This window comes from Furipterus horrens, unplaced genomic scaffold (assembly GCF_987537825.1).
Source record: "Furipterus horrens unplaced genomic scaffold, mFurHor1.1.pri manual_scaffold_1, whole genome shotgun sequence".
NCBI lineage: Eukaryota > Metazoa > Chordata > Mammalia > Chiroptera > Furipteridae > Furipterus > Furipterus horrens.
Genome location: NW_028327171.1, coordinates 121,292,491 through 121,436,188, shown reverse-complemented (window position 1 = coordinate 121,436,188; position 143,698 = coordinate 121,292,491). Strand labels below are relative to the sequence as shown.

Below are 143,698 nucleotides of genomic sequence, written 5' to 3'. Positions count from 1 at the left end.
GCCAAAGGTGAAAGATAAAAGAGAGAGTGCTGGGGGCTGCAAGAGAGAGACTGAGAGTTCCCTACAGGGGGGTGCCTATAGGACTATCAGCTGATTTCTCAGAAGACACTTTGCAGGCAAGAAGGAACTGGAAAGCAGTATTCAATGTGATGAAAGGCAACCTGCAACCAGGACTACTCTATCCAGTAAAGCTATCATTTGGAATGGAAGTGCCTTCCAGACAAGGTGAAGCTAACAGAGTTCATCAATACCAAGCCATTATATGAAATGTCAAAGGGACTTAAGAAAAAGAAGATTAAAACTATGAACACTAAAATGACAACAAACTCACAACTATTAACAACTGAATCTAAAATATAAAAACAAAATCCAACTAAGCAAACCAGAATAGGAACAGAATCATAGGTATGGGGATCATTTGGAGGGTTATCAGCTGGGATAGGGGAGGGGGAGAAATGGGGATATGGTGCAGGGATTACGAATAATCGGTTGGTACAAAATAGACAGGGGGAAATTAAGGATAATATAAGAAAGGGTGAAGCCAAAGAACTTATATGCATGACCCATGGACATGAACTAAGGGGGGGGTGGGATTGCTGGAGGGAAGCGGGGTACTGGGCATAGGGGAGCAAAGGGAAAAAAATTGGAACTACTGTAACAACATAATCAAAATATACTTTAAAAAAAAGAAGATAAATATGAAGAATAAAATGGCAACAAATGCATATCAACAACTGAATCTAAAAAACAAAATAAACAAGCAGAACAGAAGCAGAATCATAGCTGCAGACAACATTTTGATGGTTGCATTATGGGAGGGGGGTTGGGGGATGGGCTAAAAAGGAGAAGAGATTAAGTACAAATTGGTAGTTACTGAATAGTTATGGGGATGTAAAGTACTGCATATGGAGTAGAGTAGCCAAAGAATTTAAATGCATGGGACATGGGTAATGGTGTGGAATTGCCTAGGGAGTAGGGGGAAGGCTGAGAGGAGGGGGGCACAGGGAGAAAAATGGGGCAACTGTAATAGCATAATTAATAAAATACAATTTAAAAAAAAAAAAAGGTCCAGCAAGGGTAAGACACTGGCCCAGGTCATAAGTGCAGGAACTTGGGTGCCAGCTTCCAAGATACTATCCTCTGTCACAAAGGGTAGCCACACTTTCTGCTGCACCACTGAGGCCCTTCCTCCCTGGCTCCAGGATTTCCCCAGGAGAGGCTTATTTATTTCAAACCTCTGTGGCCCCAAGCAAAACCTTCTCAAAAAGAAAACCACAGCTTAGATCTGGAGAGACCCGCATACTTCTGCCATTCTTCAAGGCTGCAGAAGTCTTGGAATGAAGAACCCTTTTGTTACAGAACCCTTGGGCTGCTCCAATTGAAAACAGACCCACGGGCTCTTTAGTTAGGGGCCCGATAGCCCGCCGCCAAAATTGTAACTCTCAATACCAGAGTTTGGTGAAAAGAAAAAGAATTGTTTATTTAACAGTTATATAGATTTAGCTATTTGCGGACTTCTGTTGTTAAGTCTTATGTTCTTTACAACACCCATAAACACATATCCTTGCCTCCCCCCCTTCCAAACCAGGCTAGTTTTAGGAAAGTTAGAGAAACCGTTTCCCTACTTTCCAAACACAGTTCAGCTTTACCAGCAGCTGCCAATCACTCAAATCTGATTGGGGAGGTCCTTTCTGTGCTGTGGTTCCCTCCAGCTCTCAATGCACAACCGCCTGGATTCTCAGCCTCCTTGTAAACTGCCTTCTTCCTGCAAACCGCTCGGATCTCCTCTCCTTCTCAAAACCGCATGGCGAGAGTCTCTTAAAGGAGCCTGGAGACCCCTTCTCCAAGCCACATGGATAAGGCCCCTTCACAAAGACACGTGGAGGGAACACGTGAGAGAGCGAGAGAGCGAGAGCCCGAGAGCAAGCGTGCGAGCGAGCGAGAGAGAGCTAAAATGTCTGCAGCTGCCTATATATCCCTGATTGCGTCCTCTGACGCAGTGGGCGTTGCAAACAGTTCTGACCATTCACAGACCCTTACGTAGGCTCTGTGTGCCTTTTCCATACCGTCCCCTGGTTCAAGACTCCTCCCATCTACCTGAGGCTTTGGATGCATTAAAGCCATTTTGCATAAAAAAGACACTAGCCACCAGCCTCAGGCATGTGGAGGCATTCCAAAAGCTGTTTCCTTCTCCCCATCCCCCAGCCGCAAGCTCTGGGGAATTTTGGACTCCCCTGTTTCTGTAACAGTTCCCCCCCTTTCAGACTAAGACCCTTTATAATCTTATAAAGGACAATGGGCGAAGGTCTCATGCTCCTCTAACTGCTTCCTGCTGGACGTGGTCGTCGTCCTCCCTACCCTTGGGTCTAGAAATCCCTAATGAGAGTGGGGATGTAGGGGAGAGTGACCTTCCCACATGGGGAAGAATCTTGCAGAGTCCAGGTCAGTTGGCTGTTACTGGGTAGCATCATGCTCGGTTTCCAAGGGCTGGCACTGCTGGACAAGTTGGCATCCTTGTCGTATTCTGAGGGCAACAGATTTGGCAACAGGGTTAAAAAAAACACAATTCAACCTACAACCACTATATACAAAATGCAGGGATTAATTTTTCAATGTCCCACATTAGGAAAAAGAAATGGCTTCTTTGGAGGAAGGTGTGCAGGGCATGTCACACCTGTTCAAAGCCCTTTTGCCCACTATACTTAGCTTGGGTTGAGGGGTATAAATTTTGGATTTCCCCCCTCTCAGACCTCTGGGCCCTTTCTGTCCAAGCCATTAGGACAGAAAAGAAACCAGTTTTAAAGTGAAGCCCGCAGACCACCCCATACTTCACCAACTCAGCCACTTAGTTCAGCCAAACCGTTGAGTCTCAGGAGGTGGCAATGCAGATGGGCTTTTTAAGTGAGGCCTATATGTACAGATAATCACTCAGGTAGAGATCATAGGCTTATGCCCTATGAAAACAGAAAGAACATGCATGTTAAATCACACAACACAATTGACAAACCAGACTTCAAACCTGAGAGACTGTCTTATTGTTAAGACATCCAGTTGCAAGGCACTTGACATTCTTCTTGCCTGTAAATTAAGCATCCTTGATAATGTCACAGACTTGGTTTAACTTTCAAATGAAAAACAAACTTTATAGACAGCTGCACTGAGCATTGTGATTTTCCTTAAGTCATGATTTTTCTCCTTAAGATCACCCTCCTTGTCAGTAAAGGGACTGCATTAAGTCCAGTTTTAATTTAGCCTGTTCATTTGCATAAAAACAACAAGAGCAGTGATTGATCACATATGATCTTTAAGTCTACTTTGCTGGAACTTACACAAGGAACCTTCATGTTGACTTTTAGTCTGCTTATCAGGGTACAGAAGCTGAGCCACATACCTGCCATTCAGCCTTGCCTGTAAACACCTGCTTTCCCAAGTCCTTTGGGTTTTCCATTGTGCCTTAAGGTTCTTTCTAGCCATCTTTCAGGAAAGCAGCCTTCGTTCCATCCCTGGAAAGATTGCCATGAACCGCACAACCAACCAAGGTGTCAGGCCTTTTTTTTTTCTGGGCTTTCCTTAGCTTCAAAAGTCAAGTCCAGTTCCTCCAGGCTTTCTGATAACAACCAGAGCCTAAGCATGCCTCCTTCAGGCATGTCATTCCAGTCAAAAGTCTTGCTTAACAATACCTTTATTAACAACTGGTCTTTTTAGTTTTATGCAAAGAAACCTAATGTCATTACTTACTCCTTTAAATTGCCAAATTCTGGAGGGATCAAGTAGGGAGAAAAATATACAGTGTGAAGGAAAATCCTTGTCCTTCTAATATTCACTTAAATTGCATTTCCATACCTTATACTTTCTTTTGTTCACTTTCTTAATTGTGAAGTTTTAACTTTCCCTGGGAAACCTTAATTTTCCTTTCAGATTATATGGCCAGTACCAATACAGAGAATTCCAGACCCTTCCTAGGCCTCAGAGAATTCTAGACCTTACATAGGTCTCCAATGGCTAATGCCAAACCAAAGAATTCCAGACCCTTCCTAGGTCTCAGAGAATTCTAGACTTTACGTAGGTCTCCAATGGCTAATGCCAATCCCAACACAGGGAATTCCAAATGACCTTTCATAGGTCCCAAGGCTAAAAGCCAATACAGAGGTACAGTAACCATACAATTAGACCACAAGTAGTTGAGGTTTCCCTTTTCCCAGGTTTAAAACTTTCACAACCTTTTTATACATTTTTATGACTTTCCACAGACCTTCTGCAACATTCACAAACTTTCCATATATTTACCCATTCAGATTTAACCATAACCCATTTCCAATTCTTTTCCACACTGTAAAGGACTCTACCCAAACTCAGTATTTGGCAGCTAAAATTTCTCTAGATTTGTAGATATTCTGCGGTTTTCTTAAGCTTAGACCTTGCAAACACCTGTCATGCAGCAATGACTTGAATGTTTAGACATATACCATTTTGCAAACAAAACACATTACCTTAAGAGCATACCTAACCCACCATTTTGCCCACTTCAAAGATGGCGGCAGCATTACATGCAGCATCTTTAAAGATGGCAGCACCCATAACTACCACCCGCAAGATGGTTGCTAACCCACATGACTCATCCACCATGGTGGAGCACTCACGTGGCTTACCCAAAATGGCAGTATACCTATAAGGCTTAGTGTCCAATTCACAACCTTCATGCGGGCTCTGGAGGGAGAGACCCATTTCTCCTCCTGCAGGGGTGGAGTCATTGGCTTTGCAATCACTTCAGAGGCCAGAACCAAAAAGGGTGGTACGAGAAAAGTCCCTTGAGTTTGCAAAGGGGTGAGCGCTGCGGAAGCCACTCCCACCTGTGGAGGGGGTGGTGTGGTGGAAGCCGCCTCCACCTGGGGAGAGGGCAGTGCCGCAGAAACCACCTCTACCTGGGGAGAGGCAAGGACCAGAAAACATATATACCACTCAGGCATCCATAATTCTATTATTCCCAGGAATACTCTTAATCGGACAAACAAATCTAGCATCCACAATCCCATTTTTCAGAAGTGCTCAGAAATAATTTTAGCAAACAACCTTACTTCTCTAATCCCTTCTCAGTTCTATTTTCTTTTCACCACACAGGCGTACTTAGGTGGTCGGCGCCCTCAGAAGTTGTCTCCCAAGGGGGTCGACCTGCCACGGGCAATTATTAACGTCCCATCTGGGTCGCCAAATTGTTACAGAACCCTTGGGCTGCTCCAATTGAAAACAAACCCATGGGCTCTTTAGTTAGGGGCCCGATTGCCTGCAGCCAAAATTATAACTCTCAATACCAGAGTTTAGTGAAAAGAAAAAGAATTGTTTATTTAACAGTTATATAGATTTAGTTATTTGCAGATTTCTGTCGTTATATAGATTTAGTTATTTGCGGACTTCTGTTGTTAAGTCTTATGCTCTTTAAAACACCCACAAACACATATCCTTGCCTCCCCACTACCAAACCAGGCTAGTTTTAGGAAAGTTAGAGAAACCGTTTCCCTACTTTCCAAACACAGTTCAGCTTTACCAGCAGCTGCCAATCACTCAAATCTGATTGGGGAGGTCCTTTCTGTGCTGTGGTGCCCTCCAGCTCTCAATGCAAAACCGCCTGGATTCTCAGCCTCCTTGCAAACTGCCTTCTTCCTGCAAACCACGCGGATCTCCTCTCCTTCTCAAAACCGCATGGCGAGAGCCTCTTAAAGCAGCCTGGAGACCCCTTCTCCAAGCCACATGGAGAAGGCCTCTTCACAAAGCCACGTGGAGGGAGCACACGAGAAAGCGAGAGAGTGAGAGCCCGAGAGCGAGCACGCGAGTGAGAGAGCTAAAATGTCCACAGCTGCTTATATATCCCTGACTGCATCCTCTGACGCAGTGGGCGTTGCAAACAGTTCTGACCATTCACAGAACCCTACGCAGGCACTGCGCGCTTTCTCCATACTGTCCCCTGGTTCAAGACTCCTCCCATCTACCTGAGGCTTTGGATGCATTAAAGCCATTTTGCATAAAAAAGACACTAGCCACCAGCCTCAGGCATGTGGAGGCATTCCAAAAGCTGCTTCCTTCTCCCCATACCCCAGCCGCAAGCTCTGGGGATTTTTGGACTCCGCTGTTTCTGTAACACTTTCTTCCCTCTTTCCTGGGTTGCAGCCAGTATTTCCTACCTCACAGTGGTCTCTCCACATTCATCCTGGGATCCCAAAACTCCTTTGTCCCATTCCTTCAATAGCTCTGAGCAACAGCCAGCCAGTGAACAGAAAGGATAGGTGTTTGTAGGCAGTCCCACACATGCCCCAGGGAGCTCACACAGAGTTTGCCAATGATTCTTTTTATTTCTTCCATACAAAAATCTTTAACATTTAAAAGAAAGAATCACATGTTTTACATTAGATCCTCAGACATTATCTTGTAGCTGAAAGTTTGTTACCTTTTTCCCTCAACCGCCATTTCCTCAACCACCAACCCCTGGCAACCCCATTCTACTTTCTGTTTCTATGAGTTCAGCTTTTGCAGATTTCACATATAAATGAGATCATGCAGTATTTCTCTTTCTGTCTCTGACTTAGCTCACGTAACATAATGCTTTCAAGATCCACTCATGTTGCCACAAATGGCAGGATTTCCTTCTTTCTCATGGCTAAATAATATTCCATTGGAATATACCCCATTTTCTTTAACCATTCATTCAGTGATGGACTCTTAGGTTGTTTCCATATCTTGGCTATTGATATAATCAGATATGCTGTTGAGTAATGTAATTGGTTCTTAATCTGGTTTTAGGTCAGGGATTCTCTTTCAAATCTGGACACATGGGCAGTTTTATATCCAATTCCATGTGCTCATTGATCCCCTAGGAATCCTTGGGTTGGGAGCCCCTGCTCTGGATTAATGATGGGAACGTCAGGCCAGAAGAGAGCAGAATGCAGGAGGTTCTATAGGGGCAACTGCAAGGTCCTCGCACAGCTGTCTGCCCAACAAATGTTTGATGAAGACTGGAAGGCACAGAGTTCTCACCTAGGATATTAAAGAACACAGCACCAAACCAACAGTTTTCAATGTTTTCTTATTGAATTATAACAATATACTAATCTAACTTATTGGAACCCTGTCCATCAGCCTCTCTGTCTTGTCCTTGTAACTATGGATGAGACTAGTACCTGCATCATGGTGGGGTGAAGGTTAAATGAGTTAATACTAAAATCACCATCTCCAACCCAGATCTCTGCCTAGACTCCCTCCTAGCTCTGTTTGGATATTACACAAGCACCTCAGACTCCACCAACCTTAAAATGTTCTGTGAAAACCCCCGACCCCCACACATGTCCAAATGGCTGCTTCTCAGTGGTCCTGATAACAGTGAATTGTTTACCTGCCCTTGATTGCTCTGCATCCCCTCCTGTGTCCAATGAGTTTTCAAGTCCCCTGGAGTCTGTTTCTGAAATGCCTTCTAATTTCTGCTGCTACATTGTTACAGAAGCCCTGGGCTGCTCCAATTAAAAACAAACCCACGGGCTCTTTAGTTAGGTGTCCGATTGCCCGCCCCCAAAATTATAACTCTCAATACCAGAGTTTAGTGAAAAGAAAAAGAATTATTTATTTAACAGTTATATAGATTTAGCTATTTACGGATTTCTGTTGTTAAGTCTTATGTTCTTTAAAACACCCATAAACACATATCCTTGCCTCCCCCCCACCCACCCCTTACCAAACCAGGCTAGTTTTAGAAAAGTTAGAGAAACCGTTTCCCTACTTTCCAAACACAGTTCAGCTTTACCAGTAGCTGCCAATCATTCAATTCTGATTGGGGAGACCTCATCTGTGTTACCGGGTCCACCAGCTTTTAATCCAGAACCTCGTGGATTCTTAGGCTCCTTGTAAACTGTATAGTTAGTCCTTTTGTAATCCACATGGTCAGTCTGTTCCTTTTCAAAGCAGCAAGGTATGTCCCTTCCTTAAAACTGCATCGTCAGTCCCAGTTAAATTCACATAGCCAGCCTCAGCCTCAGTCAAATCCACACAGTCAGCCTGGCTAAAATGTCTGCTGCTTATTTTTAAATTCCTGACTACGTCCTCTGATGCAGTGGGTGTGGTAACTAGTTCTGACCATTCACAGAACCTCACGCAGGCTCTATGTGCTTTTTCCATACCATCCCCTGGTCCAAGTCCCCTCCCATCTACCTGAGGCTTTGGGTGCATTAAAGCCATTTTGCATAAAAAAACACACTAGCCACCAGCTTCAGGCATGTGGAGGCATTCTAAAAGCTGCTTCCTTTTCCCCATTCCCCAGCTGCAAACTCTGGCTTTTTTTGGAACACCCCTATTTCTGTAACAACATCAGGTGACCAAAGTCAGCATTTGCCTTGAGCCTTCCTGTTGGTTCATTGCATTCAGTTGGGTGACTCTGTTTTCCAACTGTGGCCAGAAATGAGGTTATGCACCTCCTCTGCACTGAAGCCTTAGTGGCTTCCTTTGCCCTGAGCAGAGAATGCAAATTTCTTTGCTGGCTCCCACAGCCAGCCTACCGCTGTGTGGCTTCTGCTTGGTAAGATGGCTTGCACTGGCTCTCACTGGGCCTCCCCTCATTCTGCTGGGATGAGGCTGTGCCCAGGCCCCTCAGCTTGAGGCTCCTTGCTAAGGGCTCATGTCACCCTTCACTTCCTCCAGAAGTCCCTGTGTGCATTCTAAATCCAGCCCATTCCCACTGTCGTTACCCTTTGAGAGGTACTTGGTAACTGTCTTCCCTGATCTTAAAATCTAGTCCCTGGTTGCCTCTGGGGCACTTAGCCTAGTATGCATGCAGTTGGTGCTCAAATATTTGGTGAATGAATGCTGAATTGATTAAGTAACCTATATGTTCCATGGAACCCGCCAGGTCCTTCATTTCGGTTTCCCATTTCCACCTCACTACACTTCTGTGTTCTTACAAAGTGCCGAGAAGCCTGGCTGCCAGTGGGTGCTGCACCAGGAGTTGCTGCATGTTGTCTGTTTTGATGCCTGGATTCATTTCCCAAACCTCAGGCATTCTAACAGTCACCAAGTGTCCTGGTTTCCCTGGTACTGAGAGGGTTCCTGGGACCTGGGACTTGCAGTACTAAAGCCAGGGTAGTCCTGGGCACTCAAGGAACTTGTGACTGTATTGACAGACCACCTTCACAATTTTGCCCCATCTCTATGTTAGCTACTTAGTATTTATCTTTGTATTACCTTTTTATTAACTTGCTTTTACATGGCCTCATCCTAAAATGTTAATCATGGTTGTGATTGGCTGGTTATAGTTTTGCTAATGTGCAGTAAAATAAACACAATTATTAAAATGAAAAGTGATTCATCTGTATTCACATAAAGTGCTTCCCCAGACCCATGGCCTGTTCTGCCTCTGAGCTCTCCCAGGGAAGCACCTGTTGGTCCTCACTCGCTGTGGCATATAGGTTATCTCTTGTTATTACAAAGATGCCAGTGAGTAACCTATTAACAAAGCGTGTGTGTGTGTGTGTGTGTGTGCAATGGATACTGGTAAGCAGTGTTTCTGAACCACACAACTGGCATTTGTCACAGTCAGGATATGAATCCAGGTATCCCGTGGCCTGTCTCCAGCAGAGCTGAACAGGGCCCAGCTCCTTACAATGGCCAGGTTGACCTGCACTAGCCTCAGAACTCTCTGTCAGCCACTTCCTCATGCAGGGTGCTGGGAACTCTTGTCCTGAGTCCTCTGGCCTCTGCCTTGATGTTATAGAGCAAAGGGAATTCTTTCACAAGGCACCTTGGTATAAAATCCAACAACTAGTGTTGAGGAAAACAGGTTTTACTTATAATATTCCAACCTGGGGAGGACAGTGAACACTTCAGCTCAGAGCCCTGTTCTCCCAAGGGACCCAGCACTTCCCTTGCTCCTCAAAAGGCTAGAAGCCAAAAACATGCCCAGAAGTTCCCCATTCCTTATCTGTCAGCTGTCCCTTCACGATCTGGGGTACGATTCATCAGCCTCCGTATAACAGTCCAGGAAAACATGTGCCATGTTGCACTGGATCACGCATGGTTCTCTCTCTGCCCTTTCAAAGCCACATGGATCTCTCTTTCCTTCTAAAACTGCATGGTGCCCTCCTGTCTCCTTACAAACCGCATGGTTCTCTCTCTACCTCCTTGCAAATTGCATGGATCACTCCCCCAAATGGCTGCCACCTTATTTTTAAATCCCTGACCGTGGTTTGTGATGCAGTGGGCATGGTAACTAATTCTGACCATTCACAGACACTTGTGCAGGCCTTGTGTACTCATTCCTCACTGTTCTGTGGTCAAAACCCCTCCCATCTCCTTGGGGTCTTGGAAGAACCAAATCCATTTGCATAACTAAGACATTAGCTACCAGCCATAGATATGCAAAGGCATCTTGAAAGCTGTCCCCCTTCCCTCATCCCCGAACCACAGGCTCTGGGGAATTTGGGGGACCTGCTCTGTAACATTGACTCTTCCCATCACCCAATATCTGCCTACAGTCTAACCAGCCATGTCCACCAGTTCTATCCCTGCCTCAGTGAAACCCACCCAAGACTCACCCACTGTGCAGTCCAGCGTCGGAGTAAGTGCATGCGGTTTTGCAGTGCTGACTTCTTCTTCCGAGCAGGGCTTGGTTTAGGGTGAGATGGGTGGGGTACTTACGGCCCACCCTGCAGTTGCACAGATTGGCAATAAGTGTCTCCTTACATGTTGCACCCTATGTACTGCCCTCATGTCACCCTAGCTCATCCCTACTCCTGAGGACTGGATGATGTGCCCAGATCTGAGGATGGGACTGGGTTATGATCATCAAAGGCAGCCCATTTAGCAATGCCATGGACACCTCCAAATCTGACTGGAGAGCCTGGAGGTTGGGGTGAGAATACTGACCTGCATAGAGCTCCCCCTTGCCCTCCACCCTCTGCTGACAGTCACAGCAGCTGCTGCTGGGAGCAGAAGCCCAGAGATGCTCAGGGTCTCCACCAGGACCAGTTGGCCTTATAGCTATGTGGGCCATGATGTCCTCAGGACCACAGAGGGGCACAGCAGCACTGAGAAGACCAAGTCCAGCTGGAAGAAAAGTTCTCTTGTCCCAAAGTCACTTCCAGTTTGCAGGAGAGCAGCCCCTGTAGGGTGTGAGGCCCACTGGGAAAGTGAGAGAGAATATTATGGAATTGGGTATTGGCCCAAATGTGCCAGATAGAGCTTATTCATCTTTAGGGGGAGGTAAAGCCAACTCTGCTGGGTATTTTCTCACCAGGAAGGGAGAATTCCCAAGACAGGGTTGTCCCTGGGTCCTGGAGGCTGTCACTGTCCTCTCCCCCAGGTATGGATTAGGCCATTATATCTTGCCAGCTAGGCAGGTGGGTAGAGCTTTGTTTTTCCAAGGCGCAGTCACTCCTTGAGTCAGACAGGTAGAGTCGGAGCATCTCTGAAGTGCCTAGTTTTACTGTGCCAGAGTGACACATGTCTCCACCAGCAACCCCAACTCTCCTCACAACCACGCCAACATAAGGGGAGCAAACTCAGCTTGAGCAATAGAGCTTTCAAATCCAAGACTGGGGACCCTGTGGATGCGCAGCAGGGGGCCCAGGCATCAGACCGTGAGCCCCAGGGTTGGGGCGTCCTGTGACTTGGTGTGCAGAAGAGGCTTGGGGTCATTCCCGGAGCTGTACAGAAAAGTAGGGTTTGATGATCACTTTGCGGAAACTACAGAGAGGTGCCTCCTTCCCATGGCAGCTGGGTTATTCCAGCAGCCACGTCACTGTCTGTCACTGAGTCACAGGAACACGTGAGTGAGTCATCAGAAGTCTGTTCCTCTTCTCCACCCTGGACACCTGGGGGTGCACAGCAGATCATCAGGTTGACCCTCTGTCCCGTCCTCACTGAGGGAGGGCACTAAGGCAGGCCCATGGAACACAAGGAGCTTTCCTTCCTACCATCTGGTCACAGATCCAGAGGGGAGCTTGTGGTGGGCTGATCTGCCCCGAGGCTTGAGCTCTGCATGTCAGGATGCATAAAAGGAGGACTGAGGGCAGTTGGTATAGGCCAGCTTGGATCTCTCAGGGTCCTTGGGCCTGCATGGTCTCATCTGAGGTGGCAGAGAAGGTCCTGTGCAGGGATAGGATCCCCAAGCCCCGAGACAGTGGCCTGTTTGGCAGGGATACAGAGAGAAGCAGCTCTGAGGTCATCGTTCTGAGGGAAGCTGAGACTGGCCCAGCCTGTGAGTCAGGAGTGTCTTCAGACAGGTAACGCTGGAGGCTCAGCTGGCACCAGGTTTGGAGAGAAGCCATGTGAGTCTCACAAGCCCCACCACCCACTGCTGCACCCAAAAGCAGACTACTGGGTCCCCACACCAGGGGACACACAGGGTGTGGTTTTGTACTTTTCTAGTGAGTACATGCCTGTGGATGTTCTCTGACCAGAGGAAGTTCACAGCACTCTGAGCTGGGCTTGGTTGGCAATGACATCACTGCAGTCTCTCTGCGCTGCGGCAGAAAGAGCTGGCTACATTAACTAGTGTTCACAAAACCCAGAGGAAACCCGAAGTTCGTATTTAATCAGTTCTTAAGTAGCCAGACTTACTCCCCACTTTGCTTTCTCTTGCTTCTTAAGACACTCCCATGCTGTAGTGTAAACCCTGCAGACTGCTCTCCTGTATGTGTTAGAAGTACTTTCCAATCCAATGGCCAAGGAGTAAGAGGAAGCTACACTAACCTCCTCCCAGGACCAATCTGGAATTACAACTTAATCGTGGAAAAATCACCTGGCATAACCAACTGAACACTATCTAGAGAGAAGCCTTATAACCACGAAAAGACAGAAAAGGCCATGTCATCACAACATGACTGGTAGGAAGTGCAGAGATGCAAAAGGGCTGGCTGGGTTCCCACTGGTGGCAGCTGAAGGGACTGAGAAACAGCTCAGCAGCCGGAGGTTCACCCTGAGAGGGGCGGGGTCTAAACCCCCCAGCCTATAGCAACAGAGCACAAAGTAAGACAGCATCCAGCTTTGAAAAGTGAAAAGTCACAGGGTTTTCTTTTTTTTTTTTTTGCTGACCTGAAAGAAACAGGTGGAGAAAAAGAGCTCTTAAAGGGATCATGTTCAAAAATATATTGGCACCCACTTACCCTGGGCAGAGGGAGGACAAAGAGGAATAGAGATGCTTAAGGAGAGTTTGGGGTGGTGGCTTTGAGGAGAGAGCTGTGCGAGCAGCAGACCAGGTCCCAGTGCTGACTTATTCCCCATACTGCAGACAGACCACTCACCTCCAAGTGGTGTCAGCCTGAGGGGAAGCAATAGCCCCGCCCACAGGAATTAATCTGATCCACCCTAGGTGCTTGAGCCTGGCAGTTGATCACAGATTGAATAAATTAACAACTAAAGGAGACAGACAAAGGAAGTAGATCTCTGGTAGTCTCCAACTGGCTGCCTAGGCACAGACTGGGACACAATCTGACATGACCAGGGGCAGATCCAGGAAGTGCAGATCAATCTAGGAAGCAACAACAAACAATAAGAGTCGCAAAAATGGGGAGACAGAGAAACAACCTCCCATTGAAAGGAAAGAAAAATCCCCAGAAAGAGTGCTAAATGAAACAGAGGTAAGTAAACTATCAGACATGGAATTCAAAGTATGGACTACAGGGAACCTCAATGAGCTCAGGGAGCTCAAAGAAAACTACAAAGAACTCCAGGGAAACTACAAGGAACTTACTGAGAATTACACCAGCATGAAAAAGGACATAGAAACTATGAATAAGAGCCAGGAGGAAATGAAGAATACAATCGCTGAATTGAAGAACACAGTAGAAGGAATTAAAAGCAGGCTAGAGGAAGCAGAAGATCGGATCAGCGAGCTAGAGGAAAACGTAGACAAAAACTCCCAGACAGTGCAACAAAATGAAAAAAAACTGAACAAGAATGAAGAGGCTCTAAGACAGCTGCAGGACAACATGAAATGTAATAATATCTGTATCATAGGAATTCCAGAAGAAGAAGAAGAGCAAGGGATAGAAAACCTCTTTGAAAACCTAATGACAGAAAACTTCCCTAACATGAGAGAAAGAGTCACGCAAGTCCAAGAAGCACAGAGGGTCCCAATGACGAGGAACCCCAACAGGCCCACCTCAAGACACATCATAATTAAAATGGCAACAGTCAAAGACAAAGAGAGAATCCTAAAAGCAGCAAGAGAGAAACAACTAATAACATACAAGGGAGCTCCGATAAGGCTATCATCAGATTTCTCAGCAGAAACACTACAAGCCAGAAGGCAATGGCAAAATATTTCCAAGCAATGAAAAACTAAGGCCTACAACCAAGAATACTCAACCCAGCAAGGCTCTCATTCAAAATGGAAAGCAAAATAAGGAGTTTCCAAGACAAAAGAAGGCTAAAAGAATACATCTCCACCAAACCAACATTGAAAGAGATGCTAAAGGGTCTGCTTTAAGAAGATGAAGAAACAGAGAGAGACAGAGTGGAACACGAGTACAAAGGGGGAAAATGACAATGAATAAGTACCTATTGGTAATAACCTTAAATGTAAGTGGATTAAATGCTCCAATCAAAAGACATAAGGTAGCTGAATGGATTAGAAAGCATGACCCACATATATGCTGTCTACAAGAGACCCACCTTAGAACAAAAGATCTACACAGACTGAAAGTGAAGGAATGGAAAAAAGTATTTCAAGCAAATGGACATGAAAAAAAAAAAGCTGGGGTAGCAATACTTATATCAGACAAGACAGATTTCACAGCAAAAGCCATAAAAATAGACAAAGCAGGGCATTTCATAATACTTAAGGGAAAAATCCATCAAGAAGATATAACCCTTGTAAACATATATGCAACCAACTTAGGAGCACCCAAATATGTAAGGAAAATTTTGAAAGACTCCAGGAAAGATATAGACAGCAGCACACTCATAGTAGGGGACTTCAACACCCCATTGTCGACAATGGACAGATCTTCGAAGCAAAGAAACACCAAAGATATTGAGACATTGAAAAACACTCTAGATCAAATGAACTTAGTCGATATATATAAAACTTTTCACCCCAAAGAAGCAAAATATACATTCCTCTCAAGTGCACACAAAACATTTTCAAATATAGAACACACAGTAGGACAAGCCTCAACAAATTCAAGAAAATTGAAAATATATCAAGCATCTCTCAGATCACAATGGCTTAAAATTGGAAATCAACTTCAAGGAAAAATCTCAAAAACATTCAAACTCGTGGAGAATGAATAGCATGATATTAAATAATGAATGGGTTAACAATGACATCAAGGAAGAAATCAAAACGTTTCTGGAAACGAATGATAATGAACACACAACAACCCAAAACCTATGGGATACAGCGAAAGCAGTCCTGAGAGGAAAGTTCATAGCAATACAGGCCTACCTAAAAAAGCTAGAAGAATTTCTAATAAAAAATTTAACCCTACAGCTACAATAACTAGAGGAAGAACAACAAGCTAATCCCAGAGCAAGTAGAAGGAAGGAAATCATCGAGATCAGAGCAGAATTAAATGACATAGAGACCAAAAAAACAATTCAAAAGATCAACAAAAGTAGGAGCTGATTCTTTGAAAAGATAAATAAAATTGACAAGCCTTTAGCCAGGCTCATCAGGAAAAAAAGAGAGAGGACCCAAATAACTAAGATCAGAAACAAAAGAAGAGAAATTACAACCGATACTACAGAAATACAAAGGATTGTAAGAAATTACTATGAACAACTGTATGGCAAGAAACTTGACAACCTAGAGGAAATGGACAAATTCCTGGAAACATATAATCTTCCAAAACTGAATCAAGAAGAAGGAGAAAGCCTGAATAGACCAATAACAACTAGTAAAATTGAAGCAGTAATCAAAAAACCCCCGGCACACCAAAGCCCTGGACCGGATGGCTTCACAGGTATATTCTACAAAACATTTAGGAAAAAACAAACTCCTATCCTCCTCAGACTGTTTCAAAAAATCCAAGAAGAGGGAAGACTCCCAAACTCGTTCTAGAAGCCATTATTACCCTAATTCCAAAACCAGGTCAAGACACAACAAAGAAACAAAATTACAGGCCAATATCTCTGATGAACATAGATGCTAAAATCCTCAACAAAATATTGGCAAACTGGATCCAACAACACATCAGAAAGATCATACACCACGATCAAGTGGGATTCATCCCAGAGATGCAAGGATGGTTTAATATTTGCAAATCAATAACGTAATATACCACATGAACAAAATGAAAGACAAAAACCACATAATCATTTCAATAGATGCTGAAAAAGCATTTGATAAAGTACAACACCCATTTATGATTAAAACTCTCAGCAAAATGGGAATAGAGGGAGCATACCTCAACATAATAAAGGCCAAATATGAGAAACCAGAAGCCAACATCATACTCAATGGGCAAAAACTGAGAGCATTCGCCCTGAGGTCAGGAACAAGACAAGGATGTCCACTCTCTCCACTCCTATTCAACATAGTGTTGGAAGTTCTAGCCACAGCAATCAGACAAGAACGAGAAATAAAAGGCATCCAAATTGGAAAAGAGGAAATAAGACTGTCAATATTTGCAGATGACATGACAGTGTACATAGAAAACCCTATAGACTCCACGAAAAAACTACGCGACCTAATAAGTGAATTCAGCAAAATAGCAGGGTACAAAGTCAATATTCAGAAATCGAAGGCATTTCTGTACACCAGCAATAAAATCTCAGAGATAGAAACTAAAAGAAAAATCCCATTTTCCATAGCAACAAGAAAAATAAAGTACCTAAGAATAAACTTAACCAAGGAGGGAAAAGACCTGTACTTGGAAAACTACATAACACTGGTGAAAGAATTAAGGAAGATACAAATAAAAGGAAGCATATACCATGCTCATAAATGGGAAGAATCAACATCATTAAAATGTCCATACTACCCAAAGCAATTTATAGATTCAATGCAATCCCTATTAAAATACCAGTGACATATTTCACAGACCTAGAACAAATACTTCAAAAATTTATATGGAATCAAAAGAGAACCTGATTAACCACAGCAATTTTGAGGAAGAAGAACACAGTAGGAGGAATCACAATACCTGATATCAAACTATACTACAAGGCCACGGTAATCAAAACAGTCTGGTACTTGCATAAGAACAGACATATAGATCAATGGAACAGAATAAAGAGCCTAGAAATAAACCCAGGTCTATATGGTCAACTAATATTTGGCAAAGGGAGAAGGAACATCAAATGGAGTGAAAAGAGCCTCTTCAACAAATGGTGTTGGGAGAACTGGACAGGAACATGCAAAAAAATGAAACTAGACCACCAACTTACACCATACACCAGAATAAACTCAAGATGGATCAAAGACTTAAATGTAAGCTGTGGCTTCCTAGAGGAAAACATAGGCAGGAATATTTCAGATATCCCATGTAGCAACATTTTCACTGATATATCTCCTAAGGCAAGGGAAATAAGGTAAAGAGTAAACAAATGGGACTACATCAAACTAAAGAGTTTCTGCTCAGCAAAAGAAAACATCAGCAAGATGAAAAGGGAATCAACCATATGGGAAAATATATTTGCCAATGAAAGCTCAGACAAGGGATTGATCTCCAAAATATATAAAGAACTTATACGACCCAAACACCAAGAAGACAGACAACCCAATTTAAAAAAGGGCAAAGGACTGAACAAACACTTCTCTAAAGAGGACATACAAAGGGTCCATAGACCTATGAAAGAATGCTCAACATCACTAGCCATCAGAGAGATGCAAAAAAAAAAAACCACAATGTGATACCACCTCACACCAGTCAGAATGGCCATCATCAACAAATCAACAAACAACTTGTGCTGGCAAGGATGCAGAGAAATGGGAACCCTGGTGCACTGCTGTGGGAATGTAGACTGGTGCAGCCACTATGGAAAACAGTATGGAATTTCCTCAAAAAACTAAAAGTGGAACTGCCTTTTGATCCAGCAATTCCATTGCTAGGATTATACTCGAAGAATCCTGAAACACCAATTCAAAAGAACCTATGCATCCCTATGTTCATAGCAGCACTATTTACAATAGCCAAGTACTGGAAACAACCTAAGTGCCCATCTGTAGATGAGTGGATCCAAAAACTGTGGTACATTTACACAATGGAGTACTATGTAGCAGAAAGAAAGAAGGAACTTCTACCATTTGCAACAGCATGGATGGAACTAGAGAGAATTATGCTTAACAAAATAAGCCAGGCAACGAAAGAAAAATACCTTACGCTATCACCTGTTAGAGGAAACTAATGAACAACACAAACAAATGAGCAAAATTGAACCAGAGGTATGTAAACAAGGAATAAACTAACAGTAACAACAACTGGGGAGGCAGGAGGGAGAGAAGGGGGTAAGAAGGGGAAGGGGCTAGTCAAAGAACATGCATAAATGACTCATGGACATGGACATCTGAATGGGGACTGAATGTGGGAGAAGGGGGGCACAGGGTGCAGGGAAGCAAGAGGGGGAAAAAAGTGGAATAACTGTAATGGAAAAACAAACAAAAAAATTTTTAGTGGGGGAATAAATGAAAATATAAACAATGGAAGTGCAATTCAGTGAATATTAGAAGGACAAGGATTTTCCTTCACACTGTATATTTTTCTCCCTATCTGATCCCTCCAGAGTTTGGCGTTCTAAAGAAATAAGTAATGGCATGGGTTCTTTGCATAAAACTAATAAGACCAATTGTTAATAGAGGATTTTTTTTTTACCAAGACTTTGACTGGAATGTCATGCCCAAAGGAGACATGCTAGGGCTCCGTTTGTTGCCAAAAAGTTCTGAGGAACTGGGATTGACTTTTGAAGGTAATAAAAGCCCATGAGATAAAAGACCTGGTACCTTGGTTGGTTGTGCGGTCCACAGCAATCTTTCCAGGGATGGAATGAAGGTTGTTTTCCTGAGAGATGGCTAGAAGGGACCTTAAAGCACAATGGAAAACCAGAAGGACTTGGAAAAGACAGGCGTTTACAGGCAAGGTTGAATACTCAGCTTCTGTGCCCTGAAGGGCAGACCGAAGGTCACCCTAAATGTTCCTTGCTTAAGTTTCAGCAAAGCAGAACTAAAGATCATAAGTGATCATTTGCTGCTCTTGTATTTATGTAAATGAACAGGATAAATTAAAAATGTACTTAATGCAGTCCTGTCCCTTTAATGACAAAGAGGGTAATCTTAAGGAGAAAAATCGTGATTCAAGGCAAAACACAATGCTCAGTGGTAGACTATAAAGTAGTGCAGCTAACTGTCTTTAAAGTTTTTTTCTTTTTCATTTAAAATATGTTTTCATTTGAAAGTTAAAGTATGTCTGTGATATCATCAAAGATGTTTAGTTTACAGGCAAGAAAAATGTCAAATGTCTTGCAACTAGATGTCTTTCCAATAAGACAGTCTTAGAGATTTAGAGACTTGTTTGTGGGTTATGTTACATAAATTAACGTGTGTTTTCTGTTTTTAAAGGGCATAAGCCTATGATCCCATTACCTGAGTGATTGTCTCTATGTATAGGCCTCACTTAATCCTGTCTGCATCGCTGCCTCCTGAGACTCAATGGTTTGGCTGAACTAAGTGGCTGGGTTGGTGAAGTATTGAGTGGTCTGTGGGCTTCACTTTAAAACTTGTTTCTCTTTTCTATCCTAATGGCTTGGACAGAAAGAGCCCAGAGGTCTGAGAGGGGAGAGACCTAAAATAATTCCCTCAGCCCAAACTAAGTATAGTGGGCAAAAGGGTTTTGGACAGGTGAGATGTGCCTTCCGCATCTTCCTCCAAAGAAGCCCTTTTTTTCCCTAATGTGGGTCATTGAAAATTAATACCTGCCTTTTGTCATCTAGTGGTTATGGATTGAATGATGTCTTTTAACCGTGTTGCCAAATCTGTTGCCTCCAGAATACAACAAGGATGCCAGCCTGTTAAACCAAGCACGTCATTGTCTGGGGACAGCCAACCGACCCGGAGTCTGCACAATCCTTCCCCTTGTGGGAAGGCCATCCTCCCCTCCACACCCTCACTCTTATTAGGGATTTCTGGACCCAAGGGTAGGTAGGACGACGACCATGTCCAGCTTGAAGCAGCTAGAGGAGCTCGAGACCTTCTCCCATTGTCCTTTATAAGATTATAAAGGGTCTTAAGTCTGAGACCTTGTTAAAATAATTAATTATTTACTTAAAAAGAAGAAGAAGAATATACGAAAGGGTGAAGCAGGAGAGCTTGTATGTACGACCCATGGGCATGGACTTGGGGCAGGATTGTTGGGGGAGGGCAGCAAAGGGGAAAAAATTGGAACTATTGTAACAATATAATCAATAAAATATACTTTAAAAAATGGTTAAAATGGAAAATTCTATGTTATATAAATATTTACCACAATTAAAAAACACAAAAAGAACGGGTACTTCAAAAACATTGTTAGCAGGGAGCTGACGGATGAGATGCTGCCTCCTTTCTCTGCACCCAGCACCCGGGCCTGGTGTGGCCATCCGGGAACTGGGCTGAGAAGGCAGCGACGGAAAGACGTAAGTCCTTGATGATGTTATTAAACTATTGAACTATGAAAATCAGTCCTTTCTTGGAATTCATAGTCTTGTAAGATAATACATTTCTTATTCATTTTTAATAAAGAAAACACAAACACTGGAGACAATAAAGAGAAGAAAAGCTGCTACTGTTTACTTGAGCTTAAAATAGAGAATTTTCAGAAAGACCTGAAAGGTGAGAAATCCAAATGTTCAGAGAAGGCTGATGGCTAGCTTTACCAGAAAGATCGAGGAAATGAATGAAAATACATCGCATTTCATGTAGCTGCAACCAAAACAACCCTCAAAGTTCCTCAAAAGAAAGAACAGACATAGAGAACACAAGGAGATGCTTTGGAAGTCAAGTCCCATTTTCATGGAAGCAGAAGAAAAGTGAAGAAACTCAGGACCCAGAAAGAAAGGTGAGGGGTGGGACCTGGGAGTGGATGCTATCATGGAGGCCTCCTAGAAGAGGAACCAAAGCAGTGTTAAAGAAATGAGTCAATGCGGCTGGGTAAATATATTTGAAAATGGTTGAAAGAAGAAACTGAACGAACACAAAATTAACTAAAGAAGATAAAATAGTGGATCATTTCAAAATCTTATTTAAAATCTCCAAGCTGAGGTATCTGCACTGCAGTCAGAAACATGACAATTAGAAAAAGGGAGGCCGAAACTGCTCTGGCAGAAAATTTAAGTCTTTCCTGAACTCATTGAGAAAAAGATATGAAATTTCATGTATAGCCAATCTTTCCAGAGCAGCGGTCCCTGCCCTCCCAGAGTGACTTTTTGGAAGTCAGAAATTGCACAAGTGATGATGGAAAATGTGGGGAGTCTTTCAAAATGGAGCTCTAGGGAACCATGGAACTGGGGAGGAAAAAGGCCGTTAGTCTCAGAACGGAAGGATAAAATGGGGATTGATGCAATAATGTACTTTTCCGCCTGGCACATCATGGGTTGTTTTAACACCTGGGCTCGCGAGTGGGACTTGAAAGACCCTGTGAGTAGTCTTATTTCTGGAGTCTGTAGGCCACCCAGGAGGTGCTGCTAGTCAGCATCCATCCAAGGGCCCAACCTACTTCCCCAGCTGGAGTGGGAGGGCTGGGCAGCCTATGGCCCGCGGTGAACTTCCCCAAGTGACAGGAAGTCAGTCCAGCCCCTGACTCACAGGTGGCAACAGGAAAGAGGTCACTGACCCGGAGGGACTTCCTGTCCAAGCTGGTTTGCCAGAGCAAACAAACCCCCTCAAGTTCCCCAGGCAGTCATCACTTTCCCACAATCTTCCTAGGCCTTTGGACCTAAGCCCAATTAGCACATCAAAACACAGAAGCATGGTCCCTGCCAGAGCACAGTGGGTCTAGGTGAACGTAGGGGTGGGAAGGACTATTGCCAGCTCCCGGTCCCCAAAGCCCTGCATGGACACTGGGCACATCACAAGCACTCTGCTCATCCTGGCCTCTGGGCACTGCTGGGATGAGAGCACAAGAAATAAAAGTAGTGGGCCTTTGAGGGAAGGGAGTTAGGTGTGGGGGTGGGGTGCAGCCAGAACCCACTACAGGGAGCAGGTGAAGAGCCTCAACCCCCACCACCTCCCCCTGGGCCTGGAGAGCCCGGAAGACCTCAGCCATGGCTGGCAGGCAGACTGGGCACAAAAGGGTGGGATGCTGCTGTCCAGGGCCAGCTCCACTGTGGTCAGAAGGCCAGCCCAGGCCTCAGCCCCAACCGCAGCTCCCTCTGGTTAAAAGGGTCTGTGTTCCACCAGCAGACACCTCTCAGTGCAGGGAGATGGAAGGTCCAGGACATGCTGAGAGGGCACTGGGCTTTTGTCTGTCACTGGTGCCTGGAAAGAAACTTTCAGTCTCTGGTTGGCCTCTTGGGATCAAAGCAGCAAGCCCTCTGCTCTAGAACCATGCCTGCTGCAGCTCTGTGCCACCCTCTGACCCAGGAAGGTCCCTGGTTGTACCTGGCACTTTGCCCATCTCCTGTAAAAGAGCAGCCATCCCCAAATTCCCCATAGCCCATGGTTTTGGGGATGGGAGAAGGAAATAATACAGCTTTTAAGGTACTTTCCATATCTATGGCAGGCTGATAGCTAGGGCCCATAAAAGGGCAGATGATACTGTTTAAGATATTTTGCGTATCAATGGCAACGGGATAGCTGAGCCTTTCCTGAAGGGAAAGCCATTAGGAAAAAGGCCAGCCATGCAAAAGCGGGCAATGCAGTTTGAAAGGATAAAGAAGGGCCCCTGTCCACTGTGAGAAGAAGCATGTTAGAGGAGCGTGATGGAGCAGCAGGTCACAGCAGCCATGTAAGAAGCAGCAAGCAGCTATGCAGTTTGTAGGGAGGATTCGGCCATGTGGCCTGGGCTAGTGGGAAAGCAGGCATGCTGCTGCTTAGATTGTGCCTGCCCCAGCTGACTCTGAAGCCACCAAGGACTCCGCCTTGCAAACCCGGACTCTGTCTGGACTTTTGAAACTTGGGACAGGTGGAGAGGACACTCTCTTAGGACACGTGCCTTTCCTGGACTTCACCATGATCCAGTGTAATATTGTATGTGCTTTCCTGGGCTGTTACACGGAGGCTGATGGCATCGTACCCCAGAACCTGAAGGAGAGAACTGACAGATAAGGGATGGGGAACTGTTGGGCTTGGTTTTGGCTTATCGCCTTTTGGGGAGCAAGGGAAATGCTGGGTCTTGTAAGAAACAAGAAAATAGTGACTCCCAAACCAGTAGAAAGATAGTCATCACCAGAAAAAGGGAAAATGGGAGAAGGTAGTTGACAGTAATAGCATATTTACAAATCACAATACGGGCATTTAGATAATCGCATTAAATTGTAACTCCGGAGTAAGTGGTAATGGAGAAACGGGGGGAATAAGAGGGGTGAGAGAAGCTAATCGTGTTACTATAAAACCAGTTTTCTTTGCCCTGGCTGCTGTGGCTCAGTGGATTGAGCATCAGCCTGCGAGCCAAGTGTCGCTGGTTCGATTCCCAGTCAGGGCACATTACTAGGTTGCACGTCAGGTCCCCAGTTGGGGGCGCAACTGAGAGGCAACCACACAGTGATTCTCCCTCTTTCGCCTTTCCCCCCTCTCTAAATAAATAAAATAAATAAATAAACAAACAAATAAATAAATTATTAAAACAAAAAAACAAACAAACCAGTTTTCTTTGTCTACTTTGCACGCACATTCTCCTGGCTGAGGGTGTGCCCGACTCTGCAGACTCGTGAATAAACTCCTCACTGTGCTGCTCAAGTCCTGAGTCCCTGTTTTTACTGTGAGCATTTCTCACAGTCTCAGGGGAAAATAGGCCTCTGAGCAAGAGTGCTCACAGCCCCTCACCCCCAGTCCCAGGTAGGAATATTATAAAGACCCATTTTTCTCAACACTAATTGTTGGGTCTTACACCAAGGTGCCACATGAACAAGTTCCCCTTTGCTCGGTAACACTCCTGCCCTGCCTGCTGAGTACAACTTCTCTGCTGAGGGACTCTGGGTGCTTCTCACAGTTCTTGCTCCCCCCACTCCCCTTGCCTCTGTTCCAGCCTCTCACTTCTCATCTCCTTTGGACAGTCCAGAGGTGGCCCAGGAGCTGGCAGAGATGTACTGCTTCGCCCATCTGTTTATTTTTAAACTGATCTAGGGATGGCAGTGGTGGCCCAGCAGTTGAGGTCCCTGCCCTGTAAGAAAACATATCAGCTGACTGTAGCAGGCTAAGTCCTCTGACATGAGGAAGCCAGACATCTCATCCATTCTAAGTGGGCGGGAGTATCAAGGAAAGCTTCCTGGAAGTGGTGCCAAATCTCAGACTTCAAGGAAGAGCTAGCCTTGTACTATCATTTGCTGACCTTCAGTAGGTCTCAAAACAGAGAGTATGCTGGGGTGAGACCTGCAGGTTTAACCTGGGCCTTGAAGGCATGGCCAGATTCCAGAAGTTGCCATCATTAGCAAAAGGGTGGGGCTGATGGTAACCTGGAAGAGGAGCTTTGAGGGCAGCTCCTCCATTTTCTTCGTGCACTGAAGGGTATGGTGGTATGTGTGACATGGCTCCTCTGGCACTTCTGCAAACAAGATGCAATCCACTACCTGAATTCTTTGCTTGGTCACAGAGTCCTTCCTCTCCACATCACCAGCCTAATAATAGAAGCTGAATTTACCTGGATGGGATTTGCAAAAAGACCTCCTGACCCAAAATAGTTCCACTGGAGGGCAACCCAGTGACCTGAGGTTCCTAGTCACAGAGTGTTCCTCAGGTGATGGTGTCTCACCTGCAGGGGACCTCAGGTAAAATATAAACTGTCTGCAAAGGGGACAGGTGGTGTTTGGGGCCAGCAGTGAATTCCTCTGTCCGGCAGGCGCTCCCCACTCAGCATGCTGTGAGCAGATGCTGCCCAGGGATTTGAGGGAGCAGAAGGTAGCAGAGAAGCTCAGCCTCACTCACCCCACTGCTGCCCCATGCCAGGGAGGGAAATCCTGAGAGGAGTGCAGGGTCCCCAGACAAGACAGGCTTGGAGAAACGTGGCTCTTACAGTTGAGAGGGTCTCCCCAGACTAACAGAAATCCTGCTGCTCACTCGTCCCTAAGGTGGGGCCGCTTACCGTGACCCTTCCTGTAGGGGCTGAACTGTGTCCTCCCAACAGACCTGTTCAAGTCCTAACCCCCAGGCCTGGGATTATGATGTTATTTGGAATGGGGTCTTCGAAGATGTAATCAAGTTAAGGTGAGGTCCTACTGGATTTGGGGTCTTTATAAAAAAAAAAGGAGACAGAGGCTTGGACATGGAGATACAGGCACACAGGGAAGGCCATGTGATTGTTATCCGAGAAACCCTGGTTCTTCTTGTCAGTGCAGTAAAGAATTACAGATCAGTGAGCCTATTAGCATGCGTGCCAAGTTTATTAATGAATGGGAGAGCAAAAGCAAGGGTGGCCAAAGGTCGAGATGGCAAGCTTGCCCTAAGGTGGCCAGAGGCCGGGTGGTCAGGGGCACGCCTCCCAACACCCCCTCCCGTATGGCGAAAGTGCCAAGAGAGCCAAGAAAGTGAGTCCTTTGTTCTGAGGACTTACATAGTTGGGATAGGGAATAGGGTGAAGAAGTTACATATTGATTGACAGATAAACGTGGTGCTAGCTTTTCGGGACTGGGGCTTGAATACCCAATATTGACGGGTTTCTTCCTTTAGGCACTATGGGCCCTTTCCTGCCTTTCGGGCCTTGGAATATGAACAGTTTCAAAGGTTTCCCTTCCCAGACAGTGGGAACAATACATAGAATTCCAAGTACTTTTCTCCTCCCGTGCTAACGTAATGTTTCTTGTGATACTGTTACAGAGAGAAAGGGCGTTCTTTCACGTGGTGCCTTGGTGTAAAACCCAACAACTAGTGTTGAGGAAAATAGTTCTTTATTTACAGTATTCCAACCTGGGGAGGGCAGTGAGCACTTCAGCTCAGAGCCCTGTTCGCCCATGGGACCCAGCACTTCCCTTGCTCCCCAGAAGGCTAGAAGCCAAAAACATGCCCAGAAATTCCCCATCCCTTATCTGTCAGCTGACTCCTTCAGTATCTGTGGTACAATGTCATCAGCCTCCATATAACAGTCCAGGAAAACATGTGTCATGTTGCACTGGATCTCGCATGGTTCTCTTTCTGCCCTTTCAAAGCCGCATGGATCTCTTCACTGTCCTCTTTGCAAACCACATGGAGTTCCTTCTCCTCTCTCTAAAATGGTTGCCACCTTATTTTTAAATCCCTGATTGTGGCCTGTGACAGCGTGGGCGTGGTGACAGGTTCTGACCATTCACAGAAACTTGCGCAGGCCCCATACCCTCTTTCCTCACTATTCTGTGATCAAAACCCCTCCCATCTCCTTGGGGCCTTAGAAGAGCCAAAGCTATTTACATAAAAAAGACACTAGCTACCAGCTATAGATGATATGCAAAGACATCTTGAAAGCTGTCCTTTTACCCCCCAACCCGGAGGGTCTGGGGATTTTGGGGGACCCTGCTCTGTAACAATACTGGAACACCTGGCAATATTACTAGACCAGGCCCAGGACTGCTGGGTTAGCAGATGAGATATGTCTTTTTTGCTTCTATCCTCCTCTATTAAGTTCTTTTTAGATTGCAATGGGGAGGGTCCTGCCTTTATTTTCCCTCTGCTACTCATTCTACTGTAACATGATGATGGAAACAGAAATTGGAGAAAAGCATCTAAAAGCTGCAGAATGTGAATGATTGCCAGAAGCCACTTGGAGTTAGAAGAAAGGTGAGGAAAATTCTTCCCTGGAGCCTTCAGAGGAAGCATGGCTCTATCTACACCTTGACTTTGGACTTCTAGCTTCCAGAACTGTGAAAGAATAAGTCTCTGTTTTAAGACACCCAGTTTGGGTACTTTGTTATGGCCACCACAAAATACTAATATGCTCACATCAAATGTGAGCTGCCTTTGGCTGTGCCTCTGTTTCTTGTCCTGGTAACCAGGCTTTGGGGGTCTGTCAGTGAGTCACCCGGCTCTCCAGGGTGGTGTTCACACCAAAAGTTTCCTTCTCTCACTCAAGAATTGTTGAACAACTGCTGGGCTCCAGGCACAGTGGCGTATATACGTGAACAAAGGCAGGGCCAGCCGACACTCCAGCGGGAAGAGGAGAGTGAGTGAGAGCCTGGGAGGTCATGGCCTAGGCCACAGTCAGCCACGTGTGTGCACCTGCAGGCGAAGGGTCAGCCAGCTAGAGGGGACACCTGTGGGCTGGAGGGTATGCCCGTGGGAGTGCCTGATTGGGAGCTCACCAGGGTTCCCAGCCCCCAACACTGAGGTGGCTGGCTTACTGCCCACAGTGGTGGCCACTGTGGTGATCTTACAAAGTTGATCCTGAATGAAAAAAATGGCTATGGAGTAAACCTGACAAGCTCAGGGGGGTTTTGTGGCAGGTCTGACAATGTCAGTGACTGAAAATAACCACACGAGATGGTTTGATCGCAAATTCCTAATTGGTAAGGTCATGATGGGTAATCACATCCCAGGCCTACAGCTTGCTTTGCGAAGGTCAGTCTTTACATTAAGTGAGTTCTGTCCATTGTTTTTTGTACTTCTGGGATAACATACCTTTGAAAGAGCAGAGTAGTTTTCTTTTTTAGACCCCTTGGAGGCACAAGCACTGGCATCAGAGTACAGGAACATTAAAGTATTAGACCACAGAACCCCTGGTTGTTATCTTGTTCCCTGTATCCTATCTCTATGTGCTGTAAATGTTTGTTATGAACTATTCTGTCCCCACCAATGTAAAAGAAAAGAAGTATGCATTTCTCCATTTTGCTTTTTATCTAACTTTATTTTTTAAATTCTTTTTATTTTTAAGTGTATATATATATAAAGATTTATATATATAGATTTATATATATGTATATAAAGATTCTATTTATTAATTTTTAGAGAGTGGGAAAAGGAGGGAGAACGAGAGGGGGAGAAACATCAATGTGTGGTTGCCTCTAGCACACCCCCAATTGGGGACCTGGCCTGTTATCCAGGCATGTGCCCTGACAGGGAATCAAACCAGCAACCCTTTGGTTCACAGGTCAGCACTCAATCCACTGAGCCACACCAGCCAGGGCTAAGTATATTTTATTGATTATGCTGTTACAGTTGTCCTAATTTTTTTCTTTTGCCCCTCTCTGCCCTATATCCCCCCCCTTCCAGCAACCCCTGCCCTCAACCTTTAGTTCATGTCCATGGGTCCTGCATGTAAGTTCTTTGGCTTCACCTTTTCCTATACTATTCTTAACACCCCGCTCTCTATTTTGTACCTACCAATCATGCTTCTTAATCCCTGTACTATTTCCCCATTTTACCCCTTCCCCCTCCCAGCTGATAACCCTCCAAATGATCTCCATACCTATGATTCTGTTCCTGTTCTGGTTGTTTGGTTTGTTTTTGTATTTACTTTTAGTTGTGAGTTTGTTGTTTTAATGTTCATAATATTGATCTTCTTTTTCTTAAATGAGTCTCTTTAACATTTTGTATAATAATGGCTTGGTGATGATGAACGCCTTTAGCTTTACCTTGTCTGGGAAGCACTTTATCTGCCCTCCCATTTTAAATGATAGCTTTGCTTTAAGAGTAATCTTGGTCATAGGTCCTTGCCTTTCATTACTTTGAATACTTCTTGCCAGTTCCTTCTTGCCTGCAAAGTTTCTTTTGAGAAATCAGCTGATAGTCTTATAGAAACCCCTTTGTAGGTAACTCTATGCTTTTCTCTTGCTGCTTTTAAGATTCTCTCTTTATCTTTAGGCTTTGACATTTTAATTATTATGTGTCTTGATGTGTTCCTCTTTGGGTCCAACTTGTTTGGAACTCTGTGCTTCCTGGACTTGTGTGTCTATTTCTTTCACCAAATTAGGGAAGTTTTCTTTCATTATTTTTTCAAATAAGGTTTCAATTTCTTGCTCTTGCTCTTCCTCTTCTCCTTCTGGCATTCTTATGAGTCATAAGTTAGCATGTTTAAAGTTGTCCCAGAGGTTCCCAATCCTCTCCTTGTTATTTTTCAATTCTTATTTCTTCTTTCTGTTCTCGTTGAATTTTATTTCTTTCTTTTGTCCCAAATTTTTTATTTGAATACTGGCTTTCCTCCCATCTTGTTGCTTCCCTGTATATTTTTCTTTATTTCACTTGGTATAACCTTCACTACTTCATTTTGTGGCCATACTCAATCATTTCTCTGAGCATCCTGATCACCAGTGTTTTTAACTGTGTATCTGATTGGTTGGCTATCTCCATTTCTTTTAGTTCTTTTTCTGGAGTTTTGATCTGTTCTTTCATTTGGGCCATATTTCTTTGCCTCCTCAATTTGACAACCTTCCTGTGTTTTTTTTCTGTCCATTGGGTAGAGCTGCTTTGACTCTGGATCTTCGTAGAGTGGTCCAAATTAGTAGATGTCCTATAGGGCCCAGTGGCACAATTTCCCCCATACCCTAGCTGGGTACTCAAGGTTCACCCTTTGTGTGGGCTGAGTACACTCTCCTCTTGTAGCTGAGCCTAGTTGCTGTTGGCAAATCAATTGGAGGAATTTACCAAGGCCAGTCAACTGCAAGAACTGGCTGTGACCCCTGACCACCAACATGCACCCTCTGTGGAGGACCAGCTGTGTATAGGCAGGGTGCTGGTACTCTGATGTGGTCTGCAGCTGCCCACTCGGTGGGCTGGTCCTGGGGTTTCCTGGTGGTGAAGTCCATGATCAACCCCTCCCTGTATTGTGCCCTGGGCACCCTGCCTGAACTATAAAACAATCTGAGATGGCTTCTACTTGTACTGGGATTGGAGATTCCCAGGCACAGCCAAGCTGTGAATCTAAGCTGTCTGCTGGTAGTGCTGAGCTTGTCTGCTGGTAGTGCGGACCTTGGAGCTCACTGAGACCAGCTGTTGCTTGTTTGATAAGATCTAGGAAGTTGTGAAACAAGAGCTAGTCATTCATATGGAAAAGCAGCTTGGGTGGGCCCTTAAATTGGGTGGGGCGGAGTCTCTGGGGATCTCAATGGTGGGTCAAACAATGTTAGCCAGGTTGATGGAGTCTCAGATATGGCACCAGTCTGCCAGCTCTGTAGGCAGAGGGTTTAGAAAAGAGACAATGGCTTCTGCTGGCCTTGATGCCAGATACTTCACTTCCTCCCTGTATACCACTGGTGCCTTTCAAGTGCTACCCCAGTGCTGGAGCTCAGAGGGAGTGTGTCTGAGTAGGTGAGTCTGTGTGTGGGTTCTTTAAGAGGGACTGCTTGGGGTTCCAGCAGCCTCCTCCACTGACTCAATCCCCACTGGTTTTTGCTGCCAGAAGTTGTGAGAACTTATCTTCCTAGCACTGGAAGCCTCGTCTGGGGGGTCTGGTGTGGGGCTAGGACTCTTCACTCCTGAAATATCCCTCCTGAATTTTTATCTACCACATGCGGGTGAGAAACCAACCCATTCCGTGTCTGTGCCCCACCTACCTGTCTGGATGGATGTGGTTTCTTTAATTCCATAGTTGTCATACTTCCATTCAGCTGGATTTCTGATGGTTCTGGTTGACGATTGTTCTAAATTTTAGTTGTAATTTTGATGTGTTTGTGCAAAGAGGTGAGCCTTGTCTGTCTAGGCCACCATTTTGTTTCCATTTTGCTTTTTATCAAATCCCAGAGATTTCTTCACTTTGCTCTCTCCCACTTCCTTACTCTATCACCAATGTATTTTATGTACCTTCCTTACATTTCTCTTTTGAGTCTAAATGTATAAAATAAACTGAAAAACTGACATTCTCTGGAGCATTTTCTCAGTCCACTGAGATCTTGCAATCAGGCATATTCTCAAAATTTTGACTCAAATCAAGTCCCATAAAACTTCTCTATAAGTAGATGGGTACTCTTTCATCTATGTCCCCAAGGCTCAGGCAGGTCAGTGGCCTGTCTTGGGTCAACAGATCTGGGGGGAAGCTAAGCCCTGCGCTCCTGCTCCTGACCAGAGCTCTTCCAAGACCTTTGTTTGGCTCTGGAATGGTGGAGATGAGTTCTGATAGCCACACCTGTGTGATTTCCAAATGCCAAAGTGAATGGAAGGGCACAAGCTAGTCTGCACCAGACTTCACTCTTTCTGACTCTCAGAAAGGGCTGATAACCATCTCTGCCACTTTCTCCAGAGCCTAAACAAACCTGCTTCAAGGACTCAGAAGCAGTGTGTTTTGGGGTGTGGCCAACACCAGCAGCGCTTGTGAGAATCTGGGGCTTTCAGGGTGGGCTCAGGGTCTTGGAAGTAATGAGGTGGATAGTGTTAGGTTTTGGGGGGTCAGCAGAGGTAGAGAAGGCCAGTAGCCAAATGTTGAACAAGATGATTTATTGAGTATGCCACATGGTGGGTCTTGGAGTCAGATGCCAGACTCCAAGGTCAGGGCGGGGTGAGTTTTAAGGACTTCTGTGGCTTGGAATGCAGAAACAGCATAGGATAGGCTAAATTGCCTCCTTATTTGGCTAGCAGGTTTCTGATTGGCCCATTTTCAACCTCCTGATAGCCGCCTGAGTCTAGGGCATCTAGGGGTGGGGAGAGGAAGGTGAATTGCTTCCTGGCGGGCTTTCATTTAGAATGGCGGGCTTCAAAATTGCAGGCTTCTTCCTCACAGAGAGGAGAGCCTCTCTGAGATACTGAATGCAGGCTGCATGGGCTGGCCAGCTGCCTCAGGTATGACACAGGTGACTTGGTGGCTATTTTTGGTCAGAGGAAGGAAGGCTGGTGAGGGAACAGAAGGGAAGCCTGAGACAGGACCCAGGGTCTGGGGGTCTTGGTGGGGGCTGCTGCTGCCCTCCACCCTCCATGTGGTAGTCTCTGATTGAAAACAGCTTCACCTCCCCCACTAGGAAGTATTCCTGAATTGTTTCCCCACCTCACCCTTTGGATCACATCTCAAACTCAGCCTGCCCTAAGTTCCTCATTTTTCCTCCCACCTCCCAAGCTTTTATCAGATCTTCACAAAAAATGTCTCTCATACCTTTCCCTTTCTCCTTTACTCACTGTCCCTGGAACAACTGTGCTTTGTCAAGATTCAAAATTCCTCACCTTTCTGAATATTCAAGTTAGATGCACTCGTTGTACAGAAAAGTAAAACAATAAAGTGCCTGGACCAGTGTTTTATTTCCTTCCAGTATGTTTCCTATGAATGTTTTAAAAATTGTTGGTTTCCAGCATTTCCTTCCCTGCCCACCTCCAACTTAGTACCATATTGAATTTTCTTAAACTCTGAAAATTCTTTGTAAAACATCTCTTTAAGAAATAGCAATTTAATATTCTGGCCTCTGAATGTATAATATATTTAACTAATACCCAATTCTTGGGCATTTAGATTCTTTCCAATTTTTTTTTTTTTGTTGTGGCAGAATGACCTTTTAAAACATAAATCTGCTTAAATTTTTTGGCAGTTTCCATGGCCTTTGGATACTAAAGTTCAACATTCTGCCCACGAGGCCAGTCTTGATCAGCTACCTGCTTCCATTCCCTGGCTCCTGCCCTCTCCCAACCCTGGATCCCTCCCAAGGACCATGGAAGGACCCTGAGTGGCCCTCCCCTGCCTGCTGGCCCAGTTTTCTTGTTCCCCAGCTTCACGTCATGGCTCAGGGGCCTCGCAGTCCTCCCCAGCCTGTTAGCATGGGCTCACGGCAGCACGCCCTTGCTGGTGCCTCAGTCTGTGTCCCACTCCCCCCTGACAGAATGAGAGAGGAGCCTCTGGGAAAGGTTTTCTTCCTAGATCAAAAGACACAAACAGGGGAACTACTGCTCCTCTGCACCGGCCATCACCTGTATGTCACCTGGAATGGTCTGTATGTGACACCTGCAGCTGTGTCTGGGGTCTCTGGAGGCAGATCTCACCAGCAGCTGAGGATGAGAATATCACAGCAGAATCACAGAAGGCTGCCTTCCTTGGTGAATCGTTGATCAGGGGACTCTGTTCAATGATCATTCTGCCTCTGGATTTCTTATGACATAACTTACTGTTTAAGTCACTACTAATTATCTTCAAGGCTTCCTGACAGATCTTTCCTCTTTCTCTGCATGGCCTCAGACCTGCCTATGCTGAGACACCTCCACATTTTGATCAGGCTGGCCCGGCTCATACTTGAGCACCAGTCCCCCTTCCTCCTGTGACAGCCCCCTGAGGCCTGCTGGGTTTCAGGTCATCCCTTCCTGCTCTCCCCAGCATCTGTATCACTGTGTCTGTATCAGCTCTCAGGCCTGGGTGCTGTGGGGATAAACGGGAAGTTCTGAGTGGCCACCTCTCAATTTGTGGTGAGCCTACTTGTATAATAGAAACTCACTTCTGTCTCCCTTTGTCTTTCTTTTCTGTGAGTCTCCTTTACTACTCACACAGAATACTTCACTCTGACACTTCTGGTCACCAAAACTGTGAAGGTTTTTCCCCACATTAAGCAATTCTCTGTGAAAGCTGCTGGGTGTCCTACAATTCAACTCAATTCTCACACCATCTACCCACAGACAGCACCGGATCCCACTGGGTAAGGTCTCAGTCTCACGTCAGATGCCACTCGCAAGTCCATGTTATTATCTGTGCTTCTGGTTAATCGGCTATAGATGGCAGGTTCCAATGACCCCCTCTTTGGGTTCAATTAATTTACTAGAGCGGCCCACAGAACTCAGGGAAACATGTTTACCAGTTTATTAAAGAATGTGATAAAGGATACACATGAAGGTCCAGTTGAAGAGATGCATAGCATCAGGTCTGGGAGGGTTCTGAGTCCTGGAACTTCTGTCCCTGTGGAGCAGGGGTGCATCACTGTCCTGTTGTGGATGTGTTCACCAGCCTGGAAGCTCTCTGAACCCTGCACTACTGGGATTTCATGGAGGCTTCCTCATGTAGGCATTGTCAATAATTAGCTCCATTTCCAGCCTCTCTTCTGTCTCAAGAGGATGGGAGCAGGGACTGAACATTCTAAGCTTCTAACTGTAGTTTGGTCTTTCTGGTGATGAGCCCCATTCAGTGTCCCACCCAGAGTCACATTATTGAACAAGAGATGTACTCTTATCACTTAGGAATCTACAAGGGATTTAGGAGCCTGTGCCAGAAGCTTGGAGCAGTGACCAATATATGTGTTTTCTGTTATCTCACATCTGGGTACCACCACTGCCCTTGGTACAGAGTAGGAGCTCAGAAAATGTGAGCTGAGTGAATGTGAGGCTTGTTCCTTGCCTTTGGGCCGTCTGTGCTTCATATGCACAATGGGGTGAATTCCGCCCCCCTCAAATTAATAAATTGAAGTCCTACCTCCAAACGTGATAGTAGTTGGAAATAGGGTCTTTGGAAGGTAGGTAATTAGTTTTAGATGACGTCATGAAGGTGGGGCTCCCCTGATGGAATTAGTGCCCTTATAAGAAGAGACACAGAGAGCTTTCTTCCTCTCTCTCTCTCTCTCTCTCTCTCTCTCTCTCTCTCTCTCTCTCTGCCTGTGGGGATACAGTGAGAGGTGGCCTGCAAGCCAGAAAGAGAGCTCTCACCAGAATCTGACCATGCTGGCACACTGACCTTGGCCTTCCAGCCTCCCAAACTGAAAAATAAATGTGTATGGTAACTAAATACCATACCCAGGTTATGGTATTTTGTTATGGCAGCCTAAGCTGACTGACAGTATGTTTTTGGCACGTGGCTGACTGTCACCTTGTGGTGTGTGGGCACGAACTCCTGAGGAAGGGGTCTGCACCTTCTTCCTTTTGGGCCTTTCCCTTCCTCAGATCCCCAGGGCTGGCACAGGCCACCAGTAGAGCACTGGGTAGCCTGCAAGGCTCCTCAAGCAAGGTGACATCTCAGGCAAGGCCCTGTCTCCCACTCATGACTTCTGCCTGAAGCTTCTTGGGAAGATAATGGCTGTTGGATAGATGATTCCAGACTGGATGTTCCAATCCTGTTTGGCCACCCAAGGCTGGGGCTTGGGTCAAGGTGGCCAGAGCCTTGATCTGCCAGTTCTTGGGAGGGTGCCTGACATGTTTAGAGCCCTTGTCACAGCATGCACCTCTGGGTAGGGCAAAGTCTGGCCTGGTCCTCAGGGTAAGCCAGACCAGGCTCAGGTGTCCTGTCCAAGGGGACAAGAGCTGGTCTGGTACCAAGGACGAAGTGGGAGACTAAGCAGAGCTGAAATGGAGAGAAGGGCAAGCCAGGCCTTGAGAAAGGGCCTTAAATGATGTTCAAAATATTTAGCAACCAGAACAGCACCCCTCCACACCACGCCCACACACACCACCACCACCACCACCACCAGGGAGTCCTGTCATTAAATTTTCTGGAAAGTGGGAGATCAGGGTTTAGAGAAACAGGTCAGGGCAGCCCTATCTGGGTATCAGCACTGCCCTGGGGCTATTGTCACAAAGGGGGAGGAGGGGGGCCCAGACTTTGTTCTCATTGGTGGCTGGTTGTCTAGTGTGGGTATGGGTTGCGGGGGAGGGAAGAGGAACTGGCTTCCTGAAAATGTCTCACTCAGACTGGTGGAGGAGTCCGACTTTCCACTCTACTTGATGCCTTTCATTAAAGCCCGTTAAGACCAGGTCAAAAGCCAGTGGCGGAGAGGGGAGGGGCTTCAGCCATGTATGACCCCTAGAGAGCTGCTGAGGCCAAGGTGAGGCCTGCAGAAAGCTGGTGACGCTGGGGAGTATGGGCTGGCCCTTGTCCAGGAGGGCAGGGTTTGGCATGGGACAAGAAATGTGAGGGACCACGTGATCTCAGATTCTGCACAAGAGTGTTGCTGATTTCCCGGGGGAAAGCATGAAACCCATAAATGTCTGGCTGTTGCTGAGCACTGGGCACAGGGTTAGAGGAGAGTGATACACACAGGGGAGGAGCAGAAGCAGAGGGCCTGGGCAGGGAAGTAGAGGGGAGCCAGAGGGGAGCCACAGAGCTCTGAGCTGTTGTGGAGAGGTTTTAAAACCACTTCCCCTTCCCTGCCCTGCCCTTTTGTGAAACTATTTAGCAAACAAGACATCCTGAAAACACAGACTGAGGGTGGCCTGTGGGCTCTGGGGGGAGTGACTGTCCATCCCTATTTTCTCTTGGTAGTCAGGACCAGTCAGCTAGCCAGCACCACCACCCCTTTTGAAGGGCTGTCTTGGGAAAATAGTGTTGCTGCCGCAAAATGAAGGGACGCAGGGCCAGAATCCAGGAGGCCCCTAGGCCCCTCTAAGTTCTAGTTGAAATTAAGTGAGAGACAGACACCAGCAGGACCAGAAAAGGCCCCAGGGCCTTTTCCTCAGGGCCCCAGGAAGGAAGGTGTGTGAGATACCCCACTGGGTTAAATAACCCACCCAACAAAGGTGCTGGTGGAGGACAATGGAGTGTCCTCTTCTCTCAGAAGACAAAGATATTCCATGATCTGTTACAATAAGGATAGTGGTCTATCATTTTTTTCTTTCCTGGTATGTCATATGGATTTTAATATATTTCACCAAATTCTAATTTTCTTTCCTCTTTCCCCCCACTATAATATAGGGCAGCAGGACCTCTTTAACTCTTAATAATTGTTGTAGACCTCAATGAGCTTCTGTTTACATGAATTATAGCAATGTCTCCCATGGTAGAAGTTAAAGCCAATAGCTTTTAAAAATGTATTAATTCATTTAAAAAAACAATACATCCATTACATATTCATTTTTATAAAATTGAAAATAACCATATTTTCCCCCCAAAGAAACAAACTAGTGAATAGAAGAGTGACGTCAGTTTTGCATCTTTGCAAAGCTTTAACGTCTGGCTTAATAAGACAGCAGTTGCATTCTCTTATCTGCTTGTGCATTCAATCTGTTGCAGTAAGTTGTCTTGGTTAAAGAATACAAAGAGAGTTGGCTTCCGCCAGAAGTGCAGGTGGAGAAGGGCTTTGAGGACTCCAAGAGTTTGTGGACTGCACTTTGGAGGCCTACTCTAGTAGTTTGCTTTAAGTCACACATTCTAGAATATATGGAGAGAACCATGACAAAACTAGAGGAGGAAGAGACAGCTCCAAATGTCCTAGATTAAGAGTTGGATGTAGTTGATGAAGCAGTTCAGGACTGTCTCCCTTCCCCCTTTGGGAAGGGGCAAGCCACTGTTCAGTTGTGAGGCTAGTCGTTGGATGCCTGATGGAGAGAATTTCTGTTGTGTAGTATGGGAAGGATGTACGTCAGGCAGCCAAGGGACTTGGTGTAACATATTTCTGTCATTTTCTTTGGTTATCCAGCACCTGAACACACTTCCTTTTTGGGCAAATCCTCTATGAGTGCGTTCTGGCAGAGTCCTGCGTCCTCCTCCTCGAGCTAAAAAAACAAGATAATCTCCTCTCACACTCCGGAAGCTGCAGAATGAATGCATTCCTGAGGTCTCCCAATCATATCCTCCTTCCTGGTAATACTTTAATCTCCGGCTCATGGTAGAGACAACAGAGGTATAAATGGCAGTAGGGATGACACTCATGGAACTTACTATTTATGTGGCAGTGTCATGCAACCCCACCAGTGGTCCCCAAGGTATGACCTTGTCTGGCTTTCTGGCTACACAACTTCTCAGTCCGTGTGCTCATTGAGCTGGACCCCAGCCTTCCTGTCAGGCTGTAAGCCACTTGCATCTTTCTGACAGTTTACTAAGTTGGGCGTGTCATATGCCATCCAGACCACTGAGGGGGGCTGGCTGGGAAGACCTGCCTCCTCCCTTATCTAGTGTGCTGCCCAGGCCTGTCTATAGACTGCTTCTTCCTTGTTTCCCAGAGCCTCCTGCCCAGATGCCCAGGCTTGACCTTTTCAAGGCATCCTGCAGCCCCCAGAGCAGCACTGGGGACAGCACTGTCATGAAACTCTCCTGTGTAGTGCCTCTCAAAAGGGTCTGAATGCAGTCTTCCTCATCTTGCCTCAAATTTCCTGTGGCCTCCCCCTGCCCCAGATTCCTTTCTAACGATTATTACAATAATAAGCAATTAACTTCCAACAATCACAGAATTTTGTTTAAGAGGGGAGAAATCATTCATGACCAACCAGATTTTATTGCTTTCCTGTCTTTAAAACTATTTTGCAACATCTGTGCAGACTGTATTACTGTTCCTTGGGCATATGTTGGCCCACCCCACTGTGTCGGAGTTGGCCTTGTGCTTTGGCCAACAGAGCGAGCACACTTGACACACATCACATGTGAGCAGGTGCTATATTTGTGCTTGCAGGATTTGGCTTGACCTCTTGTGCTTCTGTTACGAGAAAGAACATGCCGCAGGGAACACTACTTCTTCGCCTGGAACCCAAAATAGAATACAGATGCCTATGGAGATCTAGATTAGACCCACAGCCTATAGTGTAACCACTGCAACCAACTTGTAGACCCGAGAGCGAGAGTTTGTTAATTGTGGACCACTGAGACTTCTGAAGTTATCTTGCAGCAAAATATGACTAATACATCATCATACAAGAGAAACTAGTTACAGAATTTGACACATGCTAAATACTGTGAACAGTCAGAGGTTCATGGTAATTAGGTAAATCCCCAGGCACACTGAGACTGTACTAATTTGCAGACTAAACAACTTTCTTGAGGCAGGAAAGAGGTCTGACAGGGGATGACCTGTACTTACATTCAGGCATGGGCTCTCCAACACTAGGCCACGTTGGGGTAGAGGAGGTAAGGCAGGTCAGGTTAGGAGAGATTATCCAGGTCCTAACAAGCCCCTAGCCTGACACTGTGGCCAGGAGGTACTGGTGATCCCATCCTGCCCCCAGATCTGCCCATCGACTCCTCCAGAAACCTCCTCTTCCACTGTTAAAGGTCACATAAGAATAAGTCTGTGTCTGAGATATTTGTGGATGGAGGGGAGATTGGGGGACCTGGGTTCCAAGAAACAAAGATGGGGAGTCTGAAGTTCCAGGTGAAGGTCACCCAGAGGCCTGTAACATCCTTCCATGCATTTTGCATACCTTACTCTTGGCTTGTTACCCAGCCCACAAGTAGGCTGCTGGGATCAGCCCTATCTTCCTGCCACTTTTTTTTTTTAATTTAAATTTTATTTATTTCTGAGAGAGAGGAAAAGAAGGGAGAAAGAAAGGGAGAGAAACATTGGTCAGCTGCCTCTCCCACACCCCAAACTGGAGACCTGGTCTGCAAACCAGACATGTGCCTTGACAGGAAATCAAACTGTGACCTTTCAATTCACAGGCCAGTGCTCAATCCACTAAGCCACACCTGCCAGGGCATCTTCTTGCCACTTTTAATTGCACTTTGTGCATGTGAGCAGCCACATCTGAATTGCTCTCCAATGTATCTGCACTTCCTAGCACTATGTCTGGCTCAGAGTAGGTAGATGTTCAATTAATATTCAAGAAAATGAATGAACGAACCCTTGTTTATAAAATGTTATATCCATTGCAGTTCAGGCCTGCTTCCCACGTTCTGACAGCTGGTGTAAACGGACAGCGTGTGCATGTGACCTTGGCTCAGTCTTGGCTGACTACATGGAGCTGCAGCACCCTCAGGCTTTCAGGTACCCAGGGTGGGCTTTTATTGCTACCATTTGTTGCTAGCATGCCCCCTCAGCAGCTAACTTATTTACATAATTCAGATGGAGACCAATTTAGATCATTTTTACTAGGTTGGTAATAAAAATGAATTCCCTCCTGTCTTCTCCCCAGTAATAATATTAATACTCCTTTTTATTTTAACCTCCATTGGTTCTTAGAAGAACATTCCCTCCCAGAATCTGGTTTTTAACTTTCTGATTCCCTGGCTATCACCAGTATTTACAGAAACATTAAACAAAATTTAGTCAAAACAAAACAAAATACCCAAACTATTATTTTCCTGTTGCTGACATATCAAAAAATTTGGACCTTAAAATACTACCTGACCCTGTTGGCCATTTCTGCTTAAGGCCGCTATCTCAAGTTTTCCAATAACAAGTAGTACTTTATATTATGGCCAACTAATACTATAATATTCTTAGAAATGCACAAACCACTTGCTGCTTACTTCAGTTGTTTCTGAACAGGTATTACTACCTGTGTGGGAAAATTCAAGGTGCTAAGTGTCACTATAGGGCCTGGCACCACACTGGGGCATGTCACCTGTTCCCAAAGGATGGTGGCTCCTTCTCCTAAGAAAGAACTTAAAAAAAACTGTTCAGACTGAGTCATCTAATGCCTGAGTATTAAGATCCTTGGGATTTTCAATCTCTATATTTATGCCTAGTACTTTGATCCTAAACTGGGTACATGTGAACGGTTTACGCAATCTTTAAGAACTGTAATAGACATGTAGCTGCACATATAAACTTAAAAAAAATACTTTAACATGATACATTGTACTGCATAGAACTATAATTCAATATAATATATTACATTGCTAAAAGAGTCATATAAATATCATATATGCATGGATTCACTGCCTTAGAAAAATTCTATTAGGCTATCAAAGACCAGAATCAGCAAAGCTCAAAGAAAAACTATTTTAACAGTAGGAACACTAAAAATAACAACTATGAGGTTTATAAACAAGAAATGGAAGAGACTTCTTTACATTTGCTATCAATTATGTCACAACAGGCACAATCTGAAATACAATTTTAGGCTAGCAGTGTATAAAAATACTTTTTATAACAATATTTTTCATAGTTGTAGTACCACTTAAAAAACAAACAAATCCTAGCTGTAGTTATTCCATTTGAGGACCTACTAAAACAATTCAACTTACAGCTCCCAACTAGCTCTTTAGGCACCCACCTGGACAGCAAATTCTCTCACGCGTCACACATGCCACTATATATTCATATAACCCCAAACATCTATGGCGAATACTGATGAATCATTGCTGGATCTCAAACTCCAACAAGGCATGAGATGATGGTGTTTGAAGCCTGTTTTCAGTTCTAGGTTTGGGACAGATACAAAAAGGCAAAAATAAGGTGGATTTTGGATGTGTGTGTCTGATTTCTAAATACATATGGGCACTCCCGAAGTCAAGTTTAATCTGGCATATCAATATTTAACTTGGGTGGTGGGGGAACATATTTTCCAGGGCTCTGGGTTATGACTACCCTGGCCTTCTTTCCAAACATTGGAGCAATTTTAGGAGCATCTGGAACAGATGTTTCTTCAGCATCTTCACTATCTTCATGATGCAGATCATATGAAATGTTCCCATATTCTCTTAAAAATGGGAAAATTTCAAGCAGAAACTGACAGAAATCTCTGCGAATACCAAACCACCAATGGTTGCCCCCTTTTCGCCTAAATGTAGTGGCCATTAAAGTTATTAATGAAAGCCAAAGAGGGACAAATATGGAGATATAAGAAAATGTATTGTGGCCATCCAATCTGTGAACAAGCAGAACCTCAAAAGTGAGCAGAGGCACGACAATCGTGATCCAGCTGATGGCCATGGTCACATGAGTTCTCCGCTGTTCGGCCACCACATCCAGAGACCTAAGGAACAGGAGGGACCAGACAATGTAATAGAGGACGACCAGGCAGAGGAATGACATGAGGATCCAGAGGGGTACGAACACCACCAACCACGGCCAGTGTATAATCCTGTCCAGCCTCAGGGCGATGAAGATGAACTGCAGGATGTTGACGGAGCACAGGATCTCCAGTTCGAGTGACCTATCATGTCGAAAGCCCCACACGCAGGCAGCCACGGACACGGGGGAAACGAAGAAGAGTGGCATGAAGACCAGCAACCAGAAGTGAGTCCCTCTCTCCACCCTATCGCAGACCAGGACTTCGAACATGAGCAGCAGCAGATGGATGCCCACGGCGATCAACATAGCTTTGAACTCCACGCAGGTCTCTCCATCGGTGCGGTAGCGAGGGTTTCGGGCCCAAACGCCCGCACCCACCGAGGCACCTGCGACGACAAGGAGCTTCCACAGCCATATGGGGACGAAGACGGCCCAGTAGCTCCACTGGATGATGCCATCCAGGCGGAGGGGCAGCAGCACCGAGAAGAGCAACAGGCAGGTGTAGATGAGAAACTTACTCGGGTTGAAGTCTTGGAACAGGCCCCTGGGGTTCATGGTGAAGCCGCTGCTTGCCCACCGGGGCCTGCGTCTCCAACACTTCCCAGGCCTGCCGCCTTCCGCACCAGGCCTGCGTCACTTCTAGGTGGGTAGTGGCAGGCGGTGGCCAAGCCGAGTTCGCTACCAGCAGCACCGAGAAGCTAGGGCACGTGCGCACGAGGTCACGTGGACCGGCAAACCGCGCGGCGGCACGTGGCGTGCCGCCCTCACTCTCCCAGCTACCCGCGGGCCCCTGACGGCGGTGTCTCAGAGGCGGGCGCTGCTTCGGCCCCCGCTGCCGTCCGCCTTCACTCCATACCTACTTTAAAGGCCGTTACTACGTGTGGCGCGAGCAGGGACGGGGGCGGACGGCTTCGGCACGGGGCCTGGCGCGCTCCTGAATCCGCAGGCCGGCCCGTTGGCAGTCAGCGGGCCGCCACCGCTCGTGAACGCTTCCTGATTATGCAGGGTGCAGCGGGGCAACAGTGAGCTCACATCCTCTCGGCGTCCCAGGGGCGGGGCCCGGGCGGGGGCGGGGCCCAGGCGGACCGGAAGCCGGGGGGGCGGGGCCCGGCCCACCTAGTGTACCTTACTCTTCGCGGCTGCCGGCCCAGGCGCTCAGTGTCCGGCGGTGGGGCTCCAGCGCTGGTACTGCAGAGGCAGAGGGGTAGCAGCATGGGCGCGAGTCATCACGCGTTGGCCAGAGAAGTGTGGGAGTTTGTGACCGAGGGAGTGGATGAGGGTAACTGAATGCGTGGGGCGGTGTGCCTGTGTGAAGGTGTGTGCAAATCAAGCGGTGGGTTTGTCCCTGATTCATGGAAGGAGGCCAGTGTGGGGAATCAATGCACGGAGGAAGGTGAGGGGCTTTGCCTGCAATAGATGGCTTCCAGGGCTGAACTTCATTTGCTGGCTTAGCAGACAGTTCTCAGGCTGCCTACGAAATACCTTAGGCAGAGCGCCTGGGCGGCACCTGTGCTTGTACCAGCCCCTTTCACCTCAGATGTGGAAGCGGATGTGGGGGAAAGTGCTAGACTCTGCAGGGCTGCTAAGTAAGATTTGGGGGAGCAGTAGAGGAAACTACATTGAAAGAGCAGGTGCTTCCTGCCCCAGGTCACTCAACTGGTTAGGACTCAAATTCGGGGCTCGACTTTATGCCCCTAATCCTCATTTGGCTTATTTGGCCCTGCCCCAGTCTGATTCTTGCAGAACAAGGTTAGGAAAAGAGCACTAAACCAGAGCTTAAGAAATGTGGATTCTAGTCCAGGTCTTGACACTCAACCAGCTGAGAAACCTGGGAAAATTCACCCCCTTCTGTCTTGGCCTCAGTTTCCTGAGTTATTAAATTGGGGGCCAGCCTGAGTGGCCTCCAAGGGCCAACAGTGTTGCTGCAGGTCTGTGATGTAGAGCACCACCCCTCTGGCCAGCAGAGCAGACCCTGGAGGCCTCCTCCCTCTCTTCTCCACTCTTCCCATGCTCAGGGGAACCCTGTTGCTCTCCTTTCTGCCTCTCAGCCCCAACCTGTCCCATGCAATTCCATTCCCTGCAGTGGGTATGGAGTGCCAACAGTAGTTCGCTCAGATGGGGGACCCATCAGAGGAACATATCTTGTGTCAGGGGCTCTTTGGGGTAACAAAGAAGGGCTTCCCAAGATAGAAATGGGGGCCTTGGTCCAGACCCAGGAGCTGGCTTTCCCTTGGCCAATGTCAGCAAGATGTTCAGGATGCGTGGTGTGGAGTGAACAGTCTTAACCCTCATAGATCTCCCCACAACTTCTCCAGCTTCCATCTTACCCTGGAGCAGTTGGATAGTCCTGGGGAAGGGACTTCCAGCCGAATGAGCCCTGCCAGTTCCCAGGGTTCAGATCTTATGGATTCCAAAGAATCCCTTGGGAGATGTTGTGGGAAAATATTAGCCAAGCGAGGCTCCAGCCTTCTGCCCTCATTCCCTTCCTTCTATCCAGAGTTGCTTTAGTCCATTTTACATATGGATTTTTCTTTTACTATATTAATTAGGGATTTGTCAGCTAAAAATAATTTAAAATTCAAAACCCCTGTACCAGTCCAACTATGTAAAGGGCTAATAAAAGCATGTAGGATTGTTCTGAGTATTAGATGAATCAATACACAGAAAGCACTTTGTATTTCCAGAAGTGGGAGCAATTAATACGACCACACTGGGGAAACTAAAGCCCAAGGCAGGCAGAGGCCTGGCAGCAGCCCCACAGGAAGGCTGCCACAGAGCAAGGTCCTCTGGATCCTCTTGGAACACTCAGAAATCCTCCCCAGTCTTTTTGTAGCCAGACAACCCCAGGGCCTCTGCTGCCAGCTTCCTGCCAGATGGGAGTTTGGAGTGTGTTTTCTCATCTCAGGGTCTTCATTTAAAATAAGTGGCCCTGGCTGGCATGGCTCAGTGGATTGAGTGCCGGCCTGCGAACCAAAGTCACTGGTTCGATCCCTAGTCAGGGCACATGCCTGGGTTGCAGGCCAGGTCCCCCGTTGGGGGGGGTGGTGTGAGAGGCAACCACACATTGATGTTTCTCTCCCTCTCCTCCTCCCTCTCTCTCAAAAAATAAATAAAATATTTTAAAACAAGGGCCTGGTTCTCCTCATCCAGGAAGGGTTTGTGTGGTGGCCTGTCACAATGTGATGTACCCCTGCTGCACTACTCCTGGGGGAGGTCAGAGTCTGCTTCTGGGGTTGTGCCAAAGCCACAGGTAGAGAGGGCTTCTGTCTGCCATCCCCTCTGCTGGCTTTCCCATGCCCGCAGGCCTGGACCCAGTTCTGTACACTGAACACTGTTCTTTGCTGTTTTCCCTGGTGTGATCAGTCTCTCAGGGGCCTGCCTTTGTCTTTATATTTACTTTTAAAGCTCACATGGACTGTTTGCTCTGTACCAGGTGCTGATCCAACTGCCCAAGAGGCTGGTACACAAACCAGTGTTGATTTGTTGATTTACAGAGGGACTGTAGGGGTGTTGGAGCTCCAGTCCACCAGCGCAGGTTTGCCTGTACCCAGATTCAGGGTGCATGAGCTTCTGAGCTGTCTCCCCAATGTTTAACATCCTCAGTCCCAACTTCCCTTTCTAACCTGAGAGGTCCTCCTGGGCTGGCCCTAGTCCACCTGTTGGCTAAGTCCCTTTCTGCCAACCTGCTGACCTGTTCTCCACATTCCTAGCTTTGCTGTTTGCTCAGAAGTGGCCCACCTCCACCTAGCCTCTCCTTCCTGGACCACCAAGACCCAAGACAGGGCTTAGGCTCTGGGAAATCTGCTCGACATCTGGTGGACTGGTTACTCTCTGACCTATTTCACTGGGTTGAGTCTGTTTGGCCATCTGAATTCAGTTCCCTGGAGTTGTAGATCTGAGCTTCCCATTTCCTTGCTGCTTATCAGCTGAGAGTCAGTCTCAGCCACCCACATTTTCTGGCCCTCTTCAAAGCCACCGATGGTGGTCAAGTCCTCATGCTTTTGACCCTTCTGCTACATCTTCTGCATTTTCTGTTTTTAAGGGCTCATGTGATTACTTGGGTAAAGCCAGATAACCCAGGATAATGTATCTTCAGGTTGGCCTGTTAGTAACTGTAATCCTGTCTACAAAGTCCCTTCGCAGCAGTATCTCTATTAGTGTTTGACTGAATAACCTGGGGAGATAGGTGGGAACGCTGGGGCAGCATTAACATTCTGCTCAGTAGCGGCTGTTAGGCCCGCACAGCTCTTAATACCCCGAGCTTGGAGACAGCCTGTTTCAGGAGGGACCACTTCTCTGGGAGAGTCTGGCTTTCCAGAAGGAGCCCTTGCTGAATGCCCTCCACACACAAACCAGGGTGACAGTACTAGGTTCCCTGGTTGTCCTTGGTGACACCTGGGCATGCTTCCAGTCAGACCAGGCCAGCTCCCTGGAGCAGCTGGAACCTGGGTATGAGTCAGGATTTAGTCATGGTCCCCTGGCCCTGGAGGCCGAATTGCCTTGCTGAATGTCCTTCAGGTGGGTGGCTTGGGCAGGGGGATGACCTGTATAGAAAGCCCAGGGAGCCCTGGCTGGGTGACTCAGAGCATCATCCTGTACACCAAAAGGTTATGGGTTCGATCCCTAGTTGGGGTGTGTAAGCGAGGCACCCATCAGTGTTTCTCCCTGCCTCTCTAAAATCCATAAAAACACATACTTGGGTGAGGATTAAAAAAAGAAAGTCCAGGGACCTCTTCCCTTTCAGACCTCGTTGCCAATTTGTTTCCATTAGCTTCCTAATGAGGAAGCCACAGCTCGGGGGCTCTTTGTGTCAGCCTTAGCCCCCATCGTCACCCTTGGTCCCAGTCCCTAAATGCAGCAGGCTCTCACCTCTTCCTTCAATAGCACCCCCCACCCCCTTCTCAGTGTGGTACTTTGCCCAGGGTCAAGCCCCCAGGCCAAGGTGCAAGTGTAGGTGTTGCTATCTCCAAGCTCTGTGACCTTGGCAAGTAACAGAGCCTGAAGCTCTATCTGTGAGATGGAGAAACGCTGTCAGAACTGTGAGGGTAAACTGAAACAATGTACGAAAACCCAGAATGTGCACAATCATCCCACTGTGGCTGTTACTGACTTGGCAGTAGGTCATGCATCCTTTCTTTCAGCAAGTCTGTCTTGCCTCAAGGTGTCGTGATCTGCTCCCCTGGCTGTCCCAGGCACATGGTGACTCTGCCAAGGACAGGGCTTCATCTTTCGTTTCTGCATCTGTAGATTCTGGCATGGGCTCATGAGTAGTAAATATATCCAGGAAAGCACAGGCAGGCAGGAAGGTTGGAGCTGATGTAGCATCTTTTCCTTGTTGTGCGTGGTGGAGCAAGGTCAAGTTCTGGAGACAGAACAGTTTGTCTAAAGGCAGGAGAGCTTGGGTGTGCTGGGAGGTGCTGCTAGGCTCGAACGAGGAGCTCCTGGAGCCTGCCAGCCCTCATGCTGCACTGTGCTCAGTACGTCACAGCGCTGAATTCTGAAGCTACCTGAGGGAGTGTGGTGACAAAGGCACTAGCCTCACCAATGGGCAAGATAGATGGAATGAGGCCTAACACCATGACCATGGCTTTCTGCTAGACTTGCAACTGTAAATACACATTCAACTGAGCCCTGCTGTTGGTTTATCTGGTATCCTGGCCCTGTTCCCCTGCCCAGTGCAGTGAGAATGGCCTCACTGAAGAGCCAGACTCTGGAAGGGACCCCTTGAGATTTAGCAGCTTTTCCTTAACTCATATGTGCATTTAACAAATATGTGTCAATTATCTGCCCTGTGATCCAGGCCTAGTCATCACATGGGGTATAGCAGTGAACAGTTCCTATAACTTCTCCCATGCTGGTCCCTTCTCAGGTCTGGTGTCACCTCCTCCAAGATGCCTTCCTTGACCACCTCACCTAAAGTTGTCCCTGTCCCTACTTATGTCACCCTATTTTACTTCCCCTGTTTCTTATATGGTCATTAAATACATGCTCACTATAGAAAAATCTGGTAAATGCAGAGTCACTTAAAGAAAAATAAAAGTTTTATTTAGTTTACCACCTACAGAAAATCACTGTTAACATTTGAATGTAATTTCTTCCAGGTGATCACCTCTGTAAAGACATGTCATTGCCCACGTATCACCTTATTCTGCTTTTGTGCTTAACATTAACTCTAAGACTTGCTTATTTTCACATCTGGATCTTGCACTGCACAATTGATGTTTTACAGGCACTGCCAGCCTGTGTTGAAATTCAGCTCTTCCAAAGGAGGTTCCTGTTTGCTTCTGACAGTCACCTGGGGTATTGCCAACTTGAGAGGACTTTAAATTTAAATTAAATTCAGGCCTGGCCAGTTGGCTTAGTTGGTTGGAGTGTCATTCCATACACCAAAGGGTTGCTGGTTTGATTCCTGGTCAGGGCACATACCTAAGTTACAGGTTAGATCCCCGGTCTGGGCACGTAAGGGAGGCAACCGATTGATGTTTCTCTCTCTCTCTCTCTCTCTACAAATCAATAAACATATCCTCAGGTGGGGATTAATAATAATAATAATAAATTCAGTTATAGCACTTAATTGAGGTATTTTCAGACCACGTCTGTACTGAAAATTCAGACTCCTGAGTACAGATTTGTTCACGTTCTCTAATGATTTTGTTTCCACCCTGCACAAGAGCCAAGGTTGAGACATGATTGCTGAATGATGGCTGCTTGTCATTCCCCTTACTTGGAGGGAATAGCCCTTTGGGGTCCTAGCTTTACTTAGATGCCTTGTGTTCCATCCTGGGTATTTTTCCTTCCTTCGTGGTCCAGAAATAGTGGCATGTCTAATAGGTGCCTTAAATGTGATGAAATACCATGGCTAGAGACATTTATCATATTACCATATATATATGTTATGAACTTCTTTTTAATGGCCACACGATATTACATCACAGAGTTGTCTGGTCCTTTACTCATCTGTTGCCTTGCTGTGTATTGGAGTTGTTTCTGGTCTTTTCTGAGACAAGGAGCACTGTGGGCTTTCTTACTACACACAGCTTCTTTCTCATTCAGATGAATCCTTTAGGATAATTCCCAGAGATGGAATTACCAGGTTGAAGTAATGAATATTTTAAGACTCTTGATACATAAAAGCCTAGTGATTTTAGAGGTTTTCTTTCCTTTATTGTGTGTTGTTTTTGCAGAAATGGAGTTTGTGCCACAAGTTGGTGGTGTGAATCTACTGACAGCATCTGGTGACTGCTTTTTGGTCTGGAAAATTCCACAAAGGTGAACAATTAACATGAACAGGTAAAAAGGCTAAAATCAAAAGTAGACTCAAGTATAGAGCTGCGTAAGGTTAAAAGTCAACTAAAGCCTAGGGCTGGTTTTGATGTGTATTTGTGTGTACATGTGTGGAGTCAGTGATTTGTTTGTTGTTGATCACAATAACCTTCAAGTATTATGAACCCATAAACAGAGCACTGGGAAAATTTAATTTAGGCATTCAAATACAGTGTTATTAATTTAAACTAATTTCTTGTGGGTATGGGTGAAAAGCTTCCTGAATTATGGAATATTGTTAAACAAATGGTAGGCAATCAAGTACCAGTTGTTTGTATTTAAATCGATATTACTAAAATATTTTGAGCAGTTCGCATGTGGGATTTAAGTGTTGTCCCTTGTTCTTGTTTGCAGTTACTTACTGCGGGAAAAGATTTGTTGTACAAAGGCAATCCTGTGTCCTGCTCTCACCTGGATTTGCTGTAAATTTTTAGATAGTGGTGCTGTAGATGAATGATGTGTTTACAGGGCAGAAAGAGACATTTGTAAAATTTTAATCCTAATTTCACTGTGAGTTGCCTTTTATTCTTTTATTGACTGGTGCAAAGTGTCAAACAGTAATGAACAAAAATATAGTCATAAATTAAATGCCTCTGCATGTCCCTCAGAGCCGAACCCTGGAGTTTCCTGGTGAGCAGGATGGGCTCTTGCCTTTAGGGCTGTCAGTCTAGCAGGGCAGGACACAGCACAGCCTGGGAGTGACACTCCCTGTGCCAAGTTTTCAGTGGCTTCTCATTTCTTACAACAAAATCCAAACACCTTGTCTTGCCCTTCAAGGCCCTGCTTGACTGGCCTCAGCCCATCTTTTTGGCCTTTTCTCACCATTTGCTGGGCTTCTGTGGCCACACCAGCTTCTTTGTGTTCCCGAAGCCCTCAGACTCATTGCTGCTTTGGGAGTGGTCAGTGATTTGTGAGTTTGGGCAGATACTTTTATTGGAGAGCTAGAACTTAGCCTCAGGGGCCTGCACCCATGCCTCAGGACATTCATTCCTCACTCATCTGTTGTAGTCAGACTGCCTACTAGGACCCAGCATTGCTAGGCCCTGTAGCGCCGGTTCCCCAAGGACTGGTTACTCTGCTCTACAGCCGAAGAGCACAAACCTAAAACACTGAGCAACTGTGAAAAAGCCAGAGAACAAACCAGATGTCACTGGGCTGAAGCCAATGAAAAGTCAACTAAAAACTAGAAAAAACAAGCATTGGAAATAAGCTATAGGGTGAAGATTGGGTCAGTGGGGTGATCAGGGGAGAAGGCAGTGCTATTGGTTGTAACAGACTCTAAACTGGTCCAATAGTGAGAAGTCCCCTGGTGTGTTTTAAGCATGAAGCAAAGGGACCACCTGGAATCAAATCCTAGCACTGTCATTTAATCAGCTGTGTATCCTTGACCAAATGACTCAGCCCCTCTGAGCTAGGTTTTCTCACCTGTAAAATGGGGATAAAAATATCTGCTTCACAGGATAGAGATGAGATAATAGAGTTATAGGGCCTGGCACATTTAGTGTGTACCGTCTTGCTCTCTCTCTCTCTCTCAGCCTGTTCTGCTGCTGGAGAGAAGAGTGCCTGGCAGGGAAGGAAGTGGGGTCACCCTCGGGTCTGCATTGGTGTCTGATGGGTTGTAACTAAAGGAGAACTGAGATTACGTAACTAAAATCAATGACCCAGGGGATGGGTACTTTTTTACTCTGGGCCCAGTTCTGCTTTATAAATTAAGGGGGCTGGTGGGTGAGGGGTCTCCAGTGCAGGCCCAAATGCAGCACTGCTGGCAGGTCCCTGGGCCTCAGCCCAGACTTCCAAATCACAGTCCGTGCGGCTGGGACCTGGAGTCCAAACATTTTTAAAGCTCCCCAGATAACTCTAGTGTGCAGCCTGGTTTCAGAACCCTCAGCCCATTGGCCCCTGAAAAGCCTATAACCCTGACAATAGTGTTTCTCTCCCCACCAAATACCTCTTGCCGCCGTGGGACGTCTTACATGAGTGTCTCCGATCCAGAGCTCACCTCCTGATTTCCCCATGGGGAGGAGGCTCCTCTGGTGCTGGCTCAGGACAAAACCAAAAGCTGGGACTTAGTCTAAAAATAAGCCTTGAGCACCTGTCCAGTGCCCTGCCCTGGAGGAACCCTGAGACCTGGGATGCTTTCTCAATGCACACCAGCTGAATCTAAACTGAAAAGAAATCTTTGAGGCTGGAGATACATTATAAGATTAAAATCTAGACCAAGAAATCCCTTCATTCATATGAGCAGCTTCTTACCTGAGAAAGAAAATGAAATTCTGTAGGGCTCCTGCTAGGCTTAGATTTTTCTCTCATAAGAACATAAGAATTATTTACTTTTGCTGAGGTTCTTTCCTAATTCCCCGAAACAGCAATACACTTCCCGGCCTACCTAGGGAGCCTTTAGGGTGGTGTGTTACTGTTCACGTACTGAGTTCCTATTGCAAACCCAGCATTCCCAGATTTCCCCATAAAGACTGGTAATTTCTTTTTTTTTTTTTCTTCCCGGTGTGTGTTTTTCTTTTTTTAAATATGTTTTATTGATTATGCTGTTACAGTTGTCCAAATTTCTTTTCCCTCTTCTCCCCTCCACCCAGTGACCCCCCCTCTTTCCAGTAGTCCCCCCACTTAGTCCATGCCCATTGGTTGTGCATATAGTTCTTTTCAACATCTTCTTGTCTATTCCACTCCCTCCTACTATGCTTCTTAATTCCTGCATCATCTCCCTCCCTTTCCCCCTTCCCTCTCCCCACTGACCTGCCCCCAATATGTTCCCCATACCTATAATTGTTTTTCCACTCTCGTTGCCTACTTAGTCTGCCTTTGTTTCAATTCCCTAGCTTCTGTTGTTGGTTGTTCTGATACAGTTTTCATTTTAATGTTCATAGTTTTGATCCTGCTTCTTCTAAACAAGTCCCTTTAACATCTCATATAACAGTGGTTTGGATCTGATGAACTCCTTCAGTTTTACTTTGTCCTGGAAGCACTTTCTCTGCCCTTCTGTTCTGAATGACAGCTTCGCTAGATAGAGTAATCGTGGCTGTAGGTTTTTGCTTTTCATTCCTTTGAATATTTCTTGCCAGTCCCTTCCTGCCTGCAGAGTCTCCTTTGAGAAATCAGCTGAATGTCTTATTGGGACCCTTTGTACATAATTCTCTTCTCTCTTGCTGCTTTTAAGATTCCCTCTTTATCTTCAATTTTTGACATTTTGATTATAATGTGTCTTGGTGTGGTTCTCCCTGGATCCAGTTTATTTGGAACTCTCTGTGCTTCCTGGACCTGTAAGTCTATTTCCTCCCCCAAGTTTGGGAAGTTCTGCTTCATTATTTTTTCACTTAATTTTTTAATTTCTAGTTCTTCTTCTTCACCTTCTGGCAATCCTGTAATTTGGATATTCATTCTTTTATAGTTGTCCCATAGGTTTCTGAGCCTCCTCATTTTCCTCACTTTTTGTTTCCTCTTTCTGCACTGGTTGACTGTCTGTTCCTTCCCTATGTTACAATTTGTTGATTTGATCCCTGGTTTTCCTTCCCTCACCACTAGTTTCTTATGTGTTTTTGTTCATTTCAGCATGACTAGCCTTCATTCCTTCCCTGTCTTGATTAAGTCCCGCTGTTATTTCTGTAAGCTGTCTTATAACTATAGCTCTGAACTGAGCCTCAGAAAGATTATCTGTTCGTCGTCAGTTCGTGTATTTGCTTTCTGGTCAGCTGTGTGATTGGTATCTCTATCATTAACCCTGCCATCCTGACAGGTTTATTTACCTTTCCTTCTTGGGCAGGGCTGTCACACCTCCTGTGCTATAGGGGGCAGAGCCCCGTGCACTCGTCACTACCGGGCGACCTTTCTCACCACACTGTGGTGTCTTCTGTGGGGGTGGGGGTCCAAGATAGATTCCTGCCGTTCACTCTCCGCTGAGAGACAGGGAGCCTCCTCCTCCGTCCCCACGCCTTCTGGCCTCACAGTCCGAGGCAATGGGGGTCTGCCTTCCCCAGCATTGGAATTGCGAGCTGACGGGTGTGGACTGTAGCCAGGGATGCTCCCCTGGCGCTTCTCGCCTCCCCTTAAATACGGGTGTTTGTGGTTATCGCAGTCCTGCCGCTCTTTGCTGCAGCTGCTGCTGGCACAGTTTGATCTCTCCTCCCCGGCTTTGCCCCTCCTACCTGTCCGGACGAGCACCACTTGTTTATAACTTCATATGCTGGACTTCCATGTAGCTTTATTTTCTGGAACTGGTTATTTCTGGTTTTGCAGTAGTTGTATTCCTTCTTAGTTGTGGAGGGAGACGGACCATGTCAGTCTAGGCCTCCATCTTGGCCGGAAGTCTCAAGATGCATAATTTTTTAACTCCAAGTGCTTTTACAGAACTGGGGGGTTGAAAAAAGAGATTTGACTTTACATTTTCTAAATGAGTAATTAAAAAACTCAGTAAAAGTTATTTGTGGCCATTAGTACCAGAACAACAGATGTATCAGCAAAAGAGAGCATTATAAATTATATACTGGGGGTGGGGGTTTTGGGGGTGTGGGGCAGAGGTACAAAGAACACCTAGGAAGTTCTTTTTTCATTAACAACAACAGAAAAAAGCAGGGCCACATTTAGAAATAAACAGAGGGCCCAATTTTTCACTTTTGTGCTGAAAGGGGTTTTGGAAGGGGGAGGCAAGAAAACAGTTTTCAGTGTTAACTAGAACAATGCTGACAATGTCCACGATACAGTAAGAAGAGCACCGTTTATTTAGCATGGGGTAAGGGGTGGGAGGTTTGCCCACATTACAGGGAGGAGACTGAGGCTCAGAGAGGCCTGACCGAGGTCACAGAGGCAGGATTTAAACCCAGGTGTCCCTGCACTGCACTGCCTTGTCCCCACAACAGTGCAGTGAACGAGATGGAATAATATCCACTTGGACGTACGTTTAGGAATAACTGAAGGGTTTCTACCATACAGCTTGTTAGAATTAGTTTTCAAAGAATTATTTCCAAAATATCCCATTCCTGTTATAGACACTTGTGTATTGACCTTGGTTGAATAGAGGTGAGTGGATAAAAACCCCCCTTTCTGATGTAGTAATTTAGGCAATGCCTGGGAGTAGGATTTTGAAAAGATGGCTGGAGGGCAGTTTGCCCCGCCCCTGAGCAAGAAGCAGCTCTGTAGCCCTGCTCACTCATCACAGCCACCAGAGTGGCAAGTTGGGTGAGGCCAGTGGCCAGGTGACAGGGTAGTGAGGGGTGACACACTCCTGGGCAGGTGGTTTTTCTCCTTTTCTTGTGACTGGGTTACAGCATTGAAATTCATGAATAGCACAAATCCAACCAGCATATTTTGTGTACTTTCCATGAGTGAGGCTTTGCGGTAGCTTCTGTGTTGTCCTAATCTTTCAGTGTGGAAATCTGCATGTAATCACCAGGTCATTTTGTTACAGAAACAGGGGTGTTCCAAAAAACCCCAGAGTTTGCGGCTGGGGGATGGGGAAAAGGAAGCAGCTTTCAGAATGCCTCCACATGCCTGAGGCTGGTGGCCAATGTCTTTCTTATGCAAAATGGCTTTAATGCATCCAAAGCCTCAGGTAGATGGGAGGAGTCTTGAACCAGGGGACGGTATGGAAAGCACACAGAGCCTGCGTGGGGTTCTGTGAATGGTCAGAACTGTTTGCAACGCCCACTGCGGCAGAGGACGCAGTCAGGGATATATAAGCAGCTGCGGACATTTTATCTCTCTCGCTCTCGCGCTCGCTCTCTCTCTCGCGCTCGCTCTCGCTCTCTCGCGCTCGCGCTCGCGCTCTCGCTCTCGCTCTCTCGCTCTCGCTCTCGCTCTCGCTCGCGCTCGCGCTCTCGCTCTCGCTCTCTCGCTCTCGCTCTCGCTCTCGCTCTCTCGCTCTCGCTCTCGCTCTCGCTCTCGCTCTCTCACTCTCGTGTGCTCCCTCCACGTGGCTTGGAGAAGGGGTCTCCAGGCTGCTTTAAGAGGCTCTCGCCATGCAGTTTTGAGAAGGAGAGAAGATCCACGCGGTTTGCAGGAAGAAGGCAGTTTGCAAGGAGGCTGAGAATGCAGGTGGTTCTGCATTGAGAGCTGGAGGGCACCACAGCACAGAAAGGACCTCCCCAATCAGATTGAATGATTGGTAGCTGCTGGTAAAGCTGAACTGTGTTTGGAAAGTAGGGAAACGGTTTCTCTGACTTTCCTAAAACTAGCCTGGTTTGGTAGTGGGGAGGCAAGGATATGTGTTTGTGGGTGTTTTAAAGAGCATAAGACTTAAAAACAGAAATCCACAAATAACTAAATCTATATAACTGTTAAATAAACAATTCTTTTTCTTTTCACCAAACTCTGGTATTGAGAGTTATAATTTTGGCGGCAGGCAATCGGGCCCCTAACTAAAGAGCCCATGGGTTTCTTTTCAACTGGATCAGCCCAGGGGTTCTGTAACAATTTCTTCCTCCATCCCCCCCACCTGAACATGGGGACAAAAGAAGATGTGCTGGAGAAAATGGGGCATTTGTCCATGGTTGAGTCTGCTCCCTGTGCATACACAGCAGGTAGTGGCACCAGGCTTTGAGTTCTCCCTAAAAGTTAGTCAGCATGGTGTGAAGCTAGGAAAATTCCTTGGCAAGTGGAATAGAGAAACTTAAGACAGCTAGATGAACACAAAGGCCAAGCAATTTATAGTCAGGTGCAGATGGTCTGTAGGGCAGAAGCCCCCCGAGTGCCTGGCAGGGGTCAGTGCTTGGAAAACAAGGACTTCACACCCAGAATAACTTCTCTACCCTTGGCCTTTCCTCACTGGAAATGACATCTAGACCTCAGCTGCGTTTCAGCTCCAGGCCCAGAAAAACAGCAAAACGAGGTGTGCCCTGTTACTGACCAATCAATTGAGACCATGACCCTAAAAGGGCACACCTGGAGAACTGATGAATATCGTACTGAAACCCACCCCTGAAACCTCCCCTAAGATTCCTGCCTGCCAGAGATAGATAAAAGCCTCAAGCAAAGGACTCGGTGCTCACTTTCCCTCTGGGGAGCAACCTTCACATTTCCTTTCCCTTCTTCCCCCACTTCTTTCCCCAGAGGTACTTGTCTCCTAAACTCTACGGCAATGGGCAGCTGGCATCTTGTCCCAAGCTAATCCCCTGAACCTGTCTCCAAAGCCCCCTTTTCTCTGACTTTCCAGTGAGCTAAGGCGGCCCAGCCTAGGGTCTCCTGTTCTTCTTCTATGCTAAGCCCTTCCTTGTTTTACTGTCCCCAACTTTAATAAGTGTATCCTCATAGTCACCTGGACTTGTGTTGTGAAAGCTTTCCTATGTGAAGTCAAGAACCCACACACTACAGCTGGCCCTAGGCAGACCCACTCAGAACCAGGCCCTTGTCCAGTAACAAAAGCAGATGTCCTGAGCAGAGCTGGCAGGCATAGTCTGAGGCCCTATTGTGTTCCCATTTTTCTTGTCCTGCCTTCTGTTTGCTGGCAAGGCTGCTTCCTGGCATAGTGTCCTTGGGGGTGACTTCTTGCCTGTGTTTGCAGTGTAGAGTTGTGAGTTAAAGCCTTGGTTTTCCTTTTTTTAACTAATAAAAATTAAATATATTTTATTGATTATGCTATTAAATTGTCCCAATTATCTCCCCTTTGTACCCCTCTGCCCAGTACCTCCTTTCTCTCTAGCAATCCGCTCCCCTCTTAGTTCATGTCCATGGGTCGTGCGTGTAAGTTCTTTGGCTTCTCCCTTTTCTTAACAGCCAGTTATATTTCTTAATCCCTGCACCACTTCTCCCTTTCTCCACCTTCCCCCGCCCAGCTGATAACCTTCTAAATGATCCCCTTACCTATGACTCTGTTCCTATTCTCATTGCTTAGTTGGATTTTGTTTTTACTTTTTAGATTCAGTTGTTGATAGTTGTGAGTTTGTTGTTCATAGTTTTGATCTTCTTTTTCTTAAATAAGTCCCTTTAACATTTCATGTAATAATGGCTTGGGGATGATGAACTCCTTTAGCTTTACCTTGTCTGGGAAGCACTTTATCTGCCCTTCCATTCTAAATGATAGCTTTGCTGGATAGAGTAATCTTGGTTGTAGGTCCTTGCTTTTCATCACTTTGAATACTTCTTGATTGTCCCTTCTTGCCTGCAAAGTTTTTTTTTTTTTTGAGAAATCAGCTGATAGTCATATGGGAACTCCTTTGTAGGTAACTATCTGCTTTTTTCTTGTGCTTTTAAATTCTCTCTTTATCTTTAACCTTTGGCATTTTAATTATGATGTGTCTTGGTGTGTCCTCTTGGGTCCAACTTGTTTGGGACTCTCTGTGCTTCTTGGACTTGTATGTCTATTTCTTTCACCAAATTAGGGAAGTTTTCTTTCATTATTTTTTCAAAATAAGTTTTCAGTTTCTTGCTCTTCTTGTTCTGGCACCCCTAGGATTTGGTACATTTAAAGTTGTCCCAGAGGTTCCTAACCCTCTCCTCATTTTTTTGCATTCTTGTTTCTTCTTTCTGTTCTGGTTGAATGTTTATTTCTTCCTTTTGCTCCAAATTGTTGATCTGAATGCCAGCTTCCTTCCCTTCACTGTTGGTTCCCTGTATATTTTTCTTTATTTCACTTTATGTAACCTTCATTTCTTCCTTTATTTTTTTGCCATAGTTTATGAGTTCTCTGAGCATCCTTATCACCAGTGTTTTGAACTCTACATCTAATACGCTGGCTATTTCTGTTTCATTTAGTTTTTTTCCCTGTTCTTTCATTTGGGCCATATTTCTTTGCCTCCTCATTTGTCAGCCTTCCTTGTTTGTTTCTGTGTATTAGATAGAGCTGCTTTGACTCTCTGTCTTAGTAGTGTGGCCTGTGTAGCAAAGGCCCCTGTAAATTGTATGGGGAAGAGCCTTAGGTAATTGCCAGGGTGGGACCAGCCACTTCACTGCTTTGTGGCTCTTATTTGTGGTGGGAGGCTCTGAGAGGGGACAATGCTATTGCTGGCTTCTGGTGATTTGCCTGGCACTTGTCCCATTTCCAGTCACCTCACTCACTTCCAGTACACAATTGGCTTCCTTCCAGTTGCTACCCTGGGGTTTGCATATATTCTAAGACCACACAAGCCCTTTAAGCAGTGAAAATCTCGCAGTTTCTTCTGCTGCTCCATCACCCACTGGTTTTTACAGCCAGAGATGATGGGGGTTTATATTCTCTGTGCTGGAACCCTGGGCTCTGCGGTCTAGCTGGGAGATGGGAGTGCTGGCTCCCAGGGTATCCCTCCCAATTTTTATCCACCACATATGAATGTGGAAATGTCCGTTCTGCCTCTACTGCTGCTTGTCCAAGCCACATTGCCTCTTCACCCTATCTCCATGACTCCACACCTGCAGGGAACCTCTCCTTGTGGTTTTGGGAATTGTAGCCCAAGCCATGAGCCAGCCCCTTCCCCCCACCCTGCCCCACCTCGGGAAGGCCTCTAAGTCTCAGCAGAAAACTGAAAGGCTGTGAGACAGACAGGACCGAAGGCCACTCAGAGGGTTCCCATGGGAATTGGATTTAAAGAATGTATATTATGCTTTAGAACTTGCTCTGGTTTTCTTATCTCTTAGTTAACTATAAGCACTCTGTAGCTAAAAATGTATGAAGCCTGGCACATGATGTCAGCATGGCATCAGGATGTTTAGCAGACCCTGACAATGACTGGTCACTGTGTTCTCTATATTGATATCTGTAATCAGTATCTGTCAACTGTAACCCATGCATCTGAAAGCTTATTGATGATTTGTAAGTCTTGACCTCTTATTTCCTGAATCCCCTCCTCAATAAAAGGCATGGGAGACAGAAGTTCTGTGCTCTTCTCCTCTAGAGAGATTAGCCACCTCCCATTCCCCCCCCACAAGATACAGTGCCCTGGATAAATTTGTTCCGCCACGGTCATGAAACCTCTGCTGGACAGAGTTTCCAACTGAGCCAGAGTGTTGGAGGTTACTCAGCCTCACACCCCCCCCCCCTTACCTGTGTGGATAATGTGCCCTTCTTTAAATCCTTGGTTGTCTGATCCATATAGCTCGATTTTCTGATGGTTCTGGTTGTTAATTTGTTTTTGAGATCTGGTTGTAATTTCTTCTATGGTTGTGCAAGGAGGCGAAGCATGTCTACCTATGCCTCCATCTTGACTGGAAGTTTAAAAAGTCTCAGTTTTCTGCAGGGCAGCCCTGGTCTGATCCCACTTCTGCTGCTTACTGGCTGTAAATGCTTAGGCAAACAGCTTGGTAATTGCACCTCTGTTTTCTTTTAGTATAAAATGGGTGGTGCTGGAATTCATCCTGATGGGCTGAATGCAGCCTTGGGAAATGCAGACCAGTGCTGGCAGGTGGGAGGCCTTCCATGGCGGTTAGCCATTCTCTTGTTTAGAAAGGGATTTTTAGTTTTTTTTAATTTTAAAAAAGATTTTATTCATTTCTAGAGAGAGGGGAAGGAGGGAGAAAAACAAGAGAGGGAGAGAACCATCAATATATGAGAGACTCAATCAAGTGCCCTGACTGGGAATCAAACTGGTGATCTTTTGGTTCATAGGCTGGCACTCAACCCACTGAGCCACACCAGCCAGGACTAGAAAGGGGGTTTTTATTATGTCAGTCTTTCTGTCTTTAATCTTTATCCACTGATTCCCTTTGACAGAGTCTGGGGCATGCTGGCTGCCATCTGCAATGCTCCTTTACCAACCTGACCCCTTTCTGTCTTGGATTAGGAAGAGGTCTTCCAAAGCTGCATTCTAATCTCCATCAAGATCGCATTTTGTAGTCAGTGCTGGAGATGTGAGTGTGGTTTTATTGCCTCTTTGGTGGGAAAATTTCCTTATTGTTTAGGTCTGTGCTGAAAGCCAAGCCCCATTGTGTGACAGAAACACACTTCCTGCAGAGTTCCATAAGGGAGGTGGGGTTGGTGCTAACACCTGGGATTGTCCATTGCTTCTCAGAGCCAGGAACCTGTCTCTAGATGGCATATGAGAGGGGAGGGGCAGTGATCAGGGTAGAGACTGAGAGGACTCATGTCCCCACCCCCTAAAATTGGTTTTGAGCTTTTATATTGTCCTAAATTCTCATTAGACACAGTTGGATTCCTCTCCTAAGATAAATAATATTGAACATCTATTTGGCATATATTATGAACCAGGCACTGTTACAGGCTGTGAAGTAGGTATGATCATTGTCCAAATGTTTGCACATGTGGACCCTGAGGCTCAGAGCAGTTACTGACTTGCTGAAGCTCAGGCAGTTACAAAGCAGCAGAGCTGGGTGCACAGGCAGCTACAAAGCAGCAGAGCGGGGTGCACAGGCAGTTATAAAGCAGCAGAGCTGGGTGCACAGGCAGCTACAAAGCAGCAGAGCTAGGTGCACAGGCAGTCTGACTCGGACCCAACTTTGAACATCAGTATGCAGTCTCCCACTACCAACTGAGGAGAAAGTAGCACTTACTGAGCCCCTACTATGCTTCACGCCTGTTGTGGGAATATATAACCAAATTCCTGATCAAATCCTTCTTCCCAAGGAAGATTAAAGAGGGAAAAACGGAGAAGGGGGGCCAGCAGGTATCTGCCCAGCTCTGCTGGGCTGGAGCTATAGGACAAGGAACTGTAGGGGCCAGGCCGGGCCGGGCCATCCCAGGGAGAGGGGGGAAGCTGCAGAGCCCCAGGCAACCTGAGCCCTCTTAGCCCAAGTGCACAGGTGCAGCTGCCCCTCTGGGCAGATAACTCAGAACACATCTGCTCGTTAGGGGCCACCAGGATGGCTGGCTGACAGCTTGTCCTCCAGGGCCTCCCTGAGCTCAGAAGCTCACCAGCCTGGGCGCAGCCCCTAGACCTGCTTTTCCAGGCTCCTTGCACAGGCAGGCGCAGCCCAGGTATCTGCCAGCTTTGGCTTCAGTGTCATGGCCTCCGTATCCAAGCCCTTGTGGGTTACCTAAGAGCTCCAATTTGGCAGTTTGGGTTGTAGAATCCAAAAACCAATTAATGTGGGGATTGGGGGGATATCTGTCTGCCTGGCCACATCTTCAATCCCTTGTTACTACAGAAGAACCAGGTAGCGTGCTGTGTCTGCAGCTCAGCACTGGCTGTGTCCCCGCTGTGGTGCTTCCTTCTTTCTTAGTCTGTCCTCCTTCCCAAATGCAGTTGGGGTGCATCTGGGTCAAGGGGCCCATGAGGCAGTGGCATCTCCTCCATAAGTTCCCCCAGACTCACTTTTCTTGCACACCAAGCAACAGCCCCCCCTTCAGCCCCCTGGCAGTTCCATATGCCGTATCACATGGTCAGTTCGTGGGTGGAGGTGTCAACCAGGGTGAGAGCCAGGTGCCTGTAAGAGCCTTGGCAGGCAGAGGCAGTGGTCAGCTTTTGGCCTGGCTTCCTCGCACACTCAGCATCTGGGGTACACAGGAGCCTTGGGGATAACCTGGAACCAGGGAAGCCAGAGCATGGACCACGTCTCCCATCTGATCATTCTGGAACAAGTGCAGTGAGCAGGAGTTGGGGCTGCCCCTAAATTGTAACCATCTGGGGCCTTCCTCTGTCTGTTAGGGTCATTTCCTTTGGGTGGGTTTGGCAGCCAGTGTAAGACAGGTGGGCCTCATCAGTCACTGGACTTCTACTCCTCATTTCCTGACGACTTCTGTGTGGTTCTCCAAATTCAGGGCCTGTGCTCCCCTGCTGACTGGTGAGCTCTGGGGGCTTTTGCTGCAGCCCATTAGGGAACCCAGCTTCTGAGGAGCCAGAGCTGTGTGCAAATCTCAGGTGGGTCTCAGAGAAAGAGGCTAACGGCCCCACATTTGGCTTACACAGGTGCGCGCGTGCACACACACACACACCACACACACCCCTGTCCCCCAGCATTCCCCTCCCTAAGGAACTCTGACCCCAGTCAGAGCAGGGACTGAGGGAGCCTGGTTAAAGCCTGATCAGCTTGGGAGGAGGAGAGGCGAGTCATGGCAGGGTGGTGACAGTGGGTTTGCTTTCCAGAGCTATTTCCGGAGGCTGACATTCCAGGGTGTCTCATGCTGTCCCCCCACCTCCTGGGAAGGGCTTTCCTTGTGGGGACAGTCATGAGGGTTTCCTCTCTCAAACACTGCTCAGAAACTTCCCTGTGTCCATGGCAGGCCAGCTGTTCTTCCTGTTTTTCTGTTTTCTCCTCCTGATGGATTGTTCTAAATGCATCCCCAATTTCTCTGTTAAGCTGCCCTATTCAGACTTGCCAAGCACTTGGGCTTTCTCACTCTGAGCCTTTGTTTCTCTCCACACCCCCTGCCTTGAATGCCGTCCTTCTTCTCTTTCTCCTGCCTTTGTGTTTGCCAGAATCCTCTTCGTTTTTCAAGTCCAATTCAAGCTCCACCTCTCTCAGGACACATCTGACTGTCTACTTCACTCTACTACAATGACTTGGCTCTTAAGTCCTCCAATTTTTTCTCTGAGGCCTCTTTCCTTAGCTGTAAAATGGGATCGTACCATGTTATGAATTTGTTGTGAACATTATTTGAAATCACCTTTATGAAAGTGGCCAGCACACAGTAGGTACTCAGTAAATGTTTCACTTCTTTTCTGGGACAGGGCCCCTCGGGTAGGAGTAAGTGGGAGGAGGGGCACCTTACTTCTGGGGAGGGGGTGGAGCAGCAGGGAAGGCTCTGGCTGAGGGAAGGGACAGGCGGAGACAGCTGAGAGCATGAGGGTAGCAGGAGGGAGGCAGTAGGAGGGGTGTGTGTGGAATGCCTGGGAAAAGGGCTGGAGTGCTAGGTGCTGTCCGGGAGCACCTGGGTAGGAGGTTGGCTGTCTGGGCCTTGCAGTGGCCCAGAGCCTGGACTCCACCCAGGAGGTGGGGAAGGCCCTTCAGGTGTTGAGGGGGTTGAGAGAGGCAGACCCTGGAGGGCAGGAGGTGGAGGGAGGGTGCCAGCTGCAGGGGAGGCTGCCTGCGGGTGGTCCTGACTCAGGTGTAGTCAGAGACCCTGGGCCAGGCCTCCCTGACACCTGCAGCCTCACATTACTTTTCCTGGAATAAAAGATGGGAAGTTTGGATTTGCTGTTTGGATGAGGGTGGTGGACAGGACCTTCCCTAGGACCCCTGGTTTCATTTCCCTGTGTGTTCCTACTTCCTTGCATTCATGGTTGTAATCAAATTCTAAACTGAACACCGTGTTTATTTTGCTGGGTGGGTTCTCCTTCATGGACTTTGCTCTACAGTTTCTTTCACTGCTCCCTCAGTTGAGCCATTTTAAGCAGAGGGTGGAGAGCTTTGAAGACCAGTAACATGGGGGGCGGTGCAGGGTGGGGAGTCAGGGTCAGAGGGTGGGCAAAGATGGCCTTGCCCTCCTCTGGGCTCCCATCCCAGCATCTCACAACAGTCTGTTTTGTTCACTCTTGTGGCCTAATACCCAGCACGATGCCCAGCAGATGGTTTGTGGTCAGGAATAATCGTTACATGAATGAGTATGGAATGCCAGGATCTGTGTCTCCAAGTTTCAGGTGTATGGTGGGTGCGAATACATGCCCCTCCCAGACCTGTGACAAGCAGTGGAGGAGATGGCCCTCCTGGTGCATCCCAGGATGTCACAAGGCTAATGGGAACGTGGTCCCGGTGACCTGTGACTGTGTACAGAGGTGAAGTGGGGAGAATGGGAGAGGCATTGCCTCTTTTCCATATCTCTGAAATGTGCTGACCTGTTTCTGGAAATTACTCACTTTTCTTCTACTGAGCTTGGCAGCTGTTAGGGAATTTCCGGATGGGTGGGGGATCTGGGAAGGAAACCACCATTGGTCTGTTGTTTCCCTAGAAGCCCAAACACAAAGAAAGGATGGTGTGGAGGTGGTGCTGTAGGGCGGGTGTTTTTTCCCTAATGAATAAGCCAACTCCTGTCAGAAAAAGGAAGGCTATTATCCTTTAATCTCATGTTTTGTTCCTCCAACTGATGGTCTAAATGTGTATGGGATATCAGTGGCTGGGGGTAGGGATGGAAGAAGGTGAGTTTCCACATTAAATAGTGGCAGTCAGATGGGTGGATTGAGGGGGATCCAGCTTGCCCCACAAAGCTGCATGGTGACCCTGTGATTCAGGTGTTATCATTTTCATGTGATAGAAGAAGCTCAGAGAGGTGAAGGGGCTTGCCCAAGGTCACACAGCATGTATTAATGGAGCTACCATTTGAACACAGGTCTCTTGGCTCCAAAGCAATGTTGAAACATCCCCCTTGATGGGAGGAACAGCAGGATATACACAGCCCTGCCCTCCCCAGTCTTGTTCTAGATCATTCCAGTCCTTCCTTCCTTCAGAACTTACCATTTCTATGTCCTGGCCTCCTTGGTCATGCCTTCTACTGTGTCTGTGGCTAGACCAGGGAGAGGTCGGCTTCCAGATACCCAGGTGAGTGCTGGGGACTTTGGGGGGCATTGCCCTCATGGTAGGATTGCAGGCTGCCACTGTCACTGCCTTTTGGTGGGGCAAGGAGAGCCAGGCCCCATGGGAAGACAGAAGGCCTCTCTACTGGGAACCAGGAATAGGAACAAAGTCTGTGCTGACAGCTGGAAAGGAAGCAGCAGCCACAGAACCCCTGACTCTCATCTGTAACAGGGCTGTGTTGGTCCTTGGCCTCACGCTCTCTCTGGCTCTCTCACGGTCTCACGCTCCCCCCCCAACCCCCGCTTGCTCTCGTCCTCTCTCTCTCTCTCTCTCTCTCTCTCTCTCTCTCTCGCTTGCTCGCTCTTGCTCGCTCGCTCTCTCTCCCCGCTCCATGCGGCTTGGTGAAGGGGCCTTCTCCATGCGGTTTTGAGAGGGCTCTCCAGGCTGCTTTAAGAGGCTCTCACCATGCGGTTTTGAGGAGGAGAGGAGATCCGTGAGGTTTTCAGGAAGAAGGCAGTTTGCAAGGAGGCTGAGAATCCAGCTGGTTCTGCATTGAGAGCTGGAGGGCACCACAGCACAGAAAGGACCTCCCCAATCAGAATTGAGTGATTGGCAGCTACTGGTAAAGCTGAACTGTGCCTAGGAAGTAGGGAAACGGTGTTTCCGACTTTTCTAAGGCTGGCCTGGTTTGGTAGGGGGAGGCAGAACTATGTGTTTGTGGGCATTTTAAGGAACATAAGACTCAACAGCAGAAATCCGCAAATAATCTAAATCTATTTAACTGTTAAATAAACAATTCTTTTTTTCTTTTCACTAAACTCTAGTACTGAGAGTTGTAATTCTGGCGGCGGGCAATCGGGCCCCTAACTAAATGGCCTATGGGTTCTGTTTCAATCGGAGCAGCCCAGAGGTTCTGTTACAAGAGCTGTTAGGGCGTGCCAGATACGTGAACCAGCAGAGAAATCCACAGGGGCCGATATTAGCTGATGGTGAGAACCTGCACCCCGTGCCTGCCCTCTGTTAGGGTGGACTGAGGTGGCCTGGGTTGTAAATGTTCCCTGGGAATCACAAGACCTGAGGTCCTTCACAGGGAGAGAAGCAGCCCGTTGCCTCCCAGGGAGCCTGAGGACCAGAGGAGAAAGCTCAGGACAAAATCCAGTTCGCAGGTCAAACATCCATGGATTGCCTGGTGTGAGCAGGGTCCAGAAATAGGGATGGCCACCTCATGCCATTACGATGGCTCCTATCGAAGAATGGAAAATAAGTGTGGGTGAGGATGTGGAGAAATTGGAATTCTTGTGCATGTTTGGCAGGAATATAAAATAGTACAGCCACAGTGGAAAACAGTATGGAGGTTCCTCAGAATATAGAGCTGCCATGTGATCTAGCAACCCCATATCTGGGTCTACACCCAAATATTTGAGAGCAGAATCTCAAATGGATATTTGCACACCTGTGTCCAGAGCAGCATAACTCACAGTAGCTAAAATGTAGAAGCCACCCAAGTGTTCAGTGATGGATGAATGGATAAACAAAGTGTAGTCTATACATACAATGGAATAGTGAACTAGTTCTTCTTGCAGACAAGGAAACTGAGGCTCAGAGACATGACTTGTGTTGAACAAGGCCCCCTCAGCTAGGATGTGGTGGGCTAGGATTTAAATCATCTTTATCTTATGGGTGAGAGCTGGTTCCTCTGTGTCAGGCTGTAGCATTGGGCTCTCGGTCTGCAGGGGTCTTAGCGTTTCAGCAGGGAGCCCTCACACCCACAAGAGAAGGGGCCAGTGAGAACTGGTGATGAAAATGCACACACAGATCAGAGTCACAGAGAAGGCTTCTTAAAAAAGGAGGTGGATTGGAAAGGCTGGAGGCTGTGGCCGATCCCCCTGGTCACCCAGCCACTAAGAGGGGATGCACTGAGGTAATGAATGGGTCCAGACAGGGTGGCGTTCCTTAGAAGAAGGGCTATAGGGAGTGAGGAGGAAGGAGCAGGACTGCGAGGACCTGAGGACATGGGGCAAGGGGGGCACTTTCCTTCATCCTCCTCCCTGAGGGGTAGTGCAGCAACACACAATCTCATTTGCGTGTCAGCTGTCCTCGCTGAGGGCGATGCTTTCATGCCTTGGGGAAAAGTCCCTCTGCCCCAGAGACAGTTCCCTGGCCTGCTTTTCCAGCCTCCCTCCTTGGCAAGCCGCAGCTGGGGTTGTGCCAGTGTTGATGGGTGTGAGCCACTGAGATTTGTCCACCTGAAGATCCCTGGCCTTGAGTAGAATTGTCAGATTTTGCAAGTAAAAATACAAGGTGCCAGTTAAATTTGAATTTTAGGACAATAATGAGTACTTCATGGTATATCTCCAGTATTGCATCTGCCTTTGATGTGGTGACCATAGTAGTCTTGGGGCTTTGTCCACCGAAGGAGGGGCAGGAGGATGGATGCTCTGGGTATTCCAGGTCTTCAAAGCCCAGGCCCACCCAGCCTGTCACAGCTCTGCTGAGACACACGAGGTGTCTACCCACTATAGACAGTGGGGGCCGTAATTATCAGGTGTGAGTAAGACAGGCAAGCGCCTGACATGCTCGGGGCACCGTGCAGAGCCTGGAGTGGGAGACTGGCACTCTCAACATATCGGGGTCTGTGTTCCAGATCTGACATGCTGTTCTCTGCATGTGCCTTCCCTATCTCCTGCCTGCATTCCTGGGACCCCACCAAGACAGCCCTCTGGCTGCCAAGTACCCTCTCCTATGTCTACCATCTCACACCTATCTCATCAGGGCATCCCCAGTTTGTAAATAGCACTTCCTCACCCCTGAGCTTCCTAATCTCACTTCCTCCAACCACTCCCTCATCCACCCACAAGTATTGCGGTGGGCTGAACACTGTAGCAGGCACTTTGATGTATGGGAGGGATTATAGGAATTCATATTTAAATATGAGCCGCTGACAACAACCATCAGAAACAATTTCTGGATAACCAAGGGATCCCATCTCCAGTGTTTCAGTGTCAGGTGACCTGGGGAGAGATCTCTAGCCACACCCTTTTAGACACCAGCTGCTCCTCCCAGGAAATTCCTGGAGATGGTTTCTAGGCTGTGAGGGGATAGGATTGGGAAGGCTGGGGACCAGGAGCCCTGAGAGGCCTCAACAGTCAGGGCTGTGCAAAGGTGTGGCCTCCCTCTCGAAGGGTTAGAGCTAGGACCTCAGAGGCACTCTTCCCTGACAGTGTAGTAGATTTAAAACTATCCCTGTACAGAGAAAACTGAGGACCAAAGAGGGGAGGTGACTTGTCCAAGGTCACACAGCCTTTCAGCCGTGGATGGGAAGGCAGTAGAGACTGGGGGTAAAGAGTGTGGATTTTGTTAGGCACACTTGTTTGGAGCCTCCTCTGCCTCTCAACCTGACTGTCTTATCTGGAAATTAGAAATCCCACCTCCCTCTTAGATTGTGCAGCAATGAAGGAGACCGAAATGACATTGTAAGATGCTTGACACAGGACCTGGCATGGTACCATCCTGAATTGCTGAGGGGAGAGGGTGAACCCCCATCTCAGTGAGAGGCTCCCCACAGCCTCACCTGCCCTAAACACATCCCTGGGGCCTTCTGAGCTCTGGGCCTCTCCTACCCGGCTGAGGTGAGGGCAAGGCACATGGGCAGAGGGCAGGATCCGACCTCTTCATCATGCTGCTGGGTGAGGAGGCCCTGCATCGGGGTCTGTAACAAATACCTGGACAGGAAATTGCTTCCTGGGATTTATGACCCTGCATGACAAGGCACATTGGAGAGAGCTCAGCACAGAATCCAGCCACCTGAATCTCATTTTATCTCACAATCAGTGCTTTGCAGCTGTCACCCTGCAGGGGCTTTTATCTGGTTACCTGGAGGAGAGCACTAGACCTGTGTGGCTGTTTATGGTGATTTTTGGAAACGGGGCGCACATGTCTCCATGCAGACAGAAGGGAGAGAACATGAGCCAGCAGGTAGTGGGGATTAGCAATAATGAAGTCTTATATTACTCAATGACAAGACAGGGCTGACTTCATTTCTGGGAGATACTTCTTTGTAAACTATGAAGTCAGAAAGATAAGTCCAGCTAGTTTAATGACTTAGAATAGAAATAAACCATTTTTTTTTCTAATGTGTTTCCCAAGGAGATTAAGTTATTTGGAAGACAAAAACTCATCCTTTAGCTAATTACTTGGGCCTTTGCCTGTAATTGAATGCAGGTCTGGCTGCCTCCTGTTACAAAAGCCAATATTTGAGAGGCACGTGCCGATGTAGAGGAAAGTGGTTTATTTTCCTGTGCCAGCAATCCAGAAGATGGGGGACACGTGTCTCGAAGCCTGTCTCCGGGAAGATGGGGGACTTGCATCTCAAAGCCCATCTCCATGTCTCAGTGGAGGCAGAGGTCTTTATAAGGAGGGTGAGGGTGTGAGAAACGCTCACAATAAAAACTGGGACACAGGACTTGAGCAGTAAAATGAGGCCTTTATTCACGAGTCTGCAGAGCCGGGCGCACCCTCACAGCCAGGAGAATGTGCAGCGCCAAGTAGACAAAGGAAACTGGTTTTATAGTCTTAGCTTCCCCACCCTGAAATTGCCACCCTAAAGTGATTATCTTTTCCACCCTGAAATTGCCACCCTACAGTGATTATCTTCTCCACCCTAAAGTGATTATCTTCCTTGCCCTAAAGTGAGGGCGATTAGCTTCCCCGCCCTAACGCAATTAGCTCCCCCTCCCCTCTCCTTCCCCGTTTCTCCATTACTGGTTACTCCGGAGTTACAATCTAACACAGTTATCTAAATGCCCCTTCTGTGGTTTGTAGATATGCCAGTGCTGTCAGCTCCCTTCTCAGAGACCCTCTAATTACATTTTCCCTTAAGACCCTTTAATTACATTTGCCCTTTGTTACTAATGACTTTTTACTGGTTTGGGAGTCACTATGTCCTTGTTTCTAACAAGGGGAACAAAACAAAGAGATCGAGGGAGGGGGTTGGAAAGATCTTTACCTGCAGACGGGCACAGTCCATTCTGGTAAGGCAAGTGAAGGTCTGGTGTGCATCATCCTTGCTTCACGTCATCCCAGCTTCACATCATCCTGGTTCCATGGTTGAAGATCAACAAATTTCCTGGAGCTGGGATGCCTGAAGGTTGGAGTCTGTCCCTTTTGAAGCTAGTTCCTAAGATTCTTTTATAAACATGCTCTTTATCTACAAGCTACATATTAGCCAGAATCAGCATTGACAGAAACAATGTCAAAAGAATGGCAGGGTGGGTTATAATTTTTTACCATTACAATTTTCTACTGTTACATGACTTTCCAGCAGAGGAACTACCAGGAATATCTGGTTAGTTCCTGCTGGCTGGCTGGGGCTGCAGAGACAACACAGAAAGATGATAATGAGGAAAGAGAAGCTCTCGATACCTTTTCATGAGGAGGGATAAATGGCTCCATCCTAGCAATGTGGATTAAAGCTTATGTGTCCTCCCCTAAGTACTCCACCTGGTCTAGGACTTTTGGTTTTCATCAGCTGGATGATACAAATGGCTGGTAAGGAGTGGGTACCCACCGGGCTGCCATTAGTCCTTTATTCCTGTGTGTGAATGAGCCTGTGAGACCCCCACTGAGAACAGGATGAGAGCAGGAAGTGAAAAGAGAACCTTGGACACTGAGGGCTGGGGAAACAGAATAGAAAGATGATCACAGAGCTGAAGATGAACTCCATCTAGTTTTGCTGTTTATAGATCTTTTTTGTAATCTTCAGTAGGAAAGGAGGGCTCCCTCACCCCAACCTATAGATTGGCAGTTTCCTTTATTTTCTAATTAAGGTGGTCACTGAGTATCAAATGCCTGGATGGGAGGCCAGACCTTGTCAGATTCTTTCTAATACCATCTATTTATATAATACTGCCAGCTCATGGGAGGAAGTCTCTAATGCTGGCTGTTGTTCTAGGAAATTGGTCAGCTGTCCTCTATACACCCTTCCCCATTCCTGTCTGGCTTTTGAGCCCTAATCTCCCTGTAGTCAAAGCACCTCTGGGTGGGGGGCAACTTCCAACCATGCCTCTGCTTCCTCTAGGATTGGGAAGGAGGACACCCCTGGGCTAGTTGTCAGGCCTCTTGCTCCCCTCCCCCTGCAACCTCCCCAAATACCCTGTGATCTTCCTGAGCCTTATTACACTTATAGCCTCTGGCCCTGTGGACCCTGCTTTGCTGGGACCCCAGAATAGCTTCCTAATCTCCATTCCCACATCTGCCCCTTACAGCCCATTCTCCACAAAGCAGCCACAGTGGTCTTTTTAAAACCTGAATCAGAGCATGTCACTCTCCTGGCTCCAACCTCCTTAGTAATTTCACACCTGGAATAAATTCCAATCTTATCATAACCTTGAAGCCCTCACCTGCATAACCTGCCTCCCACCTCCCTTTCCTTCTTGTGTGGCCTCTTTTCCCCTGACCCAGCACTCCATCCAGGCCTCCTGTTTGTTCCCAAAGCTGGTGGTGTTTGAGGTGTTGGTGAGTGCTCATTGTAGGTCCCAGGCTGATGGAACCACCACACTCCCAAAATTCCCAGTGGCCATACCATAGAGAAAAGAGCTCTGGAGGGTCTTGCATTGGTAAATAAATGCTCCAGTCCAAAAATGATTTATGTGTCACTTCTACTCACAAGTCATTGGTTAGACCTAGTCACATAGCCTTGCCCAACAATAGGGAGCTGGGAGGTTCAATCCTATCCAGTGCTGATGGCCCTGTTCCTGCTCCCTGAACTACTCATTTTACTTTCAGGCTCTCCTGTCTAAACTTGGATTTGATAAAATGGTACTGCCACAGCAGGCTCTTTCCACCAGGCTGCACACGGTGTTGGGTGCACTATGATAGTGCTGCACACTCCCAGATACAGTGGGCCTTGGAAAGTTGGTTAGAACACCCTAGAGTGCACATCATGGTTTCTGGTGGCAATCCCAATTTAAGCTAACATTTGCTGAGTACTCAGCAAGTTCCTAGCACTGCAGTAAGAGCTTTACATGTAATCTCATTTAAATCCTCACACTGACCGTGTGGAGGTGCTTTTCCTATTGGGCAGCTGGGGAAACTGAGGGTCACAGAGGTTAAGTAACTTCCTAATTGATTGCTAGTTATACATAGGGCCTTGCTTTGAACCTGTTTCCTGATTCTAAACCTGTGCACTTAATTGTTACTCCATATGAAAAGGTTTGGGTCTGATTTCTTTTCTAGTATAATAACCAGAGGGCTTCCTTTTTGAGAGGCCTCCTATGCCTTCTCCCTTACAGTACCTAGCAGTGTTTCTAATTAGCATGCAATAGAAGTATACGAGAAAGGTAAAAATAGAATCCTTAAGATAGTAGGCCAACACTAGGATATTCTTCTGGTTACATGTATTTTGTTAAGGCTGCTACTTAAGACTAAGGTAAAGCTTCTGTGCCTTTTGACAGCTGTTGATGGGAGGGCCTGGATCCATTAGTTGCTTATACATAACCATCTAACCAAGGCACCAAGCCTCTCATGTAATACAGATGTATCTAATGTATAATTGTTAACAATGAAAGAATTACATAGTGCTAGCCGCTGTGGATATCAAGTTGAACAAGGACTAGTTTCCTTCCTCAGAGATTAGAGGTGGATACAGTGTGTTGTGCTATGAGGTTTGGGTAGGGGTCAGTGGGGCCACAAATCCCGCGGAGGCGGTGGGGGTAGGATTCAGCCCTAGGAAGGGGCAGTAGTTGGGAAAATCAACCCGAGGTGAAGCCCTGTTTGTAAAGAAAATTACAAGTTCCAGGCTTTGGAGGGCGATGACAGGGGTAGGTTGTGTGAGAAAAACCTGTTGGCCTTGAGCTTTCCCACCGCACTTCCTGTCTCAAGGCTATGGCTGAGGTTAGGATTCTTGATTTTGTGTCTGGGGAAAAGTATTGCTAGGAATTGGTCAAGTAACTCCACTGGGACGTCACTGGCCAAGCGAGTCTTGGTGGCAGGCTGGGGTCCCTCCTCAGAAGACCCCAGCGTTCCGACCACCGCCTAGACCCTTCCACACCTGCGCGCCGCATCGTTAATTTTCCTTGGTTTTCTGCCTCAGACCTGCCCTTCCCTTTTTCTTTCCACTACTTTGGCCTTGCCCTTACCTAAAATCACACCGGAGCGCTCTCTGCCCGTCAGCGCCCGCAACCCCCAAACTAGTTCGGCTCCACCAGTGCTGCAACGGTCACGTGCAACGCGTCTGGCCGCAGAGCAGAGGAAATGAAGGGGGGCGGGGCCGGCGTGCCGAGCCGGCCCCACCCCCGCCGGAGGCGGCTTATCATTGGCGAAGAGTACCCCCAGACTCCTAAGGTTGTTAAGTTCCGCTTCAGATTGGCTAATAGATGCTTAGTGGGCGTGGCCTCCAGTGGGTGGAAGCGGAAGGGAGGGCACGCTCTAGAGAAGCGGGGTTGCCTAGGCGACGCGGAGGGCGAGCTCAGGGGTGGGGAAGCGGTACCCTGCTGCTCAATGACACATCGGTTGGGGACTGCTGGGGTCTGGCCCCGGGAGGAGGTGAAGGGGAGAGCGGGGAGTGTTTAAGAGCAGTTTGCCGGTTGCGGACGGCCAAGGCAGCGCCGGACGGGTCCCAGGTGAGAGTGTCCGGCCCTGCTGGACTCCCTAGGGGAGGGGTGGGGAGTGGGTTGGGGAAGTGTGGTGCGCCGCGGAGCGCTGGGTGGCCATCTGCCCCGGTGCGCTCCATGCAGGGCTGTGGCTGGCCGTCGGACACGTCGCCCCTCGGGCCGGCGGAGGGCGACGCGGGAGCAGCGGCCCGGCGAGGTCCCCTGGAGAAAACCCCGGGCCTCCTAGACCGGTTTGGAGATGAGGAAATGGGGGCGGTGCCTCAGCCTCTCCCTTTTCGCCGCTCCTTCCCTTTTCCCACAAATGGCCTCTGCTTCTACTTCCTGCCCTTTCAGGCCTCTAGCCCGAGGATGGTCCACTTCCTCTGTCCCTTAGTTGCCGCTGTGGGCAGGGTAAGAGCTCAAGTGTTGCAAAAACTTTTAAGTACCTTAAGAACTTGTACTGAACAGGGCCATGTTCCAAAAGCTGTTCGGTCTGCTTTTGGTCCTGTCTTGCAAATGAGCATAAAGTTCGTTTTTGCCCGCCCCCAGTTTCTTTCTGATAGGGGCTGGCACGGAATATGGCTCCTAATAGGAGGAAGCACCGTGGACTTGAACTGTTCGAGTGGACCAGGCTTCAGCACCTCTCCTCTTGCCCTCGAATAGGTATATACTTTTATTTGTAGTTGGCTCAGAACTGCTAGTGGCCGAGGTAGCTGCGCCCAGGCTGCTTGTTTGAGCAGTGTCCTTTCTGTACTTTCAGGTGAATACTTGGAACGTTGTAACTTTGATGTTGTTATCAGGCGAGTCTTCTGCGGAGAAGTTCTTGTGTTTGATGGACTGAGAATTGCCAGTGGAAGAGAGACTTGGCTGATTGTTCATTTGAGTCATCTGTACCTTGATTTCAGCCGTTGTAGAACAGTGAACTTTCTGCTTTGTCCTAGTTTCCTAACCTCATTTCTTTTTGTTAAGTTTTGGGGATGAATATTGGGCAATGATTATTAGAAGGGACGGCCTGTCTTTTAGATATGTAAATGAGCTATGTTCTCAGCAGAGCAGCAAGATTTGTGGATGTCAAAGCTTGAAACAGGTTAAGGCAATGTTTCTTAAACCTGGAGCAATAGAATTAGAATGTTGAGGATCCCAGAAATGGGATGACTGTGAGAGGTAGCATTGAATATCGGGAAGAACTGGAGGGCAGAGTGTGAAGACCCCTAGGTTTGATGTCGGTTCCCAAATTTTATTAGTGGTGTGATCTTGAATATGGCTTTCGCCTCTCTGTGCTGCAGAGTCCACAGCTGTCGTCGTCGTCGGCAGCCGTCCGTCTCGAGAGACGATGGTGTAGCTTCTTAAGAGTCTATCTGCACCGCCGAGAATGGTTGTGCAGTCCGACTCGGGAGTGACACGGTATCTGTCTCCTCCCGTGTTGAATCGACATCTTGCGATGACGCTGGAGTGTCCTCTCCAGTGAAGCTGAAGCTGAAGCTACAGAGCCTGGGCAGGGTGATATGGAGGGTCTGCTGTTGCCCATGCAGCAGACCCCCCCTCTCTTCGCAGCTGAAGGGTCCAAGGGAAAGACGGAGTCAATACAGCTTGGCTTCAGGTGCGCCGCAGGAGTTGCCGGTGTTGACTACAACGTCAAACCGCCTTAGGGACTCCGGCTCCGGATTTTCTGTCGGGGTTTACTCCCTTAGCCTTTCCCCTGAAGAGGTATGCCGCAAGGCAGCAGAGGTGTTTTGGAGTCAGAGTTTTCCTTCTCTGATGTGCCCTGACTGGAAGATCGAACCAGCGACACTTAGCTCGCAGGCCGACGCTCAATCCACTGAGCCAAACCAGCCAGGTTCCACAGATGTAAAAAGATGATAATATATATATTTAAAAGATGTGCTGATAGTTATCCTACTTGTTAGGATTAAATGAAGTAAGGAACCTTTAAGGTGTTCTTTGTGGTAGTGGGGGTGGGAATAAGGCCAGGGATATACATCTCCTGTGTATGGTTTCAGTTGAGTCAGCTAGTGTACTAATTTCTGACCACAACTGGATCTTCCCGTCCTTTTCCACTTACTTTATTTCTCATTGGAAAAGTGGATACTCTTATTCGAGATCGCAGCAAGATTTCCATATGCCTGAGGAGTAGAACCTTTCCCAGGATTTTGTGTGGAAAAAGTATAACTTATTAGATATCTTTTGGGAATATTGGACCTAGACACATGAGGATTGGAAAACAAGAATTAGACCCTCAAATGGGATGTAAACAGGTCTAGGTAGAAGGTGGAGGAAGTGGAAGAGGTTTAAATTCTTGCCTTAATTCTTATTTAAGGTTCTTACCTTGGCTGAAGATTTTTCTTTTTTAAATTATAAATGTCTTTTTAAAATATTTTTTTAGAGAGACAGAAAGAGAGGGAGAGAGGGAGAGAAACATCAATGTATGTTTGCCTCTCGCGCGCCCCCAACTCAGGCATATGTTCTGACTGGGAATGGAACCGGTGACCCATTGGTTCACAGGCCAGTACTCAATCCACTGAGCCACACCAGCCAGGTCTGAAGATGATTTGACACTGGAAATTTTTAAACCAGAGTTAAAATAATCCTTTGTGCCACATAACCCAATCCCACAATACTTCTTTGTATTTGGTTACTCATTTCTTATCATCAAATTTGGAAACATCATCGGAAACCTTTTCTGAAAGCTAAATTTGGAGACAGTATAACAACCTATATCTATAGTGTTGGAAGATATGTTGGTGAACTGTTCTAACATTTCCAGTGTATTTGTCCCAATATGTGCAAGAGTCTCACTTTTCATTGGCTCCAAGTACTTCTAAACAAACAGCCCCTGTGCTTACATATGTAAGATACCTGGATTTTTTTTTTTTTTTAAGTGAATTCATGTGGCTGAGGATAAGTCTGAATCAGAGAGCCAGAGTACCAGAGAAAATGGAACTCACATGGAGGGTGGTGTAGTGGATATGGAGGAGGAGGGAAACTAATGTGTATTGAGCATCAGCTGTCTGTGTGTTACAGACTCACTGATCTAAGCAATACCAGATAAACATCTGGCCTTGGAGATAATATTTGACCTTGAGTAGTTACTTTTAGCTCCTCAGTTCTTTTGATACCTAGGAATACAGGTATGGGTGTTTATGTGTACATATCCTTAGATATTTAAGTAGTAGAGGGGCCAGTAGGCCAGAGGAATGTATGAGCTTTTGGATGGGTGAGAGTGGAAAGAAAGATGAAGAGAGTGTGGAAGCTGAGTATCAAAACCTAGGTCTTCACACACTGCCCTCTAGTTCTTCTCAATATTCAATGCTACCCCTCACAGTGATCCCATTTCTGGGATCTTAAGTATACTAATTCTGTTGCTCCAGGTTTAAGAAACATTGCCTTAACCTGTTTCAAGTATGTAGTTATTATAGTCAACTACAAAATGCCAACCAGGTCTCAATTTCAAGTTTATGTTACTTTTAAAGAAAGTAACTGCTTACAGATTTCCTAAGTATTCTCTCCTATGGTTGTAGATGAATCTTTAGGGATCTTTTGCTGTTTAGAAATTGAAGTCTAAATGCAGAAAAAGGTGCTATTAATTCATAATTGCAAATATGTTATTGTCATGATTGCTTTTGTCATTGCTTTGTGGGCAACATATATATAGCATCTTTTAGGTCCACTAGATTGGGAATTGACATAGAAACTACTAAATTAGGTCTGATCCAAATTAAAATAGTCCAAGTTATGTACTTTTACTTAGTATATGGCATGAGTTAAAAGAAATATAAGTAGTATGGTCCTCTAAAGTTTGTCTTTTGAATGGATTTTCTTCCTCCGTGTAATAAATTATGCCAAACTTAGCTGCTTAATACAACAGACATTTATTATCTCACAGTTTCTGAAGTTCAGGAATCTGGGAGAAGCTTTTCGGGGTGTTTTCTGGCTCAGGGTCTCTCCTGAGGTTGGAGCCATCTGAAGGTTTGAGTGGGGCTGGAGAATCTGCTTCCAAGATGGCTCACTCACAAGGCTCGTGGCCAGAGGCCTCCGTTCCTCACCATGTGGGCCTCTCTATAGGGCTCCACAAATTGGCAGTTAACTTCTTCCCCAGAGCAAGTGATCAGAGAGAGAGAGAGAGGGAAAGAAAGAAAGGATGATAAGATGGAAACTGCAGTATCTTCATATCTAATCTTGGAAGTGACATATAATCACTTTTACGGGCACATAGACCAAACCTGGTACAATATGGAGGGAGGGGACTGACTACACATGGGGAGCTTGAGGATCATTGGCATTCTTGGTTTCTAACTCCCACAATTTCTTTTTTAAGGTTTAGACCAGATATTATTGAGAAAAACCTTTGTTTCATATGCTTACTAAAGTATGTACTGTGGGAGGTTAAAATATAGCCAGAGTTTTTACTTTTCTAGAATTGTTTAATGTTTTAGTTTCTTCTGGTTCTTCATTGTCAGATACTAGAATTAATTAGCCAAATATGGAAATTAGAAATTTAAATCTTGCTGGTCTCTAAACCAAGTGGAATAGCTGAGATTTTTTAATTCTAAAACAAATTGATAAAAAATTATTGCCAAAATGATCTCCTTGATGAACAGCTTAAAATTAGTTATTAATCATCTGTGTACTTTTAAAACAAAACTCACTGGCAAAATAACTGAAAAAATCTTGGCGAACCTAAATCAACCCCCCCACCCCCAGTTATTTTAAATCTTTGGATAATGTTTTTTGCTCAGCAATTCTTCATTTCTCTTTTGAAACCTGGATGCATTTTAATTATCCACCTGGGTAGAAGGGCTTTATTTTTTTAGCTTCTAAATAAAATCTTTCTGAAGTGTCTTTAGGTGGAGAGAACAGTTTAGGAATCCTGAGCCTGAAGCCTGATTAAATGACCTCTGATTTTCCTCCCATCTTTAAACATTCTAATATTTTCCTCTAACAAATATCCTTTGAATCCAGCATATTTATAACAAGAGAGTTCATAAATCATGTTAAACTGTAACTTCAGATAATGAAGCCTTCTGAGAATCATTTTTGTTCATCCTGACCCAGCTGAAGAGGGTTGGAGTCACCATTAGGCATACTGGAAAAGTCAGCACAATTTGAATTCCTTTCTTCGATTTTTGGCCCTTTCCCCATTCACTGCCCTAATTTATGAGCTAGTATCTTTCTTTTCTTTCACCCTCCTTTCCCATCCTCCTTTCTCCTCCACCCCCTCCTCCCAATGAAAATAGGAAAGGATTGGTAGCCAGTCATTTATTATGGATTAGATGATCCTAGTATTAGATGATTTTAGCCAGTGTGGTACTTCTCACATATTAAGCCTTAAAAAAGATCTCCAGTTATATGTGTTCCTAAGTTCTGCCATTAAAACAAACAAACAAAGATCATCTACAGAGGTTTTATACCCAATACCAATGTGGTGTGTGTGGCGGTGGGGAGTGGTTCCCACACCACCAAGCAATTCTCAGTCACCAGCTGGGTGTCCTACAATTCAGCTCAATTTTGACACTATCCGGAGACAGCTTCAGACTTCACAGGTTAAAGGGCTCAGTCTCATAAGATTGCTCTCCATTTCAGATACCAGTTATAAGCCCAGGTTGTTACCTGCGCTTCTGACCAACTGGCTACAGATTGAAAGCTTCCATGACCTGCTCCTTGGATTTCAGATGCCAGTCTCCAGTTCAGGTTGTTACCTAAACCTTTATGACCCATTACTAGCTGTAAATCAGAGGTTCCCACAACTCCTTCCTTGGATTCAATTAATTTGCCATAGCTGCTTACAGAACTCGGGAAATTGGTTTACTTACTAGATTACCGATTTATGACAAAGGACGTTAAAGGATATGGATCAACATAGGGTGAGGTCCTAAGCTTCTTGAGTTTGGAGCCCAGTATGGTGACACCTGCAAGAGTTCTGGTTTCCCATCCTGGAAACTCTGAAACCCTCCTTTTGGGTTTCATAGTTATGACTGATGAAAACATTGGCCGTTGGTGATTGATTCAACCTCTAGCCCCTCTCAGCTTCCCAGAAATTAGGGGGCAGGACTGAAACTTCCAACCCTCCGTGCAAGGTTGGTTCCCCTGGCACCCAGGCCCCTGCTTAGGTGCTTTCCGACAGTCACCTCATTAGCATACACCCAGTTGTGGTGGAAAGGGGCTTGTTATGAATTAAAGACACCCTTTTCACCTTATGGTTCTGAAGCATTTTCAGGAATTGGGGAGGAGACACCAACTATTATAATGAAAGATGCTCCCATTGTTCTTATCACTCATGGAATTCCAAGGATTTGGGGACCTGTGATCCAGAGACTATCATCCAAGATCAAATGCATATGAAAAATATATTTTGTTCATTTGACTGATGACCAAATATTTCTTACGAATCAGAGTACTGCAACCTCCTAAGTAGCTGTAAAATCTAGTTATGTTCCTCATGTCTGTTGTCATCCCTTTAAGCCACCATTGTCTCTGGTCTGGCCTGTTGTATCTCCTGCATCTGTTTGGGACCTCTCAATTTTTCCACACTATAGTTAGAGTGATCTTTTCAACATGCAAGTCTAATTATGTTACTTATGTGCTTGAAACACTTCACTGGCGTTCCATTGCTCTCAGGAAAAAGTCTAAAATCTCTAAACTACTGGGCTTACTGGGCCGTAATTGACCTGGCCTTTACTTTCCTTTGATTTCATCTCATACCAGACTCTGCCTTTTTCTTTCTGCTGTAGGCAGGCACAAGAATCTTCAGTTTCTTGATTGCATCTTGCATCAGGTCTTCATAAAGGCAATACTATGAAACAGTAGAGCATGTGAAAGGGATTGGGGTATGTGGCCCACTCAGGGAACTGGAAGAAGACAAAGATGGCTAGGGACTGTTCGATGTAAGGTCTTGTAGGCCATGGTGAACAGAGGGTTTGGATTTTACTCATGGTGAGCCATTGAAGAGCTTTAAGCACACTTTTATTTGCATTTTTAGAAAATTCACAGTACGGGCTATGTAGAGAACAGATTGAAGTGAAGCTAAAGTAGCACTGAGAAGTCAGGAACTTGTGGCTGTTAAGTGGTTGGTGGCAGGGACTAGGGTGTGTTCGAGGAGATGGAAGAAGTGGATGGATTTTAAATTTTGGAGATGGAATCAGTAGAATTGTCACAGGAAAGGGACTGAGACCAAGCTGGGTCTGCCCCAACACTGTCTGGAATGAATGGGTTCTTGGTTTTGTGCAGGAAAGGGTTTATGACATGAGTCCAGGTGATTTTGAGAGGATGTTTATTAAAGCTGAGGGAAGTGAAACAAAGGGAAGGGCTTAAGATAGGAGAGGCAAGAGCACGGCCACAGGAGTGAGCCTTGGTGGAGCTGCCTTGGCCCTTTAGAAAGAAAGTTGCAAAGGCAGAAGTGTGAACTCAGGAAAGAAGTTACAGAGGCAAAAGGAGGGCCTTGGAGACAGATTCGGGTGGTTAGCCCAGGAGAAGCTGCTGCTGCCAGCTGCTCCCCTGGTTTCAAGTCCTGCGGGGACCCTTAGAGTTTAGGAGAAAGAAAGCAAAGATACACAGTTGAGGAAAGAAGGGGGTAAAGTGTGGGCATGCTCTGGGTCCCTTGTCTTAAGGTGGGAATTCCCCCCACCCCCATTTTTTTATTCTATTACAGTTGTCCCATCATTCCCCCATTGCTCTCCCTGTAAAGGTGGGAATTTTATGGGAAGCCTCAAGGGAGGATTTCAATGAATGTTTATCAGCTTTCCAGGTGTGTTCTTCAGTATGCTGATATATCAAAATGAGTGTATCAGGGACATTCTCTGGTCATTTTCACCTACAGAGAATGTCACTAAAGAGGGACAAAGAGGGACTGGGACTGGGACTGAGGTGGGTCTGGCTCTGCTGGTCTAGAATGTGTAAACCACTTGCTCCTAAGTATCCTTGGTTAGGGAAGATAAGATTTTGTGGTTTATGATCTGGCTGTAAGTTGCTCAGTCATTTAACTATGTCTCAGGTTCCCTATTCCACTTGCTGAGGAATTTTCCTAGCTTCTTACTATCCTGCCTCAGAATTGGTCATGTTGGTCATGAATTGAGTTGGGGGAGAGGCAAAGAAAATCAATGATGATTCCCAGGTTTTTGATTTTTACTAATGCCTTTTATATGACTGACTACTCTAGTAACTATTAGCAGAGGTGTAGATTTTAAGGGGTGGTGTGTGGGGAGGGAAAAATCAGGAGTTGTTTTGGGAATGGTGAGTGTGAGATTCTTGCCAGATATCCATGTGGGGAGAAGTGGCAGTTAGGCAGAGGGATATGAGTAGGGTGGTCAGGAGAGTGATCTGGGCTGCACTTGAAAAGTTTGGGAGCTGCATATAAAGTTGTTGGTACGGATATGATCACTGAGTGAGACTGTAGTGAGGGGTGTACAACTGAACACTGAAGAGTCCTGATATTTGGAAGCCAGGTAAAGGAAGAAGACTTAGCAGATGATACAGATAAAGAGCTGCTAGAGAAACCATAAACACTGTGGGAGAGTGTGGTGCTGTGGAGGCTGTAGGGACAGACTTGGGAGAGAGATACCCAGAGGGGTCTTTGAATTGGCCTGCCAAGGGCCTTCCCCTTCCCAGGCAAAGTTTGATCACATTTGCTACATGCTCATTTTTCAAAGGAGGAGGGGGAGTGGATGGGAGAGGAGAAAGAAACATTTTTATAGGAGTTTGCAACCTGGAGTTTATTGATGTTTTGACAAAACCAGTTTCCATGAAGTTCTGCTGGGTGAGGAGGTCAGATTAGGAGGAATTTCATCAGTGAAGCAGTAAGGAAACACAGAATATTGCTACTCTAGTGGGGCCTGTGGGCCAGCAGCATCATCTTGGAGTAGGTTGGCAGTGCCAGATCTTGGGCTCTACCACAGACCCTCTGAATCAGTATATGCAGTTTAACAAGATTCCCAAGTAATTTGTATCTATCATACATTAAAGTTTGAGAGGAGTTGTTATAGGTAACCAGGGCTATAGAGAAATTGAGTCACCTGCTAGAGGGACATGTGAGGATCAGAAAAGTGAGTGTGTTTAGGATGAGAATTAAATAGGAGTCTGTACGCTGCTGGGGGATGATCCTGCAGAGATGTAGTCGTCGGCAGCCGTCCGTCTCGAGAGACGATGGTGTAGCTTCTTAACAGTCTATCTGCACCGCCGAGAATGGCTCGGGAGTGACACGGTATCTGTCTCCTCCCGTGTTGAATCGACATCTTGCGATGACGCTGGAGTGTCCTCTCCAGTGAAGCTGAAGCTGAAGCTACAGAGCCTGGGCAGGGTGATATGGAGGGTCTGCTGTTGCCCATGCAGCAGACCCCCCCTCTCTTCGCAGCTGAAGGGTCCAAGGGAAAGACGGAGTCAATACAGCTTGGCTTCAGGTGCGCCGCAGGAGTTGCCGGTGTTGACTACAACGTCAAACCGCCTTAGGGACTCCGGCTCCGGATTTTCTGTCGGGGTTTACTCCCTTAGCCTTTCCCCTGAAGAGGTATGCCGCAAGGCAGCGGAGGTTTTTTGGAGTCAGAGTTTTCCTTCTCTGATGTGCCCTGACTGGAAGATCGAACCAGCGACACTTAGCTCGCAGGCCGACGCTCAATCCATTGAGCCAAACCAGCCAGGGTCCTGCAGAGATGTAAAGACTGACTAATGATGTAGGAAAAGAGAGTGATGATTGGAACAACGTCGTTGGGCTTGTGGTGGTGGGTGCATGGAGTCCAGTGCCTGTGTGGAGGTCCTGGCTATTGCTGAGAGCAGGAGCATGTTCTCCATGTAGCCAGAGACAAGGAAGAAATGGGCTGGGATGCTGGGAGGTTTGTAGATTTGGTGGAGGAGCAAATGAAGGAGTTTGTGCTTAAAGGCGTCTGTTTGGGAAAATCATGTAAGGTCATTTTGTAATTGGGCAGTATGGGGTCCAGCTTCTTGTTGTCATGTAGATGTATAATATGAAGATTTGTAGGGAAGGAAATAGGTTTTTATTAATAAGGTTCCCAATTTGAGGGGGCTGGGAGCATTTTTCCTTCAAGCCAACTGAGTCGATCTTTTCTGTAAGCACAGAAAACCAGCCATCTACAGGGAGATTGAAGTCCAAATCCATGTCCAGAAGTTTTTCATTATTATTTGTGGTTTAAGGTTGTTATTTAAATGGGTCTGTCTATAGTTTTAGGCTTTTTTTTTTTTTTTTGTCATTGCCTTTTGGGGGGATGGGTCTGGAGTGTGTTTCACATTATTCCAGACAGTTGTGTAGGAGAATTTCATTTGTGAGGAATTTCCCAGCTCATGTCTTCTTGTGTTGTTCTTGGGGTGAGAAAGTGAAAGTAGTCCAGGATCCATGTGCTGTTGTAACAGAACCCATGAGCTTTTCAGTTACGAGTGTTACAGAGTGAAAGGGGGTTCTTTCACGTGGCGCCTTGGTATAAAACCCAACAACTAGTGTTAAGGAAAACAGGTTTTTATTTATAATATTCCAACCTGGGGAGGGCAGTGAGCACTTCAGCTCAGAGCCCTGTTCTCCCACGGGACCCAGCACTTCCCTTGTCCCCAAAAGGCTAGAAGCCAAAACCATGCCCAGAAGTTCCCCATCCCTTTATCTGTCAGCTGTCTTCTTCAGGATCTGGGGTACATGTCAGCAGCCTCCATATAACAGTCCAAGCTGCATGGAGTTCTCTCCTTCTCTAAAATGGTTGCCACCTTATTTTAAAATCCCTGACTGTGTCCTGTGATGCAGTGGGTGTGGTAACCAGTTCTGACCATTCACAGTACCTTGTGCAGGCTCTGTGTGCTCTTTCCTCATTATTTCATAGTCAAATTCCTTCTCATCTCCTTGGGGCCTTGGAACAACCAAAGCTTTTGCTTAATGAAAACACTAGCTGCTAGCCATAGTCATGCAAAGGCATCTTAAAAGCTGTTCCCTTTTCCCCATCCCCCAACCTGCAGGCTCTGGGGATTTTTGGAGACCCCCACTCTGTAACATGAGGGGCCTGATTGCCCACCGCCAGAATTATAACTCTCAATATCAGAGTTTGGTGAAAAGAAAAAGAATTGTTTATTTAAGGGTTATACAGATTTAGATTATTTGTGGATTTCTGCCGTTAAGTCTTATGTTCCTTAAAACACCCACAGACACACAGTTCTGCCTCCCCCTACCAAACCAGGCTGGTTTTAGAAAAGTCAGAGATACAGTCTTCCTACTTCCTAGACACAGTTCTGCTTTACCAGCAGCTCCCAATCATTCGATCCTGATTGGGGAGGTTTTGCCTGTGTTGTGGTGCTCTCCAGCTCTTAATGCAGAACCATGTGGAGTTCCTGGCCTCCTTGTAAACCACATGGAGCTTCCCTTTCCCTTTCAAAGCTGTATGGTGTTCTCCTTGCCAAAATGCCTGCTGCCTATTTTTAAATCCCCGACTACAAGCCTGTGACGCAGTGGGCATGGTAACTGGTTCTGACCATTCACAGAACCTTGCACAGGCTCTATATGCTCTTTCCTCACTATTTCATAGTCAAAACCCCTCCCATCTCCTTGGGCCTTGGAAGAAGCAAAGCCATTTGCACAACTAAGACACTAGCTACGAGCCATAGTTACGCAAAGGCATCTTAAAAGCTGTTCCCTTCTTCCCATCCCCCAACCCTCAGGCTCTGGGGATTTTGGGGGACCCCCCCCACTCTGTAACACCGAGTTGTATTGGGTTGTAGTGTCCCAAGGGCTGGAGCCCGGGGAGGCACGTATCTGTGTGGGACCTTGTCTTCAGGAGCTGGCTTTCAAATGTGCAGGGCTTAAGCCCTGAGCAGTTCCAGTGTCTGCTCCTTTCGTCTGTGTGGGGCAAAGCAAGAATCAAGCCAAAAGACCAAGAGACCAAGAGTTTTTGCCTGTCTTTTTGTTTAAAAGTTTTCTCGCAGAATCCCATGTGCTCTGGAAGTCAGCGGGAATGTTCAGCTTTTTAATTAACAAGGGCCAGCGTCGGACATATTTGTCTTTGCCCCTTTTTTGGCTGACACATTTAGCAGGGGGCCAAAGTCTTGAATGGCACATGTTTATATAAGCTCTTCTTTGCTGAGTCACGAGCTGCCTGGCTGTCTCAGGCAATCTCCCTCCTCTGGGGGCCCCTCAGGGAGGGCAAGCCATTAATCTTTAATTCCACCTTCTTGGGGTTTTATTCCTGTCCCCTTTGCCTTCTCCAGCAATTTGTTCCAACTCTTCTGTTACAATTCTTTATTTTAGCATTTTCTGGATTTGGTAATCTTATAAATATAATGGGTGAAGGTCTTGGATTTTGGAATTGTTTTTTGTTCCAAATGGGCATAGTGTTAATTTAGTTTTTAAGTCCAGAGATCTTTAATAAAAAGGGGTTTTAGAATGGAGGGTGGCCTTTATGCGAGGGGAAGGATTTCGTAGAGGTCAGGTCTGCTGGCTGTCCCTGGAAAGTGGTGTGTGAATGCCCAAAGGATGGCATCGTTGGATAAGTTGGCATTTTTGTTGTACAGGTAACCCCCACATAACACGGTTGTTAGGTCCCTAACGAATGCCATGTTATGTGAATCCGTGTTATTCAAAACAAAGAACTAGTACGAAAAGGGGTCTAGCTTCTAAAAATTAAAAAAACATACTATTATGTTTTTATGAAGAGAAATATCTTTATTAAAGCAATTTTCATCAAAAGTATTACATATTAATATGAATTAAGTAATGTTTTCTTCGTCATCACTACTAAGCTCCATTAATCGAATGTGTTTTCTTTTTGACAGGATATCCTCATCCTCTGAACTTTCTTTAGCATTATCTTGATTTCTGTGCTCTACTTTTTGCAAATAATCTGTTATTTTAGATTGCTTGCTTTTAGCTGAGAGATCTTTATAAATTTTGTTATACAGTGCTAAGCACTTCTGAAGTTCTCTTAAATTTTGTGCTCCTTTCAATGCAAGGATCTTCATTTAAGAAATATGAGTCTAACTGTTTGGCTAAGTCTAGGCCTTTATAGTATTCCCTTACTTATCGCGGGTATTATGTTCTAGACCCCCCTGCGATAGGTAAAAATCCGCGAAGTAGGAACCTTATATTTATTTTAGTATTTATATATATTTTAAGGCTTTATAAGCCCTTCCCACACACTTATAAACCATTCCCAGCCCCTTATTAACCTTTTCCACACTTTTATTTTTTTTTTTTTTCAGATTTAATGTGTTTTATTGATTAAAATATTACATTTGTGCCAATTTCCCTTCCCTCTGCTCCCCTCCACCCGGTGGCCCCCCTCCCTCCAGTTGTCCCCCCCTTTTAGATTATGTCCATTAGTTGTGCATACAGTTCCTCCCAACCTCTCTCCGTCTATTCCATTCCCTCCTACCTTGATCCCCAATTCCTATATCATCTCCCTCCCTTTCCCGATTCCCCCTCCCTGTTGACCTCCCCCCAATATGCTTCCCGTACCCACAGTTCCTCTTCCACTCTCGTTGCCTATTTAGTTTGCCTTTGTTTCATCTCCCTAGCTTCTGTTTTTTTTTTAAACCAGTCCCTTTAACATCTCATATAACAGTGGTTTGGATCTAATGAACTCTTTCAGTTTTATTTTGTCCTGGAAACACTTTCTCTGTCCTTCTATTCTGAATGACAATTTCGCTGGATAGAGTATTCGTGGTTGTAGGTTTTGGATTTTCATTACTTTGAATATTTCTTGCCAGTCTCTTCTTGCCTGTAGGGTTTCCATTGAGAAGTCAGCTGATAGTCTAATTGGGACCCCTTTGTACATAATTCTTTTCTTCTCTCTTGCTGCTTTTAAGATTCTCTCTTTATCTTTAATTTTTGACATTTTGATTATAATGTGTCTTGGAGTGGTTCTCCCTGGGTCCAGTCTCTTGGGAACTCTCCTTGCTTCCTGGACCTGCAGGTCTATTCCCTTCCCCAAGTCTGGGAAGTTCTCCTTTATTATATTTTCACTCAATTTTTCAAGTTCTAGTTCATCTTCCTCATTCTCTGGCAAACCAATGATTCTTATGTTGGGCCTTTTATAGCTGTCCCAGAGGTTTCTGATCCTCTCATTGTTGCTTCCCATTTCCTCTCGCTGCATTGGTTGACTGCTTGTTCCTTCTCCAAATTCCAGTTTGTTGAAATGAACTCTGGATTTTATTTCCTTTCCTTCTGTCTCGTATGCGGTTTTGTTCCTTTCGTTATGAAAGTTTTTCGCTTCTTTCATATCTTTTTCCTGCTCTTTTGTGAATTCTGTAAGCCACCTGATAACAATGGCCCAGAACTGAGCCTCTGACAGGTTTCTTATCTGTTCATCTGTCAGGTTCTCTATCTGCTGCCTGGTGAGTTGTGTTACCGGTATTTCTAAAGTTGGCTGCCTCATTTTGACAGATGCGTTTTGTTTTCTTGGGCCGGCTGTCGGGGGCAGTGCCTGTGTACGCGTCACAATTCAGCGACTGGCGCCTGTCTGCGACCTATTTCGCAGCCCTGTGGTGCTTTCTTTGGGGGCGGGGGTCCAAGATGGATTCACACAGTTATTCAGCTAGGAGACCGGGATCCGTCCTCCCGCCCCCCCTGGGCCTCACTGTTCAAGGCGATGCGGCGGCCGCTCTCCCCAGCTCCGGAGTCGCGCACGCCAGGGGCTTGACGGATCCGGGATTCCTCGCCGCCCCGCCGCTCCAGGTGCGACCGCAAACAGCGCTGCCCACTTTAACTCTTACCTGCCCAAATGGCACCGCTGGTTTATAACTTCATATGTTGGACTTCCGTGTAGTTTTATTTTCTGGAATTTCTAGTTATCCTTTGTTTTGAAGTAGTTGTATTCCTCTATAGTTGTAGAGGGAGACCTAGCGTGTCCGTCTAAGCCTCCATCTTGGCCGGAAGTCCACACTTTTATAAACACTACTTATGTTCTTAAACATATTCTACACTCTTAAACCTACGTAACTTTAACAACATACGTATATAGTACCGCAAAATCCTGCAAGAGAGTGAAAAATCTGCGATAAATAATTAAATATAATATTTTAAATAATTAAATATAATATTTTTAAAAATTCCGCGATACAGTGAGGCCGTGATAAGTGAACCGCGATATAGAGAGGGACTACTGTATGCTTTTTAAATAAACTGATATGACGTACATGCTCAAGTGAAAAATTTTAAATGAGTTATCTTTTGCTCTTAAAAGCTTTTATGATGTTCAATATTGTATGGGATTTCCCTAATTTTGTGTTATATGTGAGTTTTCCCCAATTCTATAACTGTGTTAGAGCGAAACTGTGTTATAGAAGTATTGTGTTATACGGGATGGGGTGGGGTTTCCCCAATGCTCTAACCGTGTTAGAGCAAAACCGTATTATAGAAGTACCGTGTTATATGGGGAATACCTGTATTTTGGAGGTGATGAATTTGGCACAATTAGAACCATAATGATTAAATGACAAAGGTAGGGACCAAGTTTATCGTCATCGGCAGCCGTCCGTCTCGAGAGACGATGGTGTAGCTTCTCAAGAGTCTATCTGCACCGCCGAGAATGGTCGTGCAGTCCGACTCGGGAGTGACACGGTATCTGTCTCCTCCCGTGTTGAATCGACATCTTGCGATGACGCTGGAGTGTCCTCTCCAGTGAAGCTGAAGCTACAGAGCCTGGGCAGGGTGATATGGAGGGTCTGCTGTTGCCCATGCAGCAGACCCCCCCTCTCTTCGCAGCTGAAGGGTCCAAGGGAAAGACGGAGTCAATACAGCTTGGTTTCAGGTGCGCCGCAGGAGTTGCCGGTGTTGACTACAACGTCAAACCGCCTTAGGGACTCCGGCTCCGGATTTTCTGTCGGGGTTTACTCCCTTAGCCTTTCCCCTGAAGAGGTATGCCGCAAGGCAGCGGAGGTTTTTTGGAGTCAGAGTTTTCCTTCTCTGATGTGACCAAGTTTATAATGTTTTATATTAAAGTGACTTTTGGAGGAAGGTGTTCAAGGCATATCATATTTATTTAAAGATTTTTTGTCTATTATATTTAATGTAAGCTGAGGGGAATATTCTAGGATTTCCCCCTTTCACATATCTGGGCCCTTTTTTGTCTAAATTCTTAGGGCAGGAAAGGAAACCAGTTTTTAAGTGGAGCCAGCAGACCATCCCCTATTTTATTAATTTAGTCATTTAATCTAGTCAAACTGTTGAGTCTCAGGAGGCAGTAATGGAGATGGGCTTTCTCAGTGAGGTTTATATTGTGTAAACAATTATTTAGGTAAATGAAATTGTAGGTATATATTTTATGAAAACAGAAGGGAGAGCATATAAGTTAATTTATTTAATAAATTATAAACCAGTCTCTGAGTTTGAGACATGGTCTTTTGAGAAGACATCTAGTTGTAAGGCCTTTGTTGGAATAACATCAGATAATGACGATTTTGACAATTTTTTTGTTCATAAATTGAATATTTCTGGTGATATCATAAACCCAGTTTAATTTTTAAGTGAAAACAAACTTTTGAAGACGGTTGCATTAGAGTCCAATGTCCATTATTGAGTATTGTGATTTTTTTTGAAACAGGGTTTTTAAAAAAAGATTATCCTTATTGTCATTAAAGGGACTGTGTTAAGTGTATTTTTAATTTTTATCCTTTTACTTATATTAATATAATGAGGAATAATTGATTATATAGGTTCTTTAAATTTGTTTTGTTGGTATTTTCACCAGGAATTTTAGTTAGCCCTTCAGGGTATAGAAGTCAAGTCATGTAACTGCCATTAGGCTTTGCCTGCAATATTTATATTTTTTAAGTCCTTGAGGTTTTTAACATGTTTTAAGGTTCTTCCTTGCCTTCTTTTAGGAGAGTAACTTTTATTCCTTTCCTGGAAAGACTGTCATGAATTATATGACCAATTAAGACTAGCCTCAGAATCTTGTCTCTCACCCACTGGTCTCACTAACTGGTCACATAGATGACCTTTCCTAGGTCCCAACTGGCCTGAAGCTCCAGTAGTAGAGACCAAGACAGCAAGCTTCTGTCTGCCTTCTGTTTAAAAGTCCTCTCCCAGAAGCCCATGTGCTCTGGAAGTTAGTGGGAGAATCCAGCTTTTCAACCAATGAGGGCCAATGTTGGTCATGTTTATCTTTGCCTCTTTTTTTGGCCGCAGTGTTTAGTAAGTCTCCAGTCACGGCATGCTCTGTACAAGCTCCCTTCTGCTGAGTCACGGGCAGTCTGGCTGGCTCAGGCAATCGCCCTCCTCCAGCAGGCCGGTCCCTTCACTGGGAGGGCAGGCTGCTTTAATCTTCAATTCCACTTTGGGATTTTCTCCTGCCTTCTCCAGTAATTTGGTCTGACCCCTATGTAACAATTTCTGGAGAGTGCACATAGGGTAGCATCACAGTAAGATTTCTCAGAAGTGCTGAGTGGATGCCCATTTCTGGTTTGTGATCATAAATGCATTTAATGTGAAGTTTCATAAAGCTGTTTGCATGATTTTCTTTCCCTCTACAGCAGCAGTTGCTTGCCAGGCATGTGGTGAAAGGAGCAAGAGAGGTGACTGTATTTGCAGGAGGGCTTTTATAATGTCAGACTGTGGGGTTAAAGCTGGTGAAGGAGGGAAGTTGGGCTCAGAAGGAGCTGGAGCACAGAAAGGGATGGAGGTCAGTGCCCGCAAGTGTCAAGAAATCAGAGAGTTACTGTTACAGGAGAAACTCCCAGAAACTTGGTTCTTCTCACCAACACAGTAAAGAATTACAAATTGAATCTTTATGGGCACTTTATTCAAATGATTGGCGAACTGAGAAGATGGAGGGTTTGTACCCCAACAGACCACCTTAAATTCCATTCATTATAAATGGGCCCTTTTTATAAGGAGAAGAAAAGTGTAGGTAGGGGGTTTGGAGTTCAGGGAAAAATTTAATCAGATAAAAGCTGCAACATTCTTTCATTTGTGTCCTGGGTGGTGGTCTTTGGGCCCTCAGCATGGTTGTTATCTGTGCCCTGGGCAGTGGTTGTCTCACCCTGGAGTACAATGGCTCAGATACCGTCTTGATTGCTTGCAGTCCCCCTGAGGCACAAAGGTGCTTATGGTGTCCTGGAGTCAAGGTGGTCTTACCTTCAGTTCCTGAAACAATAGCTTTTTATATACATTCATTAACTAAGCTTATTAGCTATTATCTGAAACTAAAAGTTTTCCTTTGAGTTCCCCATCATGGTCAAGTGCAGCAGGGTTTATTGGTGGTCCATTCTCACAGAAGAGAATGGGCCTAGCTAAAGTGGGGAGAAAGGCAAGAGCAAGAGTGGCAAGGGCAGGGGTGGCAAGAGCCCAGGCTGGGGTGGCCTGAGGCCTGGTGGCCAGGGAGAGCCAAGAGAGAGAGTCCTTTGTTCTGCAGACTTATGGAGTTGGCGGATGGGGCTGACGAAGTTAGATATTGATAGTTAAAGAGTATGCCAGTTTTCAAGGGCAGGGGCATAAATACCCAAAGGTATTGATGGGCTTCTTCCTTTGGCCCCTGTGGGCCCTTTCTGGCCTTCCAGATTTTGGGATGAAAGCCCAGTTTCAAAGGCTTTCTTTCCCAGACAGTGGAAAAGATACCTAGCATTTTAAGGACTGCTGAGTCAGTGGGTGGGACATGTATCCCTCCTCTTCCTTGCCTTGGTTTGTTATCTATCCTGCCTAACATTATGGTGGGTGGGTATTTGAGCAAGTGAACCAGAAGGTGGTGGCTGAGGCTGGAGGTTTAGGGGAGAAAACTTCCTGATGATGATGAAGTTCAACATACAGCCCTAGCAGAGTTAGGCTGCATGAAGGAAAGTTTCTGGAGAAAAGAAGGTCAAGGACTTGAGAGAGGCCAAGTTTGTCACTGAGGAAGATGCCAGGAGTTGAGTAGAAAGGCAGTCTGAACCAGAAGCAAATACCATCAATAAATGAGGGAAATGAAGAGGAGGACTATAGATGATAGCAAGGTGGGAGAAGGTTATTAACTGCACCCTAAAGATACCGGGCTTCTGCAAAAGGAAGGAGGAAATTATTGGGTTGAGGGAGGTACTGAATTGGAAGTGACAGCGAGAAAGAGGAAGGGCACTTATCACTTCCTGGCCCTGAGGCACATGGCATCTTTTAAAAATTTGATGTCCCCAGGACACACCCAAGTCTCAGGAAAAGCCAGAAGGTAGAGGAATATTCCTAGAAGAGGTAGAGAGTGTTAAAGAGTTTACTGGTGTTCCCAAGGGTGTGGGATGGTGTGGTGGTAGGATTAGTCATTTCAGGGGATGGATGCAATTCTGATGGTATGAGAATCTCTGTAAGAGGGAAGAGTGGGGGTGCCTGCACATCTGTGGTGACTCAGTATGTTCAGCAGTATATGGCCCTTTTAGAAAATGGTGAGCCCTGTTCTAACACTGTGGTTTCCAAATCTTGGCTGGGTAGGTAGCAGTTTCCTGGTGCTGGTCCCTTAGGCTTTGTACACAGACACAGCAGGGAAGAGAAGGAAATGAAAGACTGTTTCTGTTAGAGAAATTTCAGGACCTGCTTGGGGAGATTTAGGGTAGGTCATGAAATGCCCATTAGTAATGCCTCTGAAGGCATGTGACATTGTCTTTTGAGGTGCTAGAGGAGAAAGGAGGGTCTAAAGGTCCTCCGTTGATGATGCTAATACTCTTACTTTTATTTCTGTATTGAAAATGCTCTCAAAGCCTTTAGTACTATTAAAAAGAAACAGATTCAAAATGGAGTCACTTTTGTTAGCCACCCTCCACCTCCCCCCCAAGAATATTAACCTAGCCTAACTGCAGTTTCAGCCTCTCCCAGGAATGGAATTTTAGACCAATCAATGTAGAATTCCCTGGTCAGCAATAGTGAGGTCATCGCCTGATAAGATCCTACCTTCTCCTAAGGGAAGGTAACCTTGGCCTGAAATAATCTACTTGTTTAACTTTCTTGTCTACCCTCTTTCTGCCTATAAAAACCTTCCATTTTGTATATCCCTCTGTGTGCCCTTCTAGTTGTTAGATGGAGTGCTTAATAAAGCCAAGTAGATTTTCAAATTTACTCATTTGAATTTGTTCTTTAGCAGTACATCCTTTCCCATTTGTTCCTTTCCAGTTATTCTGTGAGATCAGCAGGGCAAATATTGTCTTTGTTCTTTGGGTGAAGAACTGAGGCCCAGTGGCGTAAAGTGACTTGCCTAGTCAATATAGTGAGTAAGTGGCTGAGCGAGGCCAGACACCAGAACTCTTCCTTTTTAGTGTGCTCTAGATAGGGGTCTCCTCAGCTGTCAGGGCAAAGAAATCTCCCTTGCCTGATCTCTTCTTTGTTTCCAATTTCTTTCTCAAGATTTTTTAAAATATCAGAGTGATACTCAGAAAACAGTTAAGTGCTTACCCAGAGCCAGGTATTATAATAGGTGTTTTTGTGAAAAGTACTCACAATAAGACACCCAGACACAGGACTTCAGCAGCAAAGTGAGGTGTTTATTCATGGGTCTGCAGAGTTGGGTGCACAGCCAGCGAGGGGTAAGCGCATGCGAAGTAGACAAAGTAAACTGGTTTTATACTAATGTGATTTTATACTCCCCCTCCCTTCTCCTTCTCCCCTGTTTCCCTATTACTGGTTAATCCGAGCTCACAATCTTAACACAATTAACTACTTAACTAAGGGTGGGATTAACTAAGGGTAATCTAGTTATAGGCCTGTCTCCCAACTTATTTGCAAATTTATCTAGCTACATCTTCCCATTTCTCTGTTTGGTGATGACAGTCTTCCTCCTTTAGATCCCAGAGATATGTGTGAGGAGCTGTGGAATGTCATGTCCTGGCTCCTTTTCCATGATTCATCCGTTAATTATCTCCTATTGGTTTGAGAGTCGCTGGCTTCTTTGTCCCTCACAATCCCCCCTGTCTCTTTTGGAAAATTGACTACTAAAACCTCTAATATGTCCCTTCAAACCTCATGAGGATTTCTCGACTCTGCCTCATAGCAAAGATTTTCTTCAGCCTCCACGAGATTATTCTGTTGGTAAATTACTGGCATCTGCTTAGTTAGTGCAGTGTCAACTAATCTCTGAACTAAACCTCTGATGCAGGGAATAATACAGCAGCCCAAAGCAGTAAGGACACCTGCTACTACTTACTATGAGGGAGACAAGAACTAATGTGATCATTCTTTTCCATTTGCCAAACCAGTTTTCTAACCATCCTTTCATTGGATCATCAGTACCTGAGTTTTCTGCCTGTTCATTTGCTAGGGTGGTTAGTCCCTGTAGAGCCTCAGTGATAGTCCCTTCAGGAGCTGTATTATTGGGGATAAAAGTGCAACATTGTTCCACGAGCATTACACATACACCTCCTTTTTCTGCTAACATCATATCTGGTGCCATCCTATTCTCTCAGTGTAGGAGACCGGTATGTATGGTACAGAGGGCTGTAGCCGCTGTGTGAAGCTAGGACCAGAATGGGCCTATAAGCCTTAACCGGCTGGCAAATGCGCCCCACATACCATACTGCCAGTCCCACACTCTCGGGGGGGCGGGTTAGAAGTAGAATAGGAATGCAGTGTACTCTTTGAAGCTAATGAAGCCTGCTTGCTCTGTGTAGCCCGAAATTCTTATCAGTAGAATGTGAAAACAAAACGTTTAAGTAACTAGAGGCATCTGGCATTCCATGATATGCCTTGGCGCCTCACAGTCTTGCTGCCTATCTCCCTATGCTGATTTATGCTTCCCTTTGTTACTCCCAACCATTGGTGGAGGTCTGCATGCTTACCCCATACATTTTTGCATGTAGCAAATACAATAAAAACCCTGACTGAGAAAAGAGTGATCGGTGATCTCCTATGAGAGACGCTCACCCTTCCCTCTCCTCAGACAATTCGTTTCTGAGTCAGTTCTTTCACCCGTGCCGAGGGAGCTGCAGGACAGGGAACCTCACATCCCAGGCCATTTGACTGGTGTTGTCTAACTGTTGAGCTATTCCTTCTATAGCATCCCTGGTATAATTAATAAATCTCTGCTGATTATAATAAATATAGTTTATCCAATCAACATTCTTATTCATTGTTGACCACCAGAAGAGGACTGACTCAAACCCTGTCGCTATTTGATTCCTAGCCTTAAACTTATCTGGAACCCCTCTAGGGACCCCAGTGGCATCGATATAGATGTAAGGATCTAATGATCCATCAGGTGCTGTTTACTTCTTTTTCCTAATAGTTGCTATTTGATCCAGTTTTGGAAATGCTAGGGTAAATGGGATAGCCAATTGAACCAGAGCACAGGTTTCACTCCACCTGTACGGCAGGACCATCCAAAGCCGCCTCTGCCCACAATACCATCAGACATCCACTCTAGGAATCCTGAGGGAAGCATAGCTGCCTGCCCCATTGTTGGGTTGCTCACATTTCTGGTATGAGTGCATGTTAGGAGGTCTCCCACAGGGGTACCCGAATTTGCTTCCCACCTAGAGAGTCAAGAAGAGTAATTCATGGGCCCCACTGAGTATGAAGGGAGGAATTGAGTCCCATTACTCCTTATAGAGGGAAAGAGGAGAGACAAGCTTCTGCAAGTCTCGTTTCCCCATGCATTCTCATCCTGGTAGAGAGCGAGCATACAGGCCGTTCCCGAGGGGTCAGAGTCCCAGCCTAGTGGAAATGGTACGACCTGTGCCTGGGGTCTCCCTGTGGTGCAAGCATAACAGTTGCTTTTATTCAGGGATTTAACGGTAAATTTGACCCATTCTACCCTAGCATTTGTGTCCCCGTATCCAGTCTGTATTTCTAGAGTTTGCCTGAGATCTTATACCTCAAAAACCTTTATCTTGGCAGGATCATTCTGGGGCAGTTCCTGAGATTGTCCTGGGGCCTGGGTGGTGGAAGTTGGATTTCCCGAGGATGAAGTTACTAAGTATAGGCCCAGCCACCCTAATGGATCCATGCCAGGAACATCCTAAGCCATAAACTCTGGTAGCTGCACGGGGTTCCTGAGTTAGGGTCTGCGGCTGGTTAAGCTTGGAAATGAGAAGATTGCCCTGGAGAGGCTGGCAGTTTGGGGGAGGAGTCCCCTTGCTGAAAGTTAATTTAGCTTGGAGCGGTTTCACTCGCTCCGGGTGAGTAGCCATCCACCCATAGGGTGTCGTTGTCCACCAGGTATCCTCCCAGGTGGGGCATGGACTGATGTTCCCTAAATATGTAAAAACCCCCTTATTTTCTAAATAGGGACAGAGATATTTTTCCTGAGATGACAGCCAGCGTTGATAGGTGAGGTACCTGCAGGGTAAAACCTGGCATGCATCAAACTTGAGGGTTTGGGGAGTTTTACTTTCAGTTACATTAATTATTAGGTTTATTGGCCTTACCCAACCCAGAGCATTCTGATAGAGGATTGACATCCAGCAAAACCATGTGGGCCCACACCACTTCCTAAGGAACATCTTAGCTTTCTCTTGAGAGTTAACTTTAGAGGGTCTTTCCCTTCTTCGAGGTTACTTACCACTTAGTCTCTGCTTTTTCTTCTATTGGTCCTTTACCCTAGTGTAATGAGTCCACCCTTTTTCAGAAGTTCTCACAGCAGTCTTGGTGGTTAGGAGCACTTGGAATGGTCCTTCCCATGTAGGCTGAAGTTTTTCGTCTCTCTGGGACTTGATCAGGACCTCATCACCAGGCTGGAAATGATGAACTGGGAGCTCGAGCGGCAGGGTCTGGACAAGGAGACCTTTTACTTAGAGAGAGGCAAGAGTAGATGAAATTGCCAGTATATAAATTATTAAGAACTGACCCTTGGTGTCTAGAGTGTGTATCTCAATCCCCTTTCCTAGGAAAGGGAGTCCATATAGGAACTCGTATGGAGAGATTTCAGTATACTTCCTAGGAGCTGTCCTAATCCTAAGGAGAGCCAGTGGAAGACACTTGGTCCATGGGAGCTTGGTCCCAGGGTTAATTTAGTTAGTTGTTTCTTTAGAGTCTGATTCATATGTTTGACTCAGCCTGAGGGGGGGAGGTGCCAGGGAGTATGATAATCCCATTGGATATCTAAACTATTCATAACCCTTTTTAACACTTGAGAGGTAAAATGACTTCCATTGTCTGAGTCAATATTCTCTACTAAGCCAAATCTGGGGATGATTTGTTGAAGGATTATCTTAACCACCTTGCTTGTTGTGGCTGATGGAAGCGGAAAGGCTTCTATCCACCCAGAAAAATGATCTACTATGACTAAGGAATTTTTGGTGGCTGACCTTTGGCATTTCAGTAAAATTAATGCTTTAGAAGGGCTGAAGTCCTAATGGCCTTCCTCCAGTGCGTACTTCACGTAGTGCCTGTTTGTTTACCATCTGGCATATGAGGCATCCATGGCAGACCTGCTTAGCTATAGTGTAAATTCCAAATCCCCCATCTTGTCTGAGGACTGTATCACAGAGGGCCTGAGGTCCCCAATGGCTGCCTTGATGTGATACTATCATAATTTCCCTGAGAATTTGCTTATTGAGCATTTCCCTCCTATATGGGAGTTTCCATTTTCCAGTCGCATCTTTAGGTGCTCCTATCTGGGTTAGTTTTTTTAAATTTACTCCAAGGAAAAGGTTGGAGCTGTTGACACTGAAGGGAGACTAGGAATCAGACGGAGGATTTTGCTTTCTCCCTCTAGCGCGGCCTGCTTTGCTGCATTATCAGCTAGTCTATTTCCTCTAGCCTCATATGATCCCCCACTCTAGTGTCCATTAATATGGGCCATAGCAACTTCCACGGGAAGAAGGAGGCCATCTAGGACTGACTTGAGTAGTTTCTTATGTACTAGCTCTTTTCCCCTGCTATTTAAAAAGAAATAATTTATTTATTTGCTTGTTTATTTTATTTTTAGAGAGAGGGGAAAGGAGAGAGGGAGAGAAACATCACTGTGTGGTTGCCTCTCACTTGCGCCCACAACTGGGGACCTGAAGTGCAACCTAGTAATGTGCCCTGACTGGGAATCGAAACAGCGACACTTGGCTCGCAGGCCAACACTCAACCCACTGAGCCACAGCAGCGAGGGCTTCCCCTGTTATTTTATTAATCCTCGTTCTAGCCAAAATTTTCCAAAGATATGTGCTATCCCATAGACATAATTTGGAGTCTGTATAGATTGTTCCTTCCTGGTCCTTTAGTAATTTCAATGCCTGCCCTAAAGCATAGAGTTCACAAGTTTGTGCAGACCAATTATTAGGTAGCCAGCCTCCCTCAGAGAGAGCTTGGGAATCCCCATCAATGATGGCATAACCATTATGTCTTTTTCCATTGATTACTCGGGAAGAGCCATCAATGAATAGGGACAGTCCACCCTGTAAGGGCTTCCCCCTTAAGTCTGATTTGATCTTAGTCTGGTATTCAATGACATCAAGGCAGTTATGTTCTAAAACCTCTTGAGTCTCTTCTTCTCCTGCCCAAAGGAAGCTAGCGGGGTTCAGATTTGAGCTCTGTGAGCTTGTTAAGTCATCCCTCTCATGGAGGATGGCCTCATATTTAAGAATCCTAGAGGAAGTTAGCCACCGCCCTGCCTTCTGGTTTAGAATTGTTCTCACTCGGTGGGGTGAGATTACAGTGAGAGGCCCTCCAGAGGTTAACTTCCTGCTTGCTTCTGCTAGAATAGCTGTAGCAGCCACCGCCTGGACACACTCCAGCCACCCTTGAGAGACTGGATCAAGGAGTTTGGGTATCCTTTGCCCGTTCCTGAGCCAGAACGCTGAGGGCTGTGCCCTGGTCCACAGTGACAGAGGTGGGAGGGTTTCTGTAAGGAAGGGAGGGCCAAATCTGGGCAGTCATAGAGCTTGTTTTAACTCATTAACTGCATCAGTCCCTTCAGTTGTCTTGTTGGAGAGGATCTGACTCTTGTTCTAACAGCCTTAAATATAATAGTCTTGTTTTCTGAGCATATGACTATCCAGAGCCTGCAGTACCCAGTTTGCCCTAAGAATTTCCTGAATTCTCACTTAGTTGGGATAGGGGTAGAGTAGTAATAGCAGCTATCCTTTCAGGGCTGATTTTTCTTCTTCCTGCACTAATTAAATGGCCCAGGTATCTTACCTCTTGTTCTACAAATTGTAATTTCTCTTTGGACACATGCAACCCCTTCTGGCCTAAGAAGTTAAGGAGGAAGATTGTAGAGAGGTGCACTTCCTCTTGATCAGGACCAGAGAGGAATAAGTCATCTACATATTGTAGTAATTGAGTGTGTCCCGTGGGAAGAAATTCTGTAAGGATTTCTTCAAGAGCTTGGCCAAACAGATTTGGAGTTTCTGTAAAGCCCTGGTACAGGACAGTCTGGTGATATTGCTGCTTCCTGCCTGTGGATGGGCCCTCCCATTCAAAGGTAAATCCCTGCTTTTTAGAGCGAGGGGACAAGCCCAAAATGCATCTTTGAGATCTACTACACTAAACCACATATGTTCAAAGGGGATCTTACTGAGGAGAGTAGAGGGGTTAGGGACAACAGGATGGTGGGTCTGGACGAGTTGGTTTATGGCTCTTAGGTCTTGGACCAACCCGTAACTGCCGTCAGGTTTCTTGATGGGGAGTATGGGGGGATTAAAGAGGGACATACATGGCTGCAAAAGCCCATCTTGCAAGAGCTTTTGAATAACTGGTTGTGTAACAGAACCTCTGGGCTGCTTCTGTTGAAACAGAACCCACATGCCGTTTAGTTAGGGGCCCGATTGCCCGCCGCCAGAATCATAACTGAATACCAGAGTTTAGTGAAAAGAAAAAAAGAATTGTTTATTTAACAGTTAAATAGATTTAGATTATTTGCGGATTTCTGCTGTTGAGTCTTATGTTCTTTAAAATGCCCACAAACACATAGTTCTGCCTCCCCCTACCAAACCAGGCCAGCCTTAGAAAAGCTGGAAACACCGTTTCCCTACTTCCTAGGCACAGTTCAGCTTTACCAGTAGCTGCCAATCACTCAATTCTGATTGGGGAGGCCCTTTCTGTGCTGTGGTGCCCTCCAGCTCTCAATGCAGAACCAGCTGGATTCTCAGCCTCCTTGTGTGAGAAACGCTCACAATAAAAACTGGGACACAGGACTTGAGCAGTAAAACGAGGCCTTTATTCACAAGTCTGCAGAGCCGGGCGCACCCTCACAGCCAGGAGAATGTGCGCCCCAAGTGGACAAAGGAAACTGGTTTTATAGTCTTAGCTTCCCCACCCTGAAATTGCCACCCTAAAGTGATTATCTTTTCCATCCTGAAATTGCCACCCTAAAGTGATTATCTTCTTTGCCCTAAAGTGAGAGCGATTAGCTTCCCCGCCCTAACGCAATTAGCTCCCCCTCCCCGCTCCTTCTTCCCCGTTTCTCCATTACTGGTTACTCCGGAGTTACAATCTAACAGTTATCTAAATGCCCCTTCTGTGGTTTGTAGATATGCCAGTGCTGTCAGCTCCCTTCTCAGAGACCCTCTAATTACATTTGCCCTTAAGACCCTTTAATTACATTTGCCCTTTGTTACTAATGACTTTTCACTGGTTTGAGAGTCACTATGTCCTTGTTTCTAACAATTGTAAACTGCCTTCTCCCTGAAAACAGTGTGGATCTCCTCTCCTCAAAACTGCACAGCGAGAGCCTCTTAAAGCAGCCTGGAGAACCCTCCCAAAACCGCATGGAGAAGTCAGTTTCTTTAATCCGCATGGAGAAGGCCCCTTCACCAAGCCGCATGGAGGGGGCGAGCGAGAGAGAGAGAGAGAGAGAGAGAGAGAGAGAGAGAGGGAGAAGGAGAGGGAGAGAGAGGGAGAGAGAGGGAGAGAGAGGGAGAGAGAGGGAGAGACGGAGAGAGGGAGAGTCGGAGTCGGAGAGAGGTAGAGAGGGGAAGAGCGCGAGACTGTGAGAGAGCCAGAGAGAGCATGAGACCCGAGACTGAGCTAAAATGTCCACAGCTGCTTATATATCCCTGACTGCGTCCTCTGACACAGTGGGTGTTGCAACCAGTTCTGACCATTCACAGAACCTTACGCAGGCTCTGTAGGCTCCTTCAGTACCATCCCACAGTTCAAGACTCCTCCCATCTTCTTGGGCCTTGGAAGTATCAAAGCCATTTTGCATAACAAAGACACTAGCAACTAGCCCCAGGTATGCAAAGGTGTCTTAAAAGCTGCTTCCTTTTCCCCATCCCCCAGCCACAAACTCCGGGGTTTGTTTTTGGACACCCTGGTTTCTATAACAGCTGTAGACCTTTCCTTCACTCAATAGAAATGGGGTACTGACATTTGCAGACAGTTTCCCCCGGTTTCTGTAGTTTACTTTCAAATGGAGTAATCTATAGCCCCCCTTTGACTTCCCTCCTTAGCCCACACTATGGGGTCAATCTGCAGCTCTTCTGCTTCAGTTAATAGATGTATCTTGACCTTAATTTGTCCTTCTACCCTGAGGTCCAGGCCTAACCTAACAATTAAGTCTTGGCCTAGTAAGTTCACTCCAGCTTTAGGGACATATAGAGGAGATTCTTCAGTTAATTCTTCTCCTAGCTCTAATTGCATTTGCTGGAAAACTGGCACTTGAAATCCTTCCCCTTTTACCCCCTGACATTAATAGTTTTTCCTCAGAAATTCAAGTTAAAGATGATTGGGCTGCCTCAGTATCAATTAAGACTGTGATTTCTTCCTTATGAGGTCCCATCTTTAAATTTATCAAGGGCTCTTGGTAGGACCTGTTTAAAAAGAGCCCCTTACATCCCTAATCCTCATCAAAGGTCTTGAGGTTGGTAAGTAAGATCCCTCTTTCTGGAGGTCTGGACTCCTGTTTGACATGCAAGGGCTTCCCACACTTGTACCAGGTGTTAAAGACTTTCTTTTCCCATTGCTGTTCGTCAGCTTCCCTTGTTTAGGCCTTGGGCACTCTCTCCTAGAGTCCTTGCCTCCCGCACTCTCTCCTAGAGTCCTTGCCTCCCCTAGATAACGTTATCAGTGGTTGAGACCATAATCTTGGCTTTCTGCTTCTGCTTCTCCTCCTTTCTTCTAAGGTATACTCTCTGAGCTTCCCTGAGGAGTTCCTCGATAGTTCTATCTATCTATCTTCTGCAATTTCTTACAAATATATGGCCAGCTTTTTGTTACAAAGGTGACCTTTAAGCATCCTTGCCCTACAAAGTTCTCTGGATCTAGACCAGAATATTTCCTAATTTGGTCCTTAAGCCTTTACAGGAATGCTGATGAATCTCATCTTTTTCTTACTGTATCTTGCATGCTTTGGAGACATTCTGTGCTCTGGGAACAGACTCCTTGATTCCCCTGTTGATGAGATTCCTGAGGTCTCTCATCTGAACCCTGTCCTCGACCTATTATTTTCCCATTCAGAGTCTATATTGGGAAACTTTTGTTCAGCCGGGACAATTCCCTGACCAGAGGGCTGTTCCCTTTCCCATATCTTCATAGCAGCCCATCTGATCATTCCCCCTTTCTTCCCCACTGAAGAGGATGTCTAGTATAGACATTAATTCCGTCCACATGTATATGCTGGGTCCAAGGAACTGATCTCATTGTTCTGCCAATCCAAAGACGTCCTCTATCAAGCGCTTCATATTGCGCTTGAAGTTTCTAACTTCAGTGCTTGTTAAAGGAGCATTGACATATCCAATTTGTCCTGGGCCCATGGGGACCTTCCTAAGGGGAACCATCAGATGCTTTGAGGGAATGGGAAAGTTCTTCAGGTCTTGTTTACATTGTTCTAATTCTTTTCTTAATCTAGAGTAAGTTCCCGCCAGTGCTGTGGGTATTGTGGGCATGGCTACCAGTTGGGCACCTGTTAGGTGCCCCTGGCCTGATTAGTCTGTACTGTCTGTCTGCGGTGCCTGTGCCCAGTTGGCCACCAGTTGGCCAGGGCCATAAGGCGGTGGGAGACAGGACAGAGGGTCACAGGCTTTATCTTCTTTTTCTTTTACAGGGAAGAGACATGTAGACCTGCCGATAGGTTGTAACCAGCAGAGAGCATATTCCGTCTCTTCCTTAGAAGCTGATGCCTGATCACTTACATATAATATCAGGGCTTGACAAACCCAAGTTTCATCAGACCCAAATTGGGGCAGAAAACAGATTGCCCCTTATTGGGTTCCTTTGGCCAAAGGAGACAGCAATATTTTACCATTTTCTGTATTTCCTTATTCTGGATCTGGGCATCTTCTCCCCAATGCTCTTAACATTTTCCCTGACGGACTATTGGGCGGAATGTCTATGAAGTGTTTCTTTACTCTATTTTCTTTAATTTCCCTAGGCTTAGAATTTTTATCTCCCATCCTCAGTCGATTCCTGTGGCTCTGGCTGAATCTGGTTGTGTCCTAAACCCCCCCGCCGCCCCCTTACTGGAAGTTTCTTTTTTGGGGGGTGCTTAGAGTTTTGTTTTATTTATTTATTTGTAGGGCTTGAAAGAGAACCCCAGGATGTGATTGTGGTTAGGAGTGGCTGCCCCTAACTCACCTATAAGCAGTACTCATCTGGAAATAATTCTCATGTGTTTAATATCTTCCTTTTTTTTTTTTTTTTTATAAACCCTGTACCTATCTGGTCTTTAAAAAAAATAATGCTCTATTGAGTATGCTGTTACAGTTGTCCCAATTTCTTTTGCCTTTGTTCCCCTCCACCCAGTAACCCCCCTCCCTCCACTTGCCCCCCCCAGTCCATAACCATTGGTTGTGCTTATAGTTCTTCTCAACATCTTCCTGTCTACTCCACTCCCTCCTACTATGCTTCTTAATTCCTGTACCATCTCCCTCCCTTTCCCTCTTTCCTCCTCCCAGCTAACCTCTCCCCAATATGTTCTCCATACGTATAATTCTTTTCCCACTCTTGTTGCCTACTTAGTCTGCCTTTGTTTCAATACCCTAGTTTCTGTTGTTGGTGGTTGTGATACAGTTTTCATTGTAATGTTCATAGTTTGTTATAATAGTGGTTTGGATCTGATGAACTCCTTCAGTTTTACTTGGTCCTGGAAGCACTTCCTCTGCCCTTCTATTCTGAATGACAGCTTCACTGGATAGAGTAATCGTGGCTGTAGGTTTTTGCTTTTCATTCCTTTGAATATTTCTTGCCAGGCCCTTCTTGCCTGCAGAGTTTCTTTTGAGAAATCAGCTGACAGTCTTATTAGGACCCCTTTGTACATAATTCTCTTCTCTCTTGCTTTTTTTAAGATTCTCTCTTTATCCTTAATTTTTGACATTTTGATTATAATGTGTCTTGGTGTGGTTCTCCTTGGGTCCAGTTTTTTTGGAACTCTCTGTGCTTCCTGGATCTGTAAGTCTATTTCCTTCCCCAAGTTCGGGAAGTTCTGCTTCATTACTTTTTCACATAATTTTTCTATTTCTAGTTTTTCTTCTTCACCTTTTGGCAACCCTATGATTTGGATGTTGGCTTGCTTATAGCTGTCCCATAGGTTTCTGAGCCTCTTCTCATTTTCCTCACTTTTCATTTCTTCTTTCTGCACTGGTTGACTGTTTGTTCCTTCCCTATGTTCCAATCTGTTGATTTGATCCCTGGTTTTCTTTCCCTCACCATTAGTTTCGTATGTGTTTTTGTTCATTTCAGCAGGACTAGCCTTCATTTCTTCCCCGTGTTGTTTAAGATCAGCTGTCAGGTCTGTAAGCATTCTTATAATCAAAGCTCTTAACTGTGCCTCAGAAATATTTCCTATCTGCTGAGCTGTTAGGGCAAATATTTGCTGTCTGGTCAGCTGTATCACTGGGATGTCGATCATGATCTGTGCCATTCTGACAGTTCTGTGTTTGCTTCCTGGGTGGGGCTGTCACACCTCCTATGCTATAGGGGGCAGAGCCCCATGCACTCATCAGTACTGAGTGACCCTTCTCACTATGCTGTGGCGTTTTGTGTGGGGGCAGGGCTCTAAGATGGATTCTTGCCGTTTACACTCTGCTGAGATACCAGGAGCTTCTTTTTCCGTCCCCCCCCCCGCCCCCTGGGCCTTAACAGTTTGAGGTAATGGGGGTCTGCCTTCTCCTTTTCCGTCCCCCCCCGCCCCCCCCCCCGCCCCCTGGGCCTTAACAGTTTGAGGTAATGGGGGTCTGCCTTCTCCGGCGTTGGAACCGTGAGCTGATGGGTCTGGTCTGTAGCCAGGGGTGCTCCCCAGGTGTTTCTTGCCTCTTTCTAAATACGAGTGTCTGTGTTTACTGCTATCCTGCCGCTGTCGCCGCTGCTGCCGCTGCCAGCACAGCTTGACCTCTCTGCCCTGGCTTCGTCCTTCCTGCCTGTCTGGACGAGCACCACTTGTTTATAACTTCATACGTTGGACTTCCATGTAGCTTTATTTTCTGGAACTTCTGGGTATTTCTGGTTTTGCGGTAGATGTATTCCTTCTTACATCAGAGAAGGAAAACTCTGACTCCAAAAAACCTCCGCTGCCTTGCGGCATACCTCTTCAGGGGAAAGGCAAGGGGAGTAAACCCCGACAGAAAATCCGGAGCCGGAGTCCCTAAGGCGGTTTGACGTTGTAGTCAACACCGGCAACTCCTGCGGCGCACCTGAAGCCAAGCTGTATTGACTCCGTCTTTCCCTTGGACCCTTCAGCTGCGAAGAGAGGGGGGGGTCTGCTGCATGGGCAACAGCAGACCCTCCATATCACCCCGCCCAGGCTCTGTAGCTTCAGCTTCACTGGAGAGGACACTCCAGCGTCATCGCAAGATGTCGATTCAACACGGGAGGAGACAGATACCGTGTCACTCCCGAGTCGGACTGCACAGCCATTCTCGGCGGTGCAGATAGACTCTTAAGAAGCTAGACCATCGTCTCTCGAGACGGACGGCTGCCGACGACGGATTCCTTCTTAGTCGTGGAGGGAGACAGAGCATGTCAGTCTAGGCCTCCATCTTGGCCAGAAGTCCAGAAGTTTCTTGAACACAAACTCTGGTTTTGTCCTCAACCCTCCTTACTGGAGATTTCTTGAACATGAACCCATGAGCTCAACCCCTGGTATTGGAAGTTTCTTGTTCACACCCTGTATACTCAACCCCTCGTACTGGAAGTTTCCTGTATACAGACCCCCATATACTCAACCCCTCTTACTGGAGCTTTCTTGTATATGGAGACACCATGAGCTCAGCCCCCCTTATTGGGGGTTTCTTGCACACAGCCCAAGATCCGCTTCCTCCATCTCTGGCCATTTCCCCCACAGGAGAACGAAACTGCAGATTGGGACTACACACTCGCTTTGTATCTTGAGATATGTCTCAGCCACACACACTTGATCTCCGAGGGTGCCCAACCACCAAGGCAGTAATTAAGTCCAATTTTCTTACCTTAGCTTGTGCACAAAGTTGCCTGGTTGCCGTGGTGTTTGCTTTTGTTTCTCCCCTCCATTGGTTCTACTGCTGTTCCAACAAGAAGTCTCAAGTCCGTTTCCTGACACTGTGAGGTGGGTGGGTTTTGTGTTGAGCAGGCCACCCAAAAGCAGGTAGGACGCGTCTCCCCGCCTCGGCTCAGAGTCCCTTCCCGCACACAGGCAGAGGATCCTGGACGGGCCTCCAAATTGTGAGAAACACTCAGAATAAAACATCGGGACACAGGACTTCAGCAAAGTGAGGCGTTTATTCATGAGTCTGCAGAGTTGGGCGCACAGCCAGCCAGGGGCATGTGTGCGTGAAGTAGACAAAGTAAACTGGTTTATAGTAACACAATGAGCTCCCCCTGCCCTTTCCTTCTCCCCTGTTTCTCCATTACTGGTTACTCCAGGTTCACAATCTAACAGCAATTAACTACTTAACTAAGGGTATGATTAACTAAGGGTAGTCTAGTTATAGGTCTATCTCCAACTAATTTGCAAAGTTATTTAGCTACATCTTCCCATTTCTCTGTGTTTGGTGATGGCAGTCATCCTCCTTTTGATCCCAGAGATATGTGTGAGGAGCTGCGGAATGTCATTTCCTGGCCCCTTTTCCATGATTCATCTGTTAATTATCTCCTGTTGGTTTGGGAGTCCCTGGCTTCTTTGTCCCTTACATTTTCTTTTTAATCTTCATAGTAACCCTGAGGATACAGGTATCTGAGTATTTTATAGATCAGACTGCAGCTAAGGAAAGCAATTTGACCAAGGTCATTAGTTTCCTAATGCTAGACTCCAGACTTCAAGTTGTTAGGGTGGTCGGTGATGCAGGCCGTGAAAGAATTCACAAAAAGAAGAAAGTGTAGAGAGTAAAGTTTTTATTCACGCCACAAGAAAGGAGAGTGTCATGGTATTGAAAGATACACCACTGTTGAAGGGTGGGGGCTTTGAGCTTTTATTGGATTATAATTGGATTAAAAAAGGTGTGAGAGGTTGCTGTTGTGTGGCCCCTGGGCTGCAGTTTGTTCCAATCTTTTCTTCTGCCTGTAGCTGTAGGGAGCAGTTAGTCACGTTCTGTTCTTGCTTTCTAGTAATTTCCAGTCCTGGGGGCAAGCTCAGAAGAGTGAAATGTCAGTTATGTTTAACAAGGTCATAGGCCTGCTGGGCAAATGTGCCATGATAGCAAATGGTGCCAGCTTTGTCCTTTCAAGCATGTCCTTGGGAGAGGATAAAAACAAATTGTTTTATAATGTACATAGCATAAAATTGACCATTTTAACCACTTATAAGTGTACAACTAGTCATTCACATTGTTATACAATCACTATCCATCCCTAAAACATTTTTTATCATACCACCCTGAAACCCTGTACCACTGAACACTAACTCCTCATCCTCCCCTCCATCTAGACCTTGGCAACCACTCTTCTACTTTCCATCTCTCTGAATTTGACTATCCAGGTACATCATATAGGTGAAATCATGGTATTTGTCCTTTGTGTCTGGCTTACTTCCCTTAGCATAATGTCTTCAAGATTCATTCTTTCATGTTGTAGCGTGTGTCAAAATTTCATTCCTTTTTAGACAATATCTATTGTGTGTGTGTACCACATTTTGTTTGCCATTCATCCATCAGTGGACATTTGGGTTGCTTCCACATTTTTGACTGTTGTGAATAATGCTGCTGTGAACATGTTGTACAACTATGTATTGAAGTTCCTGTTTTCAGGGTTTTTTTTTTTTTTTTTTTGTATATAATAACTGCTTTTTGTTGCACGTTTCCTCCCAGGTCTTTGTTTTAGAACTCTTGCTCTAGTGGCCTGTGCATTTCTTTCTCTTTAATGAGCTTTTGTGCCATTGATATAAATTCCAGTATTTCACCCCACTGCAGTCCACTAATGGAACAGCCCAGTGTTATGGCTCAGAGTGTGAACTCTGAAGCTAGACTGCTGGGGATCTAATTCTAGCCCTACCATTATTTAGTTAAGTGACCTTGCAAGTTATACAAGTTCTGTTTGAGTGTATATTGATATACTAGTAAAAGTAGAAATAGTAGCACATCTCTAAACAGGATTTTATTTGGGTACATAATTCAGAAACAGAGACATGTATCTTAGTTCCAAATCTGACCCTTCAGCTATTGAGAGATGAAGTCGCTCTGATGTCCCTGAGGCTGCTTTTGCAGGCAGAAGGAACTGGAGTTTGTATTATATAACTTGGTAGGACTCTCTAAAGCCAGAGAAATCCCCAGATCCACTGAGGGTGAGGCCTGGTGGGAGAGGACTTCATTTCAGAAAAACTACATTAAAAAAAATCAGAGCATGGAAACGGACAACGGTATGGTGATTGTGGAGCATGGGGGAAGGGGGGTGGATGGAGGTGGAATGGGATATGGGGAGATAAATGGTAATGGAAAAAATACAGTATAATAAAATTTAGAAAAAAAGAGCTTGCAAATTACTTCCCACCATTTTTTGTTGCTCTGTAGTTCACGAAAGTCATCCTGTAAGTTGACTTTTCAAAGTTTGCCAGTTACGACTTGTCCTCTTGAGGCCTCACAACCCAGATGGAGAAGTTTTTTTATTCACCATGTATTGGGTATCTCCTACATACTAGGTACACTGGCCCACAAAAATGAATGGGCAGCTCTCAGTGTGGTGGGAGAGACAGACCTCATCCAGATTACTGGTTTACCTCAGTGAAACAGTAGGTTTCATTGATAGTTGTGGGGCCCAATTAGACTGGGAGAGTCAGTTATGCTGGCGGAAATTAGGAAGGTGGTAGGGGAAACGTTTAGGCTGAGTGTGAAATTACAGGTAACCTTCATCAGGAGAAAGGGCATTCCTGGCAGAAGGAGCAACATAAGCATAGAGGTACAAACCAGAAGCAGGGTGCTTAAGATTAGTGACTTCAGAGCTTTCTGGTTTTGTTTTAGTTTAGTTTTTTTTTTTTCTTTTGGTGGGAGAACAGATAAAGAGAAGCTCCTTACAGAACAGAAATACCTAAAACAAATTTCCTTAGTCATACAGCATCACTCATTTAAGTTGTTTTGCAGATTTAATTTCAGGAAAAAAAATTGGAAAGGAACCTAGATCATTTCATTCAACTTTTTTTTGTGTGTGTGTGTACACATTTAGTTTTATTGTAACAAAGCAACTTGTACACTTTTAATGTTTAAAACTGAGCATCATCTTTCCTTTCCAGTGAAACAAAAAGAAATTTTAAAAATAAACAAGAACAAAATTACAATAGAGATTGTCAATTCCGAATAAGAGCCTACAGGTTCTGCTGATTCTCCCATCGAGTGGCAGGGCTCAAGTCATCATCAGGAGAGTTTTATTTTAAAAGTGTCATCTTCAATTGCAAGGATGTCCGTGAAACATCACAATTAAACATGCCGAAGGAGAAGCCGTGTTGTCAAAATGCTCACTTAACCCACCCAGACATCTGAAACCCACCCTTTGCCGACCTTTATAACCCCCCCTTTTTTTAAAGTTTTTTTTTTTTCTTTTTTTAAACAAGAGAAAGTAGACAGATACATGTTGGTAAATGCTAACTGTCCATATTCACATAGAGACACAGTGTGATCTCTGAGCCCAATATACAGAGAAAGGAGGAAAAAAGCTAGAATTCTATGCACTACTACACAGGGGCCTAGCTCCCTCCAGCTTCCAGCAGAGCTAAGGAAGCAGGAGGTTTTTCTTTTTTCCCACAGAGCACGGTGGTGTTGATTCCATAGTTTTTGTCAAGATAGGAAGGGGTAACAATTAATTTGGAACAGAAAGGGGCAGAGATTCTTTTCCCACTGTATTCTGCTCAAGGTACATCCCCCCCCAATAAGGTGAGAACCATGGTGTAAAGGAGAGAAAAGAGACCTCAAAAACAGGGAGACTGAGCACAAGAGGAGGAAAACAAAAAACAAAAAGAAGGACTGCAACTTGCTCCCAGGGACTGGAGAAAATTAAAAAAGAAAGTTGGAATCCATCAGTGTTCCATTAGTCATCTTCTCCTTCATCTTCCTCTCCTTCCTCCCCCTCATCATCATCTTCATCTTCTTCACCTTCATCCTCATCCCCTTCTTCATCAATATCTTCCAACCCTTCTTCTTCTTCATCATCATCATCATCTTCTTCTCCTTCCCCCTCTTCATCATCCATATCAGGGACCAAGTAGTACTGTAATGGATTTGGCCAAATATCATCTTTGATGACTTCTCCTAACTCATCTGCACCTGCATCAGAATGGTCAGTAAACCAGGTAAAAAAGCTCTCTGGTTCCTCATGCTGCCTCTTTCTGCTGGCTTTATTCTGCGTTTGACTTGAACATTTCGTCAAATCCTTTCCAGATTTCCATTTGATTTCAGTGGACTTGGAAGATGGATCACCACTCTCATTCAGATGAAATTCTTTGGAGAGAACTTTATTTTCGAAGTAAGGATTTTCATCAAAATAAAAATCTATTCTGTAACCTGATTTAATATCTTCAAATTCTGTCACTTCAACTCTTGTCAAATAATGCAGTGCCTCTTCATCCTCTTCCCCAAGCAGGGCAGACACTTGTGGATGGTTGACAAATGTTGTTACCCAAAAATTTGGGATTTTGGCGATCAATTCTGACCTCTTCTGAAAAAATGGTTGGCGGAGTTTGTTATATTTCTGTTCTACTTTCAAAATCTCCTCACTGGCTTGTTCATTAAGTCTGTCTATTTCATTTTGTACTTCATCAATATGTTCAATTGCTTCCTGCTGTTCTTTTTCTTCCTTTCGCAAGTCGTGAGAGGTGGATTTCTTCTCGGGCTTGGGGGCAGGAGGAGGTCTCGGTTTCTTCGTCTGGGGGGGCAGTAAAGCCTGGCATTTGGGGGCCATGCTGGGAGATAAGTCGGAGAATGAGGCCGAAAGGAAGTTGCGCTGCTGGAAGAAGCGCTGAGAACTCATTCAACTTTTTTATAGGCATGGAAATGGAGTCATAAATGTATGAGAATATAAAAATATTCTATTCCCTGATGCTAATGACAATAGCAGCTGCACTGGGGGAGGGGAAAATTTGAGTTTCCTCCTTTAAGTTTGTGTAGGAAAGACTGAATATGTAGAAGGAGAACTGAGAACTGTGGTACCTTGCCAAGACTCTCATTACTGGAATGCCCAAATTAATGAAAAGCAATAAAAATACACAAATTTATCAAATAGAGCAGTCAAGGCCGAGTATCTTCATTTAAAAGAAAGATTTAACAGAGATCCAGCAGCAGCCATACTGAGTTTGTATCTGTTAAAAGATTGTTAGCCAACTGATAGAAATTTGTCTTTGGGTGAACAGCAGGCCCCAGAGCTGAGGGACTCCGAGACACTTTCATGTAGTCCTGTCCTTAGCCATTCTGATTCTGCTCTCCACTGCAAGGGTCAGTCAGAAATCACTGTCCATTGAATAGCAATCAAATGATTAGAAGTCCTTACTTAAATCAGTGGGTAAAATGATAGATTCTTTTAAAAACTAGGTTGTTGTAGGGACTTTGCATATTGTATTGAAATATCAAACCATTAAGACTACAGTTTTTTGTTTACACTGAGACTTGTTTAATAAATAAACTTACTTTACTTGATGATCTGGTAATTTCTGTTTGAAGGGCCTGTGTCATAACTAATAATGATAACTTCATAATATGTTCAATCTTAAGATATTCAAATTCTTTAGTGACAAATATTCAAAGCTTTAAAAATTGTTACCTACTTGTCAAACTTTGCTTTTGAAATAAGAACGTAATGACTTAAACTTTTTGTACTTTTGACAATAAGTAATGGAAATAAGATATGGGTGAATCCAAGGGTTAAATTTACACAGCGTACTAGGTTTTATGATGACCACAGTTTCGGTAAAATTCTTGTTATTTAGGTTGCAGCATGATTTATATGTTTATAAAGGGAAATGTTCCTACAGGAGAGGAAAATAGTAGACCTGGTGCCTGACCTCATGGAGTTTTAATTGTAGTGGAAGAAATAATATGTGAAAAGCAGAAAAAGAAAGGAATTAGAGAAAATTGGGTTCTGGAGACATCATTTGAGCCCCTGAAATAAGTATTATTCCTAGACATGTAGTGTATTTGAGCCAATAAATAACTTAACAATATTTTTTTTATTAAGCTACTTTCAATTGGGGTTTCTTTCATTGTGGACAAGAGTCCTAACCATAGATGTGTGAGAAACATACAATAAAACACCAGGACACAGGACTTCAGCAGCAAAGTGAGGCGTTTATTCATGGGTCTGCAGAGTCGGGTGCACAGCTAGCCAGGGCAGCCAGGGGCATGCGCCCGTGAAGTCGACAAAGTAAACTGGTTTTATACCCTTTCCTTCTCCCTCGTTTTTCCATTACTGGTTAATCCAGGTTCACAATCTAACACAATTAACTACTTAACTCAGGGCGTGATTAACTAAAGGTAATCTAGTTATAGGTCTATCTCCAACTTATTTGCAGTTATCTAGCTACATCTTCCCATTTCTCTGTGTTTGGTGATGACATTCTTCTTCCTTTTGATCCCAGAGATATGTGTGAGGAGCTACGGAATGTCATTTCCTGGCCCCTTTTCCATGATTCATCTGTTAATTATCTTCTTCTGCCTTGAGAGTCACTGGCTTCTTTATCTCTTATACAAGAGGACAGAATATTTGAATTTTCTGAAAACACCTTCAGCTGGCGTTAGCTGTATTCATTCAGAAGGAAGTACTTTTGTGTCATATTTTTCCCTTGGCCCTGCCTGGGTCTAATTCCCTGCACTTGAATTGTATGTATACTTTTAAAGCCGTAAGTACGGTCAGTTAGGAATCCCTTGGTTGGAAATGATAGAAATGCGAGGTAAATGAGCTCACAGCACAAAGGGGGATTTATTGAAAGGATACTAGTGAATGTCATTGACTCAAAGGAGAAATAAAAAACCAAGCCAAGTAAGGAGCTGAGGATGTGGCTGGCACTCAGGAGCAGCTGGAACTGTTACAGAACCTCAGCCTATGCTCTTCTGGAACAACTGTGGGGTCCGATTGCCCACTGCCAAGAATGGTAATTCTCAATACAAAAGTTTGGTGGAAAAGAAAAGGGGGGTTTATTTGAAAGTTTTACAGATTCAGAATAATGGTGGTTTTCTACCATTATGTCTTGCTCCCTTTAAAACACCCCAAACACTTAGTACTGCCTCCCCCTGCCAAACTAGGCTAGTTTCAGAATACGCCAGTCAGAGGTACCGTTTCTTTTAGAAAAGCAGAAGTCCACAGCTCAGTATTCCTGGTCACTCTTCGGCACTTCAGGCATCTTCAACTAATCCGTTCTTGGTTAGGCAGGTCCCGACAATTCCAGCCTCATCAGCTGTGCTGCCTTGTTCTCCAGGCAGGTTTTCCAATGTGTCTCCTTTTTTAACTCCAGACCGCCTCCTGGAGTACTCTCTCCAAACTACGAGGCTTTCCCCTTACATACCAGAGCTGCTAGCCGACTCCCATGTACCCCCTTTCAGGCCATGTGGGTCACCCCCCCATCCCTCAATCCATGGCTCTCCCTAATTATAAATGATGACCAGGAGCACCATATGTCATGGTTATAAAAACTATCTTAAGCCTATCATCCACCTTTTTACCTGGGGGCAGAATAGCTTCCCTTCAGGAAAGGCTTGGCTATCACCTTGTCATGTTTATGCAAAGTATTTTAAGCCTATCATATGCCCTTTTGCCTGGGGCAGCATAGCTATTATCTAGCTATCAGCTTGCCATCAATATGCAAAGTACCTCTAAAGCTGTATTATCTTCTTTCCCCATCCCTAAAACCATGAGCTGTGGGGACTTTGGGGACCCCTCCCCTGCTCTATTACAATTCCCCCCTTTAAGACTTCGCACCCTTTTTAATCTTATAAAAGACAAAGGGCGAAGGTCTTGTGATCTTCTAGAGCTAGTGAAATCTATTTTTAAACTCATTTTTACCAGATGTACATTTGCCAGAACAGCCTGTTATTGTTCTTAATGTGCTATTACTTTAGTAGTCCTCTGCTTTTTTATTTTGGAGGAAGGTTGGGAGGACTTTAGAGAAGCTTTAGTGATTTATGGCAAAAAATAAAAATAGTATATACGAGTATACAGCTATTCTTTTACAGGAGCAATAGCAGTATGGTTTGATAACACTTAATCTGGAGATAGCGATTTTTGCCATAGATACGTTCTTCTGCCACATAAAATGGAAGAGTTGGAGTGTTTAAGCAAATCTTTAAGAAATTGTCCTGAATTGAATTTCTAGGTTTTGTTAAGAGAAGATGGAGCAATTTGTACTTTTTTTCTCAATGTAAGATTGGTAACCATCCTCAGGAAACTAAAGTAGTAAGTCCTGTGAGTGTATACATCAGAAATAATAAGTATTTCAATTGGAACTTACAATGTAATATGGTTTATTCATTTGTTTTTATGGATGATATAAGCAAGGACTCCAAAAAGTTGCTAAAAATATACTAACCATTTCCCAAACCTGATTTGTAAAAATTAAAATTAAGTATTAATAGAATTTAATAAAATACTTGTAAAACTTGTTTTCTGTTTTCTAGAGTTTCTCTTCTGTTCTAAACTATGAAAATCCAAGAATGAATTCTCAAATCAGCATCACTCTTTTTTTCTTTAAATTTATTTCATTACTTGAAGTGAACATACCATTTTAAATCTTTATTATTTTGTCCTGTTTTTGCTAAAATTCTATGCTTTTCTAAAGCAAACAATTAAAAACATCCTTTTTCTCATTTATTTAGGGCTCCCTATTTCTGAAGACTCTAGTTTTATTCATTTTTAAAGATTTTATTTACTTTTAGAGAGATGGAAAGGGAAGGAAAATGAGAGGGAGAGAAATATCGATGTGAGAGAGAAAAATCCATCCATCAGTTGCCTCTCGAATGCCTGGGAACGAATCCTGCAACCCGGGCATGTGCCTTGACAGCGAATCAAACCTGCAACCTTTCGGTTTATGGGAAGATGCCCAACCAGCTGAACCACACTGGTCAGGCCCTATTTCTGAAGACTTTAAAACTGTAAAGTGAATATGTGGAAATGATTGTATGTGAATTGGAAGAACGGAAGATAAAAAGACGACTGTGTGAAGAATAAAGTTCACTCGTTAGTAGGTAAAAATGAAGAGGGAAGCGTTCACTCGGGGGTGAGTGAAGAATAAAGAAACTGTCTCTAGGATGACATCAAGAGAGTTGAGTGATGAAACTTTGTAATCTTCATTTTAAGTACTAGAAAATTCACAAAAATAATTTTGAATCAGACTGTGAAATGTAAATCAGTGTTTTTTTTGTTTGTTTTTTAGACATAGCAGGTACCATGCCCCATGTATTAACAAAGGTTTGTAGCATAGTATTAAGCATAGTGTTAACTGTGAGGCTTCTGTTTGAAGTTAAATTCATGTTTCCGTACAGATGAGTATTCTACTTCTTGAAGAATTAAGGTGAGAAAACCGTGTATTCTCTGATAAGTAATGGGTGAAACAGTATTTAACAAAATACAGAATCTGTTATCAGAGAGCTTCAAGTCTCATGAAATGTGTTCAGTCTAGGTGTGCATTGGAATCACCTGCACAGCTTGAGAACATAGGTGCCAGGTCTCCATGTCCATGAATTGGAATCTCCAAGAGAGGGGGACCTTGGTACCTGTATTTTTATCTTCACTATTTTTCTGTGTTGTTAAAGATTTTATTTATTCATTAGTTTCCTGTATTCCATAGTGGCCGGGGGTAGCAATGGGGGGAAAGGTGGGACAACTATAATAGAGAAACAATAAGTAAATCAAAAATTAAAAATAAAATAACGACAAAAAGATTTTATTTATTTACTTTTTAGAGAGATGGGAAGAGAGGAAGAAGGGAGAGAAACATCAGTGTGCAAGAGATACATGGTTGGTTGCCTCTTGCACGTTCCCAGCCAGGGACCTGGCCTACAACCCAGGCATGCGCCCTGGCTGGGAATCGAACCTGCAACCTTTCCGTTCATTGGCAGGAGCTCAGTCCACTGAGCAACACCAGTCAGGGCTGTTTTAATTATATTTTATAACTTTTTTAGTGTAGAAAATTTCAAACATATACAAAAGAGACTAGTATAATTAGCTTGTATTCATCAGTCAGCTTCAACAGTTATCAATTTGTGGCTAATCTTATTTCATCTATATCCCTATTTTTTCTTGAAATATATTTGTTGAAGAAACTGGGTGGCTTATTCATAGAACTTCCTACAGTTTATATATTGCTGATGGTGTGTGTCTGTGATCATGTTCAACATATTCCTGTGTCTCCTGTACCTTGGGAATTAGATTTAAAAGCTTTTTTAGGAGGGTGGTCAAGACTACATCATTGGTGGTTGTGTTTTTTTAAAGATGCTTACAATGGTCTCCTGACTGGTGTGCCTCAGTGGGTTGAACGTTGTCCCGCAAACTGAAAGGTCAATAGTTTGATTCCCGTCAGCATGTGCCTGGGTGCAGGCCAGGTCCCTGGTTGGGGGCCTGTGAGAGGCAACCGATAGATGTTACTCTTGCACATAGATGCTTCTCTCTTTCTCTCTCCTTCCCTCCCCTCTCTATAAAAATAAATAAATAAAATATTTTAAAAAATAGATGCTCATAAAGTCAGGTTCTCTCTCTTAATGTTAGCAGCAGCTCTTGATGCTTAATGCTTAGGTTTCTTAATTCATGAGGAGTTGCAAAATGGTGATAGCCCAATTTTATCATTCCTTGATTCATTAGAATATTTTGTAAAGGGAAACTTACTTCATCTTTATTTGGTCACCTCATGGTACAGTTTGTATAAGAGAAGCAAGATACATTTTGAATTCTCTCCCTCTATATACCAGTTTTTAAAATATGAGTTGTTTTACTAGACCTCAAAAGTGACTAATAAGGTTCTTTATTAGTATCATTGTGAACAAATTTGATGCATTTCAAATCATTGTAGTTATTATCTTTATATATATTTTATTGTCCATCTTTGACCAATCTTTTCAAATTGGCTCTTAAATGTGTGTGTGCACATGTACATGTGTGTATTTTTTAATTATTATTTTTGTAGCTAACAAGCATTTATTGTTAAACCACAAAAAGAACCTCTGGGGAGGGCTTACCTTCTAGAATCAATGTTCACTCCTTAATGGAACTTCGATGAGAAATGTGGTGTAGTATATGTTATGGAATATTGTTTAATATATGTCCTCGTTTTTACTTCTTAGAACTCTTCCCTCATTATTCATTCATTCCTTTATTTATTCTCCGGGCATTTCTAGGTCTCTAATACACGGTAGGTGAGAATTGTAGGCCCTGGAGACACTTATGAATAAGATACTACCTCCCTATGCAAGGAGTGCCTGTGAGATAGATAACCACAAGTTTGTGTTGTCATTAAAATGCCAGTGATGTAGGGACTCAGTGCAGGAAGTGAGGTGCTGTCAACACGTTCTTTTTTTTTTTTAAGATTTTATTTGTTTTTGTAGAGAGAGGGTAAAGGAGAGAGAATGAGAGGGAGAGAAACATCAATGTGTGTTTCCCTCTTGCACGGTCCCAACTGGGGACCACAACCCAGGCATGTGCCCTGACTGGGAATCGAACTGGTGACCCTTTGGTTCACAGGCTGACACTCAATCCACTGAACCACACCAGCCAGGGCTCACCTCACATTCTTACATATATTGGCATACTCATTTACACAGTCCCTCTGTTTATTTTGTTACAAATCTTTACTATAACAGTTACAAAGTGTTGGTTTTTCAACTCAGATGCACCCTCTACATTTATCAGTCTGCTTTGGTGTTTGACTGTACTTAAGAGCCCTCCTCCCTTGTATACATAATATTTATTATAGGTACGGACTCATGAGTTTTCAGTGGTTTAAAAAAAGATTATTGTCCTTAATTATTTTGGTGCTTCAATTGTCTCAGATTAGGATTGTCTTCCCTTTTTACTGTTATTTAAAGGATTAAAAACATGGATACTGCTTTGGAAAACTCCAGTGCTATGATTATGACCTACTAGTAATATACAGATTACCTTCAAACCATACTATCTGGAAAAAAATTGCTAAATGCAATTTTTTGCATGTGTGTGTAGTGTTGGATAGTTCCTCGTGTGCCTTTGTGTACTGTATTACCCAGGACACTGGAGTTTTATGAGGGGGACTGCAAGAGTAAGTTTTTCTCTTCATTTTCAACTTTTTATTTGATTTTCATGACAACTCTATGATACAGACAAGGTGGCATTTGGACTCTACCTACCATCTCATTTCCTCCTAGCTTAAGTTTAACAAAAGACTAATGACTATATCAGCCTGTGAGACTAAGGTTCAGTGGACACCACCCCATTCCTCCTAACACTCCTCTGCATAGTTTATGTACTGGGGTTTATTTTTAGAATTTTACTTCTCAAGTGAATATGTGTTCTTCTATTTGAATTAATGGTAAATGGTCGGGAGCCTTACTTAATATTAACGTGTCATAGAATATTACATAAAAAGTATTTCCCAACTGTCTGGCCTCCCTGCCAGGCCATCTAAATGTGTTTGTTCTTACCAATCCAATACCTTACAAGTAAAGTTGGGCTAGAGTACCTACCTTGCAATGGCCCCTCATTTTCTCTAGGATACGTTTCTTACAACAGCATTTTCAGCCCATTTGTAGATGAGCATGGCATATCTTTTGAGACCATCATACCTATGTTTTAATATTCTGTGGTACCTCAACCCACTTTGATGTGCCATGCCTTTGTTGCTTTGCAGGTGCTCTCTGTGATGCCTGGGAAGCTCCCCTCTCACCCCACCTGCTGAGTGAACTCTTGTTCAGTGTTGAAGCCTTTCCTGATTCTATTCCCAGAGTTCATTATGCTTTACATTATGCATTGTGCCATCTTTATCATTGCATGTGAGACATTATATGAAAATGTCTTCCCTTAGGAGATTGAGTTTTCTAAGGTCACAGACCCACAGCTTGGCACAAAGTAGCATTTAAGTGTTTTTTGGACAGAAATGGGTCAAGCTACAGAGGTTCTCTGTTGGTACATAGAGACATATTAAAAGCTGTCTGTTAGTATGTTTCTTTAGTCCCATGTAAAAGATTTCTGACTCTAAAATCATGCCAGGACTTGGCCTTATGTACCCAGGTCTGCATTGTGCCTTTCAAGTATTGGCTAAGAACCCAAATAGCTCATTGAAGAGATCAGGTTTGCAAGCCCCTTAGAAAGAGTTCTGAAATTGTTAGTGAAGGCAATGGGTGAATTATTGAATTGCAAAAAATATTGAAGTTAGGGTTGAATTGTACTGATGTCTATAACTTAGATGAAATATATCAGAAAATCAGATGATTGATGATTGATGGGTAAGTGGAGGGATGCCAGATGACTGGGTGTGTGATACAGAACATGGAGCAAAATGTGAATTGTAGCTTCCAGGTGGTGGGGATATGGATTCACTATGTAGTTCTTTCAACTTAAAGTTTGAAACTTTTCATAATAAAATATTGGGGGAAAGGATACTTGTATTATTTTTAATAATACATATATTGGCTAGGCATATCTATAATAAACACAGATCATCAACATGAACCTCCTAAGCCTTAATAATTTTATTTTTCTTTTTGGTATTGTTCCTCTATCTAGTCAAGTAGCAGTTCTTGTGTTGCTCCCTTAAATTTTCCCTGACCTTCCAGTCTGATTTATTATCCTATATTATATTCATTTATTAATCTGCCCAAACCACTAGACTTTGAGTTTCCTGAGTGCAAAGACTTTTCTGGAATGCTTTTGGTATTAGTAAAAACAAAACCAAGAACAATAAATAGACTAACAAATAGGAGTTTATTATCTCCAATGACAGGAATCTGGAGGAAAGCATTTCCAGTTTCCAGGGTTGGTTCAGTGATGGGCACGTGGCGGGCACCTCTGCTTTTCTCCTGTCTTACCCCTCGCATGTCAAGTCCCCTGAGGTAGCTATGTGGATTGGAAATAGCCACCATGGTTATTTCAGTTTTTGAGCTTTCAGCACATTTCGGCAAATATCTGTGAATTTGTTGAATACTCTTCAGTTTGTTTATGGTTTCTTTTTAAAAAATTGATTTTGTGTTTTTGAAAATAACAGCTCAGAATTACATGTGTTTATAAAAGCCCCCCTCCTCAACCTAGAAAATTATTTTTTAATACAGCTCTAATGATTCATAGCAGTAAGGTTGCTTCAGAGAAATTGTGTTACAGCTTAATGGTGTGGAGATTCCAACCGCATTCCCCAAACTCAGCTCTGTGGGAAACAGTGGACCAGAAACTAGGCCAGAAGCAGTTTCACTTCCTAAACTAAAAAGCCTTTTGGGAAGGCCTGCGCCTTATACCACTTACTCATAATTAGAAAAGGGAGCGTGGAAAGAAGGCCCAGTGTAGGCGAATAAACGCATGGTCCAGTGAAAGGGGGATAGACAAGCAGATTTGATCTCCACTTATACCAGGGGTGATGATCCTTAAAAAAGAAAAAAAAAATCACCTATGATCCTGCCACCCACAGATATTCACTATTAACAGTGTATTTCCTGCCAGTGTTTTAATCTATATATTCTTATATTTAGAAACAATTTCAGATCATGTTTATGTAGTTATGTATGTTTTTTCATGTATTTTATGTCTCATTAAACAGAGCAGACTGAACATAGATAAACCTTTTTTTGAAGATTTAGCCCTTAAAGATAGTTTTGTGTGTTTTGTAAATTTTCTACTGATCACTGACAGGGTTTATAGTATGCTGCCCCAAATTTGCCACTTTGGCTTAAGGGTTATTTTGAGCTAAAGGCAATTGAGAAAGTAACCGACACAAAGAGAAACTGTCTTCGCCTTCCTACAGGAAGGGAAGGGAAAATTCTTACTCACCTGAGACAAACAACTCTATAGACTAGGAGCCCAGAGAAGGCACCAGAGGAATGTACATAACCCCACTCACCCTTACCTCCTACTATTTCCGCATATATTTACCTTCCCACAGTTTGCCTCCCCGACAAGTGCCAAGTCTCTTTCCTGAGTTTTGTTATTTGTCTACAAAATGTATCGTTCTTTTGTTACGCTGCTTTATAAGCCCAGGTTCTAAACCCTCTTTGATTGCTCATCACTGCGTTCTGTGGTTCTGTGTGTGTCTCGTGCGCGCAAGACGCACAGCTTAATAAGCTTCTGTTTGTCTTTTTCTTTTTCAGTTCTGTTTTCTCAGTAATCTGTTTTTTGTCAGTCTAATTTTGGAACCTCTGCCAATGACATGAGATGGGTTTGTTTTTCCTCCCCTATGTTTTTTATTCCTTTTCATTTTAAATATTTAAAAAGTATTTTTAGGCATTGAGTGCTTCTTAAACTCCTAGTCTTTTAAAAATGTAAGTTTTCTTATATTTTCATTTTGTCTTTGTTAAAAATGATCAGCTAGTACTTCTTTTAAGAGCTAAGAAGTCCTACTTGTTAGGTATGCTGACTTGTGTGGTGATTTTCTTAGGTGTCATAGGTTTGGTGGGCTCCTGTTTGTGGCCTTCAGCCGTGACTTTCCTGAGCTGTCTTCACTGCATGTTGTCCCCACAGAGAGGTTGTGTTTAGCGCTGTGCCTCGGGCTCCAGCACAGCCACCAGCCTGGGATTACTTTTTGTGTGAATTTCTTGGCTTTAGAGGAGTGCTGTGGTTCTGGATTTTCAGAATACATTTCCCTGCAGTCAGGGCTCAAGCCTCCTTGTCATCTTTCCCTGTTGGTGGAAGATGTTTTTCTGGTCTATTCTTTCTCTGAAGGTGTGCTCCTAAGGATCTTAGCTTCCCAAGTCTCAATTCAGAAAAGCTCTCTCAGTGCTAAGTCCCACTTGGCTAGCCCTGTGTGTTGATTAAATCCTGTTATTAAGAATGGCAGCCGTGCAGGGCTGCAGAAGTGTCAGCTCTTACTGCTGTTTTCTTCCTGCCCTGCATGGGGCTTTCTTGCTCTCTTTTAAGCTTGGCTGTGCACATAAGATGTTCCCCACCTTGGAGGTCTGCTTTACTACAATACAGTCACCTAGGAAGCTTTCAGATGTTCCCAGCCTAGGCTGCATCCCAGACCAACTCCAGCAGAATCTCTGGCATCAGGATGTTTTGAGAGCTCCCCAAGTGATTCCATTGTACACCCGGAAATGGGAACCACTGTTTTATAACTAATATTGTTTTATGTTACCCAATGATTTGTGTTTGTGTGTGTTATGTGTATATAATTTTCTAGTGGGGTATTTTCAGTAACTTTGTCAGAAGAAAGCCAACCTTTATTAATTTCTTACTATGTACTAGGTCTTTCACATGTTGTCTCATTTTAATACTTAGAAAAACCCTGCAAGCTAGGTGGTGGTTTACTAGTTTTTGCAGATAAAAAAACTGGAGAAATTAAATGCCAGACTTGGGCCCGTGTCCTTTTTCCCTCCTCTGTGGTATATGTGAAATAGATTTTTTGATACAAATTATTAAAATAAAAATCGGCAATTGGGCGAGAATTAAGTTCCAGCTAGTGTCTTTTAAATTGACTAATTCAGAGTACCTTATCTTCCCACAATTCCAGGGGTACTCTCCTCATTTCATCTTGCTCTGATGAGGTTAAACTTATTTTGAGATTATTTTTAGAAAAGGTTAACTCATTTTAGTTCATCACTTTAAATACACTTGAAATAAATAATTTAGTTTGCCTTCTTTTAACTGTATCATGTGTCATGAAGGGGTACTTATTATAAAATAATACATGTACTTACCCTTTTCAGATGACCTTGAGGCTCCAGTCTCTGAGGGCTGTGTACTGGGGGAGCGGTACAGGGTGGGTGGAGTGAGGATATGGAGAGAGTGGAGTCCCCGAGTCCTAGTGTTTTCTGTGGCTCCAGATGACGCGCGGGTAGGGTAGGCACTGGAGTTGGAGTCACTGTGACTCTGTGAGGCAGTGCTGAGGATGCACTGACTTTTGTGGGAGATGGTCTCCCCACCCTCCCCTGTGACACAGGCCCATCCCCATTTCTTCTCTCTTGACTTGCCGTTGTTCCGGCTCTGCTGTTTTAAGTGACTTCCAGAGTTGCTGGTGGGCTTCATCTCTTCCTCTCTGTTGGAACATGTGGATTAGGATTTTCTGGAATGGATGGATTTCAGCTGGGTGGGCCCCAAACTGCCTCTAAGCTTCTTTGTTTCTTATCGGCAGCTCTTCAACTGGGTCTTCTGTCTGTGTGTCACCACCTTGGAAAACCTGCCGGATGGCTGCAAACAAGAATAAGAGCCAGAGCTCCTTGGCCCTGCACAAGGTGATCATGGTTGGCAGTGGAGGAGTTGGCAAGTCAGCCCTCACGCTTCAGTTCATGTATGATGAGGTAAGGCATGCTGGGCACAGGCCGCGTTAGTCCTCCTGTCTGCAGTGGCAGCGTCCCCTTTCCAGCAGTGCTCATGTGCATGGAGGGTCATGGGGCAAACTTGTGTGAAGGTGCTTTCGAATAGCTTTATAAGGGGTCTAACCAGCATAAGATCTGGATTGCTGAGTTTTGGTTAAGTATTTTCAACTCTGGTAGGGATGGGAGGGGCCCCTGCTTGCATTATTTCCATTGTTATACTTTGAGCTGTCTTTCTGACAGGAGCAAGAGAGGAGAGGGGGCCTTTGTATAGGTATTGCTGAAGAACGGGCTGATACTTAGCTTTGTAAAAGCCAATTTTAGGAGCTGTTGAAAGGGAGAGCTAAGTTGTTGTAAGACTTAATTTTTTCTCAAGTGCTAGACATCAGGTTCTCCTTACAGCAAGGTAAAGCTTGCACTGCCCTTGCCCCAGACTTCCGTCATTTGATGTGGGCAATGAAACTGGTGCTGAGTCCAGTGTGACAACACCGTCTTGATTCCTGTGGCAGTGAATGCCCCTGCTTGGTGGCCGTTGCTGATACTACAGGCAGAGTATTCAGCTTAGAGCTTAACCCTTCTTCACTTGCATCACATGTCACACGGCGCATGCTTTACAAAATTTGTGAAAAGAAGCCGTCAGAGCCTCAGTCGGTTAAGGTCATTATCCCTTTTTACTAGACTTTCCATCTGTCCAGCTTCCTCTTATGTTGGATGGTGCTGGAGTGGCCATGGGCATTTTTGGGATTTAGCTGAAGGAAGCTGAATTAAGGATATGTTTAGATGGGGATTAATAGTATATATTTATGAGGTTTAGAGTCCCTTTGGCCTGTTGTTGTTATTACCAGCCATCCCAGTGTAGGAATGGCTTCTAGGCAAAGTCTAACCGCCCACTGTGCTGACTCACCTGGCGCTGTAGCTGAGGTGCAGCGCCAGGGTTGTGTGTGGCATGGACATGTCCTGTGACACCTGGCGCTGACCGAGTGGGCCATGGAGGAGGAACAGGGATTGAAAATGAAACATAAGGAGCTAGAAACTGGTCCGAAAAGTTCTTCCCTATCTTACAGGAAAGCTCAATAGAGGTATCCTATTTTGTTAATAGTCTTAAATGTTTCAATGTTAGGAAGGTCAAGTAGTTGTGAAGCTGAAGAAACCTCTCTAAACTATCAATAAAAAAGAAATATAGATGAACTAGGCTATAGGAAAGACTAAATTATTTTTTTAGTTCTCTGTAGGAAGTATTTCAAAATCACTGGCATAGGATAAGATAAAGAATACACAGCAATTCAAAAAAACAAAACAAAACAGTAATAAGGTATTCTAGAGGTATGCCAGGCATTTAATTCATGAAAATATGGTATTTTGCTGGATTTCGTGATGTGTTATTTGTACCAGTATTCTATTGCTGTGTAACAAATTACCACAAATTCAGCAGCTTAAAATGACATATTTGTTACCTGCAGTTTCCAGGAGTCAGGAATATGGCACAGCTTAGCTGGGTGCCCTGCTCAGGGCCTCACAAGGCTGCGTGTAACACGGTGTCAGCTGTGGCTGTGAGCTCAGCCAAGGTTTGGTTGCTCGTCCAGCCTTCCTGGTAGCTGGACAGTGGAGGCTGGCTGTCAACATATCGGAGAGAGCCCTGATACCAGGCCCTCTTCCTAGGTATTCATATCCTGGCTGCTTGTTTCTTCAAGACCAGGAAGAATGTCTGTCTGTTTAGCTGAGACAGATTCTTACATAAGGAAATGTATTCACGGGCGAATCTTGTTCATGCCCATTGCCATATTGTTTTGATTAGAAGCCAGTCACAGGTTCCCCTGAATTCAAGGGGAGGGCATCATACAAAGACATACTCACTGAAGGTCACCTCAGGGTGTGTGTGTATTTGTCCATTAAAAACATTTTATAATGGGTTTTGATTTCTCCTAGTTATTCACCTTTCTCTCCAATATTATATGTGTTATATTGTATTTTCTTAAAGAGGGACCCCCAAATGAATAAACTTCAGACCAAAACCATGATCTTTCCTGGGCCATAACTCTGCTTTTTCTTATAATGAGAAACTCTTGTTTTTTGATGCTTACTTTTCTTCATCTTATGGTAGGGGCCAAAATGGGGAAATCTGGCAGAATCTGCTTAATTTATCCACACATTTTTTTCATAAAAGAAGAGACACAAATTTTGTCTTGAGTCTTTGTTTTTGCTTATTAACCTGATTTGCTTAGGAAAAATTTCTTACTTTTATAATAGAGACTAGGGAAGAACAGAGGGTGAGTGGAGGAATTACGATGAAGGAGATAGGATAGAGGCATAGTTTGTTAATGAGATAAGGGAAGGGGATTTTGCCCCCTAAAGAATGAATAATTGGTGATGTTACATATTTTTGGTTGTCGCACCTGGAGGGCAGGTACTACTAGCACCTGCTATGTAGAGAGGCCACACATGCTCTTATCACCCTCCAGCAGACAGGAGAGAACTAGCCCGTCTACAGTGTCCACAGTGCCACTGTGGGCTGCAGGCAGAGTTCCGAGAACAGGATCCTCCCAACTGGCACAGCTGCACCTTGTGGGAGGCTCGGAGTCTCATCTGAATTTTTCATTTTATGATATATGTTTGTATGTGGTATGGCATGAGAGAGGGAAAAGAGGCATGCAGAACTTTTCTTTAGCTTATTCAGAGAAACAAAGGAAATCTATGCTTGATCTTAGGCTATTTTTCTCACAGGCTAATATATTTGAGGACTGGAAGGCAGCAGTTATTAAGAAATGGTAAAATAAAATCAGAACAAGGGAAGAAAAGAAATGAAGCGATGCAGTTTGTGAAGTCTTTTAACTGACTTCTAAAACAGTGTTGCTAGTAGAACCTTCTGCAGCGAGGTAAGTGTTCTGTTAGCTATATGGTCCACTCCATGTGGCTACTGAGCACTTGTCATGTGGCTGTTGGCAGCTGTATTGCACAGTATAGTTCCAGAAGCATCATTTTGGCACTCGAAGAGACATTAACAGTGATTCCCAAACCTGGCGGATCATAGAATCTCCTGGGGGATCTTTCTAAAAATATCTTCTGAATAACATTTGTGGAGTTGAGAATCTTTCTTTTTACAAAGCCCTCTGGCAATTCTTACATACAGCCAGGTGTGGTAACTCCTGCCTGAGAGATCAGCTAGGGCATGCCAGTGGTCTGAAGTCTTATTAGCCACTCAAGCTCTTTGTTCCTGCTCTGCTTTACCCTTAGTTTAAAAAAAGTTTTAGCTTATATGGTGGAATTGCCATGAAAATTGGATTATGAAAGGAGCCACAGTCCCAGAATTATTTATTTTAATCTAAGTTCTGACTTTGGGAAAAATTAGAGGGAGATTTTGACCTTTTTATCCTTGGCCTAACATACTTGAAGACTTAAAGCTGTGTGCCATTTCTAGTAAGGTGAGGCTGGTGATGGGGACCCTTTGGCAGCAACCACTTCACGCTTTTCAGTGGCCAGCAGAGTCAGCTGAGACATGGCTTAGTACAGAGGGGTGCGTATGAAGTTTGTTTTAGATTTGTGTGTCTTGTGCATCTGGACCTGAATCGCACGTAGCTCTACAAGGCCAGGGTATGGTTCATCTTAACAGATACCATGACTTGGAATTTTCTATTTCTAGTGGGAAAATGTGAACATCAAAGTTGTAATCTAATGTTCTATTAATAAGCACAATTTTTCCAGCACAGAGGTATGCAGTCATAACAGGACATTCTGACTTCTAGTGTCAAAGGAGTCAATGGAACTCTTGTTGGTGTTAACCTTGAAAGCTCAGAAATATGCAGTGGAGATGCCTTATGGAGGTATTCAGAGATTTGCACTGCTGGCGGGGGTGGGGTGGGGAGGTGGTCATGTATTTGTGTTTTGGAAAAGAATTAAAAGAAGAACACTGTTAGGCAGCATAAGAAAATTTTCACATTTTCTCTATTTTAAGATAATTATTAGGATGAATAGAAGAGAACCTAATACTAAAAATACTTTAGTATTTTTATTTTTATTTTTAAAATCCTAATTTGCAATACAAGACTGTTTTCAAGAGTTTTCTTCAAATGGCATATAAGTTCATGCTGATATTTTCAGTTCAGTTTTTAAGTCTTTAAAAATTTAAGTCACCCTTTTAAAATGTACGGTTCAGTGATTTTTAGAATATTCACACAGATGTGCAAGCATCACCACTCTTGAGTTTATAACATTTCGTCACTCCTGCCCCAAACACCCTCCGTATTTAGCAGTCATTTCTCATTGCTACTCCCTCCCCTACCTCGGTTCTTGACAACCACTTTCTGGTTTTATGGATTTGCCCGTCCTGGACATTTTATATGAATAGAATCATACAACATGTGACCTTTTATATCTGGCTCCTTTCATGTAACATAATGTTTTGAGAATTCATCCATGTTGTAACATTATTTCATTTTTTTAAAAAATTGAGCTATAATTCACACACCATACAATTTACCCCTTTAAAAGTGTACAATTCAGTGTTTTTTAGTATATTCACAAATTTGTGCAACCATCATCACTCTAATTCCAGAACATCACTGAAAAAGAAGCTGCATACTCGTTAGCAGTCACTCTTTGTTTGTCTTGCCCACAGTCCTGGCAACTGCTCTCCTTTCTGTTTCCATAGATTTGTCTATTCTGGACGTTTCATATAAATACACTCATATAATATATGACTGTTTATGTTTTCTACTCCTTCTACTTGCCGTAATTTGTCAGGGTTCATCCATGTTATAGTATGAATCAGTACTTTATTCCTTTTTATGCCTGAGTGACCTTCCATTATCTGGATATGCCATGCTTTGTTTATCCATTCATTAACTGACAGACACTTGTATTGTGTCTACTTTTTGGCTATCAGGATAATGTTGCTATGTACACTTGTGTACAAGTCTTTGTGTACACATACTCATATGTCCTAAATGCTCTTGGGTATATATCTAGGCATGAAATCAGCTGGATTACACGGTAACTCTTTGTGTAACTTGGGGAACTGCAAAACTTTTCCACAACAGCTGCACCTTTTTATTATTCCCACTAGCAGTGTATGAGAATTCCAGTTTCTCCACATTCTTGCCAACACTTGTTATTGCCCATCTTTTTGATTGTAGCATCCTGGTAGTTGTGAAATAGTATCTTATTGTGGTTTTGATTTGCATTTCTCTAGTGATTAATGATGTTGAGCATCTCTTCCTGTATTTCTTGGCCATTTGTATATCTTTGGAGAAATGACTATTCAGATCCTTTGCCTATTTTTTGATTGGGTAATTCGTCTTTTCATTGTTGAGTTTTAAGAGTTCTTTATATAGTCTGGATACAAGACCCTTTTTAGATATATGATTTACAAATTTTTCTTCCATTCTGTTGGTTGTCTTTTCACTTCTTTGATAGTATCTTTTAAAGCATGTAAGTTTTAAATTTTGGTGAAGTCCAATTTATTTTTTCTTTTGTTGCTTATGCTCTTGGTGTCATCCCTAAGAATGCATTGGTCATAAAGACTTACTCCTGTGTTTTCTTCCAAGAGGTTATAGTTTTAGCTCTTACATCGGCTCTTTGATCCATTTTGAGTTAATTTTTGTATGTAATGTGAAAAGTAGGGGGTCCAAATTCAATATTTTGCATGTGAATATTCACTTATACCAGCTCTGATTCAATATTAATGGTGTATTGCTATCAGTTTATTTTTTTTCTGAATAGCTTGAATTCTAGCATCATTTAGACAATTACTTATTCAGTGTGTAATATAATATAAAGAAAATAGCTTTGAAATATCAATATCATTACTAAATATGTCAAGCACTTAGGGAAGTTTATTTACCATTTCTTTGAAATATTTTGTCCTTAGTTTCTTTTAGTGAGATACATTCTATTAAAACATTTTCTCTAAAGTCTCTTGAATTCTTTCTGCTGGCTACTTTACCCATTTAATTTTCATTTAGGTTCATTTAGCTTCAATGTTCCTGTTTAACAACTTCAAAATTTGTTTTGTTTTGTTTGGTATATACATACATACATATGCATAAATATTAAGAGAGATATATACATAATATGTATTTTTAATATATGTATATTATATATATATGTATGTGTATATCTATTTTATTTTTCTCCCTACTTGTACTAAAGGTAGACTGTTATATTTTGGATAACTTTACATATCTGTACATTGTTTTCTGTCTCATTATGTATAGCTGCATAGTATTCTAGTATGTGGATTTCTATTGCCAGGCATTTGGGTGGTTTTTAATTTTTTGCTCTTTCACACAGTGCCACAGTGAACAGCCTTGTGTGTTCTTGTGCTGGTGTTTCTGTAGGTTAGATTCGTAGAAGCAGGATGGCTAGGACAGAGGATAAGTGCTTCTCTAGTTCTATCAGATGTTGCTGTGTTCATCTCCATAAGGATGTACTGTTCTCTGCTTCCACTAGCAATGTACAAGAGTGCCTTTTCCCCACTGTATGTTGTCAGACTTCAGGAGTTTTGCCATTCTGGTGTCTCAATGTAGTTACACTTTTTGTTTTCTTTGTTAGTATGAACATTTCTTCATAGATTTGACATATTTATCAATATTTACTTTTCTGTGAATTGTTTATGTTTGTTGCTACTTTTTGCCATTGGATTGTTGATCCTTTTTCCTCTTCCCTCTTTGTGGGGGCTGTTTACATATAGTTATTTGTGATATGGCTTCAAATACTTTCTCCTTGTTTGTCATTTGTCCTTGTTTATAATGTGTTGTGCCAAATAGAAGTTTGTTTTTTAAAATTTTTTTACATAGTATAATTTATCAAATATTTTTTTTACTTGGCTTCTGGATTTTGAGTCATTGTTATTAAAAAGACTTTTCTTACTTAAAGATAATAAAGGGATTTCACCAACGTTTTCTTCTAGTACTTGAGGTTTTTATTTTTTACGTTTAATCTTTGACACATTTGCAATTTATCATGTCTTATAGTTAGTTAAGCCTCTTGGTACCTCTTGTCAAGTTACTTTCCAGATGATTTTTATATATCTGTTGATTATGAATAGGAGCTCCTGTTTCTCACCCTTGCCAGTGTTTGTATTATAATTTTATACCAACAATGATATTGCCCAGTGTTCTGTATGCTTGATTTCCTCATCTGTAAAATGGAATTATCTGCTCTTGTTTAAAAACGAAAAATAAGAAAATGGTAGCACTGAGGAATGAAGAAGAGGAGTGTTATATATATAGGAAGTTATTTTTATTTTATAGCACTTTAAACATAGTGTGATGATTATTAGGTACACAGTAATACTCAGTTGCTTATAGATTATTAGTATATTGACTTTTTTTTTGGTATATTTTATTTTCCTTAAAACGTTGTTAATTACTGACAATGTTGTTTATTTCCTCAGTTTGTAGAAGACTATGAACCTACCAAAGCTGACAGTTACAGAAAGAAAGTAGTGCTTGATGGAGAAGAAGTCCAGATAGATATTCTGGACACCGCTGGACAAGAGGACTATGCAGCCATTCGAGACAACTATTTCCGGAGTGGGGAGGGTTTTCTACTAGTGTTTTCAATTACCGAACACGAATCATTTACGGCAACGGCAGAATTCAGGTATTTTTGAAATAGTCTCCAGCTTCCAGCCTCCAGGAGGCTTTTTGTCTTCTTTTCATGTGTCTTGGACTTTGAAGGAATTCGAGGCTCAGAAGAGTAGTAGAGTGTTGAGCCTGTAATTAGGAAGAATCCCTCTGAAGAATTTTCTGGGGCTTTTTGAATCTTGACACATTATAGTTCACTATTTGTTATAATCTCTTTGGACTTCCCTGTTTTATAATAATTCCTAAGTATAAATTATCTTAATTTGTTGTCCCTAAGAGGGACAAAGCTATTCCATACATTCAAGAACCCATGGTTTTGTTTTCATATAAATCCTGAGAGACAGTGATTAATAAGAGTTAACTACATCTTTTTAATAATTTTGCTTGAAAAGTAACAAGTTTGACCTGTTTTGTGGGGGGTGACACATTGTTAGCAGAGTGGAAGATATGAGTCAGAGTGACCATTTACTGCTCCCATAGCACTTAGCATAGCTGAGTAGAAAGAACCCAGCTTTAGGGTCAGGCAGACCAGTTTTGTGACTCCAGGCCAGTTTGCTCAAAGCTGCTGTTTCTTTATATGAAGATATGCTTGTTAGTTGATGAAATAAAATGATGCTTTGGACTATAAATTTCACAAGGGTGGGAACTGGCCGCCCTTGATTGTGTTATGTCCCAGGCCTTCTCACAGTGTGGTCACATGGTCCTTACGCAGTGGATGGAATAGTCCATGCTATAATTCACTTGGAAATATGATAAAGATACCTTAAGTTTATTTTGCTGTAAGGAAATAGTGAGCCATTAGACATAATTCTTATGGGAAGTGTGTTTTTCTCTTTCCCCCATACCCTTCCCATTTTTTTCATCTATCCTCCTCATAAAGATATCTGTCCCAATGACTTTTTCCTTTAATAACTAGATCTAGATAACAGGGAACTAAAAAAGGGGGGAAAAAAAATCCCACAGTAACTTTTGTCAGTTTTTAGCAAGTTTGGTTAGAAATTAAGGTGAAATGGTGAAATGAAGAAGCTAAGTGTCCCCCCAAGATTGGAAAGGAAGCCCCAGTGAGCCAGGGAGGAGGTCTTAGGGAGTGAACTCTGGTAAACCAGCTGAGAAAATGGAAAGTACTAAGAGAGTGACTTATGGTTGCAAGACCTCACAGGTTGAGTATCTGTGCTGTGTTGATCAGTCAGATGACTAGGTCTCCTGATGAGAAGTCCTTTGACTTTAGACTTCTCTGACATATCTTGAGGTTTCTGTATGTGGATATAGCACATGGATTCATAATTGTGTTTGCAGCTACACGTCCTCTTTTTATGCCTCTTTGTGGTAAAACTGGACAGATGCACACTATCTTATTTTCTTCCCTTTTCTGAGCCTTCTGATCTACTATTTCCCTTTGACTCCCCAACAAAGGAATTGTTGGGTAGTAGAAGAGTCATCTCCAGAGAATAGTAGTGCCACCCTTGCCACCGTTGTCCTGTCTCCCCTGGATTAACACACACACACACAGAATACTCATGTATTCTCATAGAATTGGAGCAGTCTCATCTCATCTTGGAAGAAGGCTTTTGTTTATTAGAGAAGAGGGATTCGTAGAAGAGAAGGGACCAATGACTACCTACAGGAAAAAGGAAGGGAAGTTAGTTCTTCTGACTTGAATTCTGATAGTTAGATGCATGTCTCAGAGCTGTCCTGGTTTCTCATGTTGTTGGAATCAGGTAGATTGTCTGAGCCTTGTGATTAAAATCAGTCACTTTATGCCTGTTAGCAATTTCAAAACAGTGTTTCTATGTTTATCTTCCAAATGGAAAGACCCCAACATAAAACAAAATGTTAATATACTCTATATTGAAATTTTTCCTGGACATATTCTATAAACTAGAGAAATAGGCTTTGCTACAGGAAACCAGAACTTGGTACTTCCATTTTTGGATTAATATGTTTATTAATGAGGTAATTTTACATGCCTGTGCAAGAATAATGAGCCATAAAGCTATCAGTTTTTATTGAGCAGATAACTTCTAAATGTTGATGTGTAAGAGCAATTTTTAAGCATCTAACTTTTTTTTCTTCTTTTTTCTCTTTCTTAAAATACTTGATATCTGGCACTTCAGTTGACTGTATGGAAGAAATTCTAAATATTTTTGTTATAAAATGTTATCCTATATCATATACAAATCAATGCAAATATTCACAAAATACATTTTTGAAGGGGTCTCTTTGGCACATATTGGAATGTAGAAGTATAAGTGTTCCCACTGCATCAGAATAGTGTCAGTGGAATATTAATTTTTTTAATTTTTGGTTTTGATTAATAACTTTTGTTGGCTGATTATTTTTAATAGAGATAAATTTTAGTGTGTTATAGGTAACAGTTCTTTTAGAGAAGTTTTTTCTTCCTGAATTTTTAAAAAGTATATTTTATTGATTACGGTTTTATAGTAGTCCCAATTTCTTTTCTCTTTGCTCCCATATTCCCAGTACCCCCCTTCCCTCCAGCAATTCCACCCCCCCCTTTAGTTCATGTCCATGTGTCATGCTAATAAGTTCTTTGGGTCACCCTTTCCTATATTATTCTTCCTCCTGTCTATTTTGTACCAACCAATTGTGCTTCTTAGTCCCTGCACCATTTCCCCATTTCTTTCCCTTCCCCCTCCCAGCTCATAATCCTGCAAATCATCCTCACACCTATGATTCTGTTCCTGTTCTGGTTGTTTGCTTAGTTTGTTTTTGTTTTTATTTTTTAGATTCAGTTGTTGATAGTTGTGAGTTGTCATTTTAATGTCCATAGTGTTGATCTTCTTTTTCTTAAATAAGTCCCTTTAATATTTCATATAATAATGGCTTGGTGTTGATGAACTCTTTTAGCTTTACCTTGTCTGGGAATCACTTTATCTGCCCTTCCATTATAAATGATAGCTTTGCTGGATAGAGTAATCTTGGTTGTAGGTCCTTGCTTTTCATCACATTGAATACTGTTTGCCAGTTCCTTCTTGCCTGCAAGAAATCAGCTGATAGTCTTATAGGCACTCCTTGGTAGGTAACTTTCTGCTTTTCTCTCACTGCTTTTAAATTCTCTCTTTATCTTTAACCTTTGGCATTTTAATTATGATGTGTCTTGGTGTGGTCCTCCTTGGGTCTAGCTTGTTTGGGACTCTCTGTTTCCTGGACTTGTTTGTCTATTTCCTTTGCCAAATTTAGGAAGTTTTCCTTCATTATTTTTTCCATTAAGTTTTCAATTTCTTGCTCTTCCTCTCTTCCTTCTGGCACCCCTGTGATTTGGATGTTGGCACATTTAAAGTTGTCCCAGAGGTTCCTAAGCCCCTCCCCAATTATTTCAATTCTTGTTGCCTCATTCTGTACTGGTTGACTGTTTTCTTCCTTATGTTCCAAATCATTGATTTGAACTCCGGTTTCTTTCCCTTCACCATTGGTTTTGTGTGGATTTTCCTTGGTTTCACTTAGCATAGCCTTCACTTCTTCTCTTATGTGTGTGTCGTACTCAAGCATATCTGTCAAGCCTGTGAGCATCTTTATCACCAGTGTTTTGAACTCTGTATTTGTTAGGTTGTCTGTCTTCTCATCTATTAGGTTGGCTATCTCCTCGTCGCTTAGTTCTCCCGCTGAAACCTTGATCCATTCCCTCTTTTTGGCCATACGTCTCTGTCTCCTCATCTTGATAGGCTTCTCTGTGTTTGCCTCTGTCGAGAAGATGTTTTGAAGTACTTTTTCATAGACCTTGGGATATTTCTTTTTTTTTTACTTTGTATGGAAAAATAATGCACATTAAATGCAATTACTGCCTAACATAACTGTCTCATTCTGTGGCCTGTAACATTTACTCTGTCCTAAGGGAACTGGGGGTGAGGAGGGGTGGGGAAGGCAGGTGCATAGACACATATAGACATTACAACAGACTTTCACAAAACCATACTTACTTTACTACTAGAGACTCCCTCTGATGTTTCTTTTGTATTCTTTTTCACTGAGGGGAAAAAAAAATTACTTGTTGTGACCCACTAAATGATTTCATGATCTACTAATTGCTACCTTCCATGTGAAAAACCCTGGATTTCATAGCTTTTATTCTCACAAAGAAATTATACATTTTTTTCAGGGGACTTATTAAGCCTTCTATGTATGAAGATCCTTCTTTCAGCTTGTTTTATCTTTGCAGCCCCTATTTTTCATTCTTTATTTTTTTTATGTAAGCATAGATTGTTGAAATGCAGAATCCTGGGCTCCTATGCAAACATTTACTTCAGTAGGGCAACTGTGGGGCCCAGAAATCTGCATCTATTGCAAGTGCTGCAGGCCATTCTGAGCACCAGACTTTGAAAACCTTTGTCTAGTTTATGATAGGATCTAGGTTGGGAATACATCCTTGGGACATGTGTAAGTATACCAATTTCTTCTTTTGCCTTTGGAAAACGTTTCATCTTAGATGACCTTATATTTGATGTGTACCACCTTAGGGAACAAATCCTCCGTGTTAAGGCTGAAGAAGATAAAATTCCATTGCTTGTGGTGGGAAACAAGTCGGACTTGGAGGAGCGGAGGCAGGTGCCGGTGGAGGAGGCGCGGAGCAAAGCCGAGGAGTGGGGCGTGCAGTACGTAGAGACCTCCGCCAAGACTCGGGCCAACGTGGACAAGGTGGGCATGCTCTCCACCAGTTTCTTGGAAACAAACTTGAGAAACAGCAGAACCTAGACATCTCATCAATTTGGTTTAAAGGGAACCATTTATGGAAACTAGGAGTTTTTCCAGGTGTCTTTGTCATTATAGTGGGAAGCACTGGGAGGGTTTCACTCTTGATTTAAAGCAACTCAGAGCCCTTTCACTTTGTCATGAGCCTTGTTAGAGGTGCCTGATGCTGGCACAGACCTTGGAAGTCTGGTGAGATGAGGCCATTTGTTTGTGCAGACTGTGCTGGAAGGGTGGATGTAGTGCAGCAAGTGCTCAAGCGACATCCTTCCATTACACATTGTTGAGATGCGTAGGCACTTAGCTCTCGTTTATATCAATTAGTCTGTGGTAAAATTGGCTGCTTCAGTTTGCTTCGAGTTGTACAACGTATGCACGACATTTAGTGAGGACTTTCTGTAGCTCCCGTGTGCTCTTTCATCTTCCATAGCCTGTTCACAGGGCTGGCTATGTCAGGCTTAGGGGGTTCCCCAAAGAAACTCAGTGTGTTCTTGATTTTGTTCTCATTGAGTTATTGAATAGATTTATTCTTTTCACCTTTTTGTCCACAGGCAGAGCCAAGGTGTTCTGTCTTTATAACTGAGCCTCTGAGTAGTATTTGCCCTCAGGAATCAACTCACCAGGCATTTCTTGAACGTCAGCATACTTTCTCTTTGAAATCTCTGAAGCTAACAAGGATGGTCTTGATAATAATGAACAGTGACAATCTGAAAATCCATTTACCAGTGATTGTTGTTGTTAGGACTTCTAAAAATTTTAGGTTCAAAGTGGTTGTTATACAGCAAAAACAGGCAACCTAGAAGACAAGGCTTTCCCTGTGCCTTCACCTTATTCATCAGCTCTTACTGCGCGGTCCATGGTCTGGTAAAATCTAAACCCATTTCACTCTGGCACCAAGCTGTGGGCATGTCTGCTCTGTCCCATGCAGCCTCACCATCTGAATCCCCCAGACCACTGCCTATGTTTCTCTTTCTTACGGAGATAAAATTCTTCTTCTCTTACCAGAAGAGGGAGGTATTTGTAACCAAGCTTTACTTCAGTGTGAAAGGATGGGAGAGGAACATTGGCACCCTTAAAGTGTTGCCTTAGAAGTAGTTCACTTCAGAAGCACTTGGGCAGCACCTGCAACATGAATCTGTTTAGTCGTAGTCTGCAATGTGGAGTGTGTTCACTTGCGAGCCACCTTTTTCTTTGTATTGTTATCCCAACTCTTATGTTGACTCTTGTGCTATTCTAAATCTCTTTCTTTCTATAAAATTGTTTGCTAGCTTTAGAAAACACAGGAAATCCAGACATGTACTTTGTTTTTAAAAAGTCAGGAAGGCTTTCTCGGCACGGAGTGGTTGGCGGGAATGTTTGGACTGGAAGGCGTAGGGGAGGGGCTGTTGCACAGCCGCTTGTCATCTCTCCTTCCTCCACCGGACCGGCTTGGCCTGCCGAACAAGAACCAGCAGAGACTTCTGACTGGCAGTATTGTGTTCATTTGTAAACAATTTACACGAAAGGTTGATAATATCATCATTTTAAGTTGGACACACTCCATTCCCTTCCTCCTTCCTTTTTTTAGGACAAAAAGAAAAACCTGTAACATTTGAAGCTCTTCACTATTGCTGTTATGGGTGGGTGCTTTCCTGAGTGCTGAAGAACAGGGGTGCCTGCTCTGGTTTGAGGGGTTTGGAGGGATCCTTTTCTGTATCCCGAGCTGGTGGTAAATGCTGGTGAAGTCCCACACTTAGAGAGCATGATCTTGCTTCCTACTGAGAAGATATGCCTGTGGAGATAAAGGAGCTTGTGGTCTGTGTTAACATCCAAACAAAAGCCTCCACTCTGTCTCCCACTTTGTCTCGTCTCTCTCTAGGAGAAATCTCAAGTGTCTCTTTTGGGGAGCATATTTTGTCTGCTTGGGTATAGTCAGTGCTTTGGCACAACTGCTGGTAGCAGAGGACAAAACCCAAACTATTGTGACAATGATAATCCATATCTAAATGTACCACACTGGCATTCAAAGGACAAATCTTGTCAGTTCTTGATAGTTTCTTTCAGATGACATTGCAAGGAAAGGAGGAGGGGTTGTTCCTCAGAATTAGAGTAGGGGTATACATGGGGAGGGGTAGCCTGCCAGGACCTCTCTCTCCCTCTCTCCCTTTCCCCACTTTTAGGAGCTTTTGTTGGTTTATGACTCAACCACTCCCCCTCCTCCTGCCCAACGGGCGCGCGTGTGCGCGCGCGCACACACACACACATACCTGCTTTCACACACACCTGCTTACACACACACACACACCTGCACACACACACACACACACACCCCACCCCCCCACCCCCTATCTGCTTTCCCAAGTCCGCTGTTTGACTTACGTTATGCTGGGAACACTGTCATGCATAATGATGTTCTTAACCTTTATATCGTCCTTTTAAAGATTAAATAAGATACAAGTACTTACATCATTTTCCTTTTCTGGTGATTGGGAATGCTAGAAAATCTGATTACTATCGTCACTCTTAGTATTTGTGATGTCACAGACTTCACAGTAGATCTGTTCTTTGCTGTTTTATCATAACTTCATCATACTTATCAGAAGAAAAGGTTTTATAATTTTGAAATAAGCTGTTGAATGATAGTAAGAGTATAATGCTTCTGTCCTTAGGTCGACAAGTTGTATGATAGGAGCTGTGCTGTGTCTTTGGTGAATTAGAATGTTTTTAATGATAATTATTCTTATTTGCTCTAGACTTTTTGTTTTTGATGACATATAATTTATAAGAATAAGTATGGCGTTATGCTTAGTCTAATTGCTTTATTAAATCATTAAATGACTTTTTCCTCCTTGTTCTTTTCACCTCTTCCTCACCCCAGGTGTTCTTTGATCTAATGAGAGAAATCAGAGCAAAGAAGATGTCAGAAAACAAGGACAAGAATGGCAAGAAAAGCAGCAAGAACAAGAAAAGTTTTAAAGAAAGGTGTTGCTTACTGTGAATGCCACGATGATGGATGAAGTCAGTTGCCACTAAGGACATAGGGTGGGGTGGTTCAGAGAAGACTAGTCTCCTTCTTGGTGTGTTCTCTGCTCGCCCCAACCTCACTCATGCAGACTAGTTTAAATGGGGAAAAATATTTGTGAACCAGTGGCTGGCAGAAGAAATAAGCCCTTGACCTTTCAGTGGACTGGCTACTTAGTCAAGAGGTTTTGGAGTTCCCTTCTTCCTGCATTTCTCCCTCCTGTCCTCCCTTCTACAAGCTTAACCACGTATGTAGTGCTAGAGGTAGGAAATAGTCCAATGTGAATTAAAATGAAAGAAGACTGTCATAGCATCTTATTTTCCCCCTAATTTCATAACATTAGTGCCTTTTGTTTTGACGTAAAAATACCTTATTTTATTAGATTTTGGGAGAAAGGGTGGAGTAAGACTCCCCCAACTCTTGTCAGCTTAATAGTAGTACTCAGAAAAATCCATTAAACTCCAATGAAGATGAAAAACTCAGAATTTTTTTTTTTGGGGGGGGCGGTGGCTACATTCCTTGGCAATACTCAGTGAATCTGTATCATAGCTAAAAAAATAAATTTGAATTGGGCCAAAGAGGTCAATACCAAACTCATAAATCCTTCTCATATATGAGAAATGGAAGTTGTATTCTTTGTATTTAAGTATTGGCCATGATAGTCTATGTTAGCTATCTTCCTCCTATAGTGTCCTTGTTTTGGGGGCTTCTTTTTTATAGACAAGTGAAGACTCAAGAGTGGTATGTGTTATAAATGAAGCACTTTTCTAATCAGATTGAAAAACAGTTCTTTGGCTAAATCATCTCCTAGCTGCCAGTCCCATGGCTAGGCTGCTCTTCTCCACTAGGAATCAACATAAATGATATCTGATATCATTTCTGATCATGAGTAGGTAGATTTGAATATGTGGCTTCTCTGCACACAGAGATGGAGAGCACCTCTTCTTCGAGTGGAACATGAGTTCTGATGAATGTGACAAGTTAAAACTGCATTCTGAAGTCATGAGGCCAGAGCCTGTGCCAGACATTCTGCTACCTCTCATAGAATTGCTGAGTAATTCTAAATTTAAAATTGGAGGAAGTTGGGAAGAATAAGCCATTGCTCCTTTACCTCTGAGAACTCGCTGCTGTTTCTTAATTTTTTTTTTCTGAAATAGCTATATAAGTTAGTTAGAAAAATTTTTATTGTTGAGATATTGTTATTCTTTCTTGAATCAATATTCTAAGTTTAGCAATCAGGAAAGGAGTACTGTGATAAAGACCCAGTATTCACATTTTCCCCCATTTTTCAGAATTGACATTTCACACATAGGTGCCAAAAGTGAATTGGGGCGGGGAGAGCAGGAACCTTTCGAATTTATGGTTATTATAGAAATTATCATCTTACTGGAAAACAATCTTGTATAATATCCCAAAGAATCACGGACTTTTGAATAAAAAAAGCAGACAATACACTTTTTCAGGATTTCAGCCTTTTTATTTTATCCTTTGTCATACACGCGAAATGTAGGCATTAAAGAAATTGGCATTAATTTATTCATTATTCTTGTTTGATGTTCTGCAATATCAGACAAACTATTTCAATTAATTCATTGAATTGGACTGGGAAATAAAATTGTAAGTACAAACAGTGATTTTAACTTTATCTTTCCTTTGAGAGAGATGACTGACTACTCTTTTTAAAATTTAAAAAGTTTAAGGTAATCATATTCTTGAAACCACCTAGTTCTTTTCATCATAGTTTGCTATCTGTTCGATATTATTTCCGGTTATGAGTAGGTAGATTTGAATATGTACAGATAAATTAAGGATGGTATGAATTGTTTCATGCTGGAAACTGTTCCATATCTTGGTATATGCTATCAGCATATGTCTAAAATTATATTTAACTAAATAGCAATCAGAAATCTTCCTAACAAAATAATTTATACATACGAGACTCTTTTTCATAGAAAAATAAAGAGGCAATGTTATTTACAAGTTTGAAACATAGTTACTTGCTAAATGATTAGCTCTTGTGTCCATAGCATGATCTTATTTTTCTAAAGCATTCTAGAACTATGTGAGCACCTCCTGGAGTCAGGCTCTATTCTAGGTGCTGGAATATGGTGTTGAACAAGACAGGCAGGATCTCTGTCTGCTCTCTGGGAGCTTATGCTTTTGTGAGGAGAGAGACAAGTAAGTGAAAATATCAGAGGAAATGCTTTGATGAAAATAAAACTGGGTAATATGATAGGATCTGTTTCTGGGCAGTAGGGCTGCTTTCACTTTGGTGGTCAACAAGCTTCTCCAAAGAGATGACATTTAAGCTGAGACTTCGTGACGTGATGGAGCCAGCCATGGGAAGAGACGGTCAGGGGGCATGGGGAGCTTTCCAGGCTGGAGAGCAGCTGGTCCAGAGGCCCGAAGGTGTTCAGGAAAAGACTCAAAGGCCAGTGTATCGCTGGACTATAATCTGGGAAAGGCAGAGTAATAGGAAGGAGATGTAATAGTCTATGATTTCATAAAGTGATGTAGGGGAAAAAAATAACCAGATATATAATGTCATACAAATATCCTATTTCAGCAACTCTTAAAACACCATTGATTGTAAGACATCATCATAATGTGTGTACCACAAAGAAACAAAAACCTGCCGATTAAGTGAATGCATCCTGATTTCAAAAATGACATAAAAATGAGGGAAATGTATGCTTTAGATTAGGTGAATTATGATATATAAATTTAAATTAAATGACAACTAGAATACAAAATTCACCTCTGATCTAGAAACTACATTATAATAAAATACCATAGAAGCTTAACTGGATAAATACTAACTGTGGAGACGGACTAATATATAAGGTTAATATTATAGTAGTAAACTTTGATATTTTTATTTTAAAAATTCATTTAATTATTTAATCAAAGTTGTAAGTGCATGTGCTTTAAAATTCTAATGGATTAGAAGTGCTTGTAATGGAAGCTGTTTTGTCTTGCTCTTTCCTGTTGCAGCCCTGTTCCTCAAAAGTCCTATTGAATCATTTCTGTTCTCAGATCATTCCTTAGGTGCTCCCGTGTTTCTAAATACTGTTCTTAGTGCATTGTTTCTTGATTTTCCAACTCAGACATTCCCAGTGATAACTTGCTATAGTAGATGTTCCCCTCACTCTCATCCTCATTTTTGACAGTAATATCACTGTTTTTAATACCTCTCTTGGTGACTGCATATACCTTTTTAAACTACAGTGTTCCCTCACTTATCGTGGGTATTACGTTCTAGATCGCTCCCCGCAATAGGTGGAAATTCGCGAAGTAGGAATCTTACATCCATTTTAGTATTTATATATACTTTCAGGCTTTATAAACCCTTCCCACACATGTAAAAACTGTTCCCAGTCCCTTATTAACCTTTCCCACTCCCTTATTAACCTTTTCCACACTTTTATAAACACTACTTATGTTCTTACACATATTCTACACTCTTAAACTTACGTAGCTTTAACAACATATGTTTACAGTACCACAAAATCCCTCGATATAGCGAAAAATCCGCGATAAATAATTAAAGATAATATTTTAAAAAATCCCGCGATACAGTGAGGCCTCAATAAGTAAACCGTGATATAGATAAGGGACTATACTGTATTCCATTCTGTTGCCATAATTCAAGCTTTTCTGCTTTGTAGATTCTCAAAGTTGAGTAACGGTCAACAACAATTTGATGATTATGGCGCATGTAAGGATGACTCGTGACTAAGCCAGCCCCGGCTGGATAGTGCGCCTCAATTGCCCCATAGGTCTGGTGTCACTGCGCAAATGGGGCTCCATGTACACAACTGGTCCAGTGGGCTCTTCTGTCAGCTGCCTGAATCATACCACGTTTTAGTTTGCTTCATCTTTAGACTATTTCCTATGCAGTGTGCCCCCTGGCTCACAAGTTTGCTTTTTTCTTGATGAGAGAAGAATTATGTCCAATCTGTTCCCTGATGCCACTTTTTTCTTCTGTTGCTTGGGATCTGATTCCATTCTCCTGAAGACTTCCTACTTAGAGCTCATTGATGGCCTGATTGAATTCAGACTGATTGCTTCCTATGTCTTCTGCACAGACTTGTTTTTATTGGACACACGGGTTAATTCCAGTTAACTGAGTCTCATATCTTCCTTTCTTGGTTTTTACCCTCATTTTGCTGGCGTACTTTTCAGAATGGCTGCACTAGTGTTAAACTAGCAGTCTCTTGGTATGCATGACAGTATTGTTACTTTTGTCCTTTATTTAATTGCTAGTTTGGCTTAGAATAGAATTTTAGGTTCAAAGTAATTTTCCCTTAGATCTTAGGAGTCTTTGCTTCATTGTCTTCAAGCATCTATTGTTGCTATTAAAACTAGTATTATTCTGATTGTCATCTCTTTGTAATAGGTGCTCTGCCCCCACCCCTTGTCCCCTGGAATGGCATATGATATTCTCTATATCCATGGTGTCAAATAACATAGTGCTGGATCTAAATGTGGGTTCTTCATGGTCATCCTGCCTGGCACTCAGTAGAATCTTTCAATGAAGACTCACGTCTTTTCAGCTCTAGAAACGTATTGCTGTAATTTCTGTGATTAATTCTTCTCTTCTGCTTGCTGTTCGTTCTTTCCAGAACTCCTGTTACCAGCTTTTGCACCTCCTAGATTCATTCCTGCCTCATCTTTTCGTATGTTTTTCCATCTTTATTTTCTCTCAGAATCCTCCTTCCTTCCTGCTTTCCTTCATGTCTCTCTGTCTCTTCCTCTCCTTTTTATCACCTGGGATTTATCAAGCACTACTGTAGGTTCTCAAGATACAGCAATGACCAAAACATGAAATTCTTTATCCTCCTGAAGCTTACATTAGTGGAAGAAACTTTATATTCTAACTCATATGCGTGTGTGTGTGTGTGTGTGTGTGAACAAAAGCTTGCTTTATCTCTAATTGTTCCCTTTTCATAGCAACTGTTCTTGGCCTTGGCCTCCTGGATTTAATATCTTGACTTTATGAGGATTTTAGAGCTTTGTAAAGTTCAGTTCCCAGAGTTACCTTTTTTTAA

At 44.3% G+C, this 143,698-nt stretch overlaps 2 protein-coding genes and 1 pseudogene across 8 annotated transcripts; 1 reads left to right on the top strand and 2 right to left on the bottom strand.

Moving 5' to 3' along the window:
• Nucleotides 1–40,390: 40,390 nt before the first annotated feature.
• TMEM185B (transmembrane protein 185B) lies at nt 40,391–42,140 on the bottom strand. 2 transcript variants are annotated; one of them, XM_090279286.1, is made up of 2 exons: nt 41,603–42,140; nt 40,391–41,512 (listed from the first exon to the last, which is right to left on the bottom strand). In XM_090279286.1, the coding sequence occupies exons 1-2, from the start codon at nt 42,103–42,105 to the stop codon at nt 41,053–41,055; spliced, it is 963 nt and encodes a 320-aa protein (XP_090135412.1). In that variant the 5' UTR covers nt 42,106–42,140; the 3' UTR covers nt 40,391–41,052. The 2 variants fall into 2 exon arrangements, with proteins under 2 accessions (XP_090135412.1, XP_090135403.1); XM_090279277.1 differs by having other exon boundaries at nt 40,391–42,140.
• Nucleotides 42,141–42,695: 555 nt separating this feature from the next.
• RALB (RAS like proto-oncogene B) lies at nt 42,696–139,125 on the top strand. Of its 6 annotated transcripts, none has more exons than XM_090279301.1 (6): nt 72,617–72,812; nt 78,363–78,470; nt 123,179–123,344; nt 130,750–130,958; nt 135,418–135,595; nt 138,504–139,125. In XM_090279301.1, exons 3-6 carry the CDS (start codon nt 123,231–123,233, stop codon nt 138,621–138,623), a joined length of 621 nt encoding a protein of 206 aa, XP_090135427.1. In that variant the 5' UTR covers nt 72,617–72,812; nt 78,363–78,470; nt 123,179–123,230; the 3' UTR covers nt 138,624–139,125. The 6 variants fall into 6 exon arrangements, with proteins under 6 accessions (XP_090135438.1, XP_090135419.1, XP_090135427.1 ...); XM_090279306.1 differs by lacking the exon at nt 72,617–72,812 and adding an exon at nt 73,375–73,445; XM_090279312.1 differs by lacking the exons at nt 72,617–72,812; nt 78,363–78,470 and adding an exon at nt 42,696–42,829.
• On the bottom strand, nt 109,244–110,859 carry LOC150021851 (protein SET pseudogene; annotated as a pseudogene).
• Nucleotides 139,126–143,698: the final 4,573 nt, after the last annotated feature.

Excerpts from the sequence above, each read along its gene's own strand:
- TMEM185B (XM_090279277.1), bottom strand. The coding sequence starts at position 42,105 with ATGAACCCCAGGGGCCTGTTCCAAGACTTCAACCCGAGTAAGTTTCTC.
- RALB (XM_090279293.1), top strand. The coding sequence starts at position 42,903 with ATGGAAGGAGGCCAGTGTGGGGAATCAATGCACGGAGGAAG. Across the intron at positions 130,959-135,417 it reads ACGGCAACGGCAGAATTCAG|GGAACAAATCCTCCGTGTTA; the intron begins GTATTTTTGAAA and ends GTACCACCTTAG. Across the intron at positions 135,596-138,503 it reads CTCGGGCCAACGTGGACAAG|GTGTTCTTTGATCTAATGAG; the intron begins GTGGGCATGCTC and ends TCCTCACCCCAG.